The 144,179-nt window shown below is 41.7% G+C and overlaps 2 protein-coding genes and 1 long non-coding RNA gene across 4 annotated transcripts in view; 2 read left to right on the top strand and 1 right to left on the bottom strand.

Annotated features, from left to right (window-relative positions):
• The first annotated feature begins 50,602 nt into the window (after window positions 1-50,602).
• Window positions 50,603-101,974, top strand: TGM3 (transglutaminase 3). Its single transcript, XM_007474948.3, has 13 exons — window positions 50,603-50,729; window positions 63,843-64,016; window positions 64,581-64,823; window positions 66,266-66,384; window positions 68,435-68,563; window positions 73,162-73,339; window positions 73,996-74,131; window positions 85,290-85,393; window positions 87,510-87,752; window positions 92,081-92,392; window positions 95,871-96,028; window positions 99,367-99,500; window positions 100,725-101,974. The coding sequence occupies exons 1-13, from the start codon at window positions 50,723-50,725 to the stop codon at window positions 100,870-100,872; spliced, it is 2,085 nt and encodes a 694-aa protein (XP_007475010.2). The 5' UTR covers window positions 50,603-50,722; the 3' UTR covers window positions 100,873-101,974.
• On the bottom strand, window positions 53,645-125,472 carry LOC103103620 (uncharacterized). 2 transcript variants are annotated; one of them, XR_008915324.1, is made up of 6 exons: window positions 125,336-125,472; window positions 76,906-77,053; window positions 73,978-76,353; window positions 68,200-68,670; window positions 59,517-59,668; window positions 53,645-54,605 (listed from the first exon to the last, which is right to left on the bottom strand). It is a non-coding gene; the product is annotated as an uncharacterized LOC103103620 (long non-coding RNA). The 2 variants fall into 2 exon arrangements; XR_008915323.1 differs by having other exon boundaries at window positions 74,140-76,353.
• Window positions 125,473-142,705: 17,233 nt separating this feature from the next.
• The window catches only part of TGM6 (transglutaminase 6), a 57,832-nt gene continuing 56,358 nt past the window's right edge, over window positions 142,706-144,179 (top strand). Inside the window, 1 exon segment of the mRNA XM_056817121.1 lies at window positions 142,706-142,762. Within this exon segment, the coding sequence (XP_056673099.1) occupies window positions 142,706-142,762 (57 nt within the window).

The raw sequence follows: 144,179 nt of genomic DNA, 5'->3' as shown, positions 1-144,179 counted from the left end.
AATCCTTATGCCCTCAGCCTAAGTAAGCTCTTCTACTTTCTGCACCTTCACCTACTATCTAAGACAGGAAATTCTCCTAAAGAATTAGACAGGCAACCTAAGGCCTGCCAAGATATTCCAAAACAAAATTAAATCATGTTTGCGGTCCTTCATGTAATAAGGCAAGAAAGACTTATTCCATTCATGCCGAAGTTCTCCAAGCTTTTGGTGTCAGGAGCCCTTTATGCTCTTAAAAATTATTGAGGATCCCAAAGAGTTTTTGAGGGTTATATCTCTTAACATTTACCAATGCAAAAGTAAAATTCTTAGTGCTTTGTAAATGTATTTCACTTTGAAGAAACTCTGAAAAGCAGATTCTTGGAACATTCATTTAAAACCACTGGCTACTTCAGTAGATTTCAATCTCCTGAGACATGTTTTTTGTGGGTTTTGTTTTTTTTTTCATTTTCATGTCACCCTCTCCCTCTGCATCTAGTACAATCCATTGCACAGCTTGGAACCTTAACAAGAATTGGTTTAATTGAATTCAGCTTAGAAATATTGCAAACAAAGGTTTGAGCAAAAAGGGTTTTGAGTTAAGCCTCAGTTAACTGGAAAGTTAAATAAAATAAACCATCCCCTAAGCATTTCTGAATCTTCCATTCACTTGCAGAGAGACCTTAAGCAGGTCACTTCCTATAACTAAATTTCTTCCTCTTTAAAATGAGGGTGTTAGAACAGGCAGTCTTTAAGTTCCTTTTCAGCACTGACTCTGATTCCTGAGGTCTTACTTTACTGTTTCCTAAAGAAACAATTATTCAATGATTGATGAACCCAAGGGTTCATTATAGTATCACTGAAGTAGGGCTACAAGGTATCTCAGAAGGCCATCCAGACCAGTCCCTTCATTTTACAAATGAGGAAACTGAGGTCCAAGGCGATTAAGTGATTTGCCAAGAGTCACTCAGGTAATGAGTAAGCATCCAAATAGGGATTTGAACTCAGTTCCTCTGACTCCAAAATCAGTGTTCTTTTCACTATTCCAGCTTGCCTGGCCCTCCAGGTTTGGAAGCAGAAAGGGGAGGAAGGAGAAGTCTCTTCCCGTTTTTCCAGCAGACACAGCAGCACTGACTTTGATGTCAGAGGCCTGAGCTTTACTCGTGGAGCTGCCACATATTCATCTTGTGGTCTTAGGCGAGCTGCTTCTTCTCAGACCTCCATCTCCCCAACCATACAAGGAAGGTTTGGGCAAAATGATATTTGAAGGTCTCTCTGCCTGGAACACTCCGTGTGTCAGGAGGCTGCTCCAGGCTGCTCCAGGATAGGATTGAAGCAACCCTTAATTATACGCTTCCACATCCTAACTGAACTTGGGAAGGACCAAGAGGCCGGAGGGGCAGCAAGGTGGGAGCTACCATTGGAGCAAAATGCAGGAGGTGTGACAAGAGGCATTTTGAGATATTATTTTAAAAAATAAATGTACATAAATTTTTCCCCGACTGAAAATCTTGTTCTCCAAGACCCAAAGGGATTTATTTTTGTGGTACTAAGTCAAGTTGCATATTTCCCAATAAAGATGCAAAGCTTTACTAGGGCACACAAACACGCTGTCCAACTCTGCCCTGAAGGCAAAGAGCATGAGTGGGGAGGGACTTGTGTGCATTCTGACTGCAAATTAGAAATATGTAAAATGCATGCGAAATAAAGTGCCCTGTCATTTTGGAGCCAAATACTTGGCACTTTTTCTATAATGGGACTATGGCACCGAAATGGAAATTTCTGACCCCAAAGAAGTAATGGCCTATTCAGGAAAGGCTAATGACAGCTAAGGGGTTTCAAGGCCAGCCATTTCTTGGTTCCATTCCCACCCTACACTTCCCTTCTTTGGAATTCCTTTGTTATTTTTCCTTGAAAAATGAGCAGTTTGTACAAAGACCCTTACCGTTCTAGCATTTTTATGTGTTAAGGTCACTTCCACTCATTAATTATGAACCAATTTTATCTTGATTTTATAAACCAAAGATGTTTGATTAGAATACAATCAAATTCTTAGAAGTAAACTTGAGGGGGGCAGCTAATTGGATTGAGAGTCAGACCCAGAGACAAGAGGTCTGGGTTCAAATCTAGCCTCAGATACTTCCTAGCTGTGTGACCCTGGACAAGTCACTTAACCCCCATTGCCTAGCCCTTACCACTTTTCTGCCTTAGAACCAATACCCAGTATTGATTCTAAGACAGAAGGTAATGGAAAGAAAGAAAGAAAGAAAGAAAGAAAGAAAGAAAGAAAGAAAGAAAGAAAGAAAGAAAGAAAGAAAGAAAGAAAGAAAGAAAGAAGAGAAAGAAAGAAGAAAAGAAAGAAAGAAAGATAGAAAGAAGAAAGAAAGAAAGAAAGAAAGGAAAGGAAGGAAGAAAGGAAGAAAGGAAGAAAGGAAGAAAGGAAGAAAGGAAGAAAGGAAGAAAGGAAGAAAGTGAAGAAGGAAGAAAAGAAAGAAAGAAAGAAGAAAGAAAGAAAGAAAGAAAGAAAGAAAGAAAAGAAAGAAGGAAGGAAGGAGGAAGGAAGGAAGAAGGAAGGAAGGAAGGAAGGAAGGAAGGAAGGAAGGAAGGAAGGAAGGAAGGAAGGAAGGAAGGGAAGGAAGAAGAGAAAGAAAGAAAGAAAGAAAGAAGAAAGAAAGAAAGAAAGAAAGAAAGAAAGAAAGAAAGAAAGAAAGAAAGAAAGAAAGAAAGAAAGAAAGAAAGAAGAAAGAAAGAAAGAAAGGAAGAAAGGAAGAAAGGAAGGAAGGAAGGAAGGAAGGAAGGAAGGAAGGAAGGAAGGAAGGAAGGAAGGAAGGAAGGAAGGAAGAGAGAAAGGAAGAAAGGAAGAAAGGAAGAAAGGAAGAAAGGAAGAAGGAAGAAAGAAAGAAAGGAAGAAAGGAAGAAGAAGAGAAAGAAAGAAAGAAAGAAAGAAAGAAAGAAAGAAAGAAAGAAAGAAAGAAAGAAAGAAAGAAAGAAAGAAAGAAAGAAAGAAAGAAAGAAAGAAGAAAGAAAGAAAGAAAGAAAGAAAGAAAGAAGAAAGAAAGAAAGAAAGAAAGAAAGAAAGAAAGAAGAAAGAAAGGACAGACAACTAGCTCCTCTGACAGGACTTTCCATTTTCCTATTTCTTCCCAGAGAGCAGCTTAATCCTTCAATTTTCTTCTCTTCCAGTAACCAAGAATATGAACTCTAAGACAATTCACTTTGACAGGATCTTTACGTCAGATTCTTTTATATATCTTTATTAGTCTCCCAGGTGTTTATGATTTCCTGCTTAACAAAAATAAAAGCTCAAATCTGGAAGGTTCCTTACCATTACCAAGTACAGGAAATCTATCTCCAAAAGGTGAATCAAACTTTGTTTCTATGTTTACAGTTATGGACATTTTCCCTCCTCCTGAAGTAGTAGTTTAGTCAATTACTGAACTGTTTTGATTGCTACCAAAGTTTTTCCTTATATCAAGTCAAAACCTAACTTCCTGAAAGTTCCTCTGTTAGTCCTAGCTCTGGGCTCCATGACTAAGAAAAATAATTCTGATCTACCTTCTACAGCCCTTTAGCTGTTTGAAGATGCTGATCTTCTGAAGGCTGTATTAGATGATCTATGAGCTCTTTTCAGACTTCCATGTTGACCTCTGATCTCTGGCCTCCCCATCCCCATTTCCAAGGCTCCCACCCAGCCTACCTTTCCAGTTTTATTATACATATTCCCCTCCACACATTCCACAATCCATCCAAACCAGCCTTCTTGCTGTTCCTCACACACACCATTTCCAGCTCCTGTGTAGGTGCCTTTGTACTGGCTGTCCCTCATCTCTGGAATGTTCCCCCCTCACCTCCACCCCTTAGAATCCTTAGTTACCTTCAAAGCTTAACTGAAATGCTACTTTCCTAACCCACCTACCTGCTAGTGCCTCCCCAGAATAATAACCTGTAATTTATTTTGTTATGTCAGCTAGGTGGTGCAGTGGATTGAGTGCCAAGCTTGGAGCCAGGAAGACTCCTCTTGCTGAGTTCAAATTTGGCCTGAGATGCTTCCTAGCTGCATGACCCTATCCAAGCCACTTATCCCTGTTTGCCTCGGTTTCCTCATCCATCAAATGACCTGGAGAAGGAAATAGCCAAGATCCAACATCTTTGCCAAGAAAGCCCCAAATGGGGTCATGAAGAGTCAGCTAAACACAATTGTGTATATACGAATACACCTGTCTGCCTACGTATTATTTCCCTCTATAGAATGTAAGCTGCTTGAGGGCAACATATAATAATACTTATTGATTGACAGAGTGAAGAAGAGTGGAGAAGAAGGGCCAAGGCCAGTTGGAATTGGATTTAGCTCAGGAAGTACCAGAAATTCAGGTTGGATGGGTGGCTGTGTAGCTGGGCCTTAGAGGGCATGGGAAGTTGGGATGACATTCTTGGCTCTCTTTCTTGCAGCTGTTCTGTTTGAAAAGGGAGACAAAATGATGGAAGCAGCTGAAGTCTTTAGAATTACAAATTTGGCTTCTGTGCAGGATGGATCAGTGGGGGAGAGATTAAGGGCTAATTCCACTGGAGATCCTCTGTGATGTTGGTAAAGGCCAGGTGTGGTCTGTGTTTTTAGGTTGCTGACAGCTACTAAAACAAATAGCAAACATACAGCTGAGAGATCAGGTGCATTTTTTGAGTGAAAATTAAGTCACACTGAAAGCATAGCACTGGAGGCATTGAATTCAAACTGATTTCACTGATTTGTATGTCCATATGGAGCCAGAGATTTTAAAATGGAAAAATGCTTCAAAGAGAAAACTTCTTGGTTTCAGCATTGTAGACATGAGCCCAAAGCAAGTCCAGAAAAAAGGGCAGAATGGCACACAGTGGAGCCCCGGGCCAATCTCTATCCCTTCTAAACCGCAGTTTCCTCTTTTTTTTCTTTTTTTTTTAAAGATGTTTTATTTGACTAATTATATGTAATAACAATTTTCAACATGTTTTCTGAAATTATAAGATCCAAATTGTTTCTCTCCCTCCCTTTTCTTCTCCCTTCCCAGAGATGGTAAACAATTTGATCTGAATTACATGCAAAACTTATTCCCATATTGATCATTGTTATGAGAAAATACTCATATAAAACCAAACCTCTCCACTTCCAAAAAAAAAAAAAAGCAGATAAGCTTAAGTGAAAAATTCTATGCTTTAAAATGCATTCTGACTCCCAACAGTTCTTTCTCTAGAGATGGATGGCATTCTTTTCATAAGTCCTTCGGAAATGTCCCAGATTATTGTATTTCTGAGAGTAGCTGAGTCTATCACAGTTGATCATCATACACTATTGCTGTTACTGTGTACAATGCTCCCCTGGTTCTGCTTATTTCACTCTGCATCAGTTCATGGGGATCTTTCTGAAATTATCCTGTTCTTCATTTCTTACAGCACAATAATATTCTATCCCCATCATAGACCACAATGTGTTCAGCCATTCCCCAGTTGATGGACATCCCCTCAGTTTCCAATTCTTTGCCACCACAAAGAGAGCAGCTATAAATATTTTTATACAAGCAGGTCCCCCCTGCCTTTTTTATCTCTTTGGGATGCAGACCTAGTAGCAGTATTACCTTTAGTTTCCTCTTGATAAAATAAAGACAATCCTATTTTCAGCCCCTGGGTTGTTGTGAGGTAAACACTTCATAAACCTTGGGCACTCTCCAGAACATCTGCAGAATATCTAAACTGAAGAGACATCAGCTGTCTCTAATCTAATGCACACATAAACAAGATCTACTGCCATCCCCACCCCGACTCTCCACACAACAAACCAGCCAGGTTGTCATCCAACCTCCACAGGAAGACATCCAAAGAAAGGGAGGGAACCCACCACTGTTCCAGACAGCCTGTTCCATCTGGGGTGGCTTCTCATGCCTGGGAAGCTTTTCTTTACATTGTTTAAACTTGCTTTGTTGTGCCTTGTCTCCATTGCTCTCTGAGGACAAGCAGAACAAACCTGAACCTCTCCCTCATAATAGCCCATCAGAGCTTTGGAGACTGCTCTCCAGTTCTTCCCATTCTCCAAACCTTCTTGTCTCCAGGCTAGACCTCCTCAGCTCCTTCACCTATTCTCATGTGATATGCACATGAAGCCCTTTACTTACCCTGGTTGTCCTTCTCTGGACTTAGTCATAATTATCCCCATTTCACAGATAAGGAGCCTGAAGCCCAAAGAAGGGAAGTCACACAGGTAGTAAACAGTAGCAGCAGAACTGGGACTTGTACCCTAATCTCTTCAGTCTCCAAGTATAGTGCCCTCTTGGCTCTTCTACACGACTTCACATTAAAGAAAAGGTGTGAGCTTTCATTTTTTTAACGTGGGGTACCTCCTTCCAAAATGCATATAAATGGGGATGAGGGTACTAAAAGAATTCCTAATTCCCCCTATAGAGAAGTATCCTTGATTTTTTGGGGGGGAGGTGAAGTAATCTGTGAATTCTTATTTCGTTTTTTATATTTAGGATTTCTGGGCAATTCTCTTCTGTTATTTCCTGCATTGTGATGTTAAAGTTTTTTGTCCTGTTGTGTTCTGGGAGACCAATGTTCCTTAGGTTCTCTCTGCATAGCCTGTCTTGAAGATCAGAATGTTTTGCTTGCAAAGTGAGATATTTTCATTTAAAGTTATTAAGGTTTTTGTTTCTCTTATACTTTGTCTTTCACGTTTGTATACTTGCATTCCCAATCTATTATTTTCTCTTTTGAGTCTTTGATGAGGCTTGCCATCATATATTCCAGTCTTTCTATACTTCCCATTATTTTTACTAGATAGGCTATAAATTATGCTCTCATAATTCTCTTTTATCTTTGGAACCACTCAAGATCACCATGTTCTGGTTCCATGTTCTCATATTCCACCTCTTTCTCCATCTCATCAAATGTTGGATCATTTCCCCTCCTTTTACAGTATTTATTCATAGATACTAAACTCATTTACAAGATCTACAAGCCATATTTCCTTCTGTTGTTAATGCTTTCCCAGTTGCTGGTTCCTTGATGGCAGTGTCTCAGCCTCCTCCCACATTTACAATTCACAGTTCACCACTTACTTGTCTGTCTGCCCTAAGTGACTTTTGGGAGGTCATAACTGGACCAAGCTAGGTGCTGTGTCCTTTCCCTCCAGCACTTTCTCTCCCGCCCCACTCCCTCTGCTACTTAGCTCTCTGGCCTGCTACTCCCAGGTCAAAGCTTTGCTGCACTGACACCCCAGGGTTGCCTGCCCCTGTCCCAGCAGTTCAGAGCTTTGCAGCATTGGTGCTATGTGGCTCATCAGGCTTTTGCTTCAGGCTGGCTGTGGCCCCACTGGTTGTCTGTCAAAGGCCAGGCAACCCTCCGCCACAGGAGCTGGAAAGAGAGAAAGGGACTGGAATGTGGGGTTGGGAGTCATTGTAAGTCTGTGCCACATCCTTGGTTCTGCTCCTGCGACCTCACTGCCAGGAGTGCTCCAGGCTGGAGAGAGGTGCTAACCATGTTAGCTCAGGGGCAGTGAGTGTCAATTCATGGGTTTTTGTGGGATTTTTTTTAACCTCCTTTTGAATTCTGGTTATGCTAGAGCATGGAGACTTATGAGAGTTTTATCCTGAGCACATAATTTCTCTTTTGAAGAGGTTCAAAAGGTTAAAGGAATCAGAGAAAATGTCTAATCCTCCACCTTGCTCACGTGAAGTCCTTCCTGTGTAACATAGCAACAAATGGCCTTCTTGACTCAATCCAGTGAAGGCATCCACCTGCCAAGGTGCATTCTATGGAATCTGTGAACATAATGTCCAATATGGAATGTCAGAACAGGAAAGAACCCTCATTCTGCTCAGACAATGAAAAACCTTCTTAAAGCCTAAAGCCGCATCCAAACACACTCCTGGCCTCTTGACCTCCACCCCAACTTGAGACTCCATTTATACCATCAATAATTTAGCAATAAGTTATTCCCAACATCCTATATTGTCTCTAGAATCAAGAAGGGACTTTAGAGAACATCTAATCCAACCTCCCATTTTATAGATATCTAAGATCCCAAGGAAGAGTATAAAAAGGCAGATAAAAAATCAAGACAAAGGCCAAAAGGAGACCAACTTCCTTAAGTCTTGTTCTCTCCTATTCTTTGTTCCAGGCTTCAGGCATCCTTCAATGGCAGCCTTAGCAGAGTGTCCGGGCAGAGAGGGTGGGTGTGGACACTCCTCGATGTTGCTCTGGCCTGCCCTACTGGTGCTTGGGGTGACTGTGTTGGCAAAACACAGGGTGTGGGGAAAATTTGCCTTGTCATTTTTCAGGCAAGGCCCATTCTGGGAACAAGCAGGAATTGATTCCTCAATTGACTTCAAGACTTCAAGAGCAGAAAATAGGAATTTTTATGACTGGAACTGGAGAGTTGGCCCTGGATCAAAGATTCTTCATGGACAAAGTTATATGTATTAGGATTAGGGATAATAGGTAGAACTGAGTTCCCATTTTAATAGCCTATAAATCATACTAGCAGCAAGTTTTAAAAATCTAAAGTTAAACTATAGAAAGTATCCTTAGCTGTGAGTCACAGCCCGCTGCCAGAGGGAGGGAAGGTAGAATAATTGGGGGCTTTGTTATGGTAAGATAGGAAAGAAGAGAGAAAAAGGAGAAATACTAGGATTTCTCTTAGATTTTTAAAAATTTATTTTTTTAATTTTTATTATTTTTTTGACATTTTTTTATTTGGTCAATTTCAAACATGATTCCTTGGTTACAAAAATCATTTTCTATTCCTCCCTCCCCTCCCCCTGCCCCTCCCATAGCTGACCACAATTCCACTGGGTATTACATGTGTCCTTGATCAGAACCCATTTCCATGTTGTTGGTATTTGCACTAGGATGTTGATTTAGAGTCTACATCCCCAATCATATTCCCTTTGACCCATGTCATTAAGCAGTTGTTATTCTTTTGGTGTTTTTACTCCCACAGTTTTTCCTCTTATTTATTTTTTAAATTAAAAACCCTTACCTTCCATCTTGGAGTCAATACTGTGTATTGGTTCCAAGGCAGAAGGGCTAGGTAATGGGGGTTAAGTGACTTGCCCAGGATCACACAGCTAGGAAGTGTCTGAGACCAGATTTGAACCCAGAACCTCCTGTCTCTAGGGCTGACTCTCAATCCACTGAGCCACCCAACTGCTCCCCAATCTTAGATTTTTTTAAAGGGTGGGATGGAACTTCAAGATTATCCAAGAATCTTCTCCACTATGAAGACTTTTAGTGAGGGGGGTGGGAACCTACTACCACCAGCAGCCCCTTCCACCCAGACAGCCCATTCCTCTTTGGGATAGCCCTAATTGTTAGGAAAATTTTCATAAAGAAAAAGTCCAAACTTGTGTCTCTGCAAATTTCCTCTATCACTGCTTATTCTGCCCTCAGTGTCGCAGCCTTTCAAATACGTAAAGGCAGCTCTCCTGTCCCCCATAATAAGTCTTTTTCTCCAAACTAAACATTACCAGTTTCTTTAACTCAACTATCCACCACGCATGGTATAAGGCACTACAGATTCAGAGATAAAAGGGAAGCAACCCTGCCCTCAAGAGCTTACAGTCTAATAAGGGGAGATATGTATGTATATGTTTGTGTGTGTGTGTGTGTGTGTGTGTGTGTGTGTGTGTAACATATTTGTTATTTGATCTGAACGTCATGCCCTTCACTCAACTAGTTAACTTCCTCTGGACACTTGATAGCTTGTCAATGGTCTTTCTTAAATATGTCATTCCAAACTATGCACAGTGCTTCTCGTGTGGTCTCACAGTCATCAAGTCCCAGATGCTGAGGCTTTAGTCCTTTCGTTGTAGCCTAAGATCGGAGTTGTTTTCTTGGCTACTACATCACATGCCTGTTTCACCGAGCTTGCAGTCCCACAAAATCCTCAGATCTCTTGCAAATGAACTGCTTTTTATCCACATCCCGATCATCTTATTCTTATGTTTGTTGTTTGAAATCAATATAAGACTTAAAATCTATCCCTACTAAATTAAATTATATTTGACCTATTTGACCCCGTCAAGATCTTTTTGAATGCCAACTCTGTCATGCAGTGTTTTAACTGTCTCTCACAGGTTGGTGTCTTCTATAAAATTGATGGGCCTTCCATCTATGACTTTATCCAAAGCATAGCTACAACTGTTGATACGGGGCCAAGCCCAGATCCCTGTGGCACTACACTGGAGATCTCTTTCCAAGTTGGCATCAGATTATTGATGGCAAACATACCCAGTGACTAACCCAGGGCCTAGAGGCTCGGTTGAGATGATAAAAGGAAAGAATCCATAGAAGGCCGCTGGGGAAACATGAACTTATTTTAGTACAAGTTCAGTCGCTTTCCAGCTACACAACCATGGGCTGTTTGCTGGCACTCACTTTCCTCCTCTATAAAATGTGTGTGTTGGACATGATTATTTATAATTCTAAGACACGTTTGATATTCTCTCTCTTTTTTTTTTAACCCTTACCTTCTATCTTGGAGTCAATACTGTGTATTGGCTCCAAGGCAGAAGAGCAGTAAGGGCTAGGCAATGGGGGTCAAGTGACTTGCCCAGGGTCACCCAGCTGGGAAGTGTCTGAGGCCAGATTTGAACCTAGGACCCCCCCCCCCATCTCTAGGCCTGGCTCTCAATCCACTGAGCTACCCAGCTGCCCCTTGATAGTCTCTCTTGAATGTAGTAGGATTCAATAGAGACCTGGATTCAAAGCCTTGCTCTAATGTTGCAGTCACTTAGCCTCCATGAACCCGAGTTCCCTCATCTGTAAAAATGTGTATCATAATATTTGCAGGTCTGTTGTGAGGAAAACATTATTTAAATCACCATACAAATGGTTCTGAAGTCTTTTCCAGCCCCAGAATTCTGTGGTTCTGTGAAATGGAAGATGTTAAGAAGTTACTCGAGACCAACCTCATTGGGATCAATTGAGTGACTGTTCAAAATGAAGAAGAATTAAGATATAATAGCATCAGCAAAAAAGAAACCAAGCCGGAAAGAGTCAGGCATTCCAGAATGGGGAGTGTGGTCAATGCTTGGCATAAATTTTGATGCAACTAGATTACAAAAATATGTTTTCTAAACTACAACTCAAAGAGACAGAGGGAAAATGAAGCAACACTGATTACAGTGATTCTCCTCTCTCAGGAAGTTTCCTTCCCCTAAATCTCTTCTTTAACCTTTCACCAAAAATGTTTCATGTCTCTTTTCCTCTCTCCCTAGCTAGTGAGCACTCAGGCCTTGCTCAGAGCTCTCGTCATCCCTCCTGCCCTCATTTTGCCTGCTGTAACTTCCTCTGATGTCCACTCTTTGGCCCATTCTAGTGGCCTATCACCTTGTACTGCCCTGAGGCCATTGTCCTTCCCTCACCAGCTCCTGACCATATACCACATCGTAGAGCTTGAAGGGACCTTAAAACACAGAGCACAGATTTTGGACAAACACCTTTAACATCTTTAGGCTTTGGTTGCCTCATAGAAAGTGAAGGTATTGCATTAGATAGTCCCAAATAGCATTTCTGAGTCTATGAGAGATTTTTTAAAATAACAAGAAAGAAATAAGTGGCGATTATATTTTTAAACAAACTGTTTGGATTTTTGAGTGCTCCTTTCCCTTACAAGAAGCATTTCTTGATCTCTGTAGTTGTTTACCTCTTACACTTCTTAAATGAATCATGTATCTACTTGTATTTTGTTTAGTTTCGTGCATTTTTTACATTTAATTTCTTTCACAATTACATGTAAACAAAATTTTTTAATTTGTTTTTTAAAATTTTGAGTTCCAAATTCTTTCCCTCCCTCCTTCCCATGTTCCTTCCTTCAGAAAGCAAGCTATTTTATATAGATAATGCATGTATGGTCATACAAAACATTTCCATATTAGCTATGTTGCAAAAGATAATCCAGAGCAAAGAAACAAAAATAATAAAGTAAAAAACATGTTCGATCTGCAATCAGATTCCACCAGTTCTTTTTCTGGAAGCAACAGCCTTTTCCATCTTCATCCCTTCAGAATTGTCTTGGATAACAGTATTGCTGAGAACAGCTAAGTAATTCATAGTTGGTAATCATATAATATTGTCATTACAGTGTACCATGTTCTCTTGGTTCTTCTCATTTTACTTTGCAGCAGCCTTGGAACTCTGACCCAGAACTGCATATGAGCAATGCAAGAGGGTCCTGAACTCAGTGCCAGCAAAGGATCCCCTGCAACATTCTTCCAACCAGCGGTCTGACCCTGACACCGTCTGTGGGCTGAGAGCTCCCCCAAACTGCCACTGCTACCAAAGTAGCTGACTTCCGAGGTCAGCCAAGGGTGCCATGGCAAGCCTGGGCTGTGCAATCCGCATTGCCATAACCCTAACCCTAAATTCCAGGCCTGCCTACCACCCCAGTGAGACAGACCTCTCCTGCGGACCTCCTGAGTTGTCTTGGGAAAGAAAATTATTTCACCAACCTTTCATTGGTCCTGCTGCTCCAGAATTTGCTGTGAGGTGTTTTTTTAGAGTTGTTTGGAAGGGAATTTAGAAAAGGTCAACTGAGGGCTCCTCTGCTAGGCCACTTCATGCATTTCTGTTTGTCTTTTCAACACGTTTCTCCTTTCCCTGGGGAAAGAGAGCAGCGCATCAAGAGCAGGAACACTTCTGGCTTGTCTTTGTATCTCCAGGGCCTAATGCATCCCTGGCACATAAGAGAGAATTAACACTGGTAGGATTGGATTGGTAGAAACAGCTTCTTTCTCTAGTCTTTTAGCCGATCGATTTGGAAGTTTCATGGAGAAAGTCCTCTGTATGACTTAGCAAATTTCAACAAGATTAAATCATGAATTCGACGAAGAGGCAAAGAAGGCTTTCGATGAGAAAGAGACCCACACATAGGCGGGGGACAGGCGGTCAACTCTCAGGATTTAGCCCTGAAGAACGTTTCAAAAACACACCAGAATCACCGAATAAAGAACCTGGAGTGAAACAGATTCTTCTGAAAGACCACAGAATGGCAGAGCTGGAAGAGAGCATAGACATGGGCTGTCAGAACTAGAAGGCATTTGAAATGCGACAGGCTTCAGGTATGAATTCAGCTAGATGAGGCGAGGCCCCTTCCGGAGCCCTTCTTGATCAGAGGGCTAACCATGGAATTAGAGACAGAAGCAAACTATGTGTCACTACTTCGCAGGCTTTGCTAGCATGCAAAAGAAGTAATAACTCATGTTTCTATAATGCTTTGCAGTTTCAGAGCCCTTTCACATTTATTACTGTGACCGTCATCCTGCAATGTGGGTATGTATGGGAGGTGGGAGCCAACTCTATTTGATAATCAGGAAATTGCCTTAGAGAAAGGTCAAGCTCCTTGCATCTTGAGCTTCTGACTCCAAATCCAGCCCTTTCCATCCAATAATAAACATTAATAAATTTATTTTAAGCCCTTACCTTCCATCTTGGAATTAATACTGTGTATTAGTTCTAAGGCAGATGAGAGGTAAGGGCTAGGCAATGAGAGTTAAGTGACTTGCCCAGGGTCACACAGCTAGGATGTGTCTGAGGCCAGATTTGAGCCCAGAACCTCTCATCTCTAGGCCTGGCTCTCAGTCCACTGGACCACCTAGCTGCCTCCTGCCTACTATCTTAATATCAATTCTAAGATAGAGGAGTGACAATGGCTGGGCAATTGGGGTTAAGTGACTCGCTCAGGGTCACACAACTAGGAAGTGTCTGAGGTTAAATTTGAACCCAGGTCTTCTCGACTCCAGACTTGGAGCTCTATCCGCTATGCTACCCAGCTGCTCCCATGAAAGGTTTTATGGATTAAAGAGTATGGGGGGGGCAGATTTTGAAGGATAGGTAAGATAGCTGCAGAGGAAAATGGGAATCACTTTAGTTTACAAATCACTTTCAAGTCAGCAACTATTTATGAGCTTCTGCTCTGTTCAAGGCAGAGCCAGATACTGAAGGAGGTGATTAAGGTATTGGTACCTGCCCTGAAGGAACTTAAAATGCATTGGGGGAGGAAGGCAGAATACATCATGTATGCAAATAAATATGATGCAGAGTATGCATGTGAGAGCAGCACAAACAATGCTAGGAGAGTTCAGAGGAGCAAAGCTTTTTTGTAGAGGACACCAAAGTAGGTTTTAAAAGTAATTTACACCCATCTCCAAATTCCAATGAGCAATAAAGGCAGGAAGATAGAATCAGGTTGCAAAATGAATAATAAAAATGTCTCCTCCCCCTACCAAATTTTTTTTAAATATTTGGTTGGATCCCAGATTAAAAAATAAATGTGGATATACAATATTCACTGTATATTATAAACATAATAGTTCATCTTTTTGTAAAATTGGGGTATTCGTTTGGAAAAAGGTTCTGAGAATGCAATAGAGAGATGAAGGTTTCACAATAGTGATGAAAGCAAGAACTTTAATTAGAGCACTAGACTTCACTGAGATTTTCCTAAGGGCTTGTTACACTTACTTCTACTTAATAGGCCTCAGATTTGCATTTCCAAATCTTCCTTGCAAATTCAATCCATATTAAATCAAGGCACTTAATGATTAGCTGTTATTCAAGGAATATAAGTGTATTTGGACTGATGAGCTCTAAATATCCTTTCATCTCTGAGATTTTATGGTCCACTGTTCCCTATGCTAATGTTCTCTGTCATAAGATCCTTTCTGCTTCCAATAATCTCTATTCTGATGTCCCTTCCAGTTTTGACATCCTGTGATCTGAGAGTCTATATAAAAGGCTACAAGTTTTGTATAAAACAAATGTTTTGTGAAGATAGAATGCACACCCAGAGAGAGAAGGAGAGGGAAAGAGGAAGAGGAAGAAAGAGAGGAAGAGGGAAGGAGAGGAAGTAGGCAGAGGGAGAGAGGGAGAGACAGAGACAGAGACAGAGAGAGAGAGTCAGAGAGAGAGACAGAGAGACAGAGAAAAAGAGACAGAGAGGAGAGACAAAGAAGAGAGACAGAGGGAAAGAGACAGAGAAACAGAGAGAAGAGAGGAAGAGAAGGAAGAGAAGGAGAGAGAAAGAAGAGAGGGGGACAGGGAGGGGGAGAAAAGGGGGATTGGGAGAGGAGGGGAGAGAGAGGGAAAGAGAGGAGAGGGAGAGAGAGAAAGAAGAGAGGGGGAGGGGGAAAGAAAAGGGGGAACAGGAGAGGAAGGAAGGAGAGAGGGAAAGAGAGAGAAGAGAGGGAGAGATGGAGAGAGAGAGAGAAGAGAGGGAGAGAAGAGAGGAGAGAAAGAGAGAGGGGGAGAGAAAGAGAAGAGGGAGAGGGAGAGGGAGAGGAAAGGAGAGGGGATGAGAGAGAGAGAGAGAGAGAGAGAGAGAGACAGAGACAGAGAGACAGAGAGAGAGAGAGAGACAGACAGAGAGAGAGAGAGATGGGACCAGTCTCAGAACATAGAATTGCAGAACCAGGAAGGACCTTATAGATCAGCTAGTCATACCGGTAGCCCAGGCCTCAGCTAAGAATAGTGCTAAAGAAATGAAAATTTCACTTTCTCTCCTTAGCCTTACTATTGCTTGATCTCCCTTTCTCTAACTGTCCTCTCCTATACATTAGGAATGTAGCACTGAAAAAGGTAGATACAACCAAGAAAAGCAATGGCCACTAGGGCCCTGGGTCAAGCCAATAAGATCCTATGGAGGGAAAACTAGAGAACCTTCAGCTAGAACATGTGTTGTTTCTCATCCAAATTAATAGCCTATGCAAAGTTTTTTCCATGATTTCACAATCTGCCCCCAGGCATCTAGGTAGCACAATAGAGTGCCCAAACCTGGAGTCAAGAAGAACCGAGTTCAAATATGATCTTAGACCCTTACAGCTGTGTGATCCTGGGCAGGTCACTTCACCCTGTTTGCCTCACTTTCCTCATCTATAAAATAATCTGGAGAAGGAAATGGCACACCACTCCCATGTCTTTGCCAAGAAAACCCCAAATGAAGGGTTTTATGGTCACAAATGAGGTCACAAAAAGTCAGACACAACTGAAAATAACTAAACAACCAAAAACAATCTGCCAGGGGCAGCTAGATGGCAGAGTGGGTAGAATAACCAGCCTGGAGTCAGGAGGATCTGGGTTCAAATATGGTCTTAGTCACTTCCTAGCTGTGTGACTCTGGGCAAGTCACTCGCCCCTGATTGCCTAGCCCTTAAATGCTCTTCTTTTTTAGAATTGATACTAAGTCAGAAGGGAAGGGTTATTTTTAAAAATTTGTCTAAATAGATTTTATCATTTACAGGGAAGATCCATTTATAGATCATCGTCATCTTGATGTCATCATGTAAAGTTCTTATGTGAAAGGTCAGTCAATCTCCTCTAAGAACTTCAATGTCATTATAACCTAAAGAACAGAAAGAGTAGAAAACCTCTTGACCACCGCCAAATATCCTCCAAAAAGGGATCCTCCTGTAAGATGAGTGTAAGGTCTATCTTGGGGAAGAGGAAGGATGCCTACATAAAGGAGGGGCATTTGCAAATAGCTCAAGTCTAAGAGTTATTAGAGACAAGATAATGTGGAGGAAAGAGCACTGGACAGAAGACTTACATTCCAGTCCTGACTGCCATTTATTAGCTGTGTGAGCAAGTCATTTCCTGATTCAGCACAACAAGCATTTGTGTCTACTGTGGGCCAAACCCTATGCTAGAGATAGTGTGACAAAATGAAGCAAGCCCTTACTCTCCAGAAGCTTACATATACTCTCTCTCTCTCTCTCTCTCTCTCTCTCTCTCTCTCTCTCTCTCTCTCTCTCTCTCTCTCTCTCTCTATCTATATATCTATATCTATATATCTATATCTATCTATATATATATATATATATGATTGAATGAAAACAGCAGCTACACATATAGGTGAATAAAAAACATATACAAAATAATTTCAAAGGGTGAGAACAGAGTATATTGGTTTTCTCTCTTACAACGAAAGGATTAGATTTTATGATTTCTGATGTCCTTCTCAGTTCTAACACTCTGTGTCTGTATGGCTAATACCACTGGAAGTCCAGTAGATAAGGAAATAATATTTCAAATTCACATCTTTCCCATTTTCTTCTTCCGTTCTGTTCACTGGTTGAGTAGAAGGATGCAAAGGAGGAGCCTCTTTGGCCTCTTAGCCTAGTGATGTTGTTCAAGTCCTTTGAAGTCTCTCCAGGTGATTAATTGCCTACTAAGTGTCAGGAACTTTTGAGGCTGAGTAATCTTTAAGGGAGAGAAATGGAGTCAAGGTCATCCCTGTGTTCTACATTAGTTAGTAATTATAACACTTATATACTAGCTAAGGTACTCCCATTAGATTTTCTTTTACTTTTCTTCTTCCTTCCTTTCTTCCTTCCTTTTTTTCTCTTTCTCTTTCCTTCTCTCTCTCTCTCTTTTTGTTTTAGAAGTAAAAGGAAACATCTTTATTACATGTTGAGATCTTTAAGCTATAACATATTTTTAATTTAAAGTATTTCTGTGTAACTTTTAAAATTTTTACAAAAACAATTTAACCCCAAAATCAACTTTCATGTCAATCTTTCTTTCTTTCTTTCTTTCTTTCTTTCTTTCTTTCTTTCTTTCTTTCTTTCTTTCTTTCTTTCTTTCTTCTTTCCTTCCTTCCTTCCTTCCTTCCTTCCTTCCTTCCTTCCTTCCTTCCTTCCTTCCTTCCTTCCATCCTTCCTTTCTCCCTTACCTTCTGTCTTAATATCAGTTCTAAAGCAGAAGAGTTCAGGGGCTAGGCAATGTGACTTGCCCAGGGTCACATAGCTAGGAAGTAGAAGATCTGAACCCAGATCCTCCCAACTCCAGGCCTGGAGCCCTGTGCATTGTGTTACCAAACTGCCCTTCCCATCCAATTTTCTGATCCTTATCCCTTTGAAACTGTTTCAACACTTCTTTTTCTAAGAATCAGGCATTCTCCCAGCATAGAGATGTCCAGAATTCATTTCACTTTGCCTTCATTCAATGTATCTAACTTCTCTGGTTCCCTAGATTATGATGGCATTTTTCTTCCCACATTAGACTATCCAATCTTTCCCAAGAGCTATTCATGAAATTAATTAATGTATAGTTTCCTTCTAAGTCTTAATGATAAGACTAGTCCTAGAGCTATTCCTTGCAACCTCTCCTGGGCACCTCCCCACAGTTGAATCTACTGATGGATGATAATGATTATTTAGCTATTATAAAGCAGCTGCTATTGCAAAAGAATTTACAACCTGCTTTTATTAGTTTTCCCTCAGAACCTCCCTAAAGGATGGTCAGTGCCAGTGATAAATCAGGTTCTCGATAATGCAAATACCTTTCAGTTCATTTAAATGAATTCTTCAAGTAAAATACTGTAAGGTGAGAGACTCCGTGGTTTGTCGATCACCACAAGCTACAGTGAGCACTTAATTTGAGTGTCCCTTTGTTTTTTTGGATCTTTGAAAGTAGTCTTTCAGAGGCCTTCACAGAGTTTGAATCAGAAGCGATCTTTATTAGAAATAGAGAGTTTGAGCCAAAAGACACCTTGGAATCCATCTAGTCCAATGCCCTTATTTTACAAAATAATTACTGGCATAAGTAGTAAAGCTGAGGTTCAATATCAGATCTTCTCATTCCAAATCTACTTCTCTTGCTGCCATCCCACACTATTGGAAAACTGAAAGGGAGGGCAGCTGGGTAGCTGAGGAAGGCCAGACCTAGAGATGGAAGGTCCTAGGTTCAAATCTGACCTCAGACACTTCCCAGCTGTGTGACCCTGGGCAAGTCACTTAACTAACCCCCATTGCCTAGCCCTTACCGCTCTTCTGCTTTGGAACCAATACACAGTATTGATTCCAAGATGGAAGATAAGGATTTTTTTAAAAGAAAGAAAGAAAGCTGAAAAAAAAAATAGAATTAAACATCTGAAACATAGATTGAGAACCCAAGTGTTGTGACTCCCTTTAGGTGAAGTGGGATCACTGCTGAGAACATTTACCTAAAACTGATAACATGAAGGTTTTTGAGTAAAAAAGGTTCCCCGACCTCTTTCCTAATGTCTTCTGTGAAATCTAGCTCAGATGAAAGCCCTGGAGATTTTAGTAGGGGGTTAAAGAGAGAGACCTGCTCTCCCTTCACAGTATGGGGGCCTTCAGGACATTCCAACTCAAGGCTAGTTGCCAGGATTAGCAAGTCAGAATGTTACTCACTCCCCTGGAAGAGCAGGAAAAACCCAAAATGACATTCTGCCTCACCACGAGCCCCAGGCAGAGTAGAGATTACTTTGCAGATTGCATTACTCAAACAGTAGCCAAACTTCTAATCATCTAATCAAGGCTACCAAAGCAGAGGGATTCATCCATGAGACACTAATAAATGGCAGTATTAAGCCTAACTTGGCAAAGAAGGTGGAAAAAAAGCACACACAGAGAAAACCCCTAAGCAACACCTGGTGTGGCAACTGCTGGCTGAGAACCAGAGCCCCAGGAGAGAAAAGAGTGCTTGATCATCCTCCAGATACTATCAAGAGCAAAATCTGAGTTTTCACAAATGTTTTCCCAAAGTTTGGTATTCCCAGCAACCTGGGAGCGTGACAGAATATGGAATGCTGGGGGGACGAAAGGCCTTACAACATAGAACATCAGATATCAGAGTTGGTCAGGGCGTGAGAGTGCGTGAGAGAAGTGATAGGCAGGACCTAAGCACCAGAGTGAGGAGGAAAATACATATAAAGGAAGAAATACTTTTGTGGCCTAGGCAAGACTGCCAACTTTCTCTAACCACTTGGAGAAATTCTTAAAGCTGCTTTATTTTTAGGGAGGATTGAGAAATCACAGAAAGCAAAAGCTCAGATCAAACAAGTTCCCATTAAGCCAGTGAGCCATAGGTCTGCTCTCCTTCACTTGGGAAAAGCATAAAGAAACTCCAGTTACCCCTCTCGGAAAATGCCAGTTGGTCTTTAGCATCGTACAGTCATGAAGTAGGTCACAGGATATAGAGCTTCCTGGCTCTCTATATAGATAACATCTAGCTCTCTCTCTCTATAAGGCCCTTTCTAGGACCTTAAAGACCATTGAGTCCAACCCTTTATTTTACAAATAAAGAATAAGGCCTAGAGAGGTGAAGTTGATTGTCCAAGATCTTCAAGTAGCATGTTGGAGTGCCATAATTAAAAACTCAGGATCTCCAGCTTTTTTTCACTAAATCATGTTGTCTTTCTGCTACATTCCTCTCAGCTTCAATGTTCTGTTAGCTTATGAGTCTGTGGGACCTTCAAGACCAGAGACTATGTTCTGAGTACCAGTACCTGGCCCACAGGATTGATATGACCACCATCAGTTGGCACAATTCGGGGTATCAGTGTCCCAATTTCCAGACTTCATCTATTGGCTCCATGTTGTCTCTAGAGGGGAATGGGAGGTCCAGGAGAGGATCCTTATAGATATAACTCTCTCTTCTGTTATTCCTTTCTGGACAGGCATATCTCTGTGGGTCCTAATTTGGCTCACATTCAATAAATATTTACTAAACATGTACTATGAGCTAGCCACTGAAAATACAAAGAATAAAAATGGTTCCTACCATCAAGGAGTTTACAAGGGAGGTTACCAATATAGAGGAAAAAGAAAATTGAGGAGGGAGGGGTAGTGACACATAGAAGGACCTTGGAGGAGGTGGCCACTGAGCGGAGCCTTGAGGGAGGATAAGGATTCTGAGATGAAGAGAAGAGGAAGGGATGGAGGGTAGCTTATACAAATGTATGAAGCAGGGCCAGTTTGAATGAACATACAGTTTGATTGAAAGAGAGGAGTAGTATGAAATAAATCCAGAAAGGAAAGGAGAAATCAGATTGTAGAGGGCCTGAAATGTCACACTCAGTAGCTTATTTTTATTTTATAGCCAATAGAGGAGTGATATGGGCAGACCTGAACTTTGGAAACATTATTTTGACAGCTGTATGGAGACTGCATTAGAGAGGAAAGAACCTGGGAGCAGATTGGAAGACCAATTAGGAGTCTATTAAAGTAGACCAGGTGAAAGCAAGTGTGAGCCTGACCTAAGGCAACAGCTTTGTGAGTGGAAAGGAGATGGATGAGAAAGATGAAGAGGTAAAACTGAGAGGATTTGGCAGCTTAATGGACATGTCGAGGAGCAGGGAGAGAGGGAGAGACAGAGAGAGAGAGAGAGAGAGAGAGAGAGACAGAGACAGAGACAGAGACAGAGACAGAGACAGAGACAGAGACAGAGACAGAGAGAGAGGAGTCAGTGATGACAAGGTCATACATTTAGGTTGCTGTAAGGATAGTGGTACTCTCAACAGAAATGGGAAATTTTGAAGGGGAGGTTAGCTTAGAGAGAAAATGATGTTTGGTTTGAGACACATTTATTTGGAGATGACCTGTAGGGTATCTAGGAGCAGACTTCCAGCAAGCAGTCAACGTTATGAGAATGGAGTTAAGGAGATGTGGCCAAGTTTGGATATATAAGCTTGGGATTAATATATGTCTAAAAAAATTGAAACCCTTGTCTTCTATCTTAGAATCAATACTGTGTATTGGCTTCAAGGCAGAAGAGTGGTAAGGGCTAGGTAATAGGGGTGAAGTGACTTGCCCAGGGTCACACAGCTAGGAAGTATCTGAGGTCAGATTTGAACATAGGACCACCCCCATTTCTTGGCCTGGTTCTCAATCCACTGAGCCACCCAGGTACCCCTTCGATTAATATACATAAAGAGAAGGCTTGAACCAGTGGGAGCAGATGTGATCTCTAAAGAAGAGCATGTAGAGAGAAGAGAGGGTTCAGGACAAAATCCAGAGGAACAGCTATACCAGTGGGGCTACAGTAGATGAGTGATACACCATCAAAGACTGAAAAAGAATGGAGAGAAAAGAAGGGAGGGAAGAAGGGATGGTCATGATTTCAGAAGCTGTAGTGGTCAAGAAGGATGAGAACTGTGAAAAAGCCATCAGATTTAGCAGTTAAGAAATCTTTCATAACCTTGGAAAAAGCAGTTTCAGTTGAGTGCTGGGGCCTGAAGTCAGATTTCAAAGGCTTAAGAAATGAGTGGGTAGGTAAGGAAGAAGAGGCAGTACTTGCAGTTTTAAAGTGAAAAGAAGGAAAGATATTGAACTTGACAGCTGACAGGTTTAAGTAGAAGATTTAAAAGGGGTAGATAAGAGCATGTTACTAGACAGCAAGAACAGAGTCAGTAGTTAGAGAAGGGTGGCAGATGGAGAAAAGGGAGAGGAAGGAAGACAAGGGAACAGGGTTCGGGAGAAGTAGAAGAAGATAGGATTAAATATATAGATAAAAGGGTTGACCTTGGCAAGAAGGACCTTCCCTGAGATGGGAGGAAAGGAACAGAGGATAAGTAAAAATGTAGGGGGCTTCTGAGATGTGGAATAATAGAGAAAAAGATCATCTATACTTTCTCAGTAAAGTAGGACACTGGGAAGTGGATGAAGGGCAGCCATGGCAGTTTCTGATGGAGCAGTGAGCAATTGACATGCACCAACAGAAGCTGACATTTTGGGGTCAGGGGGAATGGAGGAGAAGAGCAGTGCTTCATCTTCATCTCCTAAAGGAAGAGATCAAAGCTGAAGGGACCTAAAAATTGCATACTCCACAGGCAGTTTTCACCTTTGCGCCTGCATTTTGATGATTACAGAATTAATTCTAGCTACAGAGAGTTACTGTAATATCTTAAGAGTTCCAAAAACTACATAAAAATGACTAATCAAGTAGTCTTTTCACAAGTTGCCCATGAAATACCACCCTGACTCAAAAAAAAAAAAAAAGCCCAAATGACTTCAACATGAGCCCCATCCACCCAGAAACCATCATGGTACTCTGGCACCAAAACTACCCTGGTACTCCTTCTCTTGATGACTCCAACCCCACCCTTCTCATTCCAAATCCCACCAGGAGCTTCCTTTCCCAGTAAGGTAACCTTTAGGTCACATTTTTAAATCCTTGGGTTTTATCAGCCCTTCCTTTGAACTGTAAGTCTTACAGCTGAACCCTACTAATTTGTTGTCTCCCCCAATTAGACGTGAAGTCTTTGAGTAACAGAAACTTGATTTTTTCTTTGTTTTTCAGGTATGGTGCTTGGCACCTATTAAGTACTCAATAAATGCTTTTCTGGGGCAGCTAGATGGTACAGTGGGTAGAGTGCCAGATCTGGAGTTAGGAAGACTTCTTATCTTCCTGATGACACTTACTAGCTAGGTGACCCTGGGTAAGTAACTTAGCCTTGTTTGCCTCAGTAAAATTTCTGCTCTGTTCAGTTTCTGTCAAATGAACTGGGAAAGGAAAGGGCAAACCAATTCAGGATCTTTGTCAAGAAAACCCCAAATGAGGTCACAAAGAGTAGAAGTGGAATAAAAATAACTGAACAACAATAACGAAATGCTTTTCTATTCTATTCCATAGAGTCACAGCTGTGAAGAGAGAAAAGTGTAGCCAGAGTAAGGGATATGGAATAGGAGAACAGGGAAGGATGAAAGGAATAGTGATTGTGCCTTGTTCATTCATTCATTTGCTATTTCCTATTTATTCCAAATATAGCTTGTTTGTAGTCTCCTCCATGAGACTGTGAGCTCCTTGAAGTCGAGAACTGTCTTTTGCCTCTTTTTTGTATCCCTAACACTTAGCATTGTGCCTGGCATGTAGTATAAAGGGCTTCAGTTATAACAAATCATGAAGGTATTAAAGTTGTATTCAAAAACTGACTCATGGACCAGACTCCTGGATATATTTCTAATATTTTACATGATTGACTTCTGAACCCTTAAATTGGTTGGGTCTTAAATTTTGTGGAACTTAAAAATCAAGCCTCTACTGTAATCTGTAGTCTGAAAGCTCGCAGACAAGTTCTAAAGGTCCTTTGTAATGTCAAAGACTTGCATTTGCATAAGCTGGTGCCAGGGTGCTGGAAAGGAGAGGGTTTCGCATGTGCTTCTTACCTGAGTACCTGGCTATACTGTTGCGGTCATCTGTTCCTTTGGGTTGTCGCTACTATGTTAAAACTTCCCATGTGCCGACTGTTTGATTGACATCCCGTAACCCCCATTACTTCCATCCTTAATAAAATGAATTCAGCTCACTCAGGCGCGCTCTCTCTCTCTCTGACCATCTGAAGAGGAGCTGACCTGCTCACATGTTGAGACCACGCTAAAGTCCTGTCCCTGTGTTCCTTGTCTCTCTCTGCTCCTTCTATGCCTCACTCTCTCTAGCCTGTAATCTTAAGCCATGACTTTCCAGCTTTCAGCCTCCCTCTACAGGTGATTGAAACCCACATGAGAAATATATGTAGAGCGGGTCTCCACATAGTAGGCACTAAATAAATGTTTATTGATTGACTAATATGGGAAAAAATGGTTTAGGAGGAGCGAGATAGGAAAGAAAGAATAGATGAAAGAATTATGACCACAAGGGAATTTCTCAGGAAAGTAGAACACTGGGGTAGCTGAGTGGGGTAAATTGAAGCTGTGAGTCATAAAAGTTATAGTGTTTGAGGAAACAGTGAAATCCCCAAATATGTGGGGCAGGATTTGGATGAGAGAAAAAGAATGTCAGGTATTAAACCCTTTGAGAAAGGTAGAAGAGTGACTTGGAGGCCAATAGGGAAAGGAGAAGGAAACATGCATTTGTTAAAACTGTCTTCTATGTGCCAGGCACTGAACTAAGTACTTTATAAATATTATTTCATTTGATATCACCACAGCAAGGATTTAGGCTGGATGATATAGGCAGATGGAGTGAGCTTCAGAGAAGGAGAGCTGGCAAAGAAATAGTTGCAAAGGGAAATTCTGAGAGGATGAGAAAGCAAGAAGTGGGGGCAGCTGGGTAGCTCAGTGGATTGAGAGCCAGGCCTAGAGACAGGAGGTCCTGGGTTCAAGTTTGGCCTCAGACACTTCCTAGCTGGGTGACCCTGGGCAAGTCACTTGACTCCCATTGCCTAGCTCTTACCGCTCTTCTGCCCTGGAACCAATACACAGTAGTGATTCCAAAATGGATGGTAAGGGTTTTAAAAAAAATAAAGCAAGAAGGATATCCCCTATTCCCCTGGGGTTTGAAGGATGTGAGAGAAAGAGCAATAACATTTGAGAAGATGGTCAGAGATGTAGCATCTTCTGGAGAGGGACAGATATCTATGAGAACAGAGGAAGGGGACGCTTAAAAGGAAGAGATATGGATAAAGTTTAATGATTAAGTATAGCAATTCTTACATCGTAAAACCAGTCTTTCTTGAGTCTGGTTAGCATGATAGAAATAATCTAGCAGGAAAAGCTTTGAGTTTGGACACTTGGATTGGAATACTCAACCCAATATGTACTATTCAGGTAACATGGTTAAATCATTTAACCCCAAAAAGGTTTTAACTTCTTTATCTGTAAAATGAGAGGGTTGGACTAGATATCAAAACATCCTTTACGACTGTAAATCCTGTAAGACCAAGGTCTACAGCCCAACGAAATCTGGCATCCTAACAAATTATTACTGATGAAAACATTTAAAAAAGATATCATATGTGTTCCCCTTAACATTACTAGCCCTTTATTTTTCTCTTTTAAACTAAAGAGCAGAGGCCTGGTCCCTTAGAAACATCATAAAAATTAAAGCTAAGAGAGACCATAAAAAATCATCTAATTCAACTCCATCAGAATATTGGAACCCAGAGAAATAGGGCTCATTAAAAACCCATCTCATTTAAAGATGAGGAAACTGGCCACAAAGAAGTTACATTTCCTGCATCAGTCAGTTATTGACAGAATCATGTCTGCTCATCTCTAAGGCAGAGCTCTTTCTATTATGCCACCCTGCCTCCACTTCCACTGGGAAGCACAGGAGAATTATAAGAGGAAGGAAAGGATGATTTACCATAGACTTCCAACCCCCACAAAAGATGTAATTGAAAACTACTTTGAGGCTTACAAGTATAATGCTAAATGACTTTACCATTTAAACAGCTTTGAGAACCAAAATATTTAGTATGTCTCTATTAGCAAAGTATATATAACTGCTGTGGTACAGGAGAAAAGCTCACTGGATTGGGAACTAGAAGTCCTGGATTCCAGCCCTAGCTCTACCACTAATAGTGCAAGTGTGTGAACATGAACAGATTTTTCTCCTTCTCTGGACTTTCATTTCTCTTCCATAAGAGGAGAGGTTTGGATTAGAATAGTGATGGCAAACCTTTTAGAGATAGTCAGGCCCTGCCCCACCTCCACCTGCCAGACCTAGTGTCATAGTGCACACCTTATCAGGTACCATGCCTCACCCCTTACCCACAAAGGGGAGGAAGGAAGTGCTCCCATTGGGTTTCTGGATAGGGGGCAGTTGAAGTGAGGAATGTCCTCAGCAAGTATAGTGGGGAGAGGGAGTGACCTGAGCACTCTGCTCCCCTCCAGCTCTGTAGCCTGTGAGCCACCCACCTTACCCTCTGTGAGCTCCCATTGGCTTCTGGACAGAGGGGTGGGGCATGTGAAAAAATGTCATCAGGCACAGTGGAGAGGGGGAGAGGAGTAGCTCTGCCTGAGACCCCTCTGCCTTTCTAGTAAAGAACTCTTGGGGGGGATGGCCACATGCCCACAGAGAGCACTCTGCATGCCATCTTTGGCACCTGTGCCATAAGTTTGCCATCACTGGACTAGATGAATGAGTAAATGAATAAAAAGGCATTTATTAAATACTTACTCTGTACAAAGAGATTAGCAAGGTTTCGTTCTAGGAGTTTGCATTATAAGTCAGTCAATATGCATTTTCCCAAGCACCTACTATGTGCTAAATGCTGGAGATTCAAAAAGGATCAAAAGATCATTCATGGTTTTGAGGAATTCCCAAACTAATGAGGGAGATAACAAGCAAATAAATATGTCTGAAAGAAACCAGATTAAAAGGAAATAATGAAGAGGAAAAGCACTAAAATTAAGAGGGGTTGGGAAAGGCTTCCTGAGAAAGTGGGATCTTAGTTGAGATTTGAAGGAAGTCAGAGACACCAAGGAGAAATGAGGAAAGAGTGCATACCAAGATTGAGAGACAGCCATTGAAAATCTCAGAGCCAGTAAATGAAGTGTCTTGTTCATGGAACAGTAAGGAGGCTGGTGCCCAGATTGAAGAGAACAGTGGGGGAGAACTAAGTGGCATAGTGAATAGAGAGCCAGGCCTAGAAATGGGAGGTCCTGGGTTCAAATGTGACCTCAGACACTTCTTCACTATGTGACCCTGGGCAAGCTACTTAATCCCAGATGCCTTGTTCTGGAATTACCACTCTTCTTGGAACTGATACTTAGTATTGATTCTAAGGCAGAAGAAGGTAAAGATTTTTTTTAAGAGTGCATGGTGAGGAATCTATCTGCCAAGATAAACACAGAAACTATATGAATACAACTACAAAACACTTTTCACACAATTAAAACTAGATCTAAATAATTGGGAAAACATTAATTGCTCCTGGGTAGGATGAACTAACATAATAAAAATGACAATCCCACCCAAATTAATCTACTTATTCAGTGCCATACCTATCAAACTACAAAAAAAAAAACTTCTTTATAGAATTAGAAAAAATTATAACAAAGTTCATCTGGAAAAACAAAAGATCAAAAAGATCAAGGGAAATAATGGGGAAAAAATGTGAAGGAAGGGGGCCTAGCAGTACCAGATCTTAAACTGTACTATAAAGCAGTGGTCATCAAAACAATATAGTACTGGCTAAGAGACAGAAGGGTGGATCAATGGAATAGACTAGGGGTAAATGACCTCAGCAAGATAAACCCAAAGACCCCAGTTTTGGGGACAAGAACTCACTATTTGACAAAAAATGCTGGGAAAATTGGAAAACAGTAATGGAAAAATTAGGTTTAGATCAACATCTTATGTCCTATACCAATATAAATTCAAAATGGGCAAATGACAAATGTAAAGAGTGAAATCATAAATAAGTTAGGTGAACACAGAATAGTATACCTGTCAGATCTGTGGGAAAGGAAGGAATTTAAGACCAAGCAAGAGACAGAGAAAATTGCAAAAAAGTAAAATGAATGACTTTAATTATATCAAATTAAAAAGGGGTTGTACAAACAAAAACCAATGCAATCAAAATTAAAAGGAAAGCAACAAACTGCAAGAACATTTTTGTAACAAAACTCTCTGACAAAGGTTTAATTTCCCAAACATATAAGGAACTAAGTCAAATTTACAAAAATCAAGCCATTCTCTAATCGACAAATGGTCAAGACAGTTTTCACAATGATAAAATCAAAACTATCAATAAGCACATGAAAAAGTGTTTTAAAACCCTCCTGATTAGAGAAATGCAAATTAAAACAACTCTGAGGTACACCTTACACCTAGCAGACTGACCAATATAGCAGCAAAGGAAAGTGATAAATGTTGGAGGAGATGTGGCAAAATTGGAACACTAATACATTGCTGGTAGAGTTGTGAATTGATCCAACCATTCTGGAGGGCAATTTGGAACTATACCCAGAGGGCTTTAAATGACTGCCTGCTCTTTGATCCAGCCATACTACTACTGGGTTTATACTCCAAAGAGATAAAAAGGAAAAAGGCTTGTACAAAAATATTTATAGCTGCACTCTTTGTGGTGGCAAAAAATTGAAAAATGAGGAGATGCCCTTCAATCTGGGAATGGCTAAACAAATTGAGGTATCTAATGGTGATGGAATACTATTGTGCTCAAAGGAATAATGAACTGGAGGAATTCCATGTGAACTGGAAAGACCTCCAGGAAGTGATGCAGAGTGAAAGGAGCAGAACCAGGAGAACATTGTACACAGAGATGGATACACTGTGGCACAATCGAATGTAATAGACTTTTCTACTAGCAGCAATGCAATGACTCAGGACAATCCAGAGAAATTTATGAGAAAGAACACTATCCACATCCAGAGAAGAATGTGGGAACAGAAACACAGAAGAAAAACATATGATCAATCACATAGTTCGATCTGGATATAATTGGGGATGTTGACTTTAAGTGATCACTCTACTGCAAATATGAATAACATGGAAATAGGTTTTGAACAATGATACATGTAAAACCCAGTGGATCTGCTTGTCAGCTCTGGGAGAGGGGAGGAAAGGGTGTAGGGGATAATGAATCATGTAACCATTGAAAAATATTCTAAATAAAAAGGGGAAAAAGAATACATGATGGAATTAAAGATATAAGAAGACTGGAAAGGAAAAGAGAGGTAGATAGGGAAGGGCTTTAAGCACCAAACAGGATTTTGTATTTGATCCCGGAAGTGATAAAGAGCCCGTTAGAGTTTGTTCAGTGTTAGAGTGACTTGGTCAGACTTTGGCAGCTAAATGAATTATGGGCAGGAGTAGGGAGACTGGCAAACCTACCCACTGACTATTGTAATGGTCCAAGTACAAAATGATGAGAAAGGGCCTTTATTATAGTAGAAGCAATATTGGAGCAGAGAAGGGGATATATTATTTTTTTAAAAGATATTTTATTTTCCCAATTACATGGAACAATTTTCAAAATGTTTTCAGAAATTGTAAGATCCAAATTGTCTCCCTCCCTTGCCCCCAATGATAAACAATTTTATCTGAGTTACATGTGTGTTATCATGCAAAACATACTTCCATATTGGTTATTTCTGTAAGAGAATACCCATGTAAAACCAAACCTCAAAATAAAACCATAAATAAACTAATGTGAAAATAGTCTGCTTTGGTCTGCATCCAACTCCAGCAGTCCTTTCTCTGGAGGTAGAGAGCATTCTTTGTCATAAGGTTCTCAGAATTGTCCTAGATCATTCTATTGCTGAAAGTAGTTAAGTGTATCACAGTTGATCATCATTCAGTATTGCTATTATTTTGTACAATGTTCTCCTGGTTTTGCTCATTTAACTCTGAAATAGTTCATGTAGCTCTTTCCAGCTTTTTCTGAAATCATCTTGCTCATTGTTTCTTATGGCACAATAATATTCCATCACCAACATGTACCACGATTTATTCAGCCATTCCCCTGTTGATGGACATCCTTGACTTTCCGGTTCCTTAAAAGGGATATTCAAGAGATATTGTAAACTTGGCAATTGATAATAACGACAATAACCAAAACAATGATAACTAGCATTTCTATAATACTGTTATAAGGAAATATAATTTGGATAGGGGGAAGGAAAGTAATACAGAGGGATAAATATAAATATAGAATTTATTAACAGATAAGGGTAAGGGTTTGGGAATGAGGGGAAAAGGTTAGCATCTGACAATTAACCCAGTTGTTAAACCCACTATCTAAATATTCTAAATGCCTAAGTTTCCTAAGGGTAGTCCAACAGGGAACCAGATTTCTCACACACAGAGAATCCTTGATGATTCAGGTACAGAGATCCAGCTAAGTCCTCATTTGTCCCAGGGAAAAGAGGGTTTCTCCAAGTTTCACTCTGTCTACCAAAGTGTATGGATATGTCCTCTCCACCTTGTATGGTGGAATTAAAAGAGGCTGCTTGCTAGCTGTCCAGGGGAGCCAGGAGAGATCAGATCTTCACCTTCCAGGCTTCACTCTCAGGTCCAGTGTGTCAGTTAGGGAACTGTCTCTTCAACAATTTAGAATCCTGACAGCCCTGAGAGAATTCTGAATCTCATGCCCTGTCAATAATTCCTTGCATAAGTTTTATTTTTCTTTGCTACAGTGCCCACTAGGTATCAGGCACTGTGCTAAATGATTTGCAAATATTATTTCATTTGATCCTCAGAACAACCCTGGGAAATACTGCTATTATGATCCCCATTTTATGGTAGAAGAAACTGAGGCAAATAAAAGTTAAAGGGCTTGCCCAAGATCATATTTGAACTCGAGTTCCTGAAACCAGAACCAGCATTCTATTCTTTGTATCCACCTAGCTGCCTAATTAGACATAGGGGGTGAGAGAGAATGATGAGTGGAGGGTTACACCTAAATTTCAAGCTTGTAGACTAGGAGGATAGTGGTGCCCTCATCAGTAATAGGAAAGAAGAGAGATTATGGGGAAAAATAATAAATTCTGTTTTGGACATGTTGAATTTAAGATGTCTATAGAGCATTCAATTTGAGATGTCTAAAAGGCAACTGGAGATGTGAGGCTGACAGTCAGCAGACAGGTTAGGATTACATAAATAGATTGTAAAATCTACTCATTGGGGCAGCTAGGTAACTTAGTGAATTGAGAGTCAGGCCTAGAGACTTGAAGTCTTGGGTTCAAATTTGACTTCAGATACTTCCTAGCTGCATGACCCTGGGTAAGTCTCTTAATTCCCATTGCTTAGCCCCCTCACCTCACCAAAACACAGTATTTATTCTAAGACAGAAGGTGAAGGTTTAAAAAAAGAAGTGACATCAAAAATTGGAGGTATCACCTGCAAGTCAAGTGGAAAGTCCCCTTGGTCTTCAGAATAAAATGGCAAAGCGGATCAATCAGTTAATCAATAAACATTTATTAAATAGCTGCCATGTGCTAGGCTAATCACTGAGGATATAGAAAAAGAAGCAAAGCAACAGTCCCTGCCCTCAAGGAGCTTACAGTCTAATGGGGGAGACAACAGGCAAGCAGATAGAAGCAAAGCAAGCTCTATACAGAATCAATAGGAGATAATGAACAGAGGGAAGGAACTGGAATGAGGAGGGCCTGGGGAAGGCTTCCTGTAGATGGTAGGATGTTAGCTGGGACCAAGAAGGTCAAGGGAGAGCCTTCCAGGCATGGGGGATGGTCAGAGAACTGCTGGAGGAGAGAAGTGGACTATCTCCTTTGAGGAACAGCCAAGAGATCAGCTTCACTGGATCAAAGAGAAGAGTCTGGAAAGGTAGGAGAGGGCTACCAAACAGAACATTTTTGTACATGATCTTGGAGGAAATAGGGAGATGATTAACATGTTCTTTCATTTTTGTTGATAAAATCATACTTGCTTTTGAAGCGGAACCATTTGACAGGACTTTGGCTGAGAGAATTGCTTTTTCCCCTGGAGCTTCAGTAGTTGTGGCTACTGAGAAGGTAGGGCCTATGGCACCTACAGAAGCCACCACTGGGTTGGATATTCCTTGAGAATGGCTGGGGGAGCAGGGCTGGGGGTCTGGAGCAATGGTGTCAAACAAATAGAAAGGAGGACCACTAAACCATATATAAGAATCCCTATGGGCCAGATACTGACTTGGAAAACAACAAATTAACATTATACGGGTTTTATTATATTTTCATTTATTTTGTTCAGTATTTTCCAATTGCATTTTAATTTGGTTTAGACAGGGGACTCTTTCCTAGGACTCTTGGGCTCAGGTTGTTGAGCTATTTCTACCAACATCTAAGGGGGAGGTGGTAGTTCAGGTAATACTAGAGGCTTGATCTAATTGGTGCATCACTCCTGTCTGTCCCCAGGATGCCTCATTCTTTCAGTTAGGCTGGCTTGCTTGCCCATTATGTGGTGTTATTTGGTGGGGGAAGGAAGATGGCAGGTCCTTCTCCACAGCAGTTGCTCCCCCGGACAATGGCTTCAGAGACCAACCTGGTGGCTATTTCTGTGATTCTTAGGCTTACCTAAGATGTTCATTGATGACAGATGGTCAGCATTTGGTATTGTTAATGGCAGATGCCTTCACACATCAGGAATCATGGCTCCAAAACAGACACTACCAACTGTCTGTTATGTGGTAAGAATGCAACCCTGTTAGCACAGTTGGACAGGGACGCCAATTTATACCAAGTACGTATCCAATCACTCATCATTTTTGAGAATGGAAATAAAGTGAAAGGGTCATCATGCCCGTTGAGATAATATATTATTCCCTAGGCAGTTGTTTCTTTTTTTCCCCTCAGATTATGTTATTAAATTTTCCGCCAGTTGCCTGTAGAAACCATTTTTAACATTTGTTTTTAACATTTTGCAATCCAAATTCTTTCCCTACCTCCTCCCCAAGATGGCAAGTAATCTGATACAGGTTATACATGTACTATCATGCAATGCATATTCCTTATTCATCATATTATGAAAGAAGGCATACATACACAAGAAAAAATCATGAAGGAGATAAAGTGGAAAATGTTATGCTTTGATCTGTATTCAGACTCCACAAGTTCCTTCTATAGTGGCACATAGCATTTTTCATCATGAGTCTCTTGGAGTTGTCTTGGATCCTTGCAATGCTGATAATAATTAAGTCACAGTTGATCGTTGTACAATATCACTGTTACTGTGTAGTACTCTCCTGATTCTTCTCACTTTATTCTGCATCAGTTCATATAAGTCTTTCCAAGTACTTTCTGAAATTATCTGTTCATCATTTCTTATAGCACAATAGTATTCCATCATAATTATATACCATGATTTCTTCAGGCATTCCTCAATTGATGGGCATTCCTTCAGTTTCCAATTCTTTACTACCACAAAAAGTACTGCTATAAATATTTTTGTACAGATAGGTCATTTCCCCTTTTCTTTTATCTTTTTGGTGTACAGACCATGTAGTGGTATTGTTGGGTCAAATGGTATGCACAGTTTTATAGCCCTTTGGACTATTCTCCAGAATGATTGCAACAGTTTACAGCTCACCAACAATGTATCAGGGTTCCAATTTTCCCATATCCACTTCAACATTTCCCATTTTCCCATTTGTGTCATATTAGCCAATCTAATAGGTGTGAGGTGGTACCTCAGAGCTGTCTTAATTTACATTCTCTAATCAATACTGACTTGGAACATTTTTAAATAACTTTGATTTCTTCATGTGAAAACTAGATAGTTGTTCCTGAGGAAGTGTAGTATGATGGGAAAATCCCTGGGTCAGCAGCCTGGACTCTATCCCTGGCTATGCCTTTAAGTAGCAGCATGACCATGGCCAAATCACCTCCCCTCCTATAAATTCCTCCCTGGATAGTCCTCTCATAAAGTCCTCTCTTGATTCCATGGAATTGACCTTTGGTCCTTAAAAGCTTTGCCAATTTAGAACTATGCCCAAAAAGGCTTTAAAAGAATGCATACTTTTTGATCCAGCAATACCATTACTAGGTTTGTACCCTAAAGAGATAATAATGAAAAATGTTTGTACAAAAATATTCACAGCTGTGTTCTTTGTGGTGGTAAAAAACTGGAAAATGAGAGGATGTCCCTCAACTGGGGAATGGCTGAACAAATTGTGGTATATGATGGTGATGGAATACTATTGTGCTGTAAGAAATGATGAACAGGAGGATTTCTATATGACCTGGAAGAAACTTCAGGAATTGATGCAGAGTGAAATGAGTAGAACCAAGATAACATTATGCACAGCAAATGAAATATTGTGGAACAATACAATGTAACGGACTTTGCTACTACAAGGTAGTCCCAAGGGACTTATGAGAAAGAATGCTATCCACAATGAGAGAAAGAACTGTGGAAGTAGAAACACAGAATTAAAACAAATGGCATCTGTTTATATGGATATGTGATTTGGGGGTTTTGGTTTTAAAAGACTGCTCTATTGCAAAAATGAATAATATGGAAATAGGTATCAGTGATAACATTTGTATAACCCAGTGGAAGTGCTTATTGGATTCGGGTGTGAGGAGGGTAAAGAAGAGGGAAAGAAAATGAAATATGGAAACATGGAAAAATATTTTAAACATTAAAAAAAAGTTTTGCCAGTGGAAAGTTGTAGATCCTTTGAATGGACAAACTTCCAAAAGGACCGAGTGCCTATTATCTACATACCAGCCTAGAAAACCACCAGAAGATTGGCTCCCAATCTGGCAAACTGGCTCCAGAATCAGAAAGCCTGAGTTCAAATCCTTATTCTGCTTCTATGTGACTGGATAGGCCACTTATCCTCCGGGCCCAAGTTTCCTCATCTGTGACATGAAAGTATTGGATTAGACATTATCTGGGTCTTGTCCCATTCTAAATCCTTTGATCATATGTCATTAAAATTGTTGACTAAAGTTCAGTTATGATCTGTACCCGGGAAGGTAGCACCAGCACTAGTGCAAAGTGATGTGCTAGGTGCCAGAGGACCAGAATATCTCTATGGTGCCTCTGGCTTCAACAGTCAGTGATTCTGAGAAAATCAGGTGGGGTGTAAAGGGGTGGTACTAATGTTCCTGGATGGGGTCCAGAGACAAGCAGCCTTGACCATGCCAGCCAGGAGCCAGCAGGTTGGCAGGGTGGAGAATGTAACTGGGAGGCAGGGCTAGCCCTGGCCTTAACTGCAGCACTGGCTCTATTCCCACCACTTCACTGAAGGACCACACCCCAAGTCCCCATTCTTCCCCTCCACCCTCCACCCCTCCCCACTTAAAGGGAAGATAAGGATGGGAGAATTTTATCCTCTTTTGTCAAGACTGAGAATGTCATCAGGATACCACCATCCCACATGTAAATGTCAGCTAATGGTAAAAAAGAGAAGAATTCCAATTGACACTCAAGATCCTCAAGAAAAGACAACTCAAGAAGCCATAAATACAATACCAAAATAAAATACCAAGCCCAAACTTGACATGATGTGAGGGGAAGAGGATCTGAAAGGGGAAATTCTCACACTTTAAGAAATTTTGGCATTAGGATAGACATGGCTGGATTCTGCTCTAGGACTATTTGGAATAAATCAGTCAACAGATATTAATTTATGCCTACTCTGTATAAGTCATTGGTTGGGATTTGCTCCAAAAAAAAGTCAAAGTTGCTAAGATGAGTAAGGATAGTGGGGCCTGCTGGCATTTGTAGCATTTTTAGTAAACACACTGAACAAATCCTTTGGAATCTAGAATTGAACTGAGGAATCCTGTGTCAAACAGGAGCTATATTTGATGGCCTCTGAGGTCCTTTCTAACTTGAAAATTCTCAGATTTTCAAGGAAAATTGAAACCCCTCTGTGAGCTGATTGATGGCTATGTATTTCACAGCAGGAAAAAAATAGTATGCAAAACTATCAATACAGTCCAAAAGAGAACTACATTATTGCCCAAATTTGAAAGGAGTCACAGGGTATAATTTTGGGGTATAGGAAAAGACCTTTGTGTTTCCCAAGCCCATCCCCCCCAAAATAGCTTCTATACCCAGTCCCACTGAGGCTTGAAGTTCTACCATTAGAGTTTCACTTATTTGGCCTTAGCTCCAATTTCCATAGAATAGACATATTCTTCTAGAAAGAGGAACACATGAAGCTGAATCAGGGAGGAACACCTCAAACACCTCAGTAGGAAATGAGTTTATTAGAGCCGGCATACAGACAGACAGACAGACAGACAGATGAGGAGAGAGAACCTATTGTCCTCAAAGAGATATTCTCCCTTTATACTTCTTTCCTTACTGCCCTTCTCAGGTTTATAACTTGGCAGACTACGCTCACCCAAGACAGGGGTATTGGAATCCAAGTGTTTACCTATAAAGCCCAACCTTTGCTTTTTAAAATCTTACCCCAAGATGCCATTTATGGCTCTTTAAGTTTTACAAATTACCATTTATACGTTATCTTATTTAATCCTCACAACCACTGGTGACAGAGTATCCTAGATATTACTATCCCGTGTACAGATGAAGAACACAACCTCAGAGAGGCTAAGGGACTTGCACTGCTAGTACCTGTCATCGATGAGAACCCAGCTCTCTCTCTTGACTCCAAGCCCAGTACTCTTTCCACACTCAACCACACTGCCTCTGAAGACCTGTATATGAGAAGATATAATTTTAATCATAGACTTTTCAGCTGAACTTGGAAACACACTAAAAAAGAAAAAAGAAGAGTTCATAGAATCATAGGATGCTAGAGCTGGAAAGAGCCTTAGAAGAAAGAGCATCTTGGAGTTCATATTCCTTTGAATTCATAACTCAACCTCCTAATTTTTACCAGTAGAAAACTGAGGTTCAGAAAGGGAAAACAGCCTCTCCCAGGTCACAGTAGACTAGAACAGAAACAGGAATAGAATCCAGGTCTCCAAACTCCCAGGCCATCGAGGACTAGAAACAGCAGTAACAGTCAACATAGTACTGTGGGTGCTATCCAAAATACCACCCTAGCTTCTCCTGGTTTACATCTTACTGCCCAAACCAGTGTTTCCTATTTGGGAGCCAGTTGACTCCAATAAGACATCTCCAAAGCAATGCATCAATCTGTTGGGGGAAGCTATATCTGGGGAGTATTCCAGCTTTAGGGTGACTGACCCTCCTCTGACCTCTGAGTCAGAGCTAAAGAGGTCATCCTAAGAACAGTACAATCTCACAGGAATCGGCCTTTCAAGAGGTTGGCTTTTGGAAATGTGTCAGGAGCAGATACAGTCTAATGCAAGCAGCATCTCCCTGAGAGAATGTTGCATTTGGAGCTGGTTTTCCAGCTGATTCTACTGAAGACAGCAGCCTACGATAATAGCAATTAACATAGAAGAAACAGTCATCAGAGCTGGGTTACTCTCTCTAGCCTGGACTGAGAGAGGTTCGTTGGACTCCATCCATCCATTGACTCGACACCATCAAGAAGGTAGTAAAGGAGCTGCTTCAACCATTTCCAACAAAACCTCATGCAATGTTGTTTATACTGGTCCTTGCTCTTTTCTTAGACTTCCTTTCACTGCCTTCTTTCTCCTTCAAGAATATTCTTCCTGAGGAGGCAACTGGGTAGCTCAGTGGATTGAGAGCCAGGCCTAGAGATGGGAGGTCCTAGGTTCAAATCTGGCCTCAGACACTTCCCAGCTGGGTGACTCTAGGCAAGTCACTTGACCCCCATTGCCTAGTCCTTACCGCTCTTCTGCCTTGGAGCCAATACACAGTATTGATTCTAAAATGGAAGGTAAGGGTTTAAAAAAATATATTTTAAAATTAGATTTAAAATTTTTAAATATTCTTCATGTTCACTTTAACCTTATTTTACATGAATTTACATGTGGGGAGGCAAGGGCCACACATTCTGGATTTTCCTATCCCTAGCATGGTTAGGGATAGATATCCCAGGCCTTGTTCTCCCTAAATATGGTGTCCCTGGGTCCTTTATCCCTATGAAGTGTGCCTCCCACCTACTAGCAAAAAGTTAATGGATAGTATAGTTATAAAATGAAATCTATATTTTAATTAATTTAACTTAATAATAATTTTAATTTTAATATTTAACAACATTTTCAAGTGGTACCATCTCAGTGGCAAGGGACACTTTGGCATCTTCCCTTCAACACAGCTCATTTTGTTTCAAGATTCCCAAACAACAAAGGAAGTACATTGCTTTACAGCAAAGGCAGAGAGAGAGAGTATAAGAATAGACAAAGTAAACTGGATTAACACCAAGAGAAAATTCCTAAAACTGATACATTCCTTTCTTGGGCTATAAATTGCCACTGAGATGGTACCATTTAAAAATATTATTGTACTTTTATATTTTAAAATCATTTTCATTTCCCAATGACTCTTCTCTTCAGCAGAAGTCAAGGAAATCAAATCAACATATTAATATTATATGAAAATATATGTCTCATTTTATAACTACTATCCACTAACCTTTTGCTAGTAGGTGGGAGGTATACTTCATCATCAAGTCTTCTTATATCACAGTTGGTCACTGAATCAACCAGAGTTCTAAAGTCTTTCAGTGTTGTGTTTTTTTAAATATATATTTTGTTTATTGGTTGTTTTGTTTTTAATCCTTACCTTCTGTCTTAATATCAGTTCAAAGACAGAAGAATGGCAAGGGCTAGGCAATCTGAGTTAAGTCATTTTGTCCAGGGTCACATATGCAGAAAATGTCTGAGAGCAGTTGAACCCAGGTCCTCTCTACTCCAAGTCTGACACTCTATTCACTGTGCTACCTCGCTGCCACTTTTCTGTTTCCATTTCTCTGCATCAGTTCTTATAAATTTTCCCAAATTTCAAATTCTTTATATTTGGAATTTTTGTAGTGGGATAATATTTCATTACATTCATATTCCATGGTTTGTTTTTCCAACTCTTAATTAATGGACATCTGCTTTCTTTTTTTAATCTTATTTTATTTATATTTTTTGTTTTTATATAATTTTCATTTCCTTCTACTATCTAGCAAAACATCTCTTGTAGCAAAAAAAAAATTAAAAAGAGAGGAAAAAGCAGTTCAGCTAAAGTTTGACAGAATTTAAGCTATTCCACATCCATAACCTCTGTGAAGAAGGGTAGGAAAGTACTTTTTTCAGCTCTTCTCTGGGGCCAAACTTGGTCATTACAATTGTGTAGTATTCAGTTTCTTTTTTGCTTTTTCTATTTACATTGTTGCAGTCAAATATATTGTTTTCCTGGTTTTATTTTACTTTTCATCAGTTCACAGAAGTCTTCATATGTTTCTATGAATTCTTCCTACTTATCATTTCTTATGTTTTAATAACTTTGCATTATATTTATGTTTATTGTTTATTATGTTATTACATTTATATATTTACATTTATATTTACATTTATTGTTTATCTGTTATCTTGCCAACAAGCAGCAATTTTGCATCTAATTCATTGTTACTATAAAAAGTACTTTTATGAAGATTTTTACCTACAAAAGACCTTTCTTTATGATGCTGACCTCCTTGGGCTATATACCAAGCAATAGGATCTCTGAATCAAAGGATATATTTTAGTCACTTTTTTCTAAAGTATTGCTTCAATTTGCTTTCCAAACTGGTTGGGCCAATGCATGACTCCATACATAGAGTATTGGTGTTCTTGTCTTCTTTCAGCCCCTTCAGCATTAATAATTTCCATCTTTGTCATACTAGGCACTCACTTTCTTTCCAGTTCTATGCTATTACAAAAAGTGCTGCTATAAATGTTTTTGTATAAATGAGATCTTTCCCCTTGTCTTGACATCCTCAGGGTACATACCTAGTAGTAGTAGGTAGCATGAATTTTATACCACTCTCTTCAAGGGAATCAGTGAGCATCACTTCCACTTTATAGATTGGAGCATCCGCAGGCCCTTTTGGATCTTGGGCCTTTGACCAGAGTCAGATAGTCTGACTGATAAGTTATTCCTCATAACCCTATTTCTTTCTCACTCTCTGGATTTCCTAATGGAAAAGATTCTGGTGTAACATGTAAGTCACTATTCCAGTTTGAAACTATGAACTTCCTTACTGTAGGAGCCCCTGTTAGGCTGGGACAAGTCCTTTCCCTCTGTGGTTTATAGCTATCAGAAGGGCTGACCTGAAACTTAGATAGGAATCTTCTGATGGAGAAACTCCTCTCATCGCTTGAGAAAGAGACAGAACAGCTAACTCTAGCCCTTGGAACTGGTCACCTATAGGTCGCTTGTCTAACAAAAGCTGATTGTAGAAAGGGTCAACAAAATGATTCTGCTACTGCTGAATCCATTGCTGATTAGTTGATAAGCAAGTCAGTGATTTCAGATCAGTTCACTATTTCCCACCCACTTAATTTTTAAGTTGTCCGTAAAACTTTATGAGTAAAGGTAACAGGAATGGTGTCCTCATCTAAGGTGATGGGAAAAGAACTAATCATCTTCCTTTGACATACCCCAAGTTCCCAGACAAAGCAGACAACTTTCTATTTCGCTATCATATTCTGATTTTCTGGCCTTTATACCTTTTCCCACACTGTTCCCCTTGCCTGAAATGCCATCCTCCCTGCCACAGTCCCTCTTAAACAAAGTTCTATTAGAATGAACTCCTTGCCTGTTTCTCAAAAACATGCCATTTTTCTGCCTCTCCGTGCCTATGTTCATGATGTTATCTATGCCTATAGTGCCCTTCTTTCCATCTCTGTCAACATCCCACTCATCCTTCAAAGCCCAACTCAAATGCCAACACTTCAATAAAGATTTATCTCCTCAAAGAATAAGAGAAAGGACCTATATTGTGGAAAGGAAACTAGACGGATAGTTTGCATATTGCAATATACACAAAAATATTTTAGCAGCAATTTTTGTGGTGACATGGGGTTGGAATTCAAGGGGATGCCTATCAATTGGGGAATGGCTGAGCAAGAGTGTGATGAAATACTATTGTGTTATAAGAAATCATGAGCAGCAGAGAGGGAATATCTACCATACTCAATCTGGTTATAGAATCCTCCCTTACCCTATAGAGAAGCAGGAGAGGAATAAGACAAGGTGGGGGTTATAGAAGGGAAGGAGAAGTGGGGAGGGAAGATTAAAAGCAGAATACTTGTGAGGTGGGACAGTGAAAAGAGAGAGAAAGAGCACGATCAAAAGGGGGAAGATAAGATGGAAGGAATACACATTTGATAATCATAACTATGAATGTGAATGAGACGAACTCACCCATAAAACAGAAGTGGATAGCAGAGTGGATTAAAAAACAGAATCCTCTTATTTGTTGTTTTCAAGAAAAACATTTAAGGCATGGAGAGACACAGAACAAAGGTAAGGGGCTAGAGCAGAACTTACTATGCTTCATGTGAAGTAAAAAAAAAAAAGCAGGAGCAGCAATCATAATCTAAGACAAAGCTAAAGAAATGATGAGTTGGATGGTTTCAGAAAAACCCGAGAAGACTTGCATGAACTGATGCAAAATGAAGTCAGAAGAACCCAGAACACTGTATACAGAAACAGCAATATTATAATGGTGATCAACTGTGAAAAACTTAGGTGCTCTGATCAATACAATGATCCAAAGATAATTCCAAAGTATTCATGTTGCTATCACCAGAGAGAGAATCTGAATACAGACTGAAGTGTATTTTTTCACTTTATTTTTCTTGATTTTTTTTTTTGCAACATTGCAGATACATAAATATATTTTGCATGGCTTCACATGTATAATAGGTATCATATTGCTTGCCAGCCTTCTCAATGGACAGAGGAGAGGAAGAAAGAATTTTCAACTCAATATTTTTAAATGGATGTTAAAATAAACAAAGCTGGGACAGCTGATCAGGCCTAGAGTTGGGACCTGGGTTCAAATTTGACTTCAGACACTTCCTAGAGATATGACCCTATATAAGTCGCTTAGCCCTATTTACCTAACCCTTGCCCCTCTGTCTTAGAGTTGTTACTAAGACAGAAAGTAAGGGTTTTTTTAATAAAGCTTTCTCTCCAACCCTAACCACCCTTCACCACCACTACCACCTCTTTTATACACATACTTTGTACCTATCCAATGGAACTTTGCAGATTACATTGAAGAGTGTATTTTACAAGAAATCTTTGGTCTTGGCCTTGGGGGTAAAAATATAAACTTTCTTGGGGGCAGCTGGGTAGCTCAATGTATTGAGAGCCAGGCCTAGAGACGGGAGGTCCTGGGTTCAAATATGGTCTCAGACACTTCCCAGCTGTGTGACCCTGGGCAAGTCACTTGACCCCCATTGCCTAGCCCTTACCTCTCTTCTGCCTTGGAGCCAATACACAGTATTGATTCTAAGACAGAAGGTAAGGATTTAAAAAAATATATAAATTTTCCTAATATTCAAAACCCTCTACAGTCTGATTTCAATATGCTTTCAGAAGTTTCAATTCCAGGAAAACTGGACTACTTATCAGTCACTTTATATGCCTTTTCACATCTCCAGGCCTTTGCTTATAATATGCCTTATACTTGGAATAGACTCCCTATACTTTCCTGTCCAGCCTGTGCCTGTTGAAATCTCTGTCTGCTGGTCCAGCTCAAGTATTTAATGAAGTTTTTTCCTGGCCTTGCTGTGTACCTGAGTCCAAGCAGGACGAACCACATTCCACCTGTACTCTGCAACACGTTACAAGGAAGAAATTATAAAGCAGTATAAACATGTTGTAAAAAAAAAAAAAAGCACCAGTGAAATACAGGTGGGCTTGTCACATGGAAAGAGTGAGGGAAAACTGCCCATATTTGCCATCAGTACCCTCCCTCCCCATGTCGAGAGAAATCAAGGAGGATGCCAGCACATTGTGCATACATGTACACATGTATCACTTTGGGAAACTTCTGGAAGACTATGGGCTAGAGTTCATAAGAGAAAACGTTTATATCTATGAGATCCGGCTCCATCTGAGTATTTGAAAGGGTTTTATAAGTAACTGATGATTAAAAGGTAAGGGAGTGTCCAGCAAAGACCTCTGGGTCATACCTACACTGGTATGGTAGATGGCCCTGAAGCAGGGTTCTTGCAACCTATACCCTACAGCAGGGGATCTTAGCCATGTTTGCATCAGTAATCATTTAGGCAGTCTGGCAACGCCTATGGATCCCTTCTCAGAATCATGTTTTTAAATGCATTAGACAAAAAATATATAGTATCAAAAAGAAATTAATTAGGTTGAAAGGCAATTATGAAAATATTTTTAAAATAAGATCATGAATCCCAGTTTAAGAACTCCTAATTCAGAAGACAGAAGTGATGTTTCACAATTCTGAATGAAGGGATGGAAGGCGAAGTGGAGAGCTAAATTGATGAGGGATCGTCAATATGTAGATTTAGTAGGAAAACTCTTACGAGGGAAGATGATTAAAAGTATGAAATGGATGAAGGAGCAGCCATTTCTCTGGATGGCTCAAGTATACCAGGATCTTAGATCCTGAGATAAAAAGGACCTCAGAGGCTGCCTATCCAAACACTCTCATTTATAGATTCATAAAATAATCTGTCTACCTATAAAACATGGAATCTTGTAGAATAGACTCTATCCTCAAACATAGAAGCAAAAAAGACCTTTAGAATAGAGAACATTAGACCTTGAAGAGACCAACTATTCAGCTTTCATTTTAAATCTGAGCAAACTGAAGCCCACTGAGGGAAAATGACTTGCCCAGTCTTCAGAAGTGACAGCAACAAACAATTTTTGAATGTCTGCTGTATACAAAACTCTCTTGGTGCTAGGTCCTAGGATGTCTAGAGATATATAAAATATATACTCTTTGTCCTCCCATAGCTTACATTATACCTGAAGAAATCAGAGAATTAAGTAAAAAGATTAACAATGCAAAGCAGCACATAATAAGTACTTTACTAAGTAGTGTGGGCAGTAATTGTCATTGAAGTTCAAAAGAAAGAGCTCTAAGAGGCAGGCTAGTTAGGGAAGAATTCATGAAAGAACTGAGCTTAGGTAAGTGGGAAAGAGTAGAGGGAGCATTGGGGACGAGGAAATATCTTTAGCAAAGGCAGAAATGAGCAAGATGTGTATCTTGATGAGTGGGCCAGTTTGGCTGAAGCAGTTTCTTTAAGGGAGTTGTTGAGTCATTTCAGTCATGCCCAACTCTATGTAATCCCCATTTAGGATTCTCTTGGCAAAGATACTAGAGTGGTTTGCTATTTCCTTATTTTATAAGTGGGGAAACTGAGGCAAACAGGATAAAGTGACTTGTCCAGAGTCACTAGAGTCACACAGCTAGTATCTGGGGCCAGATTTGAACTCATAAAGACGTCTTCCTAACCCCAGACCCCCCACTCTATCTGCTTTAAAGGAGTAGTGGGAAATATTAGAAAAGCTAGCCTAGCATTCAAGGCTTTCTACAGTCTGTTCTTAATCCAGTTTTCCATTTCTAACCCTCACTATTCCCCCTTGCATATGTTCCCATTGGCATTCCTGCTAAACTGGGTTACTTGCTATGCTTTTCTTCACTCATGCCTTTATTTTCTATACCTGGGATGCCACTCTCTGCATTTTCACCTGTTAATATTCTACCCATCTTTGAAGCCTACTGTACATGCTCCCATATAGCTTCCCCTGGTCCCATCCAGCTGGAACTGAGTTCTCCTTCATTTGACTTCAGAGCACTTAATACTCCTTTTATGCATTTAACAGACTCTAATTCACATTACATTTATTTTCATCTAAAGTTACCTCTGTTGATTCATCAGAAGATGAGCCTATGTTCTAAGAGGAGATGCTCATGGAGTGCAAGCTGTGACAGATCCTACCATGCTGGAAAGGCTTTGCATGTGGGTGTGGTGGTAGTGCAAAGTTAGGCACTTAGAGCAGGGATAAGGGATAGGTTTATTGTCACCTGTGGTTGGTCAACAAATAATTGGGGACAAGGCTGTGTAATTATAATGGCCAAACTTGGCCCTGGACAGGAGGAAAAACCCTCCCTCCCTTCATTATACAAGTGGGGGACTATGAGCATGGAAAACTTATATGTACGACATTGGGAAACTCATGTGTATGATACGGATGAGTATAAGATACACATATGTATGATACAGATGAGTATGGAAAACTCATTTGTATAATATGGATGAGTATTCTCTCAGGCACAGTCATTGTATTAGTTAATTTTGTTGAACTTTGCCCCCATTAAAATATTTATTATAAGGGAAGTCTCTCTAGATAGGATAGGATTATATTCAGAAATTAATATGATATAAAAAGAAAAGCTAGTAATAAAAATAAAATAAACTTTTTGGTTAAGTCAGTAAACCTTTGCAGTGATTAATAGATATTTGTTCTTTTTTTTCTTTTTCTTATTTTGTTGCAACATCTGGTTTCCATATATTCTCATGTGGATGCATATCTTATTCTATAATTCATTCTTACTTTCCATCATATTTCTATTATATAAAATATATATAATATCTTTAATGTAGTTGAATATCTCATGTAGTTAGCCCCCATGAATTAATTAAAAAGCTTTAAGTATTTACTATGTGCAAAGTATTGTGCAAAGTTCTAGAGATATAAGTAAAATAATAAGACATATGGTTCTGAGAATGCAGCAACAAAGCAGATTAACATATTTTCTTTGATGTTATTTCATATTTTATTCATGTTTTTTATCCAATCCTACATTGTCTTTTTACATATGTACATCCTTTTATTCAGCAGCAGTAAAAAGTATTGATATATATGTCTTCCTAATTGTCTAGAGAAAAGAATGGCTTCTTTTCATTGACTTAAGGATCATTACATGTACCTAAGAATCATGGCGGGCAGCCAGGGTGTGCAATGGATAGAGCACTGGACCTGGAGTCAGGAAGCCTTGAGTTCAAATGGGACCTCAGACACTTACTAGCTATGTGACCCTGGGCAAATCCTTCCAAGCTATACGACCCTATTTGCCTCAGTCTCTTCATCTGTAAAATGAGCTGGAGAAGGCAATGGCAAACCACTGCAGGATCTTAGCCAAGAAAACTCCAAATGGGTCATGAAGAGTCAGGCCCAACTGAAACAACTGAACAACAACCAGAATCATGATCCGGGTCTATTATGGAGTTGGCATGGAAACACATAGCTCACAATGGGCCCTCCCTTGAAAACTGATCAATCACCACTGTGGCTGGTGATATGGACTAGTCAGTGTTGCCCTTGTGGATAGTTCTTTCTGTAGTAAAACTAAAATAGGGCTGTGAAACGAAGAGGGTGAGGCGAGCCACTCAATTCTGACGCAGTTTGGTCAAATGGTGCAGAGATCCCCCTGGTTAGACAAACCTGCACCCTTCAAAGTTGAGCATCCTAGTGGCCAGAGGTGGCAATGTAACTGATGGGGCCCAAATACCCTTGTATCCTTTCTCTATTTTCTCCATTAAATCATTCACTCTTAATGCTGTTTGTGCCAAATAGCATCTTCTCTGAGTCTTGAAAGGACTGTGTATCTTGGACTATTTCAATAGCCTCAGTGATAAATGTTTCTTGTTTGAAGATCAAACTAGCTCATTTTGGGAAAACTTGTTACCAGATTGACTACAGAGTAATGAATTTGTGGACAAAAACAACTCTCAAGGCCCATTTATTGATGATAGCAGGTTCACACTTTGGGTCTTTAGAATGTGAACTTCTTGAAGCCAGGGACTCTTTTTTTGCTTTGTCTTTCTATCCCCAGTACTCTGCACAATAGCTGGCACACAGTAAGTCCTTATTAATGCTTATTGATTGATTAATCATTGGGGGGAGTGTCCCAACTTACATCACTTAAATCACAGATTCTTAAAGCGTTCAGGCATATTTGTGTGCATGTATGCCTCCGCTTAAGTGTGTGTGTGATTTCCAACCCTACCACAAGTGCCTCAAAATCAAGGATGATGTGCTACAAATAGTAGATGCTTAAAAGATGTTTGATAGATGATTGGATGGATTTGGATTGATTGTGAAGGGCTTTGAATGCCCAGATAAGGAGTATGGACTTCTTTAATTATTCTTTAATTAATAGGAAACAATTGAAAGCTTTTTAGAGAGGAGTAATATATATTAGATAAGATTATCATTGACCAAGACAGCCTAGCATGGTAGAAAGACCAATGGATTTGGATTTAGTAAACTAGGTTGGAATTGTGGTTGGGAGCCTCCTAGCTCTATGATCATAGGCAAATCAGTTAATCTCTCAGCCTCAGTTTCCTCATCCGTAACATGGGTAATAATATTTGTACAATCTCCCTCATTGGGTAGTTGTGACAAAATGTTTTATAAACCTTAATATACAATATAAAAATGAACTGTTATTATTATCATGGATAATAATAAGGCAACTGCTGTGCCATCTTGGCTGTAGCCCAAGCTTTACCTTCATTTTGGACTCAGCTCAGCTAGAGGGTAAATGGAAAAGATCTCTAACTGAATAGGCCCCTTCTTCAGGTAATTATACCTGCTGTAGAAGCCATTGCAAGAGCTCAATTCCTCAATTAGAGAGGGAAAAGTATAAAGTGATTAATTGACCTCTCCTTAGAAAAAGCCCACATTAACCTCCATCTTTCTGGGGGTTTTTAAAGTCTGTTATAGTGTGGCCAAGCAGGAAATTCATCAGGCTTACAGACAGATGACTCCACCTATGAATTTAAAATCATTTACTCTGAAATTGTGACACAACCCTGTGCAAATTACAGCCCTCAGCCTGCAGGTCTGGGCCCTGGCTCCCCATGGTGGGGCAATCCTTAGTTAGTGATGCCAAAGGAGCTCATGGCACTGGGGCTTGAGAGATGTAGACTTTTAATGTGGTCCAGGATCTGCATGCTCAGTAATTACACAAGAGACCAACTGCACAGGGAAAGCAGAGAATCAGAGCTTAGAATCGCTCTGCAAGGATTGAAGAAAACTCATTCCCAGCTTATAGGGTTCAATCACAAACTCTCCCCAGCAAAGGCTAGCCCCCACAGAAGGGCCAGTTGGGTAGGTCCAATATGGTAGGTCTCTCAGTGTGGGAGGGGAAAGAACCCTGGACCTAGTTCTGCCATTAAATCATACTGTGACTCTGGGAAGCCCACTTGGCTTCTCGAGGCTACAGTTTCCTCTTTCAAAAGAGAGTCTGAGTTCTATGAGTAATATCTATGAGACTCTTAATAATCATTGTGCTGTATTCACTACATGGATGGAGGCATTTCTTCCTAAGCACTTGTGGTTTCTCAGAAAAATATAAGTACCATGAATGTGTGTTTCCTAATGGAAGCACAACTTCCTCAGCATCTTTTTCTCATAATGGGGCTTCCCCGGGGCCTCTGGAGAGCACCCCAAAGAACTACACTCACTCTGGAAAGCCCAGACACACTGGGCTCCCATGCCAAGCCATACTATCTCCCTGGCCATCTGCCTGGGCAAACACAGGGCCACGTTCTGCCTTGTGTGGGCATGCAGAGCCTTTCTTTTGTAACTGGACCAAGTCACCATCTGAGAACTAGGAAAAGGAGACCTCAGTTTAATTCTCAGCTCTGTTACTGACTAGCTTTGTGAACTAGAGCAAGTGTCCTCACTTCCTTAGGCATCAGCTTCTTCCTTTGTCAAAATGAGTTCGTTCAGATTATTTATAAGACCCACCTATCCATCTCTGACATTCTATATTCTTTGTTATGAAATCCCTTTCGTCTCGATCATCCCCTGCTCTGAGATTACTATTCTGAGTTCTGAGGTCCCTTCCAGCTGTGACATTCTGTCCTGAAATTCCTGCTCACCTGCCATAACGTTCATGTTTTAAGGTCTCTTCCAATTATATAACATGATGGGATTTTTTTTTAATGTAATAAAAATGTCCTTGTAACTTCTGGCAAAGTAATGTGTTCTCCATGAGGAACAGGGAAATCTCATTGCCAGTTCCAGGCTTCCTGCCCTCTGGTAAGGGTGGGACAGATGACCAAGAAGAGTTTCCCACTAGACAGCAACGAAAGGTGATCCACCAGGGGTAACTCAGTGGATTGAGAGCTGGACCTAGAGACTAGAGGTCCAAGGTTCAAATTTAACTTCATTCAATTCCTTGACCCTGGGCAAGTCACTTAACCCCCCCATTGCCTACCCCTTACCACACTTCTGCCTTGGAACCAATACCTAATATTGATTCTAAGACAAGAGAGAGAAAGAGAGAGAGAGAGAGAGAGAGAGAGAGAGAGAGAGAGAGAGAGAGAGAGAGAGAGAGAGAGAGAGGTGACCCACCATCCTGAAAGAGTAAACTAATTATTTTTATTGATGACAATACAGTCACCAATTCAGAGAATTCCTAGGGAGGACATTCAGATTGTTCTGCAACTTAGTTTTAGAGGTTCTTGGGGGACACTGAGAGATTAAAGGAAACATCCAGAATCACACAACTTAGAGGTGGGACTTGAACCTAGGTCTTCCTAATTTTGATATTCACTTTCTAACTACTAGGTCATCCTGATTCTCTAAGAATGAGCATTGTATCTTTTGGTGGTAGCAAAGAATTGGAAATTTAGGGGATGTCTCTCAATTGGAGATGTGCTTTAAGGAATGATGAACAGGAGGATTTCAGAAAGAGCTGGAAAGACCTGCATGAACAGATGCAAAGTGAAATAAGCAGTACCAGGAGAACATTGTATATGGTAACTGCAATATTGTGGGCTATCAGATGTGATTAGACTTAGTTACTCTCAGTAATAATCCAGGACAATTCTGAGGGACTTATGATAAAGAATGCTATCCACTTCCAGAAAAAGAACTGTTGGAATCAGAATACAGATAAAAGCAGATGATTTTCCAATTGTTTATTTGGGTTTATGTTTTGGGATTTTGGTTTTATAAGATTACTCACAAAAATGAACAAGACAAAAAAATTTAAAATAGAAGATATAAGAAAGGAAAAAAATTAAGGAATGAACATTGTAGAATTATGGCCCTCTTACCAATAAAAATCTTATCTGATTAGGTGAAATGAGCCCTTGGCCTAGAGTTCTGGCATCTAGATGGTCCTAGCCCCTTCCATTCATCTGCTGTTTAACTATGCACATTTACTTCTCATCCTTGAATTGATTTCCCTACGTATTCAATGAGAGAATTGAATGAGCTAATTTCTAAGTATCTTTCCCATTTTTAAGATCTTGTGTTCCCATTCATAAGTATACAGGAAGGAGAAAGGGGTCTTTGCCTTTTCTGGTTTGCAAGATTTATTTATATATTGTCTGATCCCTTGCAGAAATCTTGGGAAGTACCTTTATAAAGAAGAGGATATCACACACTAAATCCCAGGATTCTGATCCTGGAATTTCTTCTCTTTCTTTTTTTTTTTAAATAAAAACCCTTACCCTCCATCTTAGAATCAATACTGTGTATTGGTTCTAAGGCAGAAAAGTTGTAAGGGTTAGGCAATGGGGGATAAGTGACTTTCCCAGGGTCACACAGCTAGGAAGTATCTGAGGTCAAATCTGAGGAACAGATTTGAACCCAGACTGTTTTACTTTTTTTAAAAAATCCAGCTATCTGATCCCTCTTCTCCTCTTTCCCTCAGTTACTCTTTACATCTTAAGTATAGTGACCTTCCCATGGGTGACAGGTATGTTGTAAGTGAAGACTACAGGCACTACAGGAATGACGTGGTGCCTCACCCACCTGGTTATAATTCTAATTGGTGTGTGTAGGAGCGGCTTCTATAAATGGTAAGACAGTCAGGAGCAACCCTGTCTCCTGGCATAGTATCTCAGCCATTTCAAGAGGAGAACAGAGAAGAAGCAGAGGCTGAAGAAACATGGCCAGTAAGTACAATGAGAACTTCACCAATATCTAACTTTTAGGGAGCCAACCACCTCTGAACAATCCCAAGCTCTGGCCCAGGAAGAGTTCTTCATGGGTTTCATCTGCTTGTTCAACTTGGAAAGGCAGCATGGGATAGTAGAAAGAGCCTTGGACTTGGAATCTGAAGAACTGGGCTCTTGAGACCTAACTTCCCCACTAATCTTAACCTTTCTGAACTTGTTTTGTACTCTAAATGGGGACAATAATGGTGGAGCTTTCTACCTCAGAGTCATTGCTAAGAAGGGATCTGGAAACTGTAAAGAGCCATAGAAATGGGGGATTGTTATTTGGGATTAGTGGATAGGGCCAGTTTTGCGAAAAGGTCAATTAAGGCTCACTGTCACATGAACTACAGAGCATGTTCTGAGGTTCTGATCCCAGGGCAGCAGATGTGCGTTTGGAATGGATCTGGAAATGGCAGGCATTTGTGGAGCAGACTAAGGCATGGCCATTTATAAAGAACAGTGTTGCTTCATTGGAATGTCTTTAGACTCTAATCATCTTTTCAAAGCAGTATCTGCTTCCTAGCATTTTCATTAGTGATGAAATCACTGAACTGTCAGTAAAATAATCACTAAAAACAGCCTCCTAGAGTTCAGCATGGTATGAAAGGACAGAGACTCAGGACACCTGGGTTCTAGTCTCTGTCTTGGCACTCATTGAATGACCTAGAGCAAGTCAGTTGCCTCCTCTGGGCTTCAGTGTTGTCATTTGTAAAATAGGGTCTTAGACTATAGATAGTCTGTACAGTCCCTCTCAGCTTTAACATTCTCTAGGCTCTAATAATACCCCTTCCATCGCTGGCATTGTTTTTCAATGTTCTTCCTAGCCCTGGCAGTCTCTGTTTCTATGAGAACAGCTATAGTATCTTAGTTGATTGAAAAGAAAACATCTGCACCATAGGAATGTAGTTGAGTAAACTAACATCCGGAAGCATTCCGCGGCCTGGTTTGAAAGTGATTTGGTGATGTCAAAACTTCTAGTAGCAGGATGAGCAGGTGGTAATGCAGGATTATTATTGTTTTTATAAATAGCTCCTGAGGCTTTGGGGAAAGGAAGGAAAGATGGAAGGAAGGAAGAAAGGAAGGAAGGAAGGAAGGAAGGAAGGAAGGAAGGAAGGAAGGAAGGAAGGAAGGAAGGAAGGAAGGAAGGAAGGAAGGAAGGAAGGAAGGAAGGAAGGAAGGAAGGAAGGAAGGAAGGAAGGAAGGAAGGAAGGAAGGAAGGAAGGAAAGAAGGAAGGAAGGAAGGGAGGAAGGAAGGAAGGAAGGAAGGAAGGAAGGAAGGAAGGAAGGAAGGAAGGAAGGAAGGAAGGAAGGAAGCAAGGAAGGAAGCAAGGAAGGAAGCAAGGAAGCAAGAAAGCAAGGAAACAAGGAAGCAAGGAAGGAAGGGAGGGAGGGAGGGAGGAAGGAAGGGGAGGGAGGGAACAAAGCCAAAATGAGAGAATAAAGAATTAGAAAGGAAGAGAGAAAAAGAAATGAAGCAAAAGAGAGAGAAGGTAGGCAAGGTTTCCAGTGTGCCCATGACTATCGAGGATTCGAGTGCTTGTTCGACAGCTCTTCTGCTCTCTAGCAGACTAATTATTGTGTGCTGCAGCTAAGCCGGGGTGGGTGACAGCCAAGCCAAACCCAAACAAGGCATGAGTCAAACTCTTAAAAATATCATGAATGGTGGTGAAACCTGTAAGAAAGCTTGCCAAGGGAAATTGTTAAGCCAGATGTGGAAGCCAAACCCCAGTCACTACATGATTTGTGAAGCATAGGCTGGAGGACTACAACAAACATAGATCTCATGCTGTCCCATGCAGGGAGCACATTGCCTTTGCCAGAGTGGCCATTGCAGGGAAGGGACTTAAAGAATCAGGGACCTTAGCATACCCCAAGACCATGGGATAAACCCCTTGGACTAGAGTCAGGAAAACCTGAGTTCAAAACCTGCCTCAGACACTTATTATCTCTGTGACCCTGGGCAAGTCACTGAACTCCTGTTGGCTCAGTTTCCTTATCTGCAAAAATCGGGATAATAAGAACACCTATCTTCCAGCATTATTGTGAGGATCAATGAGATAAAAATTATGAAGTGCTTAGCATAGTGCCTGGAACATAGTAAGTGCTATATAGTATTAATTATTAGTAGTGATTATTATGCTCAAAAGGCCTCAGTGGCTTCCCCTTGCCTCTAAGATAAAATTAAAACCTCCCCTGTTTGACTTTTAAAACCCAGCAATCTGTCTCCAGACTGTATTTCCATTACCAACTCTGGGCACTGTACCTTCTGGCCAAACAAACTCCCTTGCTAATGACTTTCCATCTCCTGCCCCCTGTGCCTCGATGAGGGCATGTCCTCCATGCCTCGAATGGACTCCCTCTTGGTCCTGGCCTCCTAGAATCCCTAGATTCCTTAAAGCCCAGATCAAGCATGCCCTCCTACAGGAGGGCCATCTGATTTCCTCTTCCCCCAGATAACTTTCTGTGTATCTTCTGTTCTCCATTCCTACCCACTCCCATCCTCAGAACATAAAGCTCCTTGAGGACAGGAACTAATTCACTTTTATCTTTGTATCTCCACTGCCTACAATGCTTGGCAAATAGCAGGCTCTTTAAAAAAAATGTTTTAAGCCTTTCCTTCTGTCTTAGAATTGATACTGAATATTGACTCCAAGGCAGAAGAGTGGTAAGGCCTAGCCCTAGACAAATGGAATAAGTGACTTGCACAGGGTCACACAGCTAGGAAATGTCTGAGGCTGGATTTGAACTCAGGTTTTCCTGACTCTAGTGTCTAGTGCTCTATCCAGCTGAGTCACCTAGCTGCTCCTATAGCAGGTTTTGGATGCTTATTGAGTGAATGAATGAATGAATGAATGAATGAATGAATCAGATAGAATATTAGAACTCTTAATGTAAGAACATTTTTTCTCAAAAATTAGGACAATCTAAAAATAGAAAGGGTCACCTTAATAGTAAACAGGTTCCTTCCTCCTCGTTGGGGGTCTTCAAATAAAGGCTAGATAGCTACTTATTTGGAATGTTGTAGAAGGATCCCTGCTTAGGTTCAAGTTGGACTGACTACAGGAGCTCTGATGGCCCTTCCATCTCTGTAATTTTGTAATACCAGAGAACATGAATTTCTCTGGTTTGTGTCATTACAAAATGTCTGTGATTTCCACCTCAACACACAGAAACATAACCTCCAAAACAACCCTACAAACAAAGCGACAATTGCATGCAGATGAGATAAGTCTCTGCATCCTTTCCTAAAGGTTGCCCTTTGTCAAGAAGAAGTATCAGCATCCAATTGCTGCCCATGGCATAGGTGTTTGGATTGCACAGCCGAAACATTTTTGTGTCCCACCTATCATTTGATTTCCATTTTAGGGCTGGGGACAGCAAATATTACCCAAATGACAATTATAGGGTGCACATAGCCAAACTTCTGGACATAGCACGTTAGCTTGTTCTGCAGAGTAGCAAAGTGACTTGCATAAAATTAGAATTCCAGTTCTCATTCTCAAGCCAGAAGCCAGGGGCCTGTCCCTTAAGCCATGCTGTCTCCGAGCCAGGCTGAGATAAATAGATTGAGGTGTGCATGTGTGTGCATGTGTGTGTGTGTGTGATTTCATCTCTCCACGGGAGGCAGTAGGGGATGATAGCCCAGACATACAGAAAAACCAAATTGTTCTAAAATCCTGAAACATTTGTCCAGAATATCCCCAAGATGTGTTCTCAGGCTTCTCAGAATAGTCTAAGGTGGCGAGACTTCTTTAATGCACTGACAATTGTGTGCAATTCATCTTCTTCACAGACTATCCCATTTAATATCATATATGTGCACCAGATATTCTGAGGAAAGAAGGAAGAAGGGGAGGATTTATTAAACACTTACTACATTCTAGACACTATATAAATGCTAGCCACCTTGGTAATAATAACAAAATAGTAACTGTCATTCCTTTTGCCCTGGAAGGCCCATGAGGAAGACAGGGCAGGTATTATTACCTCTATAAATGAGGGCCTGGGTGGTGAAGTGATTTACACACAGTGGCACCACTGGCAATTGACAGAACTGAATTTGGGACTGGACCTCCTGATCCCAAGGAAGCTCTTGTTCCAGAACCCAACATCTACATTAGACAAATATGATCCAGCATCAGAACAGAATGAGAGAAACCTGAAAAGGAATAGGGTGGATGAGAGCAGATGAAGGGCAGAAAGATGGTTTCTTAGGTGTTTGGAAGGAGCTAGTTTTTGGGGGGTGGGGGAGCCTGAGAATGGGGAATGCAGTGGATCATTGGAAATTGGTCCCCACTGGTGGCTAGAAATTCCCCAATGCCTACCTATCTAAGCTCCTGGGGATAATGAGCCTGATCAATGAGCTAATTTTTGTCTCATCCTTATGGGAGAGAAAAGCTGAAATCTCATGAGGTGAGAAATGCACAGGGTATAGCCTCCCCTGGACCTCTTGTACACTTCTCACCTCTTAAAAGATTTCAGATCTCCCTTCTCCCATAGGACTAAAAAAGGATCGTTTCATTAGTCACTCTTGAGTGCCAGAGATCCAGTCAAGCAGGTGCTGGGGAATTTCTGTCCTCCAGCAGTGCCCACTATTTCCCCCCATCCCCATACAGTCTCAAATCATCTCCAGGAATATCATTCATAATCTCTTCCATCTGTGGTCTCTTAAGAGGTTTTTCTCACCACCAGAACTCTAGGACAAAATGTGGCCCTACATTCTTTAAGACTAAAAGGATGTTTCCAAAGCAATTGCTTGCACCAGAACAGAGACAGGGAGGAAACAACACTGGACCAAAAGTCCTGGTAATTTTCCCAAAAGAGAAATTCAGAATAAATTCTTTGGAATTATAATAAAGTTCATGTTGACTTCAGCATGAGATTAAAGGATGAGATCCGACTGTTTAGTTAAAAACTGACTGAAAATCATATTAGAAAAGGTTCTTATTTCTTCTGGATAGCCTAACATCTAAATCTTCAGAGGCCAAGTGCCCAGCAGGTTCTCTGGTTCTGTCCTTGGTTATTTCTGAGGGCTTACTCTGTTAATATCTAGAATAAATCCTTCTCTTCCAGCCTCAGTTTCCATATTTGTAAAATAGAAATAATAACACTCATATGACTTAACCCTCATGGAATTGTTGAGGAAAGTGTTCCACGGATCTGGGTCTGGGAACTTCTAAGTCCTCATAGATGAGAGAGAAGCTTCTCTCATTACACCTGGATTACACCAGTGGTTAGAGATGAAGGATGAGGTTTAGGTGGGCTGCTTCCTTGTGAGATAACTCTGGGATTCTGCCTCTCCTTTGATACCTACAGTGTCCATGAACCAGACAGGTGTTCGGTACAAGAAACTCTTTGCCTTAGGAAAAAAAAACACAATCATCTATTTCTGCCACATTTCCTGTCCCCAAAGTCACCTGAAAGTCAGAGAACACTGACTGATCAGGGTTCTTTCTATCCTAACCTGCCTTACCTTTACCTAGGGAGGCTAAGTGTCATGGAGTCCCTCTGGTTGCTGGTTATCAGCTTCTGGATACAATTGGTTTCCATCTTAAAAACAAGTTTCCTATTGATTGGGAATCAAGAAAATTGTGCCCCAACTCAGCCACTAACTTCATTAATGAACCTGAATTTCTGGGCCTATTTTCTATTTTGCAAAATAAGGCTAAACTAGATGAGATACCTCTAATATCCCTTTCAGCTCTATGTTATGTGTTCACTGGCCTTCATTCTATATAAAACCTCATTGATCCCCACAGGTAGAAGTAGGAACAATAAGTGGAAATTTCAGAGGCAATTTTATCTTTGATGTAAAGAAAAACTTTCTAACATTTATAGCTAGCCAAAAATGGAATGATCTGTTGTGGCAGCTGAGGACCTGCACACAAAGATTGGCTGATTCTTTGTTGGGAATATCATACAGAGGACTCTGGTTCATGTAGGAGTTGGACCACATGGACTCTGAAATGCCTTTACACCATGATATTCCATGTTCTGAGGTCCCTTCCATTTCTGACACCGCGTTCTAAAATTCCCTTCCAACTCTGACATTCAGTGTTCTAAGATCCCTCCCACCTCTGATCTTGCATGTTCTGAGGCCCCTTCCAGCTCTGATATTCTGTGTTCTAAAAGTCCCTTCCAACAAAATTCTTTTGTTCTAAGTTCCTTTCTACCACTGGCTTTCTATAAAGAGGGGCAGCTTGGTATTTTCTTCTATATAAACATCAGGAGCTTAGATCTCACTCCAAACCTTTAGGAAATGGGATTTCCTTCTAGACTTTCCTTCAACCTAGGCTAGGATTAGGCCTACTAAGTGAAGCATATATGAGAAGCAGTCCTAGATGGCTAATGGCTCATGGATCTAATTGCTCTGTTCTTAGTCCAAGAAGAGGAGCCACCCTCCTCCACTCCCCTCACCCCTGCGGCCTTTCACCTGGGACAGAAACCACTCCCCTCCATCTGGGCCAAGATTCACCTCATATGACCTGGGATGGAGCCATTCCCATTCCTCCAGGTGCTGATGGATCTTCTATGGACCTGTCTTCCAACTTTGACTTGTTAAAAGATTTACACACTGGATTAAGTCTTATACTCCATACCAAGGGAAATTCCTAGAGAATGCCTCTTTCATTAGTAAGGAGCTAGATCCCTCCCCACCCCACTATCTTTACAAGTCTCCAATCTTGATCTCTGGGCTTCTCTGTAGTTGTCTCAGGGAGATTATCTATCCCCTCCTCTCCCCAGAGCCCTATTGGCATGAGCCTCAATACCTAGGGAAATGGAGCCCATAGAGCTGAAATGAGAACTGAGGTGCTCTTTTCCCTAACAGGACAAGAGAACAAGAGTTCCTTAGTTGATGATGCTGGGAGGTACTAAGAAGATAGGTACAGAAATCAGTCTATACCCTTTGCCTCCTTCTCTCTAGTTCCAAATTACCCGTGCAATCTGGAGACTATTAGTAAGAAGGTCTTTCCATAAATTGATCTTGTCTGGAGGCAGCTGATCTCAGACTTTTCAGGAGACCTGGGTTCCAATACCTCTTCCTTACTAGTTGTGTGACTGAGACCAAGTCAATCCCTTCTCTGGACACTATAAAATGAAGGGGTTAGAGGGCAGTTAGGTGGCTCAGTGGATTGAGAGCCAGGCCTAGACGTGTCTGTGTGACCCTGGACAAGTCACTTAACCCCCACTGCCTAGCCCTTACCACTCTTCTGTCTTGGAACCAATATACAGTATTGATTCTAAGATAGAAGGCAAGGGTTTTTAAAAAATGAAGGGGCATCTCATGTTCCCTCCACTTCTAACATTGTACATTCTGTGTTACTAACTTCCTTTCCCCCTTAAATTTTCCTACAGCATTCTAGATCTCTCCTTTGCCACCATCAAAATCTCCCTTGAATTATATTTATTTGAGTATGTGACATAGTCCCACAGTAGACTGTCGGCTCCCTCAGGGATGGTGTCATTTTCCATCTTTTTATTCGTAGTACCCAGTACTTAGTAGATACTTAAGAAATATTTATTTAATGGAAAGAAATCTTACATCTTTTAACATTCTGTGTTCTGAAGTCTCTTCCAACAATGGCAATGTTCTAATGGCAGTTTCAGCTCTGACATTCTATGGTTGTGAAGGGAAAATATCTTTTTTTTACTGAAAGAAGGAAACCTTGAGGACAAAGTAAATGGAGAAAACTGTCTACTAGGGTCTTGAGCTCAAATGGGGCTGCCACTCTTCGCTGGATGCATTTCATCCTGACAGGCAGCAAGCCAGAGTCCTGGATTCATGATTTAAACACTTAAGGCCATTTTAGACATAACCTGGGTCCTATCAACCCTGGACTCCAAAGATTGGACGGGGGGATAGACTACCAACAGATGTTCCTGTTAATTCCTTTCTAACACGGCCTTTGGGGTTTTTCACTTTAACCTGGTTTCACAGACACACAAATAATTTTGAAGTAGAAGAATGGTTCACGGTACAAACAAACAAACAAAAAAATGTTCCTTTGCTCCTGATGGTGGCCCCGAGTACCAACAGCAACATAGTAGAAGGGACACTAGATTTGTATTTAGGAAACCCGGATTTCAACACTTGGTACTTGTGTGACCTTAAATATTATTTCACCTTGCATTTTAAACCTCAGTTTCCTCATCTATAAAGTGAGACTCAGAATATTTATGCTCCCTACCTCAAAGGGTTACGGTGAGTAAAAACCCTTTATGAATTTTTAAGGGATGTATAAATGTTCTCTGGCCTCATCACCATCCTCATTAGAGATGGCCCTGCCTGGGACATGGAGATTAGAGGCAATGAATTTAATTGATTGAACCCATAGTCCTTGGGTAATGGGGGTCCTCCCCATAGCTAGAGTCTTCCCCTCCCTGCTGACTTCAACACTACCTGCCTAGGGCTGTAGGTCCTTCCTGGTGGGTGGAACCAGGGAGAGGCTGGGGCTACATTTAGACACCCTTTTTCCTAATCCATGTTCCTTCATCAGAGGCACAAACAACTGGCCTGGGCTTTCAGAATGAAAGAAAAAGAGACCAGAATAACCTGAGATTTAATCATAAAACTGAACGTCCCACAGGGCAGGGAGGAGGCATCTCTTTCATGGACAAAGAAAGTCTCTTTGCCCAACCCTGAGAGAAATTGCTCTTGTTCAGCTCAGTTCAGCAAATATTTATTCATTGAATGAATAAAAGAATGAAGCATTTATTAAGCAATTATAACTATATGCATACCATCCTGTCTAGCACCAGGGATACAGATATTGAAGTCAGAGAGTCCCTGCTCTCAAGGAGCTCCACACCACGGAGGAAAGGTTTCAGCTGCCAGGCAGCTGAACGGGAAGTCCCATGGTCCTTAGGATGCAGAAGCAAGGCAGCTTAGTGCTCTGGGGATGCAAAGAAGAAAAGGCGACTCAGTGGATTGAGAGCCAGGGTTAGAGATGGAAGGTCCTAGGTTCAAATCTGGCCTCAGACACTTCCCAGCTGTGTGACCCTGGGCAAGTCACTTGACCCCCATTGCCTAGCTCTTACCATTCTTCGGCCTAGAACCAATACACAGTATTGATTCCAAAACAGAAAAGGGGTTTTGAAAGTAAATAAACAAAAGACTCTGTAACCAACCCCAGCCCTATAAATATGGCCAAAAATATCTAATTTGACCACAAAGAAACCATGTGCCACTAGGTGGATAAAGTACTGAATCAGGAATCAGGAAGATCCCAGTTCAAATGTGAACTCAGATAATTCTTAGATTTTTGACTCTGGACAAGTTGGTTAATCTTGAATGGCCTCAGTTTCCTCATCTATAAAAATGAGATAATATTAGCATCTACCTCCCAGGGTTGTTGTGAGGATCAAATGATATAATATTTATGAAGTGCTTAGAACAGTGTCAAGCAATAGTACATATACCTTGCTTCAACACTTTCTTCTGCTATGTCTAAGGGATTAAGTCTGTTTGGACTAGATAGGCTCTTCCTGGCCATGATTTATATATAGAAACAGAACTCAGGAGGCCATAAGTGTAGCCAAATCCTGTGCTTTTCTTTATCCCTGTGACTCGATTTTTTTTCTTTAAACCCTTACCTTCCTTCTTAGAATTAATACTGGGTATTGTTTCCAAGACAGAAGAGCAATAAGGGCCAGAAAATGGGGGTTATGGGACTTGTCCAGTGTCACACAGCTGGGATAACTTTTTTTTTTCATTTTTCACTTTTTTTCCACAGTTACATAATTCATGTTCTCTCTCTCTCTCTCCCCTTCCCTCCTCCATCCTGGAGTTAACAAGCAGTTCCACTGGGTTATACATGTTTTATCTCTCAAATCCTATTTCTATATTATCCATTTCTGTATTATCCATGTTTTAAAACCAAAATCCCAAATCATATACCCAGATAAACAAGTGACAAATCAGATGTTTTCTTCTGAATTTCCATTCCCATAATTATTTTTCTAGATGTGGATACCATTCTTTCTCCTAGGTCCCTCAGAATTGTCCTGGATCATTGCATTGCTATTAGTCTGTTACATATGTTCATTCCACAATGTTTCAGTTACTGTGCATGATCTTCTGATTCTTCTCATTTCACTCCACATCAGTTTATGTATCTCTTTCCAGTTCTTATAGAAATCAAGCGATTCATTATTCCTTATAGCACCATACTATTCTATCACCATTATATACCACGGTTTGCCTTATACCAAGATAAATTCAGGAGGGGTGAATGACTTAAATATAAAGAAGGAAACTATAAGTAAATTAGGTGAACACAGAATAGTATACATGTCAGATCTTTGGGAAAGGAAAGAATTTAAGACCAAGCAAGAGTTAGAAAAAATTATAAAATGTAAAATAAATAATTTTGATTACATTAAATTTAAAAGGTTTTGTACAAACAAAGCCAATGCAACCAAAATTAGAAGGGAAGCAATAAATTGGGGGAAAATATAACAAAAACCTCTGACAAAGGTCTAATTTCTCAAATTTATAAGGAGCTAAATCAATTGTACAAAAAATCAAGCCATTCCCCAATTGATAAATGGGCAAGGGACATGAATAGGCAGTTTTCAGCCAAAGAAATCAATACTATCAATAAGCGCATGAAAAAAGTGTTCTAAATCTCTTATAATCAGAGAAATGCAAATCAAAACAACTCTGAGGTATCACCTCACACCTAGCAGATTGGCTAACATGACAACTATGGAAAGTAATGAATGTTGGAGGGGATGCGGCAAAATTGGGACACTAATGCATTGCTGGTGGAGTTGTGAGTTGATCTAACCATTCTGGAAGGCAATTTGGAACTATGCCCAAAGGGATTTAAAAGGCTTCCTGCCCTTTGACCCAGCCATAGCACTACTGGATTTATACCCCAAAGAGATCATAAGGAAAAAGACTTGTACAAGAATATTCATAGCTTCGCTCTTTGTGGTGGCAAAAAACTGGAAAATGAGGGAATGCCCTTCAATTGGGGAATGGCTGAACAAATTGTATATGTTGGTGATGGAATACTATTGTGCTCAAAGGAATAATGAACTGGAGGAATTCCATGTGAACTGGAAGGACCTCCAGGAATTGATGCAGAGTGAAAGGAGCAGAACCAGGAGAACATCATACACAGAGACTGATACACTGTGGCACAATCAAATGTAATGGACTTCTCTACTAGCAGCAATGCGATGATCCAGGACAATTCTGAGGGACTTATGAGAAAGAACACTATCCACATCCAGAGGAAGAACTGTGGGAGTAGAAACACAGAAGAAAAACAATTGATCAATCATGTAGTTCAATATGGATATGATTAGGGATGTAGACTTTAAATAATCTCTCTATTGTAAGTATTAATAATATGGAAATAGGTTTTGAACAATGATACATGTATAACCCAGTGGAATTGCTTGTTGGCTATGGGAGGGGGGTTGAAGGAAGGGAGAGAAAGAACATGATTCATGTAACCATGGAAAAATATTATAAATTAATTATAAAAAACTAAACAAGCAAATAAACAAAAAATACCACAATTAGTTCAGCCATTCCCCACTCAACAACCAAGCAAACAAACAAAAAATACCACAATTAGTTCAGCCATTCCCCAATCAAGGAATATCTAGGGCTACTCTTAATTTTTATGTTCAGAAGTACCTGGGGGTCCCCTTAATCAAGACAGGCACATTTGCAAAAGGTCCCAGTGTTTTTGTTTGCCTAATCACAAGGCCATCATGCTGGTCTTCACAGTGTTCAGCTAATCTGTAAAGGCCTAAAGATTTGGGCAGGGTTGGTTTCCTAGGATGGGGCTATGTATACAACTTTGTCTCCTTAGTGCCATAACTAGACAGAATGGACTTAGAGAAGGGAAGATCTGGGTTCAAATCTCTGCTCAGGCACTTTACTCGCTGTGTGACCCCAGGCAGTCGCTTGTCCCCTCTGTGTTCCATTTCCTCATCTGAAAAATGAGGTGTTAAGACTTGATGATCCCTAAAGGCCCCATCCCAGCTCGATGATCCACAGGAGCAGTAAAATAAAGAAAAGAACTCCTTCTGTCATTGTGGGTGGCTTAGCTAGGTCCCCATTCTTTGAAGTCTTGACTTTGACCACAGACAAGTTTATAAAATGAGAGTTAGACTAGCTAGTCTCCGAGGTCTACCCACCTCACACCATAACCCCCCAGCTCTAATTCCTATCATCATAAGTCACTTCAATTCTTAGGGTTCAGGTTTTCTCATCTGAAAAATGGAGATCATAATCTCAATGTTGCCCATCCCCTGGGACTCATATAGACAATGTTTTGAAAGCCAAAAAATGCTAGAGAAAGGGGAATTATTATTATTTATTTATATGTCACCTCAGTGCTCATAGCATATGCTTAGAAATGTTTGTTGAATGAATAAGGGAATGCATGACTGGACAGCTCTGGTTCTACCCCTTCCATATTTTAGCCTGCGCCCCCTGCCTACTAGGAGTGTCCCACATTCTCTAGCTCCTTCCTAGCACCAGGACCAAATACAAAATGCTTTGTTTGGCATTCAGAGTCCTATCTTACCTAGCCCCCTCCTACCTTCCCAGTCTTCTATATGACTCCCCAACACATACTCTTCCATCCAGTGACAATGACCTCCTGGCCCTTCCACTAACAAGACACTCTTTCTCTCTCCACTGCAGGCATTTTCTCTGGCTGTCCCCCATGCCTCAAATACTCTCCCTCCTCTGCTCCACCTACCAACATCCTTGGCTTCCCTTAAATCCCATCTAAAATACCACCTTCTACAGGAAGCCCTCGCCAACACCTCTTTAGTCCAGCGCCTTTCCTCTGTTCATTATCTCCTATTTATCCTGCACATAACTGGCCTTGTACCTATTTGTCTGCATTTTGCGCTCACCCCCTTGTTAGATGGTAAGCTCTGTGAGGGCAAGGACTGTCTTTTGCCCCCTTTTTTTTGTATCTCCAGCCCTTAGCATAGTGCCTGGCAAGGTGTAGGAGCTTAATACATATTGATTGACTGACTGTTGTTCTTACAGAAGATTCCAAAGTCTCCAGCTTCTATTTTATGCTTTCACAGATTTGCAGCTCAAAGGCTTCGACTGGAACATGGAAGCTAACAAACGGGGACATCACACAGACAAGTACTATCATAAAGAACTCATCACAAGGAGGGGCCAGCCCTTCCAGGTCAGGATGCTCATGAACCAACCCATAAGTAAAGATGTGAACATAATCTTCACATGTTCAATAGGTAACTGAATTCCATTTTTCTTCTCTCTGCCATGGCTCCGAATAAATGCTCTACATACAGCAGGCACTCAATAAAATGGCTTAGATTTACTGGTCTAGACTGTTAGGATTAAAATGAAGGTGCATGGGATAATGGAAAGAACACTAGACCAGAAAACAGCCAATCCAGGCCCTGTTTCTCTAGGCCTGTTCCAGTTAATGGCTAAGATCCTTTCAAATCGTAACATGATCTAATTTGGGGATTTCTTTGGGCAATCGCAGTTCAGAGTTTTCCTGGGAATTCTATAAATTCTATAACCTAGGCTCTAGTCTCTGGTTTTCTACTAACTTTGCTTTATGACCAAATACAAGCCTCTTTCTTTCTCTCTGCCTTAATTTTTCATCTAGAAAATGAGAGGTATTGGACTTCAAATTCCATGTTCCCAGGTCCCTTGCAGTTGTGATTACTTATGATTTCTTCAGTGACCAGCCTGACTCCGACTAAGATGATGTCCAATTAATTTCACCTACTCTACCCCAATTCCTTGTTCTAACATGCTATACGAATCTCATTGTTTTTGGAAAGGTCCAAATGCCTCTGAAGCAGCCCGGACCAAAAATGTATTTCCTTTGACTACTGGATCCACCAATAATGCCTGGAGTGCAGTAATCGTGTCCAACAATGGCAACTCATTGATTGTCAACATATCCAGTCCAGCCAATGCCCCTATTGGTCGATACGCACTCAGCCTCCAGATTTCTTCTCAAAATGGACGCATCTCTGAAAATTTGGGGACATGGATTCTACTGTTTAACCCTTGGTTTCAAGGTAAAGTCAAGTCCCCTACCCTTTCATTAGCCCGCTTGTGGGCTCCCACTCCAAGTGGAGCTCACTGCTTACAGAAGGAAAAGGAAGCACTGGAAAGAGCTCTGCCCTATGAGGCAGGAAAGCTGGATATTAATGTTGGTTCTTACATTTATTTGGGGTCACCTGGGACAAGTCACTTCCCATTCTTAAGCCTCAGTTTCCCCAAGAGGGGATTGGGCCAAGTCATTTCAAAGGCTTCTTTCGACTATAATTCTGAGTGTCCTTTCAGCTTGACCATGTGTTTTGTCTAGTTCTGACATTCTGTGTTTTCAGGTTATTTCTATTCCTAATATTCTGTCTTCCATGCTTTAAAGTCCCTTCCAGCTCAGAAACTCTCTGCCCTATATTGTGATCTCCTCCAGCTCTATGCATCTCTGTTCTGTCTAAGGCTTGACGTCACTCTAAAGTTCAGTGATATTCACTGGAGTCATGGCAATGGGTCAGTGACTCTCAAAGGTGGGCTCAAAGACTATGCTTCAAGAATATTTCTGTCCCAGCAAGTCAGGAAGGCGGCATTATAGCCCTTGGTGCTCCTCTGACAGCATTACAATAAACTAGTCTACTGGCTGACTTCCTGGTGGGATGGTGGATAGCGAGGGCTCCACATTTTAGATTCCCCCACCCTGCCGCAGAGCTAGCTCAGCTCTTCTGCCAGAACCCCTAAATGATCTCGGTTGGGGTTTTAGCCAGAGGATTTAGAGCTGGGTGTCAGCAGACCCCTTCTCCAATCTCCCTTCCCACCTGAGCTCATGGTTTCAGAGGCGTCAAGCCCAGACCTTCCAGGTGAGGAAGGGATTGACTGTATGAATTGGCCCTAAAGGGCAGAGTCAGAAACAAAGGCTGGAAGATACAGAGGGGCAGATTTAAGCTTAATGGGTGAAAATACCAAACCAAAACAAAACTTGTCGGCAATTAGAGCTAGCCCAAAGCAGTAATTTTACTTCACTGAAGGTCTTTAAGCAAATCCTGGCTATGTTTACTTGTCAGAATGTCAGAAGAATCCAGATATGAGTTGGCCCAGAGCAAAGGTTCTTCATCTGTTCTGAATCACGGACTCCTTGGGCAGTCTGGTGAAGCCTGTGAACCTGTTCTCAGAATGTTAGTTGTTTGATTTTTTTAAAATCATCATTGAAGAAAATGCTAAGTTTCAGAGAGAGGTTGGTGAAAAATTGAGAAACCCCAGGTTAAGGACTCTGGGACTAGAGGATATCTGAGGTCTCTTTCTACTCCTAGATTCTATGTCAACGGATGCTTTTAGAGGCCAGAATCTAGCACGTAGGGCTGTCTGGGATGGGGTGGAAGACAGAAAAAGAGGTCCTTTCTAATTCTCTCCCTCTCTTACCCTCACTTCTACCCCCTGGCCTTACATTGGTCTCACACATTTCCTTTTTGGGGGTTTCCAGGGGATGCTGTGTACATGATGAATAATGCAGAGAGAGAAGAATATGTAGAAGAAGATGCTGGCATCATATACGTAGGAAGTGTGAATCGAATCAGCATGGTTGGCTGGAATTATGGTCAGGTAAATTAATCATAAAGCAGCTAGAGATTACATCCAAATTTCCTGAGTGATCAATTTAAGAGAATAAGTTGGATTCTCATTTGTCTATAGCTTGTGTTAATCATTTGATTTTTTTAAAAATACATCAAGATCTTTTTGGCCCCTACTCTAATGCAAAACCTGGAGCCCCACACTCCTGTCCTGCTCTTCTCTCTTCATTCTACCTCTAGTCTAAGTACACAAGGCAACTAGGTTTTCCTAACTTGGAAAAATATACTTGGTATGTTTTGGAATTGGACCCACTAGTTATACAGTCTTAAAAACAAACAAACAAACAAACAAACAAACAAACAAACAAACAAACAAACAAACCCTGCCTTCTGTCTTAGAATCAATACTAAGTATTGGTTCCAAGGCAGAAAAGTAGTAAGGGCCAGGGCAATGGGATTTAAGTGACTTGCCCAGGGTCACACAGCTAGGAAGTGTCTGAGGCCAGATTTGAACTCTGGACCTCCCATCTCTAGGCCTAGCTCTGTATCCACTGAGTCACCTATTTGTTCCATTATACAGCCTTGTCCAGATCACTTTCTTCCTCTGAGTCTAAAGCCAAATGGGGAGGTTGAACTTTTTGTTATTGCATAGTCATATCTTTGTGACCCCATTTGGGGTTTTCTTGGCAAAGATACTGGTGTGGTCTGGCAATGCCATTTCCTTCTCCAGTTCATTTGACAGATGAATAAACTGAGGCAAACAGGGTGAAATAACTTGCCCAGAGGCACATAGCTAGGAAGCTTCTAAGGCCACATTTGAACCCAGGGCTTCCTGCCTCTCTCCACTGTGCTACCTCGATGTCCCTTTGGAGTTGGACTAGATTCTCTCTAAGATCCTTTTGAACTCTACCATTCTTTGTTTTAAAATCTCTTCCAGCTTTAATATTCTAAAATATCCCAAAAGTCATAGCATAGCTTCAAACAATTAAAATGTATGAATAAAAGCTAATGAGGTATTAAAAGTTCCAAACCACACCAAGACTTTTGGGAAACGCTTTCCTTTTTAAGACGCTTTCCAGTTCCAATGTTCTATAGGACAAATATGGTTCTAACTCACCATTTGGTTATACAAATGGGTTGGTCTAGATGGCTCTGAAGGTCCTCTCCAGTTCTAAGTATCCTTCTAGTCACTCTGTGTGCCGTGTTCAGAGCCACGACTAGGACTATGTTCTCCTAGGACAAAAACCGTTTGGGAAGGTCCAGTGGATAGCATCACTGCAGAGAACAATCTGACTGTGGATGCAGTCACTGTGGGAGAAGAGAAAGGGTTGTGGGACAGCTGGGTGGCTCAGTGGATATAAAGCCAGACCTAGACATGGAAGGTCCTGGGTTCAATCAGACACTTCCTAGTTGTGTGACCCTAGGCAAGTCACTTAACCTCAATTGCCTACCTCTTACCACTCTTCTGCCTTGGAACCAATACTTGGTATCAAATCTAAGACAGAAATTAATTAAGTGTTTAAATTTTTTTAAAATGAGGGCTTTGGGCTCTTTTAGTTCCAGAGCTAGGAGTGATCTAAGGGTCCTTCTCAGTTTATTGTTTTATGCTTTTGATGTTCTAAGGCCTCTTCTAGCTAGAACCTTCAGTGGCTCTCTGCCAGCTTCAGTGACTTTAGATTTGGTGACAGCCCTGCAATACCCTCATCTCCTGGCCAGTGTTGCGCCGAGCTGCTGCTGCACATTTCCCAGGTCCTCCCACTGCAGCATGTCCCGGTCCTCCAGCCTAAACCCCTAAATTATCTCAGACTAAAAAATAGGATCCTAGGATTTATGTTATCTGTCTTACCAAGAGATCAAGTGACTCCTCTGAAGTCCCAGCACACTTTTCTCCTCCAGTGTGGGCAGGCCGGCTCAGGGGAGAAGCAAGGGAAGAATCCTTTGGCTGTCCCTGTGTGGGTGCCAGAAGCCCCCGAGTCAAGGGACCCTGGAGTTTATCTTGTGACCCTCTCTTAGGTGCCCTCTGCTTCCTTCCGTACAGGTTACAAATTGACTATTAACTGCAGGCTTCTCTTTCTGAACAGTTTGAGGACGACATCCTGAATATTTGCCTCTCCATCCTGGACCGGAGTCTCAATTTCCGCCGTGACCCTGTCACCGACGTGGCCCGAAGAAATGACCCGAAATATATTGGCCGTGTGCTGAGCGGCATGGTAAGAAAACAATTCTACCTCTGGCCCCGCCTCATGGCTATTCTTCCTCTGACTTCATGGTTGGCGTATCCAGGGCCTTCTGCCCAGAGAGTAAGGCAGGGATCAGCCTACAGAACCGGGAGAAAGGAGTCAGAACATCAGGACAGTCCCCCAAGTATCTCACATGGCATGGGGCAGTGAAGAGAGTAAGCTTTTATTTAAACAGCACCTACTATGAGCTGGGCACTTTGCAATCATAATTTTATTTGATCCTCACAACAACCCTGGGAGGTAAGTGCATTTTACATTAGAAGAAACTGAGTCAGACAGAAGGTAAATAACTTGTCCAGGATCATACAGCTAGGAAGTGTCTCAGGCTGCATTTGAACTCAGGGCTTCCTAACTCTAGCTGCCTCCAGTCAGAGGCCCTAGAAAGAGCTCTGGACTTGGTGTCTGAAGATTCAGTGTCTAGCTCAAATATTCACAGGCTGGGTAGCCTTAGGCAAGTCACTCTCCTTTTGGAGGCTTCATTTCCTAAACTGCAAAATAAGAATAATAATTCTCAAATTATCTACTTCTTAGGTATGTTGTGAGGAAAATGCATTTTAATCCATAAAAGACTGTAGAAATGTAAACTAGAATTATTATTGTTATTATATAATCCATATTATATATAATGATATAATATTATGATGTTGTGTAATAATAAATATAACAATAATATTATTATTATCTTGACCCCAGCTCTGCCACATCATACAAAAACATTCATTCAACAGACAAGCAAGCAAGCATTTATTAAGATACTTTGTCCTTGGGGACAGCTGGGTGGCTCAGTAGATGGAGAGCTAGGCCTAGAGATGGGAGGTCCTGGGTTCAAATCTGGTCTCAGATATTTCCTAGCTGTGTGTCCCTGGGCAAGTCACTTAACCCTCATTACATAGCCCTTACCGCTCTTCTGCCTTAGAACCAATACACACCTGAGACAGAAGGTAAGGGTTTAAAAATTAAATAAAATACTTTGCCCTGTGCTGAGCTGTAGGTGAGATCACAAGGGAAAAGATACGCCCCCAGCACACCACAGGATGGAGAGCTGAAAGCAAGCTTAGATGTTACATAGGTCACTTTACATATGGGGAAACTGAGCTCCAGAGGGGTTCGGTGACTTTCCCACGGTCACCTAATAATCATTAGAAAACGAAGTTTCACGCCCACGTCCTCCAAATCCAATGATGTTTCTACTCAGCTGGCCCCGCTGAGCATATGGTCCACCAAAAGAGACGAGATGTAGACAAGTAATTCTACAAAATAGACAGCGAGGAGAGGGCAGAGCGGCGGTCCCAAGAGTGTGTAGGAAGCATACGTTAGGATGAGGGGCAGGGGGCACGGGAGCTGAGCCTCAGAGGAGAGTCTGGGGCCAGCTTGCACTGGGGGGCCATCATGGGGGCTCTCCCCAGATCACGTCCCTGGCCGAGTTCTTGTCCTCAGGAAGCCTCCTAAGGGCCCCTTTAGCTTTCTCGCCCTTCCTGGGAGAGGGGCCTGCTCTCTCGGAACGGGCTCAGCCTTCCCCATGGCATTTAAAGAAACTGAGAATCCTAGAAGATTAGAACGGGACCGGGACTCTGGGAGCTCCTCTGTGGCCCAGAGAGAGGAAGCGATGTGCCCGAGCGCTGACCCAGAATGGGGCTGAGGCAGAGCCACCATCTGGGGCCCCTCACTCCCCCTGAGGCCCCTCCTCTTACACCACACTGGGCTCTCTACAAGCATTTAAAAGTTCAAAGTCAAAGGGATAGCTTTACCTTCTTGCCTGTTCCCTGGTTAATTAACTAGAAATCGCTTTACCTTTCAACTTCTTAATTAAGTCAGTTGGCTAGTGAATTACCTTAGCTAAAAGGTTAAAAGGTAAAGCAATCTCTCTGTCTTTGAACTTTAACTTTTAACGTTTTAACAAGTGAATTGAAGTGACTTCTTAGAGCCAGGCCAGGCACCCAGCCTGTCTGATCTAAGAGGTCAGCACCTTTGTCAGGGAGCCTTCAGCATATCACCATCACAACCCCCCCCCCCCCCACGGGTGTCTGAAATGCTCCCTCTGCTTTGTCTCCTCCTGGAGATCACTTCCAGAGACAGCCAGATGGCCTGTATTCCAACTCATGAAAGACTCTCCCAATAAATCATAGACATCTAAAGTTTGCTGGAGGGTTCAGTGAATGGAGAGTCAGGCCTAGAGATGGGAGGTCCTGCGTTCAAATCTGGCCTCAGACCCTTCCCAGCTGTGTGACCCTGGGCAAGTCACTTAACCCCCACTGCCTAGCCCTTACCACTCTTTTGCCTTGGAACCAATACACAGTATTGATTCTACAATGGAAGGTAAGGGTTTTTTTTTTTTTTAAATAAAGTCTACAGGGACCTTACACATCACCTCACCCAGCCTCTTCATTTTACAAGAGAAGACAAAGAGGCCTGGAGGAGACAAAACTTAGTCACTGGCAGGAGTAGGTCTTGAACCCAGGGCATCATGGTGAGGTGGAAGGATCTCTGGATTTGGATTGAGAAGACTTGAGTTTGAATCGCATCAATGTGACCTTGGACAAGTCACTCAACTGCTTTGCATCTCAGATTTCTCACCTTTGAAAGGGAGAAATTGGACTAGATGACCACTGCTTGAAGTCTGTACTCCCTACAGCAAGCAGTGGCAACATTCATTGAGGGCCTTCCTTCTTGACGTGGAGCATTTAATTCTCAGGGACTCCCCCTGCTCTCCCCCTGCCCTGACATTCCAACAGAGAAGGCTTCAAGGGCCCTTTGAAAGCTGAGATTTCAGAAGGGAGAGCACTGAAGGCCGAGTCACAGGTCGGGGGAGAGAAGCCAAGGGCTGCGGCGGTGGGAGCCAGCCAGGGAGGGCCTGCCCTGCTCCCAGCCTCCCTAAGTCAGGGTTCTTGGAGTCTGGCTTCTGCGGCTGCTGACTCATCCCCAGTCCTTTAGGCAAGCCTCTTTATCTCCCTACAATTTCTTCAGCTGCCCCTCGGAGCAATCCCTCCCCAACTCCCTGCCAGCTGGGCTGGGCTGGCTGAGCCACACTAATTGCCACCTGTAGAGCCATTTGAAAGGATCCCAGCTCCTCAGGAACCCGGCTGATTACTACTTTCCATGCTGGGGCCCTGGTGATTCAGGAGATGGGGGACCCACGGCAGCATCTTTCATCTGGGCCTGGGTGTCACAGATCCCATGATGTCACTCCGAGGCCCATCAAAGTGGGAGGAGGGGAGGAGGATGTAGAGCTCTTTGGCTCAGTTGCCCACGGAGGAGCACTCGGCCCCAAGCAGCTTGTTCGAAGGAGAATCATCGACTTCTGCTGTTAGAGGAGACCTCAGAGCGGCACTGGCAGAGAGCCGGCACATGTGCAGAGCCAGCACTGGGGGGTGCTGCATTCCCCCTCTGCCAGCACCCCAGGACATCTTTTGCACACCTCACCCCTCTGTCCAGCTGCTCAAAGCAAGCACTTTCTCCCTCAGCTCTATCCAGGAGTGCAGGGCTCACAGGCCACCTGAATTTGCCCTCTGAGCTCTCAAACCCGGAAAAGGTTCACCAAGGCTGCCTTAGAATATTAGCTATCAGAGCTGGAAGGGACCTCATATTCATCCAAACCCCTCATTCTATAAAAGAGAAAACATTCCAAAATAAATCTCTTTTCTAATAAAACTAGAGTTTTAAAAATCTTTAGTGTTAACAGTCTAGCAATAGGGGACAGCTAGGTAGCACAGTGGACAAAGCACCACGCCTGGAGTTGGGAGGACCTGAGTTCAAATTTGGCCTCAGACACTTTCTAGCTGTGTAACCTTGGGCAAGCCACTTAACCTCATTTGCCTAGACCTTGCCCTTCTGTCATAGAGTATGGCAGAAGGTAAAGGTTTTCAAAATAATAGTACAGCAATAACAAAATCCATGAGGAATAATAGAGAGAGAAATCCCATTCAAAATAGCAAAATATCTGGGAGTCAGTCTACCAAGAAACATTCAAAATATATAAATACAATCACAAAGCACTTAAAAGAATAAAGAATGACAAGTAATTGAAAGGATACTCACTGCTTATGGCTAAGCTATGTAAAGGTAATAGAAATGATGGTATTACCTAAAATAGTTTTAAAATTAATGCTTATAGTCCTGGGTTCAAATCTGAACTCAGATACTTTTAGCTGTGTGACCCTGGGCAAGTCACTTAATCTCCCATTGCCTAGCCCTTACCATTCTTCTGCCTTGTAACCAATATACAGTACTGATTCTAAAATGGAAGGTAAGGTGTTTTTTTTTTTTAATCTAATAGGAGGTTGTTTATAGGAAATAAATTTAATACAGAAAGATTTCAATAGATTTAAATTCAAAGATTGGTCTAACATTTTTCATGTTTTTGCTAAGTCATGAAGAGTCTTGATAATACTGATGACATCAAAATCTATTGAAGTAGAATCTGAGTCCCACAGTGAGTTAAGAGCCCCCAGGACTCTGGACTCCCAAGCCTCGGCTTTCCTCTACTTCGCTCTGAGCTCTTCTTCTCTGCGATTCCTTCTCCTCATCTGCCCTCCACCTACCGGAGCTGACTGGACACAGGTATTTTTCAGATCAATAGCAATGATGACAACGGTGTGCTAGCTGGGAACTGGAGTGGGGATTACTCTGGTGGCAAGGACCCCAGAAACTGGAACGGCAGCGTGGAGATCCTTCAGGAATGGAAGAAAAATCGTTTCCAGCCCGTCCGCTTTGGCCAGTGTTGGGTCTTTGCTGGGACCCTGAATACAGGTACACTGCAGGAAATACCACCTGGCTGGGTCAGTTCAAAATAGTGAACCCATTCCCAACCCCCCTCCCTGATAAGAGTCAGGAGACTTGGGTTCCAATTCTGACTCTCGGGAATTTAACATCTCAGAGATCCAGTAGAAAGGGAATAATCCTATTGTACTACCTGCCTACCAGATTTGCTGTGAGCCCAATGCTTTCTGAGCCTTAAATTGATATATAAATGTAAGTTATTATCATTCTCCTATTACCTAAAGAAAGAGGGGAAATGACAGACTTATAAATCACGTGTTTGGCTAGACCACAGCAATCCTCTGCTAAATTATAGCAAGGTTGGGGCCAGCTCCAGTGGGTGACATACCCAGACCAGTGAAATTGCTGCTCCTCAAAACAGAGATGAGTTGTATCTGGGGCAGCATATCACCCCCATTTTATGGATGAAGGAGGAGCTGAGCTGCCAGCAGGTACATGGCCAACAAGGGTCCGTTTTGAAGCCCAGGGCTCCTGTTCCAAGTGCTCCTTGTCTCCGCTGCCCCACTACCTGTCTACCTCTGAAGATTCTTGTGAGGAAATACTTCTAGGGATAGTAAAACACTGTATGAATGGAGGTTGTCACCACCACCGTCATCTAAGCTTTCTACCTGGTTTTTGGCTTCCAGTGCTTCGATGTTTGGGGATTCCTTCCCGGGTGATCACCAACTTTAACTCGGCCCACGACACAGACCGCAGCCTAACGGTAGATGTCTACTATGACTCTCAGGGAAACCCATTAGAGAGAGGCAGTGACAGCGTTTGGTAAGCACCTGTTCTTTTCTCGATCCTCCCTGTAGGGAACCAGGGCATCCTTCTGTTTGTATTATTCCTCAGAGACTCACACGTAGGCGTGAAGAGAGAGAAGACAAGAGGTTAGAGAGGTGGGAGGAGGAGAAATGCAGACACATGATAACAGACAGACTGATGACACACCCCAACATACATGATCTGATAGAGGGAACTACCCAATGTGGTATTTTGGTAACAAGTTACCCAGAAAACACACTACCACAATGGTTTGCCTGCTCTTTGGAATCAAGCCTAATTAAAAGAATGTATTTTGGAAATTTCATCTAGTGCAAACAGTTTTAAAATTATAAAACCTTTAGACTAGAAGGGCTTTTAGAGTTTAAAACTGGAAGCAACCTTAGAAAATAGAACACAGGCTCTCAAAGGGACCTCAGAGCCAAGAATTTCCAAACTTGGTAGGACCTTGGAACATTTCTGAGCTGGAGGGGGGGTCATGGAATAGAGAAGGTTAAAGCTGAGATGTTTCTTGGAGGTATCTAATCCAACACTCAGTCTACTTAGGAAGAACCTGAGGCCCACCATGGTTGGCCAAGATAGAAATAATGAAGCAGCAGAGCCAAACCTATAACCTGAATCTGAGTTCTAGCTTTGGAAAATACTATGCTGCCACCCAATATCATTTAAATTCCTTAAGAGATTTGTAGGAGATGCAGTGGAAAGATGTGTTCAGAATTCCACATCACTTCCCCTATCCTCAAATCTGCCTCATCCCCCCCCCCAGATATGCCAGGAACATGGCCCCTCACTTTGCATCCGCCTCATTGGAGACTAGGGCTTATGTCCGGGTGTTCTTCCAGAAGCTGCCTGAATGTCCCTGAGTGCCCCATTACAGCTTCTATGAGTCCTCTGTAGACAATGGCAGAATCTGATCCCTACACCCATTCTCTTATTTGCCAGGGATAGTAGAAACTAAAGATCAGAAGACTCAGGGTTTGGTCCTAACTCTGTCATAGACTGGCTCTGTTTCCTTCCACAAGACCTTTTCTCTCTGGGATTCAGTTTCCTCCTATATAAACTAAGGGGAATGGATCAAATGATCTCCAAAGTCATCCTTAACATTGTGATTCTCTAGCTGTCTTTTCCCACCCTTGTACAGTAGCTGCCCCTCCCAGGGAAGACACTCCCTCGTTTACTTAATCCCTACATTTATCTGGGGAAAGAAGGCCCAGAGCTTTGTAGGCTGAGTATGTAATAACAACCTGTCTTTGCAAGAATTTATAGCACAGGATTGTTATTCGTGTTTCAATGGAATCCTGTGAAGAAAAGGTAATAAATAACCTTGATTTTATCCTAAACTATATAATGCAACTCTATCTTTGGTCAGAATCCATCTGGCACCACATGGACAAGCTGGAACAAGTCTAGAGGAGAGGGGTCAGGGTGGGGAGGGACCTTAGAGTCATGACATGGTAATAATAGCTAATATTTATTTAGCACTTACTATGTGCTAGGCATGGTGCTAAGTTCTGTATCATTATTATCTCATTTGGTCCTCAGGGAGGTAGGTACTATTATTATCCTCACTTTACAGATGAGGAAACTGAGACAAATAGAAGTTACATGATTTGCCTGGTTCATACGAAGCCAGATTTGAATTTGGGTCTTCCCAACTCCAAGCTAGGCACTGTGCCATTTAGCTGCCCCTAAATGTGAGGATCAGTTGAAAGAATCTAAGGTTGAGACAAGTAATGGCTCAGTGGATAGGGAACCAAGCCTGGAAATGGGAGTTCTGGGGTTCAAATGTGACCTCAGATACTTCCTAGCTGTGTGACCCTGGGCAAGTCACTTAACCCCAATTGCCTTGACTCTGCCTACTGTCCTTCTGCCTTAAAACTGATACTTAGTAATAATCCTAAAATAGCAGGTAAGAGTTTTGAAAAAAAAATGTAGATATAGATTTAGATATAATAGAAGGAATTCCTGATCAGGTAGGGGTTAGACTTAGAAGTCCCAAGTTCCCATTCACCTCTTAAAATTCTATCGGTGATGCTTTGATTTTATAGAACCCCAAGATCATGGGATTTTCCGATCCACTGCTGCACCAGTCCCTTCCCTGATTAGTAGATATTAACTCAAGGACCTTCAGACCTATGTGCAGTAAGTTGGAGTCACGGTCTGTCCCCGCTCTTCTTCCATTTATCCCCAGCTGGCATCAGTGGTAACAGATCCCAGGGCTGGAAGGGAAGGAGTGTCAGCCCCTCTTTAGCCAAATTCACGGGCCCAGCTGGCTGAACTGTGTCCTGGGATCACCACAGGGCAGAGCAGACCCCATCTGTGATGCCAAGATGGTCAGAATGCCCCATTCCAACAAAGTAAGCAGCTCCCCTTGGGAGGGCAGATGGTCAGATCAGAAGGAAAGCAACATTGAGCCAACACAAGGTATCATTCCTCAAAGGACTTTTCTTCAATTTGAACCTTCCTTCTCATTCTGCAACCCGATTCCCAAGTCAGAAAATAGAGCAGCCTCTATATCCCCCGAAAGATCTCCAAGTCAGAGACAGGATTTCTTTTTAATTGTGAAGAGGTAGGAAATATGTTTGTCCAAAGGGAAGACTCGTAGTGGGAAAAAGAACTTGTGTGGAGGGTAGAAGACTTAGTAGTAGAAGTTCTTATTCCCTGTAAGACCTTGAGCAAATTCCTTCTCCCATCCGGGCAAGAGTTTCCGTTTGTAAAATGAGCTGGGGTGAGCCTAGATGATGCCCCACACCACGCCCTTCCAGCCTTACCACGCCTCAGCCTTGCAGCAGCACTCGGGGCTCCGTGCCTTTTCAGACCACCAAGTTCATCCCACAGTTTGACAGCAGATGGCAGAGGGAGGCTGCTGCTCTGCAGTCACATCCCCAGAGCCTGAGGCCTTTTCTGGGACTCCTTTGTCTGGGAACACAAAGGAAGCCCCAGTCAGTCAAGGAGCATAACCAAATAATCTGAAACCGTTTAGGCTGCGGTTAACATTTACCCGGATGCTTCCTTCTGTGCGTGTGTCTTTGTGTACATTGCATTTGTCAGTCTGAGTAATCTTGCTTTATGAAATCCACAAAGGAGATCTTGTATTTCCTGAGTTTAAGCCCAGCCCTGGTTCACTGAGGCAGGCCAGGGGTTCATTCAGGACATCCTAAAATGACTGAGAGCTAAAAGGGGACTCAGAGGTCATCTGGTCCAATCCCCTCCTTTTGAAGGGAACTGACTTCCCCAAGGTCACCGCCATCCTACCTAGCAGAACTTGGACTGGGCCCCAGATCCCCGATGCTGAGCCCAGCCCCGATTCTGTTTTGTCACTGTACCCCTGAAATGTCCCTACTGAGTACCTGAGGGGGAAATCCTTTCTCTGGGACACAAACTCTAGTTTCAGACCCAGCAGGTACCTGAAAGACCATTTATTCCATCTCTTTGGCATTCTCCTTCATCTCCCCCTGAACTACTAACAGTAAAATATTTCCAAGGTTATGCTATTCCTGATAATGCCGACCTCATCAGGAACAAGGAATCTTTGTTGAGCACCTCCTGTGTGTATTGGATGATAGAAAGTTGGAGGAAATCGGATGTGATAAAGTCAGTAAGATGGACAAGACAAACTCTGCCCTTAAGGCATTTACAGTCTAGTTGGAGAAACAGCATGTCTAGAGAAATGCAGCTTCTGGTGACTGGTGGGCAGCTAGGTGGTACCTTAATGAAAAAGGACAGGCCTGCAATCAGAACACTCCTCTTTCCTGTGTTCAAATCTGGCCTCGGATACTTACTAGCTGTGTGGCCCTGGGCAAGTCATTTATCCCTGTTGGCCTCAGTTTTCTCATCTGTAAAATGAGCTGGAGAAGGAAATGGCAAACCCCTCCAGTATCTTTGCAAAGAAAACCCCAAGTGGGGTCACCAAGAGTCAGACTCGACTGAAAAATGACTGAACGACCCTCAGACATGGACTGCTGGATCCTTAGAACATTGACTCTCAGATCTGGAAAGGACCTAAGATTTTGGAGTCCTTCCGGATCATCATTGTATAGATGAGGAAACTGAGAATTCAGAGAAATGAAGTGACTTGCTTGTTGTAATACAGAGAAATGGGCATGTTCTGTGCCTTCTGGAAGCTCTGCATTTGTGGCCCAGAATGACATTTGCCTACTATGACTTTCCCTGTAAACTTTCTCCACAAACGTTCCCCACCCCTGACTTGCCACTATTTCCATAGTCATAGAACCTGTGAAACAGGAATTGCTTTCTGTAGCTACTCCCTGAGATGAGAATTTACATGCTGGAACCATCCTGCTATCAGAATGAAATATGGAACTGAGAAAGAGGGTCCTCACTAGCTGTGGGACCTTGGACAAGTAATGTCACCCCTCCAGCTCCTGATGGGGCCAGGGGCCTGAGATCACTTTCACTCTGTCCCAAGCTTCCTGGCAGCTCGGCCTTTTTTGCATTTTGTATCCTAAAACCGTGTGTATTTCGGTTCCTTCTTTCTTTCATTCCTTCTAGCTCTAGTTCCTGTAATTTCTCTGAGCTCAAAGGAGCAAGGTAGATAACCCAAACAGCCCGAGTTCTCACTGCAAATGACTTTAATCTCTTCTCCATGGTAACGGCAGAAGTTGCTACCTTTTAACTCAATTTCCACATTTTCCTTTCAGGCCAAGACTCTTCACTGCTAAACCCAATGATTTTTTCCCTCAATCCCCATCTTTCTTGCCGTAATATGGCACACCAATCCCTGGGTGGACCTTGGGTCTCTGGGTCACTGCTTCCTCCTGGTTCTCCTCCTATCTCTCTGAACATTCTTTCTGGGCCCCCTTTGATGGTTTGGTCTCTAATTGCGAGGGCCCCCCCCCCAAGGGTCCGATCTGGGCCCTCTTCTTTTTTTTCTCTATATTTTGCTTTTTCTGTGATCTCATTAGTGTCCATTGGTTCGGGGATCATTTCTCAACTCACATGGCCACCACCCTAGTTCAGGGCCTCATCATCTCTCATCTGAACTATTACTGCAGGAGCCTCCCAGTCAATATCTCTGCCTCCAGGCTCTCCTATGCCCTGTCTGTTCTTTTCTCCAATAATGTCAAAATCAAAGAGAAAGGGGAGAAGGACATTAATCTACTCACATGTGACTTGGGTTTGGGTTTTGTCACATAACTGGGAAGTGTCTGAGGTTAGATTTGAACCCAGGTCCTTCTGACTTCACTGCCTGGCAGTGACTTCATTTTAAAATACAATATTATTAGGGCAGCTGGATGGAGAACCAGACCTGGAGACAGGAAGTCCTGGGTTCAAATCTCACCTCAGACACTTCCCAGCTGTGTGACCCTGTGCAAGTCACTTAACCCCCCATTGCCTAGCCCTTACTGCTCTTCTGCCTTGGAACCAATACGCAGTATTGATTCCAAGACTGAAGGCAATGGTTGAAATGTGTGTGTGTGTGTGTGTGTGTGTGTGTATCTGTGATTTATTGTATTTTTATTTTTTTTATCGTATTTTTATTTTATTTATTTTGTCAAATATTTTCCAATCACTTTATAATCTGGTTTGGTGATCCCAGACCCATTTGACACCTATGTTCCACCCCACTGCCAAAGTCATGTTCCTAAAATATCACTCCCCTTCTCAAGCTCTAGTGGCCTTGCTCTTGCCTTTTGGATTCAAGATAAGCTCTCCTGCTTAATTTTTTTTTAATTCTTACTTTCCATCTTAAAACCAATACAAAGTATCTGTTCCAAGACAGAAAAGCAATAAGGCCAGACAATGGGGCTCAAGTGACTGGCCCAGGGTCACACAGCTAAGAAGTGTTTGAGGTCAAATTTGAATCTAGGACCTCCCTTCTCCAGATTTGGCTCTCAATCCACTGAGCCACCTCGCTGCCCTTTTGCTTGATACTTAAAGCTCTACACACTCTAGCTCCAGTCTGTTTCTAAACTGTTTGCTCATTGCCCTTCTTCATGGATTCTGTAGCCTAGCTAAACTGGCTTCTTTGCTATTGCTATCTCTCATTTGTTCCCTTTGCAGCTAGGTGGCATGGTAGTGGACTGAGTGATGGCCTTGGAGTCAGAAAGGCTTCGCTCAAATCCTGTCTCAGTTATTTGCTAGCTAAGTGTCTCTAGGCAAACCAGTCTCCCTCAGCCTCAGTTTCCTCGTCTGTAAAATGGGGACAGTAACTCTTGTGAGGATAAAGTGAGATAATATTCACAAAGCCCTCCGTAAACCTTACAGCTCTATAGTATTTCTGCCTCTAAGATGCACCCCCGCCTCCCTTTTGCCTCCCAGAATCCCTAGCTTCTTTGAAGGCTTAGCTCAGAGGTTACCTCCTACCCAAGACCTTTCTGCACACACACCCATTGTTAAGGTTCTCCCGTACTACTTTGAACTCATTTCCTTGAGTAAATGTTGTATTGGGCCAGTAAGACGTGGGATCCTGAAGGGCAAAGACTAATGTGCAGTGTTCTCCCCCTGCCCCTAGCAAAGTGCCTGGCTTTACATAGTAAATGCTTAGCCAGTGCCTGATGAATGATGGGGGAAGACCGTTTGGATCGTTTAGAAAGGCAGTTTGGTTCCAGCCAGGGCTTCAGCCCAACCCCCAGCCTGGAGGCATGGCGGTCATTCAGTTCCACAAACAGTAAGGAGTGCTCACCACTGGTTCTGAGGGATGGGTGCACGAAGGCAATGGGGAATGCTTGTCCTCCTGGCCTTGCATCCCATTAAGGGGCCGCAATACTACACAGACAAACAAAAATTAACTTCAAGAAGGAGAAGGCACTAATGGAGCGTGGGCAGAGGCCGCACCGGGCTTGGATCTAGAGAAGTTCCAAGTCTAGGCCTTTCTCTCTGGTGTCATGGAAAATATTCAAACTGCAGGATATAACGAAGGTCTCCGGGGACTAACCCCTCTCGCTAACCCCATTGGAGGAAGGAGTTTGGAATGTCAAATCCTGAGGGTTGATGGAAGGCAGGGACTGAATCACTAGATTATGGGCTCACTAGATTGTGGATAGAAACATTACTTGTTTGACCCCAGGCAAGTCATTTAACGTCACTGGGCCTCAGTTTCCTTATCTATAAAATGAGAGAGGTCCTTTCCATATGTGATCCCATGAGCAAGTCTAACCTTCTCCAAGAAGCCTACGCTGACCATCCCAAGCCCCTGGGACTTCTCCCTTCCCTAAAGCCCTGTGATGTTCAGTGTCTTAGCTCTTATAGTTATTTTTGCAGTGCCCATTCTCTCTATTAAAATGCTTTATCATCTCTGCTAATAATAGTCACTTCTCATTTGTGTAGTACTTTTCAAAAGAGATTTCAGACCCATTAACTCATTCGTTTCTCATCACATTCCTAAATGGAAAGCCGAGCAGATATATTATTCCCATTTTATCTGAATCTGAAACTCAGAAAAAGGAAGCAAATTTGCCCAGGATCACCCAGGTAGTAAGTGAGGGAAGCAGAAGCTGAACCTTTCTTTTAAATCTAGTTTTCTTTGCACTAGACCAGACTCCTGGGAGGAAGGATTATATTTCTTTGTCCTCCAACTGTGCAGATCCTGGGGCTTTGATGAATAGATCTGGGAACTGAGTAGAGATGGGTACAGCTACTGGTGCAGACCAGTTCATAGCTTGAGAGATCACTGAAGCAAAATCACAGAATCTAGGGGTGCCTCAAAAGCCATCCAGTTTAAACCGTACTCGAATAAGAAGTCCTCAAGAGATTAGACTTTCTTTGTATCATGGAAGAAATATCTCCTTTTTGAGTTCATGTAAATAACTGCTGCTGAAAAAGTTCTACTACAACACAGAAATTTTAGAGGTAAAAACCTAATTTTATTATGCTTAAGCAAAGGTTCAAGGGGTAAAAAAGTAACTCCTGCACCCCAATTAGTAAGGTTTCTTCCAGTCAAAATTGTGTCATTGTGATAGAAAGAATTATTTTACATAGTTCAACCTTGTGCATTCTTTCAGGCTGTAAAAGTTAAAAAAAAAAGATTCATACCCCCTTGCTCCATTCAATGTTATAAAAGTTTAACAAACTTAGTTGAGCAAAGTCATAATCTCATATATACCCTAAGGAAGCAAACTTTGTTAAACAGACTCTATAGGTAAACTAAGTCAGCTTATAGATTATACACCAAGTTTGCAGAATACTATGGGGTTTTGTTTTTGTTTTTGTTTTTTTAAACCCTTACCTTCTATCTTGGAATCAATAATGGATATTGGTTCCAAGGCAGAAGAGTGAAGGGCTAGGCAATAGGGGTTAAGTGATTTGTCTAGCGTCACACAGCTAAGAAGTGTCTGAGACCAGATTTGAACCGAGGACCTCCCATCTCTAGGCCTGGCTCTCAATCAACTGAGCTACCCAGCTTCTCCCCCAATCCCCCCAGAATACTATGTTTTAAAACTACAAGGCTACATTTTAAGAAAGCCACAATGGGCTAATTAAGAGGAAGGGATTTTACATGTCAGGAAGACTTGGCATCAGGAAAACGCTTCCACAAATAAAGCATTTTTAGGAAGTTTTAAAGATCTTATATTCCTTCTTTTCATTTGGTTTCTTATCTCAAGAATGTTTAACTCTATTGATTCATGAGTCATTAATATTAACAGAAGACAGGCTTTTAGTTAACCAGAAGTTGTAGGAGAAATCACACTGAGCTCCAAATTATAAAAAATGATAAACAGAAATTTAAAAATTCCCATCAAATTTGCTGGAAGGCCTACTATCTCTTGAGCTACCCACTATATTTCGAACAGTTTTAATTATTAGGAAATGTTTCCTGATATCAAGTCTAAATTTGATTCTTTGAACTTCCACTCATTGCCCCAATGCTTAGTACAGTGCCTGGCACATAGTAAGTACTTAATAAACATTTATTGCTTGATCACTCCTTGTTTTGTTTTTAGGCCAAAAGAACAAGTCTAACCCACCTAACAGATCTTCAAATACTTGAATATAACTCTTATTTATCCACCCTTGAGTCTTCTCTTGTGTAATCTAAACATCCCAATTTCTTCAACCAGTCCTCATATCACATAGTCTTAAAGCATTCTACCATTCTAGTTGCTCTTCTGAGGATTCTTGCTAGCTTTTCAAAGCATTTTTAAAGTATGGTCACCAGAACTGAGCAAGATGCCCTAGATATTGTCTGATGAGTTCAGAGTACAACAAAAGGATGACCTCCCTGATCCTGTTTCCTGAGCATCTCTTTGAGTACAGCCTCAGACTAAAGAGAGAGGGTGGCATCCTGGCTACAGAGCTGGTTTTGGAGTCAGGAAGACCTGGGGTCAAGTTCCCCATTTGACACTTACCTATTGTATAACTCCAGGCAAGTCACAAAGCCTCTCTGTGGTAGGCAACTCTCAAGATTATGAAGTATAGAGATGTCGCTGGCCTGCATCGGTAGAAAGTTTCCTCATCTAGAAGTTCTCAATACTAAACAAGTCACAGGTCAAGTGTCTATCCCTGTCCCAAGATCTCAGGTGATTTTTTGACTCCTGTATCACAGTTGTAACTCCTCTTGATCTTACAATTCACTGAAGACCCTCAGATCTTTTTTCACACAAACTGCTAGTTAGCCAAAATTCCCCGATCTTGTACTTGGAAAGTTGATTGTTTAATATAATTATAAGACTTTAGATGGTTGCCTATTTGATTGTCTTAATTAAAAAGTCATGTTAGCGAACCCTCTCAAACTGTCACCTGAAAATTTGATAAGTATGCCATCTGTTCCTTTATCTGTCATTGATTAAAATGTTAAACCATACGGGATAAAGCACAGATCCCTGAGATTCTATTATTGCCTTCTTCCAAGTTAGCATGGAAGCATTAATGAGAACTCTTTGGGCCTAGTCACTCAAACAAGTCAGAATTGGCTGAAATTATTGCTTAAACCACATTCTGCCATCTTGTACATATTGTGCATAAAAATAGTAAGCAAGACTCTCAAATAATTCACTAAAATCTCAGTAAACTATTGTTTGTAACATTGCCATGATATATCCTTCAAACATTATTAACTTTGAATGCCCAGACTTCACTCCCCTCCCACATACACCCTTTACTGCTTTCAGTCGGACTCTTAGCCGGATGACTATTAATCTCTATTGATTTTCAATCATCTCCAAATCTGGAGCTATTCCATGTCAGGAGAACAATAAAAACAACTCCCATTTTTATAGCATTTAAAAGTTTACAATGTGCTTTCCTTGCAAGTTCTGTGAGATAGGTAGGGTGAATATTATCTCGATTTTGCAGAACAGGAAAATGAAGGTCATAGAGATGACATGACCACATAGTAAGTGCCTGAGCAGACTGGGGACCTAGTTCTTTTGTTTTGTTTTGTTTTGTTTTTCTGGCCTGTGCTCTTTCCATTATCCCATACTCCCTCTCAGGAGGTTCAAGAGAAGTTTGTATATGCTTGAACACTTGGTCCTGGCAGAATCTAACTAATACAAGTTATACTTAGTTTTATTTTGGAAACTTTTATGGATTCATCTGGGAGTAGAGAGAGATGCAGTAATGAGCTACTGGGATAGACCATAGGATGAGACCTTGCCCAGAGATCTTGGGGGAAAGAGAGGGCAGTGCTTGGAGGGTGCCTGGCACATAGTAATTATTTAAGAGATATTGTTTATTCTAATGAAGAGCAAAATAAGCAGAAGCCAGAGAACATTGTTCATAGTAACAGAAATATTGCACAATAATCAACTGTGAACAACTTAGCTCTTCTCAGCAATACAAAGATTTGGGACAAAGAATGCTATCCACTTTCAGAGAAAGAACCGCTGGAGTCAGAATGCAGATCAAAGTATATAGTTTTCCACTTTCTTTATTTATGTTCTTATTTGGGGGTTCGGGGTTTTATATGAATATTCTTTGGTAAAAAATAAATAATATGGAAATGTGCTTTGCATGATAATACAGGTATAAACCAGATTTTTTAAAAAAAGAAATATTGTTCATTTGTGTTCTCTCAGAAAATCAAAAGATGCAGTGGAAAGGACCCTGGGCTGAAAACCTGGTTCTTCTTCTGCCAATAATTAACTGGGTCATCTTGAACAAATCACTTTACCTCATTTCTCTATCTGTAAAACAAGTATAATGATCTAGCTGATGTGACTCTAATGCTCTAAGTAACTCTGATTTGGTCATTCAGGAACTTCCATGTCTGGAATGAAGCCTGGTTTGTTCGAGCTGACTTGAGCCCAGCATATAATGGATGGCAGGTTTTGGATGCAACTCCACAGGAGAGGAGTCAAGGTAAGGTGGTAAAATTAAGACTTTCCCTTGATTATCTCCTTGGTCCTGGCATGTGGATCAGCAAAGTGTTATTTCTTCTATTAATGGAGAGAAACGGGGAAGATGATATAGATGATGCCAAAATTATTTCAATTTGTCTTTGAGATAACATTTTCCCTAGCAAATTTAACTTCCTTATTGCTGTGAGGTGGGCCAGCCTCCCACAGGGGATGGAGTCTTGGAGGTGGGACAGTGTAGGCAAAATGATGGATGGGACACAACTTTCGCATTCAACCCACAACACAGGTTTCACAGGATAAATTGCTCTGCCTTGGCTGAGGCCTAGTTTTATTTTATACCCTCATGATCACAAATCTACTTGGCACACAGTATCATTCTCAACATACATGTTTCCATGGAACCTAACAACAGACAGGAAGCCTAGGGAGATAGTCAATGAAACATTGTTGCTAAGGGCAGGATCAGTGGGTAGAATCAACATGACCCAGATATAGGTTAGGGAATTCAGAGCACAGATTTGCCAGAAGTTTTTATGCCTAGACAAGAGGGTCCTATCTAAGTGGGTATATAAAAATCCTTCGATTTAATTTTGTAAGTGGGCTCTCCTGGTAATATCCTAGAATATCCTAGGGATTGCAGTCCCCAGTTTCCACGTGGACCCTGTCAAACAGTGTGGTCTTTGATGGCTCTCAGCACCTTATTTTAATTGGTTTTGACTAATAATAAAATGAATTTGCATTCCCCTAACCCCTTATCACATAAAGACAGGGAAGCCAGATGCCCTGAGTCATACTATAGGTATTAGGAATCCATCCTGGAATTTAACATTTACCAGAGAAAAACTTCCTAAAAGACTGCTTTCAACATTTCATAGGGCCTGCCCAAAAACTTTCAGTGGTTCCCTTCTACCCTCAGGATGAAGTCTGAACTTAATAATCCAGCCTCACCATCTATATTCCAATTTTATCTCCCATTTTTGTCAACCTCAAATCCTCTGTTCCAGCATGACCATACCATCCCAAAACTCAAACATACCTTGTGTTCTCCTGATTCTTTCTTTTCTTAGTGTCTGTAATGCCCTCACCCCTTCTCCCTATGAATCCAGATTCTCCCCCTCTTTCAAGGCCCTGCTCAAATCTGATATTTGACAGGAAGCTCACATGGATCTCTCCTTCCCATTTTCTAACTCAGGGGATCATGGGAATTTTTGTCATTTGAAAAGAATCCTGGGGGGCAACTGGGAAGCTCAGTAGATTGAGAGTCAGACCTAGAGACAGGAGGTCCTAGGTTCAAATCTGGCCTCAGACACTTCCCAGCTGTGTGACCCTGGGCAAGTCATTTAACCCCCATTGCCTAGCCCTTACCACTCTTCTGCCTTGGAACCAATACACAGTATTGATTCCAAGATGGAAGGTAAGGGTTTAAAAAAAAAAAAAGGATCCATTGGTTAACTAGTCCAACCCAAATAGAAGCCATTAGCTTTTCATAGGCACCTACAACTTAGAATTGGATGGGACTTTGGACATCATGTGCTCCCTGCCCTCAATCTACTAATCCTTTGGTACTTGAAAAAAAATGTTTCTAGTCTTTTATATTATAACCTATTTGTCACATTAATCATTCTTTAATGCAGTCATGTAAGTCCCTCAAAATTAATGATCCCTCTGCTAGTTCTGGTACTTCTCATCAAAGGGTAAAGGCCCTGGAGGAACAATGTAAAAATGATCCTGCCAAACCTCAGTTTGACTCTGTTCCAACAAATATAAGAACACACAGCATGGTTTCTATCCCTGAGGATATCCCATACTCAATGGAGAAACCCACACAGAAAAATCTAACAATCCTGGGAAGCTTATGACAAGAACTCAGGGAGTGGTACAGACAATCTATAGGAGGCAAGAAGAGGGAGAATCCCTCTGAGATTTGGTGTTTAGGGAAAACTTTATGGAGGAGTAAGACTTGATCTGGTTCTTGAGGGAGAGGTGGGATTTGGAAAAACGGCAGAGAAAGGAGGGAAATGGGGTAATTGGAGGGTCAACTCATGTGGGGGGAGAAGCACAGGGGTGGGGATGTCTGGGCTGCATCTTTACCCTCTGTCTGACCCTTTGTGTCCCAGGAGTGTTCCAGTGTGGTCCTGCTTCTGTCATTGCTGTCCAGCAAGGTGATGTGAACTTCGATTATGACATGCCCTTTGTGTTTGCCGAAGTGAATGCTGATTCTATCACTTGGATGGTTACCCCTGATGGAAAGAACAGGCGAAACTCCACCAAAACTGACTCAGTGGGCAAGTTCATCAGCACCAAGGCTGTGGGCAGCAATTCTCGAGTGGATGTCACAGACAAATACAAGCCTCCTGAAGGTAAGGGCCCTGGGTCAGAAACAGGAGCCATCCCACTTTGGTTACAATGCCTGTCTGTCTCATGCCCTGGGATCCTGGGGGTGCCAAGACTAGGCTCTCCCTCATTCACTGCTCCCGTAGATGTTGGGTTTTGAGGTCCTAAGACATAGAAAGATGAATAAAGAGTGATCTCTGTCCTCACTCACCAAGCTGGCTGTCTAGGGGAGAAAGAAGCCATGACCGGAAATGACTCTCTTAGGGAATGTGAAATAAGTGTCAGCGGAATATCAAAGAAGGAGAGGTGGGAAGAGGCTTCATGGAAGAGATGGTCTTGAAAGACAGGGAAGATTCTGAATGGCAAAGGATATGCTTTCAGCTGAATGGATCAATGGGAGCAAAAGCATCCAGGCCATATTAAGAAAGGGAGGACAAGCCATCAGCCTGAAGCCAGGTGGTGGTTGTCCACAAGTGCCAAGTCATGAGATCTGACTGTGTCCTTTAGGCAGGATGCAGCCATTTAATTTTTGGCAGGGAAGTGACCTGATCCAAATAACCTCCAACAAAGGGCTGGGTTCTAAAGAAGACTAAAGATGCCTACAAGCACCGATCACTGAGAAGCAAGCCAGGAGATGATGTAACGCAAGGAAGCCAGCAAAGTAGGGAAGAATCAAAGGCCACTTAGACCATAACTTTCTCCTCCAGATATCAAGACCATGTTGTGGTCATCTTTGTCTTCATGCCTAGCAGAGAGCTTTGTCCCCAGCAGACCTCAGTAAAGCTTTCCCAATGGGGGAAGTTACAACACTGGCATCACAAAATGGCACCTACAAAAATCCATATGGAATCCTAGGCTATTGTCTGTGTTGGAGAAGGCAGGGATTTTTTTTTTCCTAAACCCTTACTTTCTGTCTTAAAAATAATACCGAGTAGTGGTTCCAAAGTAGAAGAGCAGTAAGGCAGGCATTTGGAGTTACATGGCTTACCCAAGGTCACAGCTAGGGAGTGTCTGAGGCCCAATTTGAACCTAAGATCTCCTATCTCCAGGCCTGACTTTCTCTCCAATGAGACATCTAGCTACTCCTGCAAGCAGGGATCTTAAAGCAGAGAATGTGGAAGAGTATTGGGATATAGAACATCAAATGAACCATAGAGCTTAGAACAAAGAATATCATCCTGAAAGATGCCTTAGACTATAAAAGATAAAAATGTAACACATACCAGAAAGTATCAGAAGTAAAAGGGGATACCAAACAGAACTCGGAGCATAGAGTATATAATGTTAAGGCTGAAAGGAACCTTTGAGGTGTAATATAGTCCAACAGTGGAATTTCACAGATAGGAAAACTAAGGTCCAGACAGGTAGTGACTTGCCTAAGATCACCCAGCTAATTAGTAGTAAAGCTAAGACTTAAAATCAAGGTCTCTAGGTTCCTAGGTTTATGTCCTTTGTTAACCCTTTTTATCTTTCGTTCCTTCCTTTCTCTATATTTTGTCCCCTTTCTCCATTCCTTCCCCCCCCCCTTCCTTTTCTAAGATTGCTTTGGGCCCATACACAACCCCTGTCAGTCTAGCTTGTCCCTACAGGTTGTAAGAGGGAAAATTATGAGAATGGCTGTAAATTAATAATTTTATTAAATCAAAAGTAGTAGAGGAAAAATATGGGAAAATAGGAAAGAGATATATAGGTTACTTTCCTTGCTGCTCCATTTAGCTTGTGACCCTCATTAGCCATACTCACAGGGAAGTCCAGCTAGCAACAAACATGGGAGAAGAGCACTAAATCCCCTCTTGTCTCAGTTTGGCAAACTTTTTCTCCACCCACTAATTCTCACACATCACATTTTGGGTGCCAGCTGTGGCTTTCTATTTTGTCTGGGCTGCCAAGGGGGGCAGTCCAGGGGGCAGTGCAAAGGACATCTGCCGTGCCTTCAATCTGGTGATCTCTTGACTCTGTTGCTGCCTTTTTCTGACTGCCATTCTATCCTCATGACCCAATTTGCTCAATGATTTCCTTCACACAATTCCCACCTCTAATTCTTTGGGATACCAACATGTTAAATCTCCTTACTTGGATTTTTCAGATTAACATGTCAGGTCTCACCAATGAACCATTTGGAGTTTATAAACTTAAGAGTCACTAGGAGGTATAAAATATTGTACCCTTATATAGGGGAAATTATAACAATTTGGGGGATAAGAGGGAAAAAAGGAAGAAGAAAAAATTATTGATAGACACATTGACAAAAAACAATTTGGGGTACTCCCCTTTGATATAAGAGTTTATATTCAGAATAAGTGATAGGTTCAACCCCCTTCAGTTCAGTTTATTATATCCAGAAGTTTACACTGGATCTCTTGATGTAGTGTGTGATTTCTATAAGCATCCTTATGACATCTTCACCAGAAGATTCACTTTCTAGGTTTGGGTGTTGGCAATTTTCTTTTCCTAAAATTACTTTAAAAGATCTTAAACTTTGGATTTTAGGATAATTTTACAAAGTAACATGCCACGCTTCCTGCTTGCCAGTCCCCGATTCAAAGGATGCAGCAGCTGCCAACTCCCAGAATGACTTTTGATAGATCTTTTCTCTCCAGACCTGTTTCCTACCTTTAAAATGAGAGGGTTGGAGTCGATGGCCTGTAAGGTCCCTTCCAAAGCTAACATCATCAGTTCTAAAGTCTCTTCCAGATCTGATATTCTCTGTTTCATGGTTCTTATAGAGAAAATAGTCCTGGGCAGAATCAGTGCCAGAAAGAAGATTCCTTTGTAAACTGACACTGGCTGCTCCATCCTACCAATAACCTCACCTACAGCTTATAGAGCTGTGGGCTTTAAATCACCATTCTGTAGTGAGACTATACCTAATAGTAGAGACTAAACCTCAGAAAGTGTCTGAATGCAGAATAAAAAGAAACCTCGGCAGATTGATGTCCAATATATCCCAAAAAGGTGGATTTGAGAGTATGACTTATTCCAAGCTAATGTCATGTTGATGCAAAAAGCCTAGAATAAGGATAAAACAAGTCAAAAGCAAAATAAAAATAAATAAATAAAAAGGCTACAACTTATTGTAAGAAGCACTTTATAAAGTGCATTTGTATATAAATTTTCATATACGGTATCTCATTTTTACCTCATAAGAACCCTATGAAGTATTCGTATTCCCATTTAATATATGAGGAAACTGAACATCAGAAATGAGAAATGACTTGCCCAGGGTCACAAAAGAGTCATTGGCAGATCCAGGTCCACCGCCTTTTTCCCTACTGGCCCCATGTAGCTTCAACAAAGGCTATTTCCATGCCTTACTGGACCCTGTAAGTGGGAAAATGACCCAGTGGCATCAGCCCAGAGGACCTAACCTGAGTTCTGGGCTCTGCCTTAGCTCCTGCATGACATGAAGCCGAGTCATTTGACCAGTCAGCCTCAATTTCCTCACCTAATGACGCCAGCTTTGCCCCAAGGAGTAGCTCATAAAAGTGGTTGCTAAGCATTCTGCGTAACAGAAGTACTAAAGACTGAACACAGGAGTAGGAAGTCCAGATCCTTGGGCAAACCCCAGAAGCTGACCTACATTGTCCCAGTGTGAGCACTCCCCTTTCTGCAGACAGTTCTGCAGAAGTACAGTTTCCAGAGTAGCTCTTGGCCTGAGCAGTTCAGCCTACATCTCTGCTAAAGGATGGGAAGAAGCCAAGAGGAGCCAAGACTACAGGAACCTGGCTGCTCTGGTAATCTGGCTTTCCCTTGAGAGCTGGAGCTGATCCCTCTCCTAGCCCAACATGGGAGGAGATTGGAGAGGTGGGGCCAGTACAGTCAGCTCCCTTCTTTCCACTGACAGTCCTTATTTTGTATGTCAGTCTTAGGGATTGAAGCTTGGCATTAGCTCCCAGTCATAGACAGATACAACCTAAAACACAGACTGTAGGAGCTGGAATGGACCTGAGGTTGGAGAATATCAGACCTGGAATTGTCCTTAGATTGTTCCTTAAGAATAGTATCTATCTTGTATCCGTGTTTATGTCCCTGGTGCCTAGCCCAGTGGGCAGGTATGCATGTAGAAGAAACTTCATATATGTTTGTGAAATTGAAACTGAGTCAGACTTAGAATCTTGAAGCTGAAAGGAACCTAAATAGAGATCGTCTAGGATTCTAACTTCCCTGTTTTACAGATGAGGACACAGAAATCTAAGGAGGGGAAGCTGCTAGCCCAAAGTTACCCAGCAAATCGATAGCAAAGGCAAGACTAGACCTCAAATCTTGCAGTCTAGCACTCTTGCCACTATTCTAAGGCAACCTCAAAACACCTAAGATCCTTCCTCTAACACCTTCTCTATCCCCTGTTGCACAGGTTCCAAACAAGAGAGGGATGTGTTCATGAAGGCTTTGCAGAAGCTGAAGCCGGAAGCTGGGCGTTTCGGTGCCACATCATCTGAGGCAGGAGGGTCAGCGGAGAAGCCCTCCAGCATCTCTGGGAAGTTCAAGGTCAATGGCACCCTGGAAGTGGGGAAAGAGGTCAACCTGGCCCTGCAGCTTAAAAACATGTCAGGAGACTGGAAGACTATAACAGTGAACATGACAGCCTGGACTATTGTGTATAATGGGACCCTGGTACATGAGGTGTGGAAGAATTCCTTCACCGCTTCTCTGAACCCTGAAGAAGGTAACTTGTGAGCTCTTCCCTTAATAATTCCCTCTTCTTCTACAATTTATAATTGACATTATGCTCAGCATATATTATAATCCTTACAAAGAAGGTAGACATTGCAGAGATTATTGTCCCCATTGCACAGATGAGGCTCAGAAAAAGCAAGTGACTTGCCCAAAGTCACAGAGTTAATACTGTTAAAAAGGAGGTAGGAATGTTGTCTCTCTCAATGGAATTTAAGATCTTTGGGGGAGAGAACTCTGGGGTAGAGAACCCCTGGACCTAGAATGATGTCTAGTACATAGTAGATACTTAACAAAGGTTTACTGGTAGCTTATTAATGCTTATTGATTCTACCCTAAAGTGTGGGAAATAATGGAGCTGACTATAGGAGTATGCAGTACAAGTCAAGAAGAGACCCATAAGGTTCCAGGTTAGCTCAAAAAGTAAAGATGAAGGGAGAAGGCAAGCCTTGAAGGGCAAGATAATTAGACAAAACAGTAGATAGATAGATAGATAGATAGATAGATAGATAGATAGATAGATAGATAGATAGATAGAGACAGGCAGGAAGACAGACAGACAGACAAATAAATGATAGATTGATAGATAGATAGATAGATAGATAGATAGATAGATAGATAGATAGATAGAGACAGGCAGGAAGACAAACAAATAAATAGACAGATTGATTGATTGATTGATTGATAAGGTGATTAAACACAAATTTGAGAGTAGATGGATAGAGAAATACAGAGATTGATAGTTCAGAGATAGACAAAAGGATAGACAGACAGACAGATAGGTAGATCTATGTGTTGTCTCCCCCATTAGAACATGAATGTCTTAAAATCAGGGACTCTTACTTTTCAATTTGTATTCCCAGCCCCTAGCAGAGCAGTTTGCACATAGTAATCACGTAATAAATGTTTTTATTTGTTCATTTATTTGTAGTGAGATAGAACATCTATTACATACTTACTATGTGCTAGGTTCTACAGGTAAGCAAGGCCAGCCCTACGCTCCAGGATTCGAATGGAGCAGGACAAGGACGTGTGGTGGCTGGGGGCAGGGGAGGGAATGCACACTGAGCAGCAAGGTGTGGAGTGGAGTGAACCAGCTGGTGGCAGCTCTCTAGAGCCATTTGTTACATTTTCAGCATGCGCATTTACACATTGGAAATCATTACATGTTACAGATCAGGACTCAGGTTATTTGCTTTCTTTGTCTAGATTTAAGAAAGTAATGAAGTAAATGTTAATAATGCACATTAACCTTCTAGCTGTTAGGCACTTACCAGCATCACCTTGCCTGGGCCCCAGTAAAATAATGCAAAAACTGATTTTTTCATGCTGAGTGATCCAGAGCCAGAATCCAGGTTACTAGAGGGAAGACAGAAAGATAGTCCAAGAAGAGACTGAGGCAGGCTGTGAACTGGCAGAAGTGCTCTGAGGTTCTCAGATGAAAGATTTTCTCAAGGTTGGGTTATGTATTGTAGCTCATGGGGCCTCTGCTGGGCCTGAACTACAATTTCTCCTCTTGCCTGGGTTCTGGTTGGGAAGAAACTATAGAAACCATAGGCCTTCCTTTACACCTTCTCCCAAAGGCAGAACATCATAATAAAAACAAAAAAGAATAGTGCTTTGTGGTTAAAGAAATTACATTTTACCCACAACAACCCTATTAAATAGTACAGATTGTAGTAATATAGTACATTTCTTATAATCCTCATTTTGCAAGTGAAGAAACTGAAGTTTAGAAATCTCATTTAATCCTCCCAACAACTCTAGAAGGTAGCTATTGTTATTACCTGCCCACCACCCACTTACAGATGAGGAAACTGAGGTAAACAGCAATGAAGTGACTTGCTCAGGATCATACAACCAGATATACACTCAGGTTTTCCTGACAGGCCTCATACTCTCTCCTTGGTGCCTCTGAGAAGCCTCCCAAGGTAGGCTGAATGGGACCAGATATAATCTTTATAAAAGCATTTTTAAATAACAGGTTTAGGAGTTTACACTTGAACCTTATAAGCAATGGGAAACCATTGAATGTTCTCAGGCAGGGAGGGATACACTAGAAAATTTACCTTGGTGGGAAAGATTGGAGACTACAGATATGGAGGGGGACCAATTAGGAGGCTGTAGAATTCTAGAATGTCCGAGCTGTAAGGAACAACAAAGAATCTCTTCAATTCCAACATTTTATAGATGAGGAGACTGAGACAGGCAGCATTAAATGACTTCCCCAGGGTCACACAGCTAGTAACTGTCTGAGGTTAGATTTGAACTCAGGAAGAGGAGTCTTCCCAGCACTAGACCTACCTGCCCCATAAAGGGGCAACAGAGATCATTACATTCAATTCCATCATTTTACAGATGAGGAAACAGAGGCAAACAGCGGTAAAGTGGCTTGATAAGTGGAGGCAAGGTCCCACCTGCTCATTTGTGTCTTTGCCTCTCTCAGGTGCTGTAGGCCTGTCCAGTCTGACTTTGAGGGTCATGTCACTGATAATGGGGAGTCTCTGTAGGGTAGCTATGGGGTTCTGAAGGGAGGCACATGAGTCAGGCTCAGCGATGTCTTTGTCATCTGGCTAGTGTGAAGAGGAGGGCAAAGAGGAAAGGAGGAAACCTGATCCCTCTCCTCCTCAAGGGGCAAATGCCAACATAGTAGGAGCTAGTCACTTAGATTTGAGGCCACTAAGTGACCACAAGCAAATTATTTCTCTCTGAGTCTTAATTTCCTTATCTAAAAGTGGGAATAATAACCCCTGCACTGCCTAACTCCTGGAGTTGTTGTGGCCATCAAATGCCATAACTTATGTGAAACATCTTGGTACCATAAAGCAAGATGAGAGAATGCCCCCTGGAAAGGAGGAGACCCACATCTATCCTAAACTTTATAATGAGACCATTAGGCAGGTGGGAGGGCCTGAAACCAATGCAGAAACCAATGGTCTAGGCTCCATACCTCTCCTTACCTGGCAACCTCAGAATTTGCTTTGAGTTTGAGATATGCCACCCTGTAGGGCTCATGTGAGTCTCCTGTCAAACTGAAATGTAGCCTGTGGCTCCCGCTTGGGGTCACTTTCTGTGACTGGTGAATGAAGGAAGGAAAGAGAGCATCTCTCCCAGGTTGGGCGGCCCTCTGTGCCCAGACGTGACTGGGTCCTGGGGACTTAAACATCCTTCATTCTTCTCTAGGAGAGCAGCAGTGCCCAAGCTCTTAAAAACTTTCCCCTATATATAAATCTGGCCTGCTGGGAGTTTGCTTAACTCTTTTACAGTGAATGTCCTATCCTAATCCCAGGGTAGCTGTTAGCAGCAGCTGTGTGGCCACCTCAACATCCAAAAGAAGAAGTGTTTTTATCAGAGATTAGTTAAGAAGTCAAACAAGAATTGAACCAGGAACATTTCCCCAGAGTGGCCTAGCTTCATATTCACGTCCTAAGATAACCCTGTCCTACTCATTCTTGGAATTCTCCTTGCAGAGGCAGAGTACCCAGTAAGGATCTCATACCCTCAATATGAAAACTACTTGACAGCAGACAACATGGTCCGTATCACTGCTGTGTGTCAAGTCTCTGATGAGGCTGAGGTAGTGGTGGAGAGAGATGTCATTTTGGACAACCCTGCCATCACTCTGGAGGTAAAAGGATGCTCCTATGGTGGGGTTGGGGAATGGGGTGGAAGGGGGAGAGTAAAGGGTAGAGACTCTGGGAGCGAGGGGGAGGGAGAAAGGGACCCTCACCCAACACACATACACTCATTACTTTGAAATGAGTGTAGCCACATCTCAAGAATGCTGAAAACACTATCATACCCACAACCCCTGAGTTCTTTGAAAGAAGATGATCCTTCCCAAATATACACAGAGGCAGCCATGATTCCTACATAGTTTCTAATAGTATCTCAACTCGGGGTTTTATACCAGATTGTTTTCCTGGTGCATATTCACATGCCTGAAGAAATAGATGGTCACATCCCCTTTTTATCTTCTCCTCTTTCTATACCCTAACATTTGTTTAAGTCATATCTATGAACTTCTCAGGTCACACTGGAGATAGACAGTAAAGGGGGAATGAAGGAACTCTGGACAACATAACTAATTAAGCATGTCTCCAGAATGCCCCAGAGTAACCTAGTACCCTGGTTGGGAAACAGAGATGCAAGCCTTCCAGGGAGCTTGCTTCCTGGTTAACTACTCATCCTCTTGCCAGATGCCTGTCAGTACCCCCCTTTTCCTGCTGGCCCACATCAGGCTCCAAGGTTTTCTCCTTTCCAATTTCAGTCTGAGGCTGAAAATCCTCATTTGGTGGATTCTCTGGATAAAACTTGGGTTTCCTTTCCAAAGATATCACCCATTCCCCCCAACCCATCCATCTTACCAGCTATTTACAGTAGAAATAGATAGTAAAATGACAGCACTAACTTGGGTTTGAAATCCAGTTTTGCCCCATACTACTCATGTGATCGTGGGCAAATCACAACCTCCCAGGACCCAGGTTACCTCATCTGTAAAAGATGGGGTTTAACTAGGGCATCTGAGCCCATTTCCTCAGCCATCAAATGAAGAGATTGAACTAAATGGCCTCTAAGACCTTTCCAGCTCTAAATTCCATAGGAATGCCATGTTCTTAATATATGATTGTAAAATGCACTCATTATCCAATATTATTAAAATATATTATTAATATGGATTAATTAACTCCATTATCTTGTTGAATCCTCAGAAGGATTCAGTCTTACAAGGAAGAAAAGCATGTCTCCCTTTTACAAATAAGATGGAGAGCTGAGGAAGCAGCATCTTCTAGAGGGTCACCTTCTTAGGCAAGAGATTCTCTGGGACTTGAAGAAGCCACTTTGCTTAGCTCAAAGAGGGTACCTCCCTGTCCTCTTTTGAAAGGACTGAGGCACAGAAGGTCTCAAGACCTTGCCTCTGGAGTCTTACAGCCTCTGCTGTAATGGGTGTGTGGGGCCCATCTCTCTGCCACTACCAGTATTTGCAGTCCAGTCCAGAGGCCAGGGGAGCCACAACCAGCTCAACTACAAAGCCACTGTAGCTATAGAAAATCAGGACTCTGTCAGCAACAGTCCTAAAAGTCCACCTTCCCCATAGGGGACACTGGCCTCAGGCAAGGGGAAGAGATGAGCCCAGATGGAGGAGAGCTAGAGAGAAAAGCTGGATTCCCATCAGACATCAAGCTCTCAAGCAAAGCCTCTCCTCTGGGGCCAGAGTCCTTCCAGGCTGTCTCCTGAACCCCCTAAGGGTTTATCTCCACTTCTAACCCATCTGTGCTGTGACAGTATACTGGGGATTACTCTATCCATGGAAGGCTTTAAAAGAAGAGCCTTATGGGGAAACAAACGAATCTTCTCTGGTACACACTCATGAAGTCATGTAGTCCAGCCCTGCCCACTTCACAAATGAGATTTAGAACCAGAGAAATTAAGTGATTTACCAAAAGTTACCCAGGGAGCAAGTAACCAAGGTGGGATTTGAACCCTGGTCCTCAGATTTCAAATGCTGCTTTCACTTTTCTACTCCTGCTGTTCTGCAGAGGCAAACTATTTATTCCAGGGATGTTATCATCTTATGATTCTCCCCCCACCTTAATTGGGATGATCAACCAACCTCCCAAGGATATGGGAAAGATAGAGCACTTCTCTACTGGTTGTGTCTCACTCCAGAACCTGGAAGAGATGTGGAACCACTCCAGGCAGTTTGACCTGACCATCCACACTGGAAAAACAAGTGAAGAAAGAATGTTCAGTTTTATGACACAGAGCTAGATGGGTGACCTAGAGTGCTTGTCCATCAGCGTCAATAGCTTGGATGGATAGCATAACCAAACACGAAGAAGGCCTAATATCGGACAAGAGTAGGAAAGTGGGAAATTTGGGGAAATTCCAAAGCTCTTTAATGACTCCAAACTTCTCCTATAAACAAAAGGGTGCATCTTTTCAATAGCCGTGGCCCGGCACACTACCATCTCTGGAAGAATTTTTAAAATGAGGGTCCCTCTGTGAGCAGTGGAGAAGCACATGGATGGCTGGGAAAGTACAAGCCCACTGCCACAAATGGCAAATAAGGACGTTAATGAAGAAAAGTCCAATAAATACTGTATGGTCAGGTAGTGAGAGTGAGGGATAATGAAGCCGATGTATTCCACTATTATCAACAAGGTGTTGGATAAAAATACGGGAGATCCCAGCATTTGGGGAGGTCCCTCGAGCAAACTGGGAGAGCACAGGCATGAATGCATGGCATAATCAGGGTCAGATTGGCCATATCTTTGAGATCGGGGCCTATTGGAATAAGGTTTAAATTCACACATATTAAGAAGTTCTTTTTATTATAATATATAACAAAATAATATCAATTAACTTCCAATTTTTTTTTAGTTAATACTTCAAGTATTTTTTCCAGAGTCATACTGGGAAAGGGAAAAACCCTGGCTCAGGAACCAAACATCATGTCTCTTTTCCTGGCTCTTTCCCTGACTCCAAGTGACCTTGGAAAAGTCAGTTCTCCTCTCTAGACCTCAATTCCTCATCTATAAAAAAGGAGTTGGTCTAGCTTAGTGGTATCAAACTTAAACAGAAATAGGGTCACCAAACCATTCATAAGGATTTCTATAGGCCCACATAAGGCTTAGAAACCACATGTTAACATCATGTTTTTTTTTTTTACTTGTTTTGCTAAATAGTTCCCAATTACACGTGAATTTGATTTGACAGCTCTCTAGAGAGTTGCCCCTGGGCCTCACTATTTGACATCTCTGATCTAGATGACCTTTAAGAGACCTTCCTGCTCTAATTTCCCAAGTTTCTCAGCCTGTGAGTAAGGGGCAGAGCTGGAATGGAAAGCCTGAGTCCTGCCATTTCTCCCCCCACTGCCTCCTAGGTTAGCCACAGAGGAGCCCCCAGGGACTAGTGAGGCTAGGGAAACAATGCCATCACGGCATCTCTATCTTCTCTCCACAGTTACTGGACCAGGCCAGAGTAAAAACCCCCGTAAATGTGCGGGTTCTGTTTGCCAACCCCCTGGATATACCAGTGGATAATTGTGTGCTCACGGTGGAAGGCAGCGGTCTCATGCGAGGGAACCTCAAAATTAGGTGAGTTTGGGGGGCCTCAGCCCTGGGCGGGGACTGATGTGATTCAGGAAGTTGGTTCGATTAGATCTGGTGTGGTTGGGGGAGCCCTTGCCATTCTCAAAGCCTGTGTTCTACACCCCTTCTCCCACCTCTGCTCTAGCCTTGCCAGTCACTGCAGGGCCCAGGGCCTGTAACCTGTGGGGCAAAGGGTGGAGGAGAGGATGAGGAGGCAGCCCATTCTCTGGGCACTCACAAAGGCCAGAGGTTCTGGCACATAAACACGGAATGTTCTCCATAGGCTGGGTCCCAGATCTAAGGCCATGTTGCCAACTTGACCTGTGACCTTGGGCAAATGTCTTTGTTTTTCTGGTCCTCCATTTCCTCCTCTGAGGAATGTGTGTCTATATGATGTCTAGAATTATGTGATCATCTCTCTGATCCCTTTAAGTTCCAACATTCTATGACTAAACAGAGACTTTATCGGTTTCAGAGGTGCCTGGAGGAAGAGGGCCCCAGATCAGGTCATTTGAGGTGTCCTTCAGGCTAACTCTGGGTTTGGGGCTTTGGCACAGAGCAATTAGATTTGCTTGACTGTGCCCCAGCAGGCACACCTAGGAGCAGAGTTGTGGGTAGGAATTATAGGGAGGGAGACTTCATTCAGCTCACTACACGGAAGAACTATTAGCATTGAATGGCAGAACTGTTAGATTTCCTAATATTCCTAGCAGTGGAATGGACAGTCCCAAGAAGCAGCAAATTCCTCATCCCTGGAGAATTTTTAGTTTGTTTTCCCAAAAGTGGAGCATAATGGTGAACGTCTATGGAAGAGATTCATGAATAGAACAGGGGTTTGGACAAGGTGCCGTCTGAAATCCTTCTAGCTCCAAGCCAGTGACTCAAGAGGCCATCCCAAGTCCTACCCAGGTTTCACCAGCCCCCAGAGCTTTACCGCTAGCCACAGGGGCTTAAATCATAGAAAACAAAACATCAGAACTGGAAGCGGCCTCGCTTTCTCTGTTTGGGAGGAAAAATTGAACAGGAAGCTGAGACCCAGGTGACTTGTCCAAGGTTGCACATCTGCAATGGCAGAGCTAAGACCAGGATCCAAGAGTCTCACGATTCCCAGTGAGCTGTCTTTTCATACAGCACTGTTTGGCTAAGGCTGTGTCCCCCAGGTGACATGAGATTGGGGCAACTGGTTCTCTTTCCTCCTCATCTCTTCTCATGCTTCTCTCTTTTCTTCAGGGTGCCATCCCTAAGCCCCAAGGAGCACTCCAACTTCAAGTTTGAGATCACCCCCCTCAGGAGCGGCACCAAACAGCTGAACATTGACTTCTCCTGCAACAAGTTTCCAGCAATCAAGGCCTTCATGTCTGTTGATGTGACCGAATGAGGAGGTTGGAGCTATCTGCTGTCCACCTCCCCTCCTGCCTGGATAAACTGGGGTCAAGGGCTTGTTGAGGTAGCCTTGTTACCCAGCCAGGGCTGCCCTGCCTGGAAAGCCCTCCCAAGAGCCAGGCTATTTAAACACCTTGGTCAAGTCCCCTTCTCTATACCCACACACATCTTCTCATACATATATGCATATGCACACATTCTTTCTTACATGCATAATCATATACATACATTCTTTCTCCAAAGCACAAATATGTACCCCCCTCACATATTCTTTTTCCAGTGCATATATGCTCTCTCTCTCTCACTCACTCACACATACACACACATACACACACACACACACACTCTCTCTCTCTCTTTCTCTCTCTCTCTCTCTCTCTCTCTCTCTAACTCACTCACTTTCTTCTCAGGTGGTATCTGCACAGGATGCCCCCACTTTACATTTGCACATTCCCCAGTAGGTAATTCCCTCCTCAGGCTACAGCTGCCTCCTCTGTTTTTTCTCTAAGCACCCTCTATCTTGGATTTGCACTCTACTTGACCTTTGAACTTTTAGGGTAGAAAGAATAATAATAGTCCCCCTAATTAATTTTGAGATAGTACTTTATGGTCTCCCAAGCTCATTATTGCTTATATCTTACAGTTTACAAAGGGCTTTCACATCCATTGTCTCATTGGATGCTTTCAGCAACCCTATGAGGGTATAACAAGGTAGGGATTTTTATCCCCATTTTATGGATAGGGAAATTGAGAGTCAGAAAAATAAAGCAGTTTGGCCACCCAGCTAGTTAATGACAGAAGCAGGATCCAAACCAAAATCTAAAGACTCCCAAGTTGAGGGCTCTTTCCATTGTATCCATTGCAGATGCCTAATCAGTCATCTCTTTTAATAAATTGTAACTATTTTTAAAAATCATATCATAGAAGAAAAATCTATCATAAAAGAAGAGGATGCTTTGGATCATTTGCCAACTTGATATTAGTGTTGATACTTCTCCTGCTTCTACCTCAGACATGAGGGTGTGGGGGATAAAACCTGCCCCAGGATACAATTCCATACATTAAACATTGGTAATAATAAAAAAGTTATACAATAGTGACATGTTATACAAAGGACATCCCATTCTCATTCCTTCTGGGAAAGGAGCTTCTCATAGCATTCTTTGTTACCACACTTGGGCAGTCAAAGGAGCCCAGAAATCTATCCCCACTGCCCCCATCATATTCTAGGTTTTCTAGTTCCATGATTATTATCATCCCCAATCTTCTCCATTTCAAGAGTTCTCAGATTTTTGTGAATCTGTTTGATGGGTTGTAGCTTCATGAGTGAAGGAGGACTTGGAACACAGAATGTCAAAGCTGGAAAAGACCTTCTGCCATAAAGGCAGAACCAGTAGACTCCTTGGAGATGATCCCATTCAATCGCCCCATTTGGGGAAATAGGTCTAGGGAGGATAAGTATCTTTTGAGGCAGTCAAAAATAGATATCAAATCTCTAGCCTCTTGGCCTCAAGGTTTCCAGTGGGGGGATGAACCAGTGGGAAACTCTTCCCCTACAGATGGAGAGGAGAGGAGATTTTTGTCTCCATTCATGTAAAGAGGCCATGGGTTGTCTCCAAGTCCAAAGTGTTTTATGGTGTGACATTATAGTAGACATTACCTTTCTGTTTTTCCCAATTCATGAGGCTCTGGGAATGACAGAAAGAGGTACTACCTCTGCCTAACTGAACCATCAGTCCACTCACTGTGCTTTTAAAGACTGACAGATTGGCAAACCAGAAAAAGGACAAAAAACAAACACATTTAAAGGTGGAGAGAAACCTCTCAGACTAGTATCTGTTTAGTTCAGATTAGTCCAGAGACTATCATTGCTTCCTAGGCCCAACTTTCTCTGTTATACCACCCAGAAGATTTCCCCCTCCCCTGTTCCAGAACATACACATTCACTCATCTTGGTCAACTGTTCAAGAAGGATCATAGAATCATCGAACAGTAGATGTTGGAGTATAGAATAGTAGAGGCAGAAGATACATCCAGAAAAAAAAATGTTATACCTCAAGGACACTTTAGAGCACAGGCTGTTAAAGCCTAAAGGAACCTTAGAAGATCGAATGTCAGAATTGGAGAGCACAGAATCTCAAGAGTTTCAAGAAACCTCAAAGTCCAGCTGGTTCAACCCATCTCTATAAAGAAATCTCTTCTTCAATGTCTCCCACAAATGGTCATCTGACTTTTTCTGGAAGATTTGTACTGAGGAAGAAATCAGCTACTCCCAAGGCAACCCATCCCACTTTGGCATAGTTCTAACTATTCCAAAATTTCCCATTACATTGAACTAAAATTAGCCATCTGACAGGGTCTGTCTGTTACTTCTAGTTCTGCCTTCCGGATCCAGAGAGAACCACTCTAATTCTTCATCCCCATAATAGTCCTTCAAATACTTCAGGGAAGAAACAGTTGTTATATCCTCTCTAAGTCTTCTTCAAGCTAAACATTCCCCATCCTTTCAACTGATCCCCATGTGGTATGGTCACCACCCTAGTCATCCTCCTCTGGAAAATCTCCAGATGTCCATCTAAAAATATGGAATTAGAACTCAATACAATGTAGTATGACCAAGACAGAAAGCCATGGGACTCTCATTTCCCCTGTGCTAGACATGATGCTTCTAAAAACAACTTAAGATCAGCATTTTTGACTACCATGTTACAGTATTGACTAAAATTGAGCTTGTAGTCCACTAAACCTCTTCATAACCCTGATCTTTTTCACAGAAACTTTTTCCAGATATAGCACCTCCATATTGTATTTGTAAAGTTGATTTTGAAATACAGGTATAAGACTGTATATTTATCCTTGCCAAATTTAATCTTGGTAGATCCAGATCATTCTACCCAAAATTTTTTTTAGATTCTGAAGTTGTAGTTCAATGGGTTAACAATCCTGCCCAGCATTATCTCCTCTCCAAATCCAATACAATATGCCTTTACCCAAATCATTTCTAAAACTGTTAAGTACCATAAACCCAAGGAAAAATCTCTAATGCATTTCACTCTAGCTTTCTCTCCAAGTTGATATTAATGATTGCTCTTTCAGTCCAGTCATTCAGCCAGTTCTAAATCTATCCAGCTGTGTGATCACCTAACCCACATCTCTCCCTCTGGTCCACAAGGAGAGTATGAGAAACTCTGCCAAATGCTTTGATAAAATCTAGGCAAATTTACACTATTACCCTTATCTGCAAGTCTTGTCAGTACCAGAACCTGAGATCTCATTGAAAGGGGGACTCCCTCCTCTGATACAAATAACTTATGACTGTAGTCGCCTAAGGCACAGAGAAGGTAAACTTGCCCATGGTCACAGAGCCAGTATCAACAGCAGGATATGAACCTTACTGATTCCAAGTCTAGTTTTCTGGAGATGGAACCTAGAAGGTCCTGGCAAGTGATGGTCTATGAGGTCATGAAGAGTCAGACACAACATTGCACAACAACAACAGCAACATGTCATGATGCCTCTCTGATTAATCTCCTAACCTATTCAAAATAGTCTGGCAGACCTATTCTTGATAAAGCTATTCTGCCTCTTAGCAATCATTGATTCTCTTTCTATATTCTCACAAATCATCTTGCAATAATATACATTGTAGAATTTTGTCAGCATTAATTAAAGCAATCTCACTGGTTTATAATTCATAGACTCTACCTTCCTTTTTAAAAATAATTAGTGAAGGGCAGCTAGGTAGTTCAGCGGATTGAAAGCCAGGTCTAGAGATAGGAGGTCCTGAGTTCAAATCTGACCTCAGACACTTTCCAGCTGTGTGACCCTGGGCAAGTCACTTAACCCCCATTGCCTAGCCTTACTGCTCTTCTACCTTAGAACCAATACACAGTATTAATTCTAAGATGGAAGATAAGGATTTTATTTTTTTAAATTGATCTTCATTTGTCTTCTAGTCTTGAGGTACTAACAATCATCAGAAAACATAATTTTATTCTGTATATATCTTAAATTTATTCAGATACTTTTCCCAATCTGTGTTACAATCTATGGTGATTACATCCCAAATCATCCCAGAATTAGGGTTGCACATGCTTACTCTTCTACCACAAGCACCTATCACCCAGGGTTGTTGTAAGGATCAAATAAAGAAGTTTTTATAAAGTGCCTGGCACACAGTAGGAGCTTAATAAATGCTCGTTTCCTTCCTTCCTTCCTTAGAGGCCCTGGCCAGGCTTTTGCATTCATCCTCGGAAACCTTCCCTTTTCTTCTATCTTTATACATGTTCATTTACAGTCTGAATAAGAAAGAAAGGAATCCCTTGTGAGGCCCAGCATCCCTAGAGCCAGGACACATTGGAGAAAAAGCCATAACTCCCACCAGACTAGGAGATGGGCAAGGTTATTTTCTCTTCCCTTGATAGACAACAGAGCCAGACAGCAATGCCAAAGGAGCTAGGTTAGAAGCAGCAGATGGCAACAGCTAGAGCTTCCTCTACCTGGGCCCTAGAAAGTAGAAATGGGGCAGGGATAAGACTCACAGAGGGCCTAGGCTAGACAAATCTTTATTCTTAAAATTAGATGACATTGGACATTTATATTGTGGGCACTTTGGGACTAAGAGTTATTCTAGAGTTTCTATCAGTTTTTTCCACCTTTTTTACCAATAAAAATTTCTTCAGTCAATCAGTGAAAATCTGATATTCCTATATATCCACATGAGTCCCTAAAAATATTTCCTTCTTTATTACTCCTCAGAATTTGCTCGTAGCTTCAGAACATCATTCTTGGAAGCTTCCCTTTTCCTCTTGGACTGACTTCCTCTGAAGAATTTTAGACCATTGGGTCCTACTTATCACTTTTTCTGAAGCCCTCTGACATTTGCTCTGCCAAAATCTGTTGTGTACAGCAGACAATCTCTGTCCTTCCCCTTCTTCTCAATCACAGACCCTAAGACAGAGTGGTCCCTTGCTCCCAGGATTCCTATCATTTCTACTTTAGCAGCCATTTTCCTCCTTATTGAACAGAATTACATCCAAGTTTCAGCTCCCCCCAGTCACTCACCCTTCTTTTTAAAGAATGACTATCCATCAGGCACATCCAAAATGAATCAGACAGCCCTTGTACTTGTCTGCTATATTTTCTAACTCACATAAATAAATACAAATAGCCTACCCTGTTCTGTTCCCTGAGCATGTAGCTAGAGAGAGAGGAGGCTGATTTGGAGCCTCTGATGAGCCTCCCAGAACTGAGGTTCAGGGCTGTTTCTCAGCTGCCCATGAGGCAGGTACAGTTGGAAGAGTTGAAGTGCCTGAGATATCCTTGGGACAATAAACTCTAGTAAGGATCAGGGTCTGGAATAGTGGATCTTAGACCTGGAAAAAGTAGTAGGGCAGGAGCAGAGGTACCAGGAATCTCTGGAATAAGGACGAGTATAAGCAGGCACCCTGTTTTTCCCTCTCCTCCTTTATGAGACTTTGTCATGCCCTTCCCATTCCTTTTTTTTTTTTCAAAATAAATTTAAAATTTTTTTAATACTTTATTTATTTTTAAGTATTTTCCTATGGTTACATGATTCATGTTTGTGCCTTCCCCTTTTCCCTTCCCCCTCCCAGAGCCAACAAGCAATTCTACTGAGTTATACATGTAATTAAATAAAATTGTTAAGAGTGACAGTTATCACTAATGGATTGGGGTGGAGAAGGAAGATGGGAAGAATTAGTTGATTTGGGGATGGTCTTGTTTCTAGTGACATCCTCTGAGTAAAGGTACCTTCCAGGAGCTAATTTGCTAGGGGCAGCTAAGAAGTTCTGTGGATAGAGAGCCAGGCTTAGAGCCACATCTGGTCTCAGACATTTGCTAGCTGTGTGACCCTGGGCAAGTCATTTGACCCCCATTGCCTAGCCCTTACCACTCTTCTGCCTTGGAACCAATGCACAGTAGTGATTCTAAGATGGAAGATAAGGGTTTTAAAAAAAAAATTTTTTTTAATTAAGAGTTATTTTGCTTGTCCCTCTGGTAAGTGAAGGTGGGAGGAGAATTCAACCTAATGGTGGCAATATTGAATTTAGGACCTCTACTCTTTCAAGCACAAAGAAGAGTTAGTGTGGTATGGGTCCAATGGGGTAGTGCTATGGAGTGGGAAAAGACCTCAGCCTGGGGTCAGAGAAGCTGGGACCCAATCTTGGTTTTGCCACTTACTATCTGTATATCCTCAGACAAGTCACAAACTCTCTGGCCCTCAGAGTTCTGTTTCTTGAATTTTTTATTGATTTCCTCCATCTCTCCAAGTGATCTGTCAATAGTCCTTTTGTTTCTCTCACTTGACCTTAACCCAAAGGTTCTCCACCATGCTTCTCACCTGCAATTACTGAATTTTTTCATATGAATGGGCAAATATGAATAAAGCAACAGGCCTGGGCTTAGGAAGACCTGAATTCAAATCCAGCCTTAGACAGTCACTCTGCTATCCTGGGCAAATCACTTATGACTCAGTTTCCTCACCATTGAGATAATAATAACACCTACATTGCAGATTTGTTTAATGTGACATTTGATAAAATTATGTTTAGAGTCATTAAGTCCCATAGAAACAATGTTATTTGTAAACAGTTAGCTAAGATTCCTGAGGGCTTTCATGACTTTACATGAAGGGTTCAGTCATAATTTTTTTTAACCCCTCACTTTCTGTTTTAGCATCAATACTAAGTATCAATTCCAAGGCAGAAGCTACAAAACATAGATTGCAGACTTGAAGAAATGCAACTCAGGTTCTTCACAATTAGCATTTATTCTTGCCAATGGGTCCCTTTAGCCACATGTAAACTTCGTCAATTGTTTTAATTTTCTTCAGTAATACTCTTAAACTTTAAAACTGTCCATTTTATTTAAACTGTCCATTTTAATAAATATGTATGCCTTTAAAAAATAATGGGCTAGGCAATTAGAGTTAATTGACTTGCCCAGGGTGACCCAGCTAGGAAATGTCTGAGGCTAGATTTGAATACCAAATATGCATTTCCTTTTTTAAAAAAACCTTTACCTTCTGTTTTAGAATTAATTCTAAGCATCAGTTCTAAGGCAGAGGAGCAGAAAGGGCTAGGCAACTGGGGTTAAGTGGCTTGCCCAAGATCATACAGTTAGGAAATGTCAAGGTCATATTTGAACCCAGGACCTCCTGTTTCAAGGCCTGGCATTCTGTCCACTGTGCTACCTAGCTGCATTGATTATAATCTCTAACAATATTGTTGCAAAATTATATTGGAGTGGAAAAGTTTTTGCAAGGCATGCCTTTATTAGAACATAGAACCTGAAAATCCAGAGCCAAAAAGGGCCTTGAAATGTGGAATATTAAATAATCAAGAATGTCAGAATTAGAAGGGATATAAGAAAGAATACATTGAGTATTAAAACTAGAAGGGGTTCTAAATATTATCTAAACCAGCGGTTCTCAACCTTTCTAATGCCGTGACCCCACATTACAGTTCCTCATGTTGCAGTGACCCCAAACCAAAAAATTATTTTGGTGGCTACTTCAAAACTGTAATTTTGCTACAGTTATGATTCGGAATGTAAATACTTGATATGCATTATGTATTCTCATTGCTACAAATTGGGAGGTTGAGAACCGCTGCTCTAGAGCAATGCTTGATTTTAGAGCAAGAAACTAAGGGCCAAATAGACTTGCCCAAGGTCATACTGAGTTAATGATAGCAATGGAATAGTCTCTCCTTATAAAACACTCACAAGTCTAGTCAGAGAGAATGTTCATCCCCACGAAAGAGTTCAGGTACATAGCTCTGTATGAATAATGGTCACATCATTAGCAGTCAGTTTCTCTAAGTTCAATTATCTGATTTGGGGTGGGGAAAGGAATGTAAGATCATAGATCTGGAATTAGAAGAGACCTCCGAAGCCATCTAATCCAACCTTCTACAGATAAGAAGACTAAGATGGAGAAAGGCTCAAGTGACTTGCCTAAAGTCACAGTTATTTAACAACAAAGGTAAAATTTGAACTCAAGTTCTCTGACCCCAGAACCACTCTTTCTACCCCAACACATGAGGGAAGAGTGAGGAACAGCCACAAGAGGTAAGTGATTCAGGAAAAAACAATGGGGGGGGGGAGGGGAGAAGAGTATTCTCAGGGACAAGAAGAAACTACCTTTGGGGGAGGGAAGAACAGGAGCCAGAAGGTCTAAGAGAAGGCTATTAGGATGGACAGTAATAATGAATCCATTCACTTTTAGAGAATTGAGGCACATACATGAGTGTGAGGGGATGTGCAATATACCCATTTGTGTATATCCTTGCTTTGGAATTTGTTGATGGGTAGGAGGGTGCTATGGGTAGGAGTGACTATGTAGGCGTGTGTGATTATGAGAGAGACATGTTGGCAAAAGGCATGTATGTTTTGGGGCTGCAAAAGTGCCTATAATAAATTTTTTTAGGAAACAGCAGTCTGTGAAAAGGCATCCAGTACCCAGATTGCTCAGTCTTTTTCACTATTAACACCATTGCCTTAGTTCCCTATCCAGAATGTTCTGCTTTGCTCCATAGGATAGAACCAATGTCATGTTGTAGGAGACAGACATTTTTACCCAGTAGAATGAAGAGCTTCCTAACAATTGGAGCTACCCAAATATTGAACGGGCCTAATAGGGTGGGAGGTCTACATTCTCAATTACATGGAGGCCTCCAAGTGAAGCCTAGATGGCCAGCTGTTTGGTAACTTGGAACATTCATTTAAATTAATTATTCATTTAAATAATTTAATCATTTGGATTAATTAATTTCAGCACATAAAAGACCATTACACTTTTTCAGTCTTTCCCTCCAAATGTCCTTCAGGATTATTCATATTCAAACACTCTTCCTCATCTGACCAAAATCAGTGTGTAGGTTCTACTCTGTCTTCCCAGATTTCTTGGTGTTCCTCCTCCTTACTGGTCATAGTTGCATTAGAACTTGGATTTTTCTTGAGTCTCAACTCAGAGCTTTCCTGAGCCCACAATGATTCTCTTAAAAGAAGGCATATATATGAGGAGATGGAAAATTAGCATCATGGGTCCTTGCTATGTGTCCAGTGAATGGCACCCATAATGAATGTTGTAGGAGTTCAAAAGAGAGATAGATCACCATGCCCCAAACTTCAGAGGGAAGGCTTCTCCAAGGAGTTGTACTTCCAGGGGACCTTGAAGGAAAATCAGAATTCAGAGAGGCAAAGAAAGAGACATTGAGAGCATTCAAGGTAGAAGAGGAGAATGGAACAGAAGGGACCTTATAAACCATCTTATCCTCCCTGTTTTATAGAGAAAACCAAGGCTGAGAGAAAAAAGGTGGCTCAAAATATGTGGACTGGAAACCAAGAACAGACCAATCTTATTAGACCAGAGGGAACTTATAGGCAGTAAGTTTAGAGAGGTAATGGGGGGCCATGCTGGAGAAGACCTAACATGACTAAAGTGAGCTTAGAAAAGCGAAAAGAGCACTAGTTTAGGCGTCAAGAGACTCAAATTCAAATCCTGACTCTGCTACTTATTTTCTATGTGTCCTTGAGCAAGTCACTTCTTTCTGGGGGTTGGACTGAAGGACTTCTAAGGTCCATTCCAGTTCTAAATACTCTGGCTGGAGATGGGTAGGTTCCTGGGTCCCCATCCCATTGTCTTGGCAAAGGCGGGGACATAATATCATCCTAGAATATGATTTACTGAATTCTCACCTATCATTTTCAGCTGTATCACTAGTATAACCTGCTATTATACCCAGTGTAAGAATTAGAACCAATTAGAGTACTCCAACTACCTGGTATTTTTCTTCTGTGTTGTGTTTGGTTCCTACTTGTTTACAAGGAGGTTGTAATCTATCAGTCCCTTCCCCACCCCTACCCTCGAGGGGCTAAACCCTGATGATTTTCCTTTAAGAAGGAGGCACTCCATTAATAAGCTAAACAGTATTGCCCAAAGCTACCAATCACCTGAGAGACCAGGGATGACTCTAGCTAGAAGAATGTGGTCAGGTACCACTGAGACAAACAAGCCCATCTGATAACCCTCAGATACCCAAACAAGAAAGGGGAGGGCTATTTCCCCACATCTAGAGCCTTCTTAAAATGCTGGTTCCTCCACTAAAGCTTCCTGGCCCGGTTCTCCCCCCCAAAAAAAAATCTCTGCCCAGTTTATCAGGGTATAGTGGGGAAAAAAATATCTAATCAAATATCAGAAAACCCAGGTTTTAGCCTGTTTCTGTCACCAGATCACTGTACATTTGGGACATCTTTCTCCTCCCTGGGTCTCATTCTCCCCCTCTGTAAGAAGAGAGTAATTCGAGAAAGAAAGGATTAGTCTAGATCAAAGGTTCTTAACCTGGGATCCAGAGAGTCCAAAGATAGATTTCAAGGGGTCTGTGAACTTGAGGAGGAAAAAATTGCATTTTTCTTTTCACTAGCCTCCAATTGAACTTTAGCATTTCATTCCACTATAAATATGAGCCACAAATCACACTAGTTAGTATCAGGCATACCGTCAAAGGGGCCCATGACACAAAAAAGGTTAAGAACCCCTAATGATTTTTTAAATCTTTATTATTTTTTGTTTTCTCCTTACCTTCATTTCCAACCATAGCCCTTCTCCCCACCCAGTACACCATCTCTTTTGACCCTAGGCCAGTCATTTAATCTCTGTTTACTTCAGTTCCTTATCTGTAACATGGAAATAATAAAAGCACCTACCTCCCAGGGTTGTTGTGAGGTCCAAATGAAATCACTATATAGCATTTCACACAATGTCTGGCATATAAGGAGTGCTATATAATGTCAGCTATCATCATCATTACAACAAAGTACAAGAAAGAGAATTTTTAAAAGCAATTTGACAAATTTAACCAATATGTCAACCAAACCTGACAATGTATGAAATATTCTATACCCATACTCCTCCACCTCTGCAGAAAAGGTGAAAGAGAGGCACTTTCTTCTGTCTCTTCTTGGTCATTATCATTTCACAGCCCTCAGTTTCAATGGTGATGTTGTTCTTTGCATTTTCACCTTTGTGGTCATTTTGTATATTGTTTTCCTGGTTCTGATTACTTCATTTTCATCAGTTCATAGATATCTTCCCTATATTCATCAAATTAATCGTTTCTTACAGATCTTAATATCCTATTACATTCATGCACCACAGTTGGTTTAGCCATTTCCCCAATAAATGGGCATCTACTTTGTTTGAAGTTCTTTGCTACAACAAATGAGACTATCTTGAAACTTTCTGCCATCCCAAGAGGCCAAAGATTTCACCCATAGGTGTCAAAACAAAAAGCAAAGGCAATTTCTGCCCAGAAGGAGCAAACATAGTAAAATGAGGAATCAAAACACATAAAGCAGGAGGGGCCAGGATAGAGGAACTTTGAGAATATTTTAGATATTGTGAATGTAGTAATGTAGTAGAATGGATTGTCACACACCTTCCAGGTTTGGTAGAGTTGACTTTTACAGTTAGAATGTGAATTTAGTGGGGCTAGGGGATATGATGGAAAGAGCATTGGTTCTAGAGTCAGAAAAATCTAAGCTCAAATCCAGCTTCAGACATTTACTAGTTGTGTGACCCTGGACATGTCATTTAACTTTGCCTCAATTTCCTCATCTGTAAAATGAGCTAGAGAAGGAAATAGCAAACCATTCCAGAATCTTTGCCAAGAAAACCCTAAGTTGGACACGACTGAACAACAAGAAGAATGTGAACTTCTTGGGATTAGGTACTGCTGCCCCCTTTATATTTGTACTCTCAGTGCTGAGAATAAACAGTTCCTGGATCTTAGCAAGTACTTAATAAAATGCTTCTTGACTGGCTGTTCCAGAACCAAGGAAGGAGAAGCAAAGTAAAAATCCAGCTTAGAGGATTAAGTTTCCAGGATCTGGTTTCTGATTGGGAGAAAATAGATTTAGTCATTCATTTAGTTCAAGAATTAGGACTCCTGTGTCCCTGCCATCAGAAAAATCCCAGTTTAGTTAAGGGGATAAAGTCTATACATAGTAACAGAACCAAAAGTGCAGGAGAGAGACAGTGATGTTCTGGTAAATATTTTAACAAGTGGCTCTCCAAAGAAAGGAGAGAAAATATGTCCCACTTTTAAATTCAAATTGTATTATTCATATTTTCTCCAACACTTAAGTTGAGACAATCAAACAACAACAAGAAGTCAAGCCATGATTTGTAAGATTTGCTGATTTTTGAGTAGCAAATGCTCATCCTGAAATTCTCTAACAGGAGTTGGTTCCTGCACATCCCTGGTTCAGAGAGGTATAAAGTGCCATTCTGATTCAGGAGAATGGTGGAGGGTGGTGGATTTGGATGGGACCTCAAAGCATGGGTAAGATTTTAACACTTTGTTTTGGGGAAAAGGATATTAGAGGAAGGTCTTCAAGGCAGAACCTTCTCCTAGTAAGTGCTCAAGTACTTAAGGGTAAGTTTTAACCTTTTTTTCTGCATCATGATTTCTCTGGCAGTCTGGTGAAGCCAATGGCCCCCTCTTCAGAATGTTTTTAAATGCATAAAATAAAATACATAGAATTGCAAAGAAAAACCAGTTTGTTGAAATGTGGTTATCAATAAATGTGCTTGTTTTTTAAAGTTCTCAGTTCCCTCTAGATGGATGGATGGATGAATAAATTTATTCTTAAACTGTTAGTTTGATGCATGAGTATTTTTTTTAATCTTTATCTTCTGCCTTAGAATCAGTACTGTGTGTTGGTCCCAAGGCAGAAGAGCAGTAAAGGCTAGGCAATGGGGGTTAAGTGACTTGCCCAGGGTTACCCAGCTAGGAAGTGTCTGAGGCCAAATCAGAACCCAGGACCATCCCTCCCCCATCTCCAGACCTGGCTCGCTTATCCCTCAACTGAGCCATCTAGGCACCCAATATATGTTCTTTCTCAATCAATCAGCAAATATTCCCTGAGACCTCAGCTATAAGAAAAGACTTTATGCTCAGCAATCAAAGTAGGCACAAAGCTAGTAAATGAAGTATGGAACCAGCCCCTTAGGGAAAGCAGGACTCCTTCACACACATGTGCCAAGTTAATGTGCTATTAGTTAATAGCCATGACTACTATATGCCAATTCCTGCTAAATGCCAATGGTATGAAATGGAAAGATTCTTGGGCTGTTAAAGGAAGACTTGAATGAAAGGGGTAGCCCTGGACTTGGGCCTTGAAGGATGGACACAATCTCAAAGGAAGGAAGGTCAGTGTGAGCCAGGGTGGTCAGAAAAACATCTTGGATGAACTGAAGGGATATGTGGCTTAATCTAGGCATTGAAGGACTGGTAAAATTCAGTTAGGTGGACAGGAGGATTAAGGGCATCCAAGTAGTGAGAAACAGTAGGAGATAATCCATTGAAATTCATCTATTAAATGCCTGCTTTATGCCAGGAATTTCTCTCCCTTTACTCTTTTTTTTAATTTAGAAATTTTTATTTAATTAATTTAGAATATTTTTCCAAGGTCACATGATTCATGTTCTTTCCCTCCCCTCCTCCCATCCCCCTCCTGTAGCCAAGGAGCAAATCCACTGGCTTTTACATGTCACTGATCAAGACCTATTTCCATATTAATATTTGCACTACCTCCCTTCACTCTTAAGAAGCAGAGGCCAGTTGGCCCGGGGGACAGGGATGAATAAAGTCCTAGGGGAGGTTAGACAGACTAGCCTCAGACTAATCCTGGTTGAGGAAGGATGGGAGAAGTGAGAAGGGGAGGTCACAGGATGGGAGGAAGAGACAGATCCCAGAAGACTTCATGAAGGAAGACGTTTGGGGGCTGTATCTGGTTGGAGATGAGAAGAGCATATAAGGACAGGCTATCAGAGCCTTTAAAACAATGTACTTTTTTTTAAGCCCTTACCTTCTGTCTTAGAATAGATGCTAAGAATTGGCTTGAAGGCAGAAGAGAAGTAGGGGCTAGGCAATGGGGGTTCAGTGACTTTCCCAGGGTCACATAGTGAGGAAGTATCTGAGGCCAGATTTGAACTTGGGACTGCCTCTCTATCCGCTGAGCCACCCAGCTGCCCCCGATATCCTTTTTACAGCCCAATTGTAGTAGTCCAAGCATGTATGAACCTTGGTTATATTTTGGGGGTGTGTGGTTTTTTAGCATCCCCAAAATATAACCAAGGTTCATACATGCCTAGACTGTTATTTTGAGCACACACACCCCAAATATAACCAAGATTCATACATGCCTAAACTGCCACACCAATCCCAGGATGAAGAAAGGACATTCATACCCTCTGCATCACTGTAGCAAGAAGGCTTCCTCTGCCAAAGAAAGTCATCCCAGCTCAGCTGATTGCAGTCTGGGAAGCAGTCAGCAGAGGGAGCTGGCATGATACAAGGCGACTCTTCTCCATTCACTGCCAGACAAGGTGCCCATCTCAGCCTTTACAGCCTCCAAGAAACTGCCATGATGGAGACTGGCCCACCCCAAGTCAGGGAAGAAAATTAGCAGCCCGACTGGGGGAAGAGTCTGCCATGGTGTGATGGAAAGAGCCCTGGCCAGGAAAGTGAGACCAGGAGCCCAGTCCCTGCCCCGCCACCCAGCCAAGTCACGTCCCCTCATTGTCAAAATAAAGGGACGGCCTTAAATCCTCCCTAAATTCCCACAACTTTGAATTCCTTCTTGTAATGTCTCTTGCAGTCTAACATTCTGTATTCTCAGGGTTCTCCAGCCAGAAATATTCTTATAAATGTTTAACAACAAGCTTTTTTGAGAAAAAAAAATGTAACCATAACACACTTTTAGGTTAACTTCACATTTTTTTATCTAAATAACTGGCATTTTCCATCACTTTTTAAAAAAAGATTTATCAATTTATTTCTATTTTATTTCTAGAACCAGCTTTTAGTTTTATCATTTCTATAGCTTTGGGGTTTCCAGTTTATCTACTTCTCCTCTAATTTATTTTTAAATTATTATTTATTTATTTTTAATATTTTGAGTTCCACACAGAAGAAAAAAACATGATTTATCATTTGTTTATATGGATATCTGATTTGGGGTTTTTATTTTAAAAGATTATTACAAAAATGAATAATATGGAAATAGGTTCTGAGTGATAATACATGTATAACCAAGTGGAATTGTTTGTCAGCTCCGGGAGGGGAGAGGGAGACAACACAAATCATGTAACCATGAAAAAAATATTTTAATTAATTAATTTTAAAAATGTTTTTGAGTTCCAAATTTTCTTCCTACCTCTTTAACCTCTCTCCCCTACTGAGAAGACAAATAATATATCAGTTATATATGTGAAATCATGCAAAACATATATATATATATAGGGCACAGCTAGATGACACAATGGATTGAGAGCCAGACCTAGAGACGAGAGGTCCTGGGTTCAAATCTGACCTCAGACACTTCCTAGCTGTGTGACCCTGGGCAAGTCACTTAACCCCCATTGCCTAGCCCTTACCTCTCATCTGCCTTGGAACCAAAACACAGTATTGAGTCTAAGATGGAAGGTAAGGGTTTTAAAAAAATTTTTAAACATATTTTCATATTAGCCATTTCCATCACTTCCTTAAATATAGATGATTTAAAATGTATCAATCTATGATTTGGAGGGCTTTCTGATTTCCAAGATATAAATGCTTATGCTGAAAATTTAACAATCAGTTCTCATGAGCCTTCAGCTCTGGCTGGCTCCAACACATCCCTTCCTCCTGCTCTGACATTCTCTATCCTAAGGCTCTGATTGACTTTGTGCTAAGACCACCATGGGACTGCCAGGCACCATGGGCTGGATTGGTCTGATTTTGTGGCAGAGGCCACACAGGTCACAAAGCCGTGAAGCAGTTAAGATTAACCTGAGGAAGGAACCCTGCCTTTCCCAGCACACCTCATTCTATTTCATCCCTTGACAGGTTCCTTCTCTTCTCCTCTCCTCAGCCAAGGCTTTAAGGTCGCCTCTCCCTTCATAAAGGCTCATATTAGCTCCTTCACACTGGCGGGCAGTGGGAACCCCACCGTGGGAAGGGAGAGGATTAGGAAGGAGAAACTACACTCCAATTAGAATCAAAACCAATTAAAGGAATGAAGACATATGACTGAACTTTTGGCAAGTTGACGGATCAATGAGGCAAGCAGTCACAGTCTGGCATTCCACAATGTTTTCCGTTCCTTTGGGGCATGAACTCAACTCAACTCTGTCATTCAAAGCCCTTCCCAATCTGGTTTGAGCCAATCTTTCCAAAATCATCCCATAAATCCCCTCCATGCACTTTACCGTTCAAGCCTAATTATTATTTCTTGAATGCAGTATTCCATCTCCCACTTTCCTGTCTTTGCACATTTATAAATGTATATATGTATAAATGTATATAAATTTTACTCATATGCTGTTTTCCCCATGGATTGTAAACTCCTCAAGGACAGAAGCCATTGTTTTTGGTTTTGTTTTACTTTTCCATTTTCACATCTCTCCGGAACAGAGCACAGTGCCTAGCACATTTTGAAATATTTGTTCATAAATAAATTGATGGATTGCTCTAAACTCTGGATCTCCCTCAAAGCCTATGATGGTGCTCTGCACACAGAAACCTCTTAGTGCTGGCCAGCTGGATGGTTGGATGGAGAGATGGAAGAATGTGACTTTACAGTGAAGAGTTGAGGGGAAGGAGAGGAGCATCTCTACCCACCTATGAGACATCTTCTCATCCAGACTAGAAACTCCGTAAAGGCAAAGACCCAACAGTAGCCTGCATGGTACAGGCCAGCCTTGCATGTAATAGGTGTCCAAGAAATGCTTATCAATTGGATTTGACATCAGTCGGAAGGCCAAATTGCCAAAAATAGCCCGGCCATCAAAGAAGAAATCAGCCAATCAATAAACATTTATTAAGTGATTTCTTTGTGTTCAGTCCCAGTGCAGGTCAGGGAGACTAGAGTTTAGATTAGGTAGGGTTCCTGCCATCTTGGAGATCATGGGCACAATGGCACAGATAGCTAGAATGCTCAACATTCCATGGTAAATGCTCTGTGAGGTCTAAGAGAGAAACATTACTGGTAGTGAGGATCAAGGAAAGCTTCATGGAGGGTGCAGCATTTGAATTAGGCTTTGAAGGATGCCTAAGAATTCAGTAGGCAAAAAAAGAGGAAGGACATTCTAAGCTTAGGGAATAGCATGAGCAAAGGCCCAACAGTGGAAATCACAGGCTATGATCAGATGGAAAATAGTTCTATTTGGCTAGAGGATTTAGAGGATATAGACTAGAAAGACTAGAAACTAGTTAGGTAACAGCATTTATTAAGATTTGCCATAGGGGGCAGCTGGGTAGCTCAGTGGATTGAGAGCCAAGCTTAGAGTTGGGAGATGTCCTGGGTTCAAATCTGACCTCAGATACTTCCTAGCTGTGTGACCCTGGGCAAGTCACTTAACCCCCATTGCCCAGCCCTCACTGCTCTTCTGTCTTGGAACCAATCCACTTATTGATTCCTAAGATGGAAGGTCAGGGTTTAAAAAAAAAAAAAGATTTATTATGTACCAGGCACAGAACTAAGCACTATGAAATTAAAAAAAAGGTAAAAAGCAGTCCTTGCCCTCAAGGAGCTCACAGCCTAATGGGAGAGACAACCTGCAAACAACTATGTACAAACAAGCTCTACACAGAAGAAATTGGGAATAATCTCAAAGAAAAGGCAAGGAGACAGGCAGACAGGGAAAGACTTCTTGCAAGAAGGTGAAATTTTAGCTGACACTTGAAGAAAGCCAGGGAAGTCAGAAGACATAAATGAGGGAGAACATTCCAGGCATGGGGGACTGCCAGAGAAAATGTCCAGAGTCAGGAGATGGAGCATCTTGTAAGAAGACCAGAAAGGAGGCCCAAGTCACTGGATCACTGAGGATATGGAGGGAAACAAGTTCCATCCAGAAGACTGCAAAGGTAAGGAGTCAATTTGTGAAGAGCTTGGAAAGCCAGAGGATTTTATCTTTTATCTGGAAGTAATAGGGAGCCATTGACATTTATTGAATGGGGAGGAAGATGATATGGACAGACCTGCATTTTAGAAGAATCAATTTGACAGCTGAAAGGACATGTTAAAGTGGGGAGAAACTTGAGGGAGACTCACTAGGAAGCTATTGCAATAGTTAAGGCATGAAGTGATAAGGACCTGTACCATGGTGGCAGTAATGTCAAAGGAAAGAAAGCTAGGTATTTTAAAAATATATTATGAAATGCTTTATTCAACAAGACTGATACAGTTCACTCCAACAGTACAATTATTTAACTCTATAGGATGCAGTGAGGACTAATTATGGAGTGCATATCCTATTTGGTTTTTGTTTTTTTAACCCTTACCCTCCATCTTGGAAACAATATTGTGTATTGGTTCCAAGGCAGAAGAGTGGTAAGGGCTAGGCAATGGGGGTTAAATGACTTGCCCAAGGTCACAAAGCTAGGAAATCTCAGAGGTCAAATTTAACCCAAGACCTCCCATCTCCAGGCCTGACTCTCCTATTTGTAAAGGTGATACATCCAACTTTAGACTCTGAGATATACTAATATTCTATGAATACACTAATACCATTATGAAGATAGAAATGATAGAAGTTAACCACTGATTGGATATGACAGCTGAGTGAGAGATGGAGAGAGGAAGAGAGGGAGAGGAGTAGAAGATCATAGGTCGTAAGCCTCAGTAACTAAGAAGGTAGTGTTACCCTCAACAGTAAGAGGGAAGTTTGGAAGTGGGAAGCAAGATAATGAGTTTGGTTTTGGACATTTTGAGTTTAAGGACATGCAGTTCAAGACATCCAAAAGGCAATTGGAGACCGAAGACTAGAGAGAGCAGGGCTAGAGGATGAGAATCATCAACATAGAGATGATAATTGAATCCATGGAAAATGATGAGATCACCAAAGTGAAATAATATAGAGGGAGAAGAAAAGAGAGCCCTAGACTGGGCCTAGAGATAACTATGGTCAGTGGGCATGACCTGGGTGAAGATCCATCAAAGGAGACAAAGAAGAACAGTTAGATAGGAAGGAGAACCAAGGAGAGTAGTGTCACAAAAAGCTACAGAGATGAGATTATCAAAGAGAAGGTGATCTGCATGTGAAAGGCTCCAGAGATATGAAGGAGAATGAGAAGCCCAAGAAGCTGACATGCCATCACTTATGATGACCCACCACAGAGACTATATAACCTCATTTCCAAGGGTCTCTGCCACTAATGTACCATTGGGCAGCTCATCTTCCCTCTCTAGAACTGTTTTCCAATTTGTAAAATGAAAAGGTTGGATTGTCTAAGGTCCTGCATAAGTCTATGTCTCAAGGTACTTTCCATTTTGGCATTCAGTGTCCTAAAGTCCCTTCCTTCCTTCAAAGTTTACTACTGTATATGTGACTTTTGACCAGCTATTTAACCCTCTTGGGCCTCAGTTTTCTCATCTATAAAATGATAGGATTAGAATAGATGTCCTATAAGACTCTTTCTAACTCTAGACCCATGATCTTTACAGTTTATATGCTCTATGTTCTAAAGCCCCCATGGGATGTCCAGGCATCATAAACTGAGTGACTTGGCCTAAAGAAAATCCACTGTGGAAACTAATGGTTGTCAAAGCCTCCAGGGTTATTTGAGAGGGAAGTTCCCCATGACAGGTACCAGCCTGCTAGTGAGGGTTACAAGACGCCAACTATAAAATATATAGAAAGACACCACCCATCCCATACACCAGGAATTCTTGGGTGCCCAGACCTGGGATGGGAAGACCTGATACACAGATGGGTTACAGAGATGAGGATGGAGAAAATTACCAAGGAAAGGAGGCCTGCAGGAGGGGAGACAGACCCTCCCCAGTAACACAGTACTTGTCTTTATCTCAGAAGGAGATGTAAGCCTCTATGAATTATATGGGAGCAAAAGAATCAGCATTTATAAGTTTATAGAATTAGCACTTGAAAGAATCAGAGAGAACATTCATCTAGTCCAACTCTCTTCTTTTACAAATAAGACTGAGGCAAAGAGTAAGGATGTCAGGGTTCAGTAGATAGAGCACCAGGTCTGGAGTTGGGAGGACTTGGGTTCAAATTTGGTCTCAAATACTTCCTGGCTATGTGATACAAGGAAGGAAGGAAGGAAGGAAGGAAGGAAGGAAGGAAGGAAGGAAGGAAGGAAGGAAGGAAGGAAGGAAGGAAGGAAGGAAGGAAGGAAGGAAGGAAGGAAGGAAGGAAGGAAGGAAGGAAGGAAGGAAGGAAGGGTGAGAGTGATTTACTCAAGGTCATACCAAAGTACTAGCAGCACCAGGACCTCACACTGCCTCCTGTCAACTCAGGTATCCCTGAACAGCCAGAACCCTGAAAATAGCTCTGTAGAGAATAGGACATTACCTTACTGGTTTCTTTATATACCAAAAATCTATTAAAATGCAAATGTCCTCAAGGAGAATATTGGAAACCTTGAGGGAGAGGGAAGGTTAGCTGACAGATAGCCAAGAGCAAAGTCTTTTGGAACCACACCACTTGGGAAAGGCAATCAAATGGAGAGATATATAAGAAGATTGCAAGGGGGTAAGACAAACTCCTCTGATTAGACTTTATTTTTCCTCAAAACGTTTACCCTCTGTATTTGTAACAATTTTAAAACAGAAGGGTGTCAAGGGTGGCTAGGCAATTGGGGTCAAGTGATTTGCCCAGGATCACACAGCTAGGAAGTGTCTGAAGCAAATTGACATTTTTTGCTAAGGTCCTGCCTAGTCCAATTCCTTACCTCCTAGGGGCAAGAAACAGTTTTATACTTGGAGAGCCCTATATAATAGAGTGGTCAGGTCCTTCTACAATCTCCACAAGCCATCCCTCTATTTCACTCCCCCTCTAACTTTCTCTGGTATCATAATGGTATCATAGCCTCTTATTCAATCTCCCTGCCTCCATCATCTTAATATACATCTCTCCCCCATTTAAAAACTTCCCTCACTTAAAAAAATTATTATAAGTTTTGAAAAATAAATCCCCACTGCTTCCCTGTTGCCCACAGGAAAAAGTCCAAATTCTTCTGCCTGGCATGAGAACTTCATCTCATACAAAGGGGAAAAAAATTGAGGCAATTCAAAGACAACCCTCCCTTCTCTCTTTTTCTCATCTCACATCACTCAGATGCCTCCCTCCATTATCTCCTCCTTCACCCTTTCTCTTATAAAGATGTGACCTATCTCCTTTCCAAGCCAAACACCTAAGCATGGCTCAGTCCTGGTCTCTTATCCTCCCACCATTATTTGTGATCTTACCAGATTCTGGGTTCTATTAACAGAGAATTCCCAGATCTTTATATCCAGTCCTAGTCTCTTTCCAAAGATACAGTTAATGCATTTTCAACTACCTCTTGGATCTGAAGAAACAGATGCCACCCCCAGACATATTAAACTCAACATGTCTAAAATAGGACTTATCTTTTCCCCAGAACCTCCCCCTTCCCCTTTACGATGGAGGGTATCATCTTCAAAGGCACCAAGGCCCCAAACCCAGGTGTCACCCTTGATTCCTCACTGTTCCTGATCTCACATATCCAGACCCTTGCCAGATCTTTTCATTTCTCTCTTAACTTCCCTTATATCCCTCCCATTCTCTCAGCTCATGGTTGCAACCCTAGTTCAGGTCCTCGTCACCTTTCTCTTGGATTACTGTAATGGTTCTAATGTGTATCCCTCCCTCAAGCCTCCATCCATTACACTCCACCTTCACTCATCTGCTAAGGTGATTTTTCCAAAGGGTAGATCTGTCCATATCACCCCCATCTCCCAAAGATCTCCAATGGCTCCCTATCTTCTCTAAGGTCAAACATAAAGTCCTCTATTTTCCATTTAAATTTAAATCCACAACCTGGATCCCTTCTTCTGGGGCAATTAGGTGGCCCAATGGATAAAGCTCAAGGGCTGAATTTAAATCAGCCTCAGACAGTTTCTAGTTGTATGACTCTGGGCAAATTGTTTAACCACATTTGCCTCAGTTTCTTCATCTGTAAAACGAGCTAGAGAAGGAAATGGCAAACCACTCTGGGCATCTTTGCCAAGAAAACCCCAAATAGGATCCCAAAGAGTTGGATACATCTGAAAAATGACTGAACGACAAACACTACCTATGTGACCCTAAGACACTTATCCGTGTGACCCTAAGCAAGTCACTTAACTTCTGTTTGCCTCACTTTCCTTAACTGTAATATGGAGATAATAATAGAACCTACCTCTCAGACTGTTGTGAGAATCATGAGATAATACTTATAAAGTGTTTAGCATAGTACCTGGCACATAGTGGATGCTATATAAATATTAACTATTGTCATTATTTGCTATAATGATATATTAAATTAGCTTTTATTATCATCCCAAAGACCACTTTCTACAAGAGGGAGACTATCCATAGCTAATGATGTCCATCTACTCTGTAATTACTTTTATGTAGTTTTTTTAAGCCCTCACCTTCCATTTTAGAATCAGTACTATAGATTGGTTCTGAAGCAGAAGAGCAGTGAGGGTTAGGCAATGGGGGTGAAGTGATTTGCCCAGGGTCACACAGCTAGGAAGTTCTGAGGCCAGATTTGAACCCAGGGTTTATCCTGTCTCTAGTCCTGGCTCTCCATCTACTAAGCCACCCAGCTGCCCCTGTAGTTTTTTGTTTGTTTGTTTTTTGTTTTTAATGTATGTTCCTTGAGGTTATGGACTGGGGACTTTTTCATTGTTTTCTTTTGGATTCTACAGCACTTAGTACAATGCCTGGCACATTATCTTGTTTAGTTATTCAGTCATGTCAGACTCTTTGTGATCCCATTAACATGTCCTTGGGGATTTCTTGGCAAATACCTGGAGCAACTGGTCATTTCCTTCTCCAGTGTCCCCATTTTACAGATGCAGAATTGAGACAAAGAGGGATTGAGACTTGCCCAAGGTCACACAGTGAATGTCAAGGTCAAATTTGAACTCAGATCTCCCTGACTCCAGGCCCAGTGCTCTATCCACTGCACCCCCAGCTGCCCTCCCTGGCACTCAGTGCTTAGTGAATGCCTACTGACTGGCTCTACAATATGCCCCCCACACCTCACCAGCCCTATCTCTCATCACTCCCCTCTATTATACTCTGACCAAACCAGATGAACGAGCTGCCCCCTGCCCTACACCCTGTGCTCTCCAGACTCATTTCCCTGATCTAACCTGAACTGCTTCTACTATTCCTTACTCTCCCTTTCCACTCGCTGCTGTCCACACATGAATAGGAACTTAACTGTTTGTTGAATAGATAAATGAAGAGGCCAAGACTTATCTCCTCCCCATCACTAAGTTTAGTTCCTCTAAAGTTTGGACAAAGGTGAGTCCTTGGAGAGCAGATCTAACACATTTCAATCCAGGAGCAGCATGTTGTGTGTGGTATCAGATGGCATCACTTTATCAATTGTTTTTATTTTGTTTTTCTTTGTAATAAGGGCCTATTCGATGTAGAGGGGATGGACACACTGGAAAATGACTGTCCTAGGAGGGGGAAGAGGAGGAAGAAGGAGAAGAAGGAAAAGAAGAAGGAGGAAGAGGAAGAAGGAGAAAGAAGAAGAGGAGGAAGAGGAGAAGGGGGAGGAGGAAGAAGAGGAGGAAGAGGAGAAGGGGAGGAGGAAGAAGAGGAGGAAGAGGAGAAGGGGAGGAGGAAGAAGAGGAGGAAGAGGAGAAGGGGAGGAGGAAGAAGAGGAGGAGGAAGAAGAGGAGGAGGAGGAGAGGAAGAAGTTAATAGAACTTTTTTATAAATTAAGTATGGCAGTTAGGTGGCTCATTGGATAGAATGTCAGGAAGACCTAGGTTTGAATCTGGTCTCAGATACTTCCTCAGTGTGACCCTGGAAAAGTCACAGCCCTCTTTGCCTAGCCCCGGACCTCAGAATTGTTACTAAGACAGAAAGAAAGGGTTTAAAGATTAATGAAGTGTGGGCAAGGTAAAGCATCCTCTCTCAAGTGCCATCCCCAAGAAGCCCAACACCGCCCAGGGCCTGAGGACTTGGGCCTAGAAAGAGCCCCTCAGGGCAAGGTCCCTCTGAAGTCCTCCGGAGAGAAGTGAGGGAACCTTATCCAGGCTGCCCTTGGGATTCCTCCTCCCCCACAAGCCTGGCTCTATAAAAGTTCACTGATGCTGCCAGAAGGAAAGGGGGTTTGGGGTGGGTCCCTGACAGCTGGGCTCTCCCCACTCCCTAGCCCAGTGTGTAGGGGAAGCTCAGCTGTAGGCAACTTCCGCCTAAGGATGAGGCGCTCTGGGACTGTGAAAACAGATAATACTTCAATATTTTATGTCACCCCATCAACACCCCTGGGAGAAGGGGAGAAGCATGACTCTTCCCATTTTACACCGTGGGTAAACTGAGGCACGGAGAGGTTAAAGAGGCTGCACCATGGTCACGCGGCAAGTCAGGGCAGAGCCAAGATTGTCTCCTGACTCACCATCCTGTGAAGATGAATCGACTGGCAGATGCTGGTGAAACCAGCCTGGGCCCCCTCCCTCCTGAGAAGGGAGGGCTATGAACGCCGGTGAGATCACATTGGCTGAAGTCTGGAATTCCGCCGCGGGCCAAGCCAGGTCTGCTCGTCGTGTCCGATGCCCCAGGGGCTCTCGGGGGTAGAAATGACTAACAACAATTACCCCATTGTCCAGGCCTGCCGCATTTGACAGTCGCCATGTTGTCTCCCCTGTGCCTCTGTGAGGGATGCCCCATCTTCTAAGTGAGGAAAGAGGGAGGGAGCCGTTCGACCTCAGCGAGGCGAGCCGGAGGAGGGCCGGGACTTGAACCGGGTCTCTTAACTCGAAGTCTTGTGTGTTGTCTCTTCCCCCGGACGGGGACTGGACGGCCCTCGTGCCCTGGGCTTTCCTCGTCCTTCCTTGGGGCGGCTGTTTATTTGGTGACTGCCCCCCCCCCCCCCAGGTGTCCTCCTGTGCTCTGTGGCAGTCATAGACCGCTTCCCTCCTCATTAGGCCCGGAGTGTATCTCCGTCACTATGGAAACTAGCCATTTCCCGTCCCTCTCCTCTCTGGAGGCGGATGGCCGGAGGACTTTTGACAGCTCCTCCACCACCGAGAGGCCTGTGGTTCACCCACACCCCAGCCTGGTTTATTAATAGCTGCGCCCATGCCCTCCGGAAAGAATGCAGGCCTTAGTGTCAGAACACTTCTGTTGGTGTCCAGCTCTACAATCCACGGCCCCATCATCACGAGCAAAAGGCTTCTCTCCGAGCTTCCGTGCTCCGGTAGGAAGCACTATGGTGAAGAGTCTGGAGTCAGGAAAACCTGAGTTCAAATCCAGCCTCAAACACTTCCCAGCTGTGTGACCCTGGCCGAGTCAATTAACCTCTGCTAGCCCGCTGGAGAAGGAAATGGCAAAGCTCTCCAGTATCCTTGCCAAAAAAAGCCCAGGATAGCTGTGATTCACGGGGTCAGAAAGTCAGTCGTTCATTGTCTCTTCTATGGCTTCTATAAGAAAGGAATTTTGTGAATGTTAGGTAAGGAATTGTATCTGTTGGCGTACAGTTCCAGAACTTCAGGAGACAGCACTTCCTCAGAGGCTCCTCAAGTGTCCCCGAGAGCTTCAGCCTGGGCCTAGCTGGGGTTTAGCCCTGCCTCTGTGCTGTCAGACTCCAGAGCAGGACAGGAGACTGAAGGGAAACTGGGTGGGGGGATGCCCATAGCCAATGGATTTTTGTCATTTGTTGGGTTTTTTTAATATTATATATTTTATATAATTTTATTATTTATTTTATTTATTATATCTTTTATTATTTATAATTTAGTTATAGCATTTTTATTATTATTATTATTGTTAAACCTTCACCTTCTGTCTTAAAATCAATACAAGTATCAGTTCTAAGACAGAAGAGTGGGAAGGGCTAGGCGATGGGGGTTAAGTGACTTGCCCAGGGTCACACAGCTAGGAAGTGTCTGAGACCAGATTTGAACTCTAGACCTGATACCATATCCACTGAGCCACCTAGCTACCCCCAACATTGGCTTTTAGGACAGAGATTCTTAACCTGGTATCCATGAACTAGTTTCTTTTAATATTTTTATAACTATATTCTGCTCTAATCAGCTTCCCTTATAATTCTATTAATTTCATTGTATATATTTAAAAACATTATTCTGAATGGAGGCCATGGGCTTCTGCAGCCTGCCAAAAAGGTCCATGGAAAAAAAGCTTAACAAAACCCTCTGCTTTAAGGTTAGTTATGGGTAAGCAGTGAGCTACTTACAGTTCTAGGAAGTATCTGAAGCCAGATTTGAACCTAGGATCTCCCCTCTCTGAGCATTGATCTTAATCCACTGAGCCACCCAGCTGCCCTCTTGCCAACCTTTTAATTCATACAATTACAACCAAAAAAGTCACGGAAAGTTCCTGGAGCACTCCCCAGTCCTTGACTGGCAACTTCTTGTGAGTTGTTTATTGTTAAATCCAACTCTTCTTGATCCTAATTGGAGTTTTCTTGTCAAAGATACTAAAATGGTTTGCCATATCCTTCTTCAGCACACTTTACAGATGAGGAAACTGAGGTAAACAGGGTTAAGTGACTTACCCAAGGTCATACTGCTAGTATTTAAGGCTGGATTTGAACTTGGGTCTTCCAGGCTCCAGGAATTGAGCTACCTGTGTCCAACTCCAGCTTAACTAGATTTGTTCTCCTACAGTCCAGGAAAATGAAAAGAGAAGAGACAATCTCATGACTTAAAGAAGAGTTACAGGGACATTTCTCTCAAATGTTGGGCATGACTAGAATATCATATTCTATTATACATGGGTCTAATACTTCTAGATTTTACTATACTAATCTAATTAAACTGTTAATTATGAATTTGAGGTCTGAGTGAATGTTCACAATCTGGCTCAAGCACAGGGAGTTGTCTGGGGATGGATGTCTATTAATTCATCTGGCTGCACCAAAAGAGTCATGGAAAGTTCCTGGATCCCGCCCCAGTGCTTGTAGGGCAACCTCTTGTGAGTTGTTTGCTGTTAGATCTAACTCTTCATGAGCCCAATTGGAGCTTTCTTGGCAGTGTTACAAGCCAATATTGACCAGTAAACCTAGATGTGGAGTCTAGGCTATAATATAGTCTGACCCACAAAGTGTCTTAAACCTGAATATCAAGTCAGTCCCAGCCACCAGTTTGCTGTGTTAGTTGGGCTGCCCTACCACAGGGGAAATACAATAAAACACCAGTTCCATGATGAGCTCAGTTCTGGGGAAAATTGTTTTCCTTTTGTGAAGAAATTTTTTTTCCCTGTTTAAGCACCAGGACAACCTGAGGAAATTTGCTTTTGGTTGATTTTTTCCAATGGCTTTTTTTCCCACTAAGCTTAAAATTGTGTAGCGTGTTTCCCACTGATTTCCTATATCTAAGCAGACAAGCTCTTGCTTCGCTGCTTTGCCCATGGTGGTAAAATGCCCAATTAATGTGCATCGTGTTACAGTGTTTTATGTGTTGTGGGTTATTAACATTATTGCATTATTGTATGATTAAATGCTGACCTTGGTGTTTTGTTGAGCGGTTAAATATTGACATTGTACATTGCTGAGTATATACTTTCCATTGCGATGATCATTTGGGGCTAAGGGAGCACCATGGTGGTACCACCATTGGACGTTGGCAGTGTCCACAAGGAGGGATTAGATCTGAAGAGGGGTCTTTGATGGTGGGGAATATACTGAAAGTAATGCTATAAACAATCAGGAAGATTTCTAAAAGTATACAAGGGAGCAGACAGACACTGCCTGTGGGAGGAATTATCTGAATCAGTAGGGCATTCTGGCATCCCTGAAGAGATAAAAGCTGAGGAGATGTCTAGAAACTACTTAGGAGACTTCCTGCCGAGGAGGAGATGTTGAGAAGGCATCTGTAGACTTAAAGAGAAAAGGTTGGGCTGAGGGTAGACTGAAGCATCTGTTGGCTAGAAAGATGACATTAAGTCAACTGTAATTGGTTGGAAATGAAAATCAAACCATCCATACAAACCCCCTAAGGAACACCATGAGCTTTTTTGAGGAGAGAATCTATGCCCCTCTGGTGGGGACTTCTGAATCCTAGATAGAATAGAGCAGGGGGGTTCTCTAACAGAGAACAGATTTGGAGAAACAGAAAAAGAGAATCAAATACCTTGGGATGGCGGGGGCCCATCTTGGCTTTCAGCTAAGTAGCATATTCAGGGACACCTGAATTCAGATCCAGCCTCAGATAATTATTAGAAGTGTGACCCCGGACAAATTACTTCTACCAACCTCAGTTTTCCTATCTGTAATATGGGAATAATAATAGTACCTATTTATCTGGGTTGTTGTGAGGATCCAATGGAAGGGTATATTTAAAATGCTTGTAAATCTTAAAGCACCACATTAATGCTAGATGTTATAATTAAGTGGACCCCACAAGGACAGAATTCTGAGATTAAACGGTGAATACTTGAAAAGACTAGAGAGGCGCTTTGGCAAAGAAGAGACAACCCAGCAGGCCCATGGCTGGTTCATGATTATCTTCCAGCAAGAGGGAGAGAAGCCCTCTGAATGGATGTCATGAGTGGAATGGCTGCTTCCAAGGTTAGTAGGCAGAAGATCAATGAGTGTGGATGAGGTAGATGGCATTGGACTATCCCGAATGGACCATACATGGCTGGACCAGACTTGTTTTTGTACTTGGCCATAGTAGAAGAAGCTGGACAGCAGGTGAGATGTGACCAGTGGCTACAGAATCTGAGCAGTGGTCAGGGGGCAGAGAGAGAGAGAATATGGGCCATAGAAGTCAAATCCTGGTTGGCCGGGTAGAAAGGTGGAAGCTTACAGAAATGTGCTGAAATCCAATGATCCGAGACAACTCCAAAGGACTCGTGATGAAAAATGCTCTCTACCTCCAGGGAAAAATGAAGTCTGTAAGCAGATTGAGGCATACCATTTTTCACTTCATTTTTTTCATGAGTTTTTTCTTGTATGTGCAATATGTTTTCTTTCACAACATAATGAATATGGAAATATGTATTGCATGATAGCACATGTACAAACTATATCAAATTGCTTACAGTTTCAGGGAGGGAGGGAATGGAGGGAGGGAGAGAACTTGGGTCACAAAATGTCAGAAAACAAATGTTGAAATTTGTTTCTACATGTAATTGGAAAAAAATACAATAAAATATTACTGGAGGAAAAAAAAGAAAAGAAAATCTGCTGAGAAATGGAACAGTAGACAGACTTGCTCCTCCAGGGTAGACAAAAACAAATGGACCAGACATTAAATAAGAGAAGTGAGGTGCCCTGGGTTATTTGTGAAGCAGCCATTGTTTTTCAATATTTGTGCCTATTAACAGGCAGCTTCAAAGTCCCAGAGGCAGAGAAAGACAGAAAAGAAACCCTTCATGATTCCATCAGTTTGAATAAATGCCCCCTCCAAGAGGTTTTAGAGGCGTCTAGGTGGCAGTGTGGGTAGAGTGCTGGGACTGGAGTCAGGAAGACTCATCTTTGTGAGCTCAAGTTCAAATCTGGCTTCAGATACTTACTAGCTATGTGGCCCTGGTCAAGCCACTTCACCCTGTTTGCCTCAGTTTCCTCAGCTATGAAATAAGCTGGATAGGAAATGGCAAACCACTTCAGTATCTCTGCCAAAAAAAAACCCTAAATGAGATCATGACAATTTGGAGATGACTGAAAATAACTGAATAATAACAAGAGATTTGGGGGGCTTCCTACTGCCTTGCAAAGAATTAGGGAGAAGATAATTGGAGACATGAACTACCTAAAAGCGTTAGTATCCCTGAATGACCTTATGGGCTTTGGAAAGACATTGGAAAAGCATGAAAAAAGGGTCAATGAAACAGGAAGATGCTTGTCTGAAGCTGTCATATTGGCAAGTGCAAGTTCTAAAGAGGTCCTGCCAAGGATCTAGATTGCCCAGTGTCAGAGCAGGGAGAGAATACTACCCCCAAGGGGAAACAAATACACATTGGCTGGCCATATCTGAACAATCTTCAGAAACTAGACTATTCTAAACTCATGAAGGATAGTGATTTCATTGTGAAGCCCTTCAATAATCTCCTTTGGGGATATGTGATTGGGAACAAGAGCAGGGAAGGAAGAAAGGGCAGTCTGGCCCAGCCCCTCAGTAAACCATTTGGAAGTCTTTGGAAACAGCAAACAGACTTGGAAAGACTCAATGAATTACCCAAAGTATGGACCAGTGTTGGCTAGGGCTGACCCAAGTGAACCCTTGGAGAGTCAGGTCTAAAGATGGGAGTTCCTGGGTTCAGATCTGGATTCAGACACTTCCCAGCTGAGTGATCCTAGACAAGTCACTTAATGTCCATTGTCTAGCCCTTACACAGTATTGATTCTAAGACAGAAAGTGTGGATTTTTTTTAAAAAGAGGTTGAAGCTACAACTTATTTGTTGCAATTTTTGGCATTCAACTTGAGCGAAGGGGACAACTATCTGTTTGGCACTAGTTTTGAGGGTGAATAAGCAGGGTTCCTTCTAGTGCTGAGTTTTTAGGGATAAACAAATATACAAGTTGGACAGATACACCATTGAGTTTCTGGATCCTTGGAGCCATACAGGATCCAGCATCCTGTTCAAACATACAGTGGCAGTCAATAGACCCCTGTCACATCACGCAGTCCCTGGGTAGCAACCTGTTGTGATTTAATTTGTGTCTGACCCCACTTGACAGAGATGTGAAGTTTTGGATCAAATTGAGAAGTCCATGGTTGACTTGCTCTCTCTCTCTCTCTCTCTCTCTCTCTCTCTCTCTCTCTCAATCCAGGGGACTGAAGAACAAGGAAACAGACTCCAGTCTAAAAGATGATGGGGTAGGTTTTGCCTTGGGTGTTGGAAATGATTACCACATTGCATTCTATGATATATGAGTTTAATGCATCTTGATTTTACCATATGGATCCTAATTGAATTAAACTTTTTATTTAATTATGAACTTGAAATATGTGTGAAGTTAACATACTGTCTAGCAGAGGCAGAGCGTGGGGAGCAAGACAAGCAAATGACTGAAAAGCTATCCCAGATGTATCACCTAGAATATAACAGTCTCACCCACCAACGACTTTCAGCCTGAGGTGGCCTTCTAGGCTCCTTGTTATATTCTTCGGGCTGTTCTGTTGCAGGTAAAAGATGATCCTATCTATCACAGCAAAGTGTTATGTAGCATGTATTGCTTTTTATTTTATTTTACCTTCTTCATTTGTTCAGAGAGGCAAAAAAAAAAACAAAACTTGTGTGTCTCTCATCCTCTTCGGCAGACATTGTAAACCACTTGGAAACTGTTGATAATAAAGCAGTAGAAATTTGCAACTTCTGGATAAATCATAGAACATAGAATGTTGGAACTACAAGGGATCTTAGAATATAGAATGTTCTTTTAACAAGTATTAATTGAGTGGTTATCACCAAACAACTGTGTACACAGAAAGCTTAGAGTTTAGTAAGGAGATGAAATATCAACAGATAACTATAATAGAAAATATTACATGCTCAGAGTTAGAATTAAAAAGTTGTTGCCATCTAGATTTATCCAGAAAGGCTTCCTGGGGAAAATGGCATTTGAGTTGGGATTTAAAGGATGGGTAGGGGGCAGCTAGGTGGTTTGGTGGATCGGGAGCCAAGCCTAGAGATAAGAGGTCCTGGGTTTAAATATGAGCTTAGATACTTCCTAGCTGTGTGACCATGGGAAAGTCATTTAACCCCCATAGCCTAGCCCTTACTATTCTCCTACCTGAGAACCAAAACGCAGTATTGATTTTAAGACAGAAAGTAAGGATTTTTTTTTTAAGTAAAAAAATAATGAATGAGTAAGAATTCAATAGAAGAAGCATGAAGCATAGGGAACAGCTTACTTCAAGCAAGTGGGAGGATAGTTATCCAAGGAGTAGAGGAAAATAGAGCCTAGTTAGGCTAGAATATATATTCCGTTGTTGTTGTTCAGTCGTATCAGTTGTGTCTGACTCTTCATGAACCCATTTGGGATTTTCTTGGCAAAGATACTATAATGGTTTGTCATTTCCTTCTCCGGCTCATTTTACAGTAAAGAAACTAAGAGAAATTGAGTTAAGTGACCTACTCAGGGTCACACAGGTAGGAAGTATCTAAGGTCAGATTTGAACTCACAAAGTCAAGTCTTCTTGACTCCATGCTTGACACTCTATCCACTAAGTCACTGCTGCCTCAGAAAATATATTACATAGAGGGATATGAGATTGAAATACAGGGTAGTACCAGATTGTATATCTTGAATCTCTACCAAGGGGTTCCATACTTGACCCAGTAGGCGAAAGGGAGCCACTAAAGATTTATGAGAAGGGGAGTGATATAACCAGATCTCTTTGTGATTAAATAGATACTTTCATGGATCTATGTCCCCACTGATATGGGTTCTGACTCCATGGGTAAAGTTTACCCACATCCTACTACAAATCTTCCAATGGCATGTTCAAAATAGATGGAATGGCTACTGAATATGCACTTTTTGGATTACACAACATTTTGAAGATACCAGTGAAGCACATGAGAATCCATCAGTTATCCCTCACTTTCACCATAAAACTGACCTACATCCTCTTCTGGTCCTCTGATTACTGATAATTTTGTTATGCCACTTCTCCTGCCCAATTTTTTGTTGGCCACATACTTCAGACAACTCATGTTCACCTATCATACTTCTCTCCATTGCCCTTTGGGTAAGCCATAATGTTTACATCTTTAAATCCCATACATTTAGGCTCCATAGTCATATGATATGCCCAGAAGAATATTGGGATGAAGAAGAAGCTGTTTAGATAAATCGATAAGTTCAAGAGGCAAAAAGAAAAGATGGAAGGAAGGAAGGAAGGAAGGAAGGAAGGAAGGAAGGAAGGAAGGAAGGAAGGAAGGAGGGAAGGAAGGAAGGAAAGGAGGGAGGGAGGGAAGGAGGGAAGGGAGGAAGGAAGGGAGGGAGGAAGGAAGGAGGGAAGGAGGGAAGGAAGGAAAGGAGGGAGGGAAGGGAGGGAGGGAGGGAGGAAGGAAGGGAGGGAGGAAGGGAGGGAGGGAGGGAGGAAGGAAGGAAGGAAGGAAGGAAGGAAGGAAGGAAGGAAGGAAGGAAGGAAGGAAGGAAGGAAGGAAGGAAGGAAGGAAGGAAGGAAGGAGGGAAGGAGGGAAGGAAGGAAAGGAGGGAGGGAGGGAGGGAGGGAGGGAGGAAGGAAGGAAGGAAGGAAGGAAGGAAGGAAGGAAGGAAGGAAGGAAGGAAGGAAGGAAGGAAGGAGGGAAGGAAGGAAAGGAGGGAGGGAGGGAAGGAGGGAAGGGAGGGAGGGAGGAAGGAAGGGAGGGAGGGAGGAAGGAAGGAAGGAAGGAAGGAAGGAAGGAAGAAAGGAAGGAAGGAAGGAAGGAAGGAAGGAAGGAAGGAAGGAAGGAAGGAAGGAAGGAAGGAAGGAAGGAAGGAAGGAAGGAAGGAAGGAAGGAAGGAAGGAAGATGGATCTTTATTTCAAGAAGAAGAAAGACCATTTTGCCAGTGGTGTGAAGGATGATGTGAAGGAGGTGAAAGGAGAGGGAGAGTAGAAGCAGAAAGACCCATTAGGAGTCTATTGTAATAGTCTAAGAGTGTGGTAATAAAAGTCTGAACTAGACTTGTATCAGTGAAATAAGACAGGAGAATGGATTAGAAAGATGCTCTGAAGGTGAAATTCAGAGAACTTGGTAACAGGTAACAGGAAAAATGAGGCAATAACAAGAATGGAAAGGTAAACAACAAGGAAATAACTCCTACCCATACAGTGCTCAATTGTGGCTTCAGAGGACTAACAGTAAAGCCATCTCCTGCCTCTTAACAGAGAGAATTGGACTCTAGGTGAAGAACAAGACATGCATTTTCACACATGATCAACATGGCAGATTTGTTTAATCTGCTATTGATTCTTTGTTTGTTTTTTAAACTCTCACCTTCTGTCCCAGTATTAATTTTAAGATAGAAGAGTGGCAAAAGCTAGGCAGTGGCAGTTGCCCAGGGTCACACAGCTAAGGAACTGAGGCTATATTTGAACCCAGGTTCTCCAGACTCCAAGCCTAACACTCTATCCACTGGGCTACACAGCTGCCCCTTATTTGATATTGGTTACAAGGGAAGGGTTTGGGTGAGTAGGTAGTCACTGAAAAGTAACAGTGCTCTCACAAAAAAGAGGCCATCAAGATATTAAAAAGGAAAATAAATATCTGACATGAGAAAGAAGAGTCAAAAACAATCTCAAGGTTGAATAAGTTAATATACCTTTTTTTTTAAAGCAAGTGACACAGAATAAAGATTCCTGGTCCCATAAACATTCCTCTTTTTGTTTTCTACTTTGTATATAGAAATGCTCAGGGGGATGTTTTTGTTGTTTATAAAGTTCAAGATTTTAAAATATATTTTATAAGAGAAAAAGAAGTTATCAGAAAAATGAAGCTTGAGTTTTCAAGCATAAAAGATGCTGTTGACCATGGTGCCACAAACAGAATGGTGAGTTTAAATGGAAGAGCTAGTATAAGGGGGAATGAACTCAGTTTAGGACACACTAAATTGGAGGGGCTAGTGGAGCCTGTGGACAGAGATGATGCAGCAAGAGATTTCCTGGAAGTAGTTGGAGTTGCAAAAATGAAGTCAGAAGAGGAGATTCACACATCATCTGCACAAAAGTCATGGCTGAAGCTGAAGTTGAAATTGAAAAGGGAGAAAATGGAGAGAAGAGAAGGGGCCCAAGATAGGACTAAAATAGAATAAATACTCATAATTTGAGGTTGGGGATGAGGAAGACCTAGGAAAAAAACCAGAGAGGTAGGAAGAGAACTAAGAAGGTATGGTATCTTTGAAGCTAAAGGGAGAAAAATATCCAGTTGAGGAAGAAAGGAAGCTTGTAATAGTGTCAAAACTATAGAAAGAAGGGGGGGAAACTACAGAGGTCAAAGAGGATAAACATGTAAACAAGGTTATATGATTTGGCATTTAGGATGTCATTAGTGACCTTGGAGAGAGCAGCTTCATTAGAGTGATGAGGGTGAAGAGGGCAGAAACTCACCTGCAAGGGATGAGAGAGAGGATAGTGATTAGGTGAAGACATTAGGCATGGACAACTTTGTGGAGAAGTTTAATAGTGAAGGTGGGTGGAGAAATGGGGCAATATCTGAATGAGATAGAAAGTTCAAGAAAGGTTGGGTTTGGGTTGGGTTTTTTTAGGGCTGGGAAGACATGAGTAAGTTTGTAGGCAGAGAGCAGGAAGCAAGGGAAGATAAGAGGGAGAGGAGAGAGAAGATGAAGACAGAAAGAAGAGGAAGAGAAGAGGAGATAGAGGCCAAGTGGAGGGAAGAAACCAGTGGCAAGGAGGAGAAAGGATACATGGGAGAGGCTAGAATGAGGCCCCTGGGGGTGGGGAATGAGTTCTAATACATCACCAGAAGGTTTTGACTTAGTGAGCTGTGAGGATACTTTCATCTGTGACAAGAGAAAAGAAAAAACCAAGTTTGAGAAATAGAGCAAGAGAGCAGATGGGGCTCACATCTAACATTAGAACTAAGAGAACCTTAGAAAAAAAGATAGGGAAACTGATGACTAGAATGGGTAAAGGATCTGCCCAACATCACACAATGTGTTTGGAGAAGAGCCTAGACTAGAGGACCCAGGTGTCTCACCTCTCAATTCAGCAGTAGGACTAAGAATGCCAGCACAGGCTACCTCAGTGAAACCTCAGAGAAAGCCCCTCCTGAGCATCCCCAGCAAAATCCCCTCAAGTGCGTTCATGGAGAGACCACCAAAGGATGGGGAGGACAAGAAGGAAGGATATTGGGAAGACAAAAAGGAAAACAGGCAGTGAGGAAGGGTCCAGTGGCATGAGAAGAGAGTAGGGATACCTTGGGCAGGCCACTTCCTCCCACTGGGTCTCAGCCTCCCAATCTATGGAATGCCCATCTTTAGAATCCCTCTCAGCTCTGGCATTCTCTTTTCTAAGGTGGTTTGCCAGTTAGAATATCAGATTGAGAAAGAAGGGGATTTGCAAAGGGAAGAGCATCTCCATACCAAACAGACCCACCTATTCCAAATAGAAGCCTGAGATTTAGAACTCTACTGCTCTGAGATCCACCTGGCCCACAGTACAGACTCCTCAGGCACCTGTACACCATTGTTCCTTAGGAAAGGCTCCATTCTCAGTCCCTCCCAGAAAGGGATGGAAAGAACTTTGACAAAGCTTTCAATCAGGAAAGAGGTGCTTACTTGGGTCCTCTTGTGTACCAGAGTCTGTGCCAGGAGAACACAAATGGGCATCAGGCCAGAGCCTGTCTCTCTCCTAGAAGAGCTCGTTGTTGCTGCCGTTCCTTTGTTTTCAGAGGACCAGTGACATCCAAGATGGACAGTACCATGAGAACATGGCACCTTGCGTATCTACTTCACAAAATCACAGCATCTCAGATTTGGAATCTCAGAGCCTCTAATGGCCATCTATCCAACTGATGTCTGAAAAATAATTTCCCCTGCAATACACCCAACCAATGGTCAGCTTCCCTCTGCTTGAAGAATTTAGGATATAGGATGGGTGGGAAATCCACTACCTCCAGTACTCTCCATTCTACTTTGGAATAGTTCTAATTCTTAGACTAAATTCTTCTCACTTCTCCTCACTGCTCCTAGTTCTGACCCCTGGGGCCAAGAAGAACAGATTCAATCCTTCTTTCAACTCTGTGGAACTTCAATTTCCTCACATATAAAATGAAGATTTGATATTTACATTCCCTATGCTCAGGCACTGTGAGAAGAAAGTACTCTGAAAACCTTAAAAGGCACTCTATACACATTGAGTTTTAATTGGGACCTCTCTTCTGGGAGGAGGGCAAAGTTGGTTTGCTTCTATTGAAAGTTTTAGAAAGGTTAGAGGCAATACCTGGAGCTGTGATTTCATTGATCTAAGCAGAGAGGGTTGGAGCCAGCTCTAATCTGCTCAGAGGAGCCAACTGTTAAATTTCCTTTCTTTTTTTCTTAAACTGCTACTTTCTACCTTAAAATCAACACTTTGTATTGATTCCAAAGTAAGAGCTAGGCAATGGGGATTAAGTGATTTACCCAGTTTTACACAGGTAAGATATGTCTAAGGCCAGATTTGAACCTAGAACCTTCCATTTCTAGGCCTGGTTCTCAATCCACCGAGCTACCTTGCTGCCCTCTAAATTTTCAGCACCAGCATTTACAAACCAGAAATTTACAAAAACTACAAATCAGGACTTGATTTGCTGTTTTGTTGGTTGTCTAAAATAGTGATGTCAATCAAACTCAAATAGAAAAAGGATCCACTAAACCATACCTAAAGATCCCTGAGAACTATATATTGCCTTAGTTTTAAAATGTAATGTTACGGGGGCAAATGTGCAACTCAATGGCTAGAGAACCAGACCTGAAGATGGGAGGTCTTGTTTCAAATCTGATCTCATATACTTCCTGGCTCTGTATCCCTGGGCAAGTCAGTTAACTGCAATTGCCTAGCCCTTACTGCTCTTCTGCCTTGTAACTGATATTTAGTGTTGACTCTAAGAAGGAAATTAAGAGTTTTTTTTTTAATGTAATCTTATCTTTGTCTTATTTTATTTAAATAATATTATCTTTGTTATATTTATTTTGCTAAATATTTTCCAAATACATTTTAATCTGGTTCAGGTTTACTTGGACACTTTTGATCTTAGAATTTAAAAAGTGGTGAAGAAAATGTTAATAATGCAGATAAAGCTTAAAAGTGTGTCCCAAGTACATTTTTCCGAAGCGAGCCAGTTACTAAACATTTCCCAGTGTATCTCTAGGTACAGGGACTCCCAGATGAGGAAATGCCTTCTACCAAAGCAGACTGGCACATTCTCTGCATTAAAGTCTTGGAGAATCACCTAGAGCACCAGGAGTTTATGTGTCTTGCCCAAAGATGAAATCACAATTCCAGGTGTTGCCTGGGTAGAGACCCTTCCTAACACCCAATCAAGACTGATATGTGTCAGGACAAGACTTTAACATAGATTCTCCTGACTTCAAGACCAACTCCCTATCTGCTGCCTCTCTACATAGACAGGCAGCATGGTATGAACATTGGCTTTGAAGTCAAAGGCCCTCAATTTGTATCCAATCTGGGTTACTGTATGCTGCAAGCCATGTGACCTCAAAACCTGTTTCCTAACATAAAATGAAGAGGTAGGGTGATCTCTAATCTCCCAGGCTTGATCCCATGATCATTTGTTTTTATTCAATAGAATCTACTCCCAATAATCTCAGTCCCAGAGAGAGAAAGAGAGAGAGGAAAGAAAGAGGCATGTAGATAGATAGATAGATAGATAGATAGATAGATAGATAGATAGATAGATAGATAGATAGATAGATGGGTGGATGGATAGATGGATGGATGGATGGATGGATGGATGGATGGATGGATGGATGGATGGATGGATAGATGGATGGATGGATGGATGGATAGATAGAAAGATTCTCTTTCATATTTCTCTTTTTCAGTTCATTCTCTGGAGGTGGACATTCCCATTATTCTTCAAATATTAAATCTGTAGTTAGGTATAATGTTCTCTTGGTTCTACTTATTTCTCTCTTTATTATCAGGTAGTTCTTTCCAAGTTTTTAAAAATTAACCTCATCATTTCTAATGGCGCAGTAGTATTCCATCACCATCCTATACCACAATTTGTTCAGCCATTTCCCAATTGATGGACATTCCCTCAGTTCCCAGTTCTTTGCCACCACAAGAGAACTATTATTAAAATCTTGGAATATTACAGATAATTGGAAAAATAAAGTATCTTTAATTAATATATATATATATCTTAGATCATATAGGTTCTTGTCCTTTTTCCCAGCTCTTCTTAGATCCCATGATCTTAATCAATCCCACAAACCTCTCCAGCTTCATCTTTTTTTTGGTCGTGTTCTGAACATTGGTCCACCTTGAGTAACCCTTCCCAAGACAACCTTTCTCAGATGAAAAGACTCAGAGCAAGGCTATTAAGCCAGGAGGAAGAGCCTGGTCCAGCCCAGGCAGAAAAACTACTTCTGCAAGTGCCCGAGGCCTGTTCTGTCTCTCTGCCAACACTTTTGGGCCATTATGCAAATGATTCAGGGGACCACAGCCAGAAATTACCCTGATTACAGGGTAGGTCAGGGCTAGGACTGAACTCATAAAAGAGCTTAACCACTGTGCTGGCCCTCTTGCTGCTCCAAACCACTCTCAGTTTCCTTCTTCCTTCAGGTGAGCATTGGCTTTGGTCAATCACTGAATTACTCATCCTCCCCATTTGTATTCTAAAGGTTAGAGTATTCCAGAAAATGAAGTATGGGGAAAAGACCAGGACTCCTAACTATGCTATCAGTTTACTGTGTAATCTTGGGGAAGGGGCTTCTCTCTAGGTCTAACTTTCCTTATCTATAAAAGAAGGGTTTGGGACTAGATGATTTCCATTACCTCTTCTATGATGTAATATTCTGTAAAATATCAAAAGTTATATTAACCCCCTTTGTAAAAGAACCATCAAGTGACTTACTCAAAGTCACATGGCTAAACGAGGAGCCAGGTTCTAGTGTAGGTCTTCTGCCTGAAAGCCCAGATCTCTTCCAATATCCCATGCTTCCTCTAAAGTCCCATTGAGCTTTAACATTGTATATTTCTATGTTAACTAGGACTCACGTATTATGAATCCCAAATTCTTTTTTTTTTTTAACTCAACTTCTTAACTTAATATTTATTGATTCTAAGGAAGAAGAGTGGTAAGTGCTAGGCAATGGATGTTAAGTGACTTGACCAAGGTCAAACAGCTAGGAAATATATGAGGCCAAATTTGAACTCCTATTTCCAGGTCTATCTCTCAATCAACTGAGCCATCTATCTACCTCCTGAATCCTTAATTCTTGTCTAAAGAAGACCCAAGGATCTAAATCTCAAAATGATTTTTCTCTCCCAAGAGTAAGGGAGAAAATCAGATATCACAAACAGAGACTCTAAGAGGCTAATAAACAACTCTTTTCTCTGACGTGAAAAAAAAAGAAGGAAGGAAGGAAGGAAGGAAGGGAGGGAGGGAGGAAGGAAGGAAGGAAGGAAGGAAGGAAGGAAGGAAGGAAGGAAGGAAGGAAGGAAGGAAGGAAGGAAGGAAGGAAGGAAGGAAGGAAGGAAGGAAGGATTTCTTTCAGTTATGTTCCTTCAGTCTTTTCTCATAAAGTCCTTCCAGCTCTGAATTTCTATATTCTAAATAACCATTCAGCTCTACACTATATTTTTAGATTCTTTTCCAGGTGGGATTACTTCAAATGAATTTTTTTTTTTTAGCATCTCTTGTTCACTGAAGCTACTGAGCTTTTCCTTTGGAACAAACAAGGATTGTTCAGGACAGAAACTCTTTTGGAATTCTAATAAAGATGATTTTCAATGACTTCAAGGAGGGTTGGAAAGAGAAAAGAGAATTCCCAGGAGATTATTTGGAGACCAAACTGGATCCTCTGGGGCAGATATTGAAAAGCCTTCTAGGAGTCTAAAGGGGAATGGGATTGATCTTGCTTTTTGCTCTATCTTCAATAGATTCAATAAATATTCATTAAGTGCCTCCATTGGGCTAAAGATTCCATTTCTTTCATGCATACCCAGAATGCTTTGAACAATGCCTGATGAACACATGCTCCTGAGTTTATATTGGAGGAGCCATTTAACATGAAGAATAGAGTTAGAGGATACCAGCATTGCAAAGGTTCTTAGAATATGTTCCTTTTCCCTTTTTCTTTTTCTCCCTCTCTTCCTTGCTTCCTTCCTCCCTCTCATTTTTCTTCCTTCCTTCCTTCTCTTTTCTCTTTTTCTTTTTTCCTCCTCTTCCTCTCTTTCTCTCTTTCTTTCTTTCCTCTCTTCCTTACCTCATTTTTTAGGCTATCTCACCTAGGCTAGAAGTAAAAGGACTATTTATCTATTTTTAAACCCTTACCTTCCCTCTTAGAATCAATACTGTGTATTGGTTCTAAGGTAGAAGAGTGGTAAGGGTTAGGCAATGGGGGTTAAGTGACTTGCTCAGGGTCACACAGCTAGGAAGTGTCTGAGGTCATATTTGAACCTAGGACCTCCCGGCTCTAGGCCTGATTCTCAATCCACTGAGCTCCCCAGCTCCTCCCATAAGGACTATTTATAAGATCATCTCCATCCTGATCAGCATAAGAATTTGACCTGCTCTCTTTCTGACCTGGAACAGTTGGCCCCTCACTAGGCACCATGGAACTCAACCCCTTTCTAGGAGTACCCATGTTAATGTTGAACTTCAGTTCTAATACCCCATCAGCTTACATCATCACAGTTCAGAATTCTTGAACTCAAGAGATCCACCAGTCTAGCCTCCTTGGTAGCAGGGTACATTCTACCTCAAACAATAGAACCAAGGGTCTTTGGAGTCCACAGAAAGAGTCTACATGTAGATTTTGGGAGAATAAGTGAGCTTGGATGGGGAAAAGTCATCTTTATTTTCACTAACTTCTATCTGAAATTCAGCATTTCTATCATTTTTTAAAAAACTCTATTTTAAGAAGGAATCCATAGGCTTTATCAATTGCCAAAGAGATGCATACCACATACAAAAAAAAAAATAGGAACCCCCTTCCTGCCTCAGAATATCGAATATTGGAGATGGAAGGGACATTAGAAATCATTTAGTTCAACTCACTAATTTTACAGATTGAGAAATTTCAGTCTCCTGACTCATCATAGTCCAGAGATTTTATAATGGACAATAAAAGGAACTGGTTTCTGTAGTATTGGAAGATAAGTAAAGTGTAAGAATCCATGGGTCCCTGCTCCTATGCAAGTTGCATCGGACATTCCATCACCCCTGTCCCAAAGGTACCTGAGAAGCAAGGAAAAAAAGCAATGTCATATAGCAGAAAGAGTCTACATTGGTCAATGGATCAAGAGAGCCAGGGTTTAGGGTTTTGTGCCACTTACTAATTGGCTGTTGTAACTTTAGGCAAATCAGGACTTCCCTTGGGATGCCCTTCAATTGGGGAATGTCTAAACAAATTATGGTATCTGTTGGTGATGGAATACTATCATGCTAAAAGGAATAAAGTACTGGAAGAATTCCATATGAAATGGAATGACCTCCAGGAATTGTTGCAGAGTGAAAGGAGAAGATTCAAGAAAACATACACAGAGACTGATACACTGTGGTACAATCAAATGTAAAGGACTTCTCTACTAGCAGCAATGCAATGATTCAGGACAATTCTGAGGGACTTATGAGAAAGAACACTATCTACATCCAGGAAAAGAACTGTGGGAGTAGAAACACAGAAGAAAAACATATGATTGATCGCATGGTTCAATGGGGATATGATTGGGGATGTAGACTCTAAATGATCACTCTATTGCAAATATCAATAATATGGAAATGGATCTTGATCAATGACACACGTAAAACCCAGTGGAATTGTGCATCAGATATTGGAAGGGGATTGGAGGAGGGGAGAGAAAGGACATGAATCATGTAACCATGGAAAATTTTTCTTAATTAATCAAGTAAATAAATTTTTTTTAAAAAAGACTTCCCTTGGGAATTGGAAGCTATGAAATGGAGGAAGGGGAAGAGAAAAAAAATTTTTTTTACTTTTTTTGGTTCATAATTCTAAATTATGTGGACTAGAACTTGTGTGACTGAACTTATTCTAGAGCCCATAGCCCCATAGATTGATCTCCAAGTCTGATACTATAAACAGATGACCTGAAGTGGAGGAAATGAGGGAGTGGTTTAGAGATGTAAATTGGAGCCAGATTATGGAGGGTTTTAAACAATGGACTGAAGAGCTTGGACTTTATCCTGCAGGCTTGGGACAAGTTTTGAGTTGGGGAGGAATATGATTTAAGAAAAGATGACTCTGTGGCAATGGGAGCATACTTTCTGACAACTCTAATTATACCACCCCCAACTGAAAGGGAATTAAGGGAAACCATTGAAGGAAGCCCTAATTCTGAATGGACATGAAACAGAATGGAAGAGCAGATTACTGCTCCTGGGACCTCTGGCAATTTTGTTTTTTTTAGCATGCCTCTCTCACTCTGAAGCTACTGAGAACTTCCTTTGGAACAAACAAGGATAGGTCAGGACAGAAACCATTTTGGAATTCTATTCTTTCTTCCATTTCACCCAAGAAGTAGAAGACTTAGGGTCAAGAGATTTGAGTTTCCTTGTCTCAAATGTTCCACTATGGGAAGGTGACTTCCTCTTCATAAGGCTCATTTTCCTTGTCTATAAAAGAAGACT

This window comes from Monodelphis domestica, chromosome 1 (genome assembly GCF_027887165.1).
Source record: "Monodelphis domestica isolate mMonDom1 chromosome 1, mMonDom1.pri, whole genome shotgun sequence".
NCBI lineage: Eukaryota > Metazoa > Chordata > Mammalia > Didelphimorphia > Didelphidae > Monodelphis > Monodelphis domestica.
This window is presented reverse-complemented; position numbering and strand designations above follow the sequence as displayed.

Excerpts from the sequence above, each read along its gene's own strand:
- TGM3 (XM_007474948.3), top strand. Across the intron at positions 74,132-85,289 it reads AGAGGCAGTGACAGCGTTTG|GAACTTCCATGTCTGGAATG; the intron begins GTAAGCACCTGT and ends TTGGTCATTCAG. Across the intron at positions 96,029-99,366 it reads ACCCTGCCATCACTCTGGAG|TTACTGGACCAGGCCAGAGT; the intron begins GTAAAAGGATGC and ends TTCTCTCCACAG.